The sequence below is a fragment of the Homalodisca vitripennis genome, chromosome 1 (genome assembly GCF_021130785.1).
Source record: "Homalodisca vitripennis isolate AUS2020 chromosome 1, UT_GWSS_2.1, whole genome shotgun sequence".
Lineage (NCBI taxonomy): Eukaryota > Metazoa > Arthropoda > Insecta > Hemiptera > Cicadellidae > Homalodisca > Homalodisca vitripennis.
Window position 1 is genome coordinate 142436535 of NC_060207.1, and position 136176 is coordinate 142572710.

The 136176-nt window shown below is 32.4% G+C and overlaps 5 protein-coding genes across 10 annotated transcripts; 2 read left to right on the top strand and 3 right to left on the bottom strand.

Moving 5' to 3' along the window:
- Nucleotides 1–22748: 22748 nt before the first annotated feature.
- LOC124372523 (armadillo repeat-containing protein gudu-like) lies at nt 22749–46479 on the top strand. Its single transcript, XM_046830925.1, is given in 13 exon segments — nt 22749–22944; nt 23254–23400; nt 24215–24327; nt 24465–24561; nt 33850–34098; nt 35547–35657; nt 35748–35972; nt 36107–36226; nt 36626–36802; nt 37481–37669; nt 44101–44178; nt 44180–44323; nt 46304–46479. Coding segments are annotated over 13 exon segments (1953 nt in total). The 5' UTR covers nt 22749–22752; the 3' UTR covers nt 46415–46479.
- Nucleotides 46480–47859: 1380 nt separating this feature from the next.
- On the bottom strand, nt 47860–60276 carry LOC124353521 (glutamate receptor-like). Its single transcript, XM_046803401.1, has 8 exons — nt 60204–60276; nt 57576–57713; nt 56704–56871; nt 54847–55128; nt 52864–53065; nt 51345–51556; nt 49210–49314; nt 47860–48367 (listed from the first exon to the last, which is right to left on the bottom strand). The coding sequence occupies exons 1-8, from the start codon at nt 60274–60276 to the stop codon at nt 48042–48044; spliced, it is 1506 nt and encodes a 501-aa protein (XP_046659357.1). The 3' UTR covers nt 47860–48041.
- A 2874-nt stretch (nt 60277–63150) lies between these two features.
- Nucleotides 63151–78398, bottom strand: LOC124372532 (ubiquinone biosynthesis protein COQ4 homolog, mitochondrial). The gene is made up of 7 exons (XM_046830932.1): nt 77834–78398; nt 73776–73872; nt 72661–72763; nt 70915–71044; nt 68137–68230; nt 66526–66688; nt 63151–63269 (listed from the first exon to the last, which is right to left on the bottom strand). The coding sequence occupies exons 1-6, from the start codon at nt 78024–78026 to the stop codon at nt 66529–66531; spliced, it is 777 nt and encodes a 258-aa protein (XP_046686888.1). The 5' UTR covers nt 78027–78398; the 3' UTR covers nt 63151–63269; nt 66526–66528.
- Nucleotides 78399–88909: 10511 nt separating this feature from the next.
- On the top strand, nt 88910–96378 carry LOC124372541. 5 transcript variants are annotated; one of them, XM_046830949.1, is made up of 3 exons: nt 88910–89330; nt 91935–92012; nt 94232–96378. In XM_046830949.1, exon 3 carries the CDS (start codon nt 94239–94241, stop codon nt 96222–96224), a length of 1986 nt encoding a protein of 661 aa, XP_046686905.1. In that variant the 5' UTR covers nt 88910–89330; nt 91935–92012; nt 94232–94238; the 3' UTR covers nt 96225–96378. The 5 variants fall into 5 exon arrangements, with proteins under 5 accessions (XP_046686905.1, XP_046686915.1, XP_046686910.1 ...); XM_046830959.1 differs by having other exon boundaries at nt 88910–89302; XM_046830954.1 differs by lacking the exon at nt 88910–89330 and adding an exon at nt 89373–89708.
- Nucleotides 96379–106546: 10168 nt separating this feature from the next.
- On the bottom strand, nt 106547–118280 carry LOC124372571 (probable methyltransferase-like protein 15 homolog). 2 transcript variants are annotated; one of them, XM_046830974.1, is made up of 2 exons: nt 118055–118280; nt 106547–107997 (listed from the first exon to the last, which is right to left on the bottom strand). In XM_046830974.1, the coding sequence occupies exon 2, from the start codon at nt 107728–107730 to the stop codon at nt 106642–106644; it is 1089 nt and encodes a 362-aa protein (XP_046686930.1). In that variant the 5' UTR covers nt 107731–107997; nt 118055–118280; the 3' UTR covers nt 106547–106641. The 2 variants fall into 2 exon arrangements, with proteins under 2 accessions (XP_046686930.1, XP_046686936.1); XM_046830980.1 differs by lacking the exon at nt 118055–118280 and adding an exon at nt 115469–115490.
- Nucleotides 118281–136176: the final 17896 nt, after the last annotated feature.

Genomic DNA, 136176 nt, shown 5'->3' on the forward strand with positions numbered 1-136176 from the left:
TCGCCGCGCCAGGAGCTGGTCCAGGATCTGCTGTGTATCAAGCGTTGTTTATTTACGCACTGTCACGGTCTACTGTGATCCCATTTCTTTATCTAGGGTAACAATCGAAACAACTTCCTAGTTACGAAATACTATGTACGTGCGGTATAATGTGCGGCTCTATACAGTCAATACAATATTTTCACTGAAAGGTATCTTGCGAGTATAAATCCCTTCAAAATTATTCAGGGAAAATTCACGTCCAGTTTATACCTGCCAGTAGAGTCAACTAGGTACAGTAAAACCCGATATTGTAACTTGGATCAAGGGACAACCATGAGCGGCATATCACTAACCGCAAATATTGATGTATTGGGGGTAAAGTAATAGACCCTTGATTAATAAGCCTATTACAGTGCTGGCCAAATTATTAGACTAAAGTACATTTTTGTGTTTTTTCTTCTCAATTTTTTACTAAACAAATTTTTAATTTTATGTTGGTATATGTTAAAGTATATACCCTCATTCGTGTGTTACTTTAGATTAGTATTAGCAGAAAATTTGGTAATTTTATGTTGGCGGGTGGCAACACTGCTGTTTTTGTTTATAACCTGCCTTTTACAAATCTACCAGCTCCATAACCACAATCAGGTTACAGTTAATTTTTCATGTGGTTAACATGTTTTAGGTTCAGTAGATCTTTCTATTAGTGTGTTCTGTTATTATTAAAGTTAGTTTAAGGTCATTTGTGAGTGTATGAAACCACTTTTTTACTTCCTTATTGGCTATATTTATAAAATTATTCAGGAAATGGGTAAAAAGGCGGACCTTTCACCAAGGAAATGTGCTGTGGCCAAGGTTCTTTTGGAAGAACAACATTATACCAAACTGAAATAGCACACTGACTCCTAAATATTTCACATAATTAACAGTTAGTAGGATCAAGGAAAAACGCTTGATATCAGTGGTAATTTATAAATCCAGCAGCTGTAACGGAAAAATGTGGCCGGAAGAAAGCCTGAATGCTTGCAATCTTCATTTGATGATTAGAACAAGGTACAGTACCCTCAGGATTCAGTAGTAGAACTGAACTGAATCCCTTTGACCCATTCCATCTCTAGCCATTGTAGGTGTTATTTTTTGTTTTTTTGTAGGCCTGTATGCTCGAAGACCTTGTCCATTCAAGGTTCTTCTGATGGTCCTGGGCGAACATTTGTGCCATAATCTCTTAACTGTTTCACTAAGAACCTTGCTGGTCATTTTTCTATTGACTAGTGTCATGTTTTTCAACTTTCTGGCCATCTTGGACTTAACGCTTTCTTCCGGCCACAATTTCCGATATAGCTGGATTTATAAATACCACTGATATCAAGCGTTTTCTTGATCCTACTAACTGACTTATGTGAAATATTTAGTCAGTGTGCTATTTCAGTTTTGTGTGTAATGTGTTGTTCTTCCAAAAGAACCTTTGGCCACAGCACATTTCCTTGGTGAAAGGTCCCGCCTTTTTACCCATTTCCTGATAATTTTATAAATAGCCAATAAGGAAGTAAAAAAGTGGTTTTCATACAACTCACAAATGACCTTAAACTTACTTTAATAATAAACAGAACACACTAATAGAAAGCACTACTGAACCTAAAAACATGTTACCACATGAAAAAATTAACTTTAACCTAACCTGATTGTGGTTATGGAGCTGGTAGATTTGTATAGGCAGATTATAAACAAAACAGGCGTGTTTGCCACCCGCCAACATAAAATTACCAAATTTTCTGCTAATACTAATCTAAAGTAACACACGAATTAGGGTATATACTTTAACATATACCAACATAAAATTAAAAATTTATTTAGTAAAAAATTGAGAAGAAAAAACAAAAAAAATTGCTTTAGTCTAATAATTTGGCCAACACTGTATACTGTGGCGTAAGCTTGTTTGTAGTGGGTTTGGGTGTGTTTCCTTTAGTGTTAGCTAGCAATTGTAACACTTTCCAGGCCCTAGGAAGCCTAAATGTTGAATACTTTCCTACCTTCTTTGACTCGTAGAATGTAAAACGGAATTCTTATTTACAAGAATTTGAAATAGTACTTTAACAGTAACATAATAACACGATATGTATCCTGATAAAATAACTTATAGACTTGTAATTTTGTCATGAAACCTCAGCAAAGCCTGATGTACGACACGTGGTATAGCATACTCCTACCTTGTCTATACCTTACAGATGTGAAGAAATAAATAGCATCTCTTCCTCACTAATGAACATTTCACCTTTGCAAAAGGATTTATTCAGATATTCTCAATTATTTAATCGAATAGAGGCAGTGAAAATTTGGCTAAAATTTTATAACGTCATATTTTATAAAATTTTTGTATTGGATTCTCGACATACAATACAGGAACCAATATATTGCTTACATTGCCTATGTTAATAATAAGAACTTTGGTTACTATAAAATAGTTAATAGGCCAAAAGGTTATACGCTTCGGATAGTCTCTTAGCTATAATATTGTGTAAGTATATAATCGGGCTACCTTATAACAATTGTATTCTACCTAAATAACTGTTTACCAAAAATATCATTTTTTCGCAAGGAAAACACGTTTAAGCCAGGTAAACTAATTATCATTATAGACTATATTCACGTTCACTGGAGCATAGTGTGAAGGTGTGTCAATATGATACTACATCGCTCATAGTCAAGTTTTACCATCGTACGCTATATCTATAGCAGTGTCCATAGATAATGTACAAGAAATATTTCATTCTTTTGCGTCCTTGATTTAAGATTTTTCCAACATAATTTTCCGGTTTTCTCAATCAAATATAAACAATGCAAAACCATACTAATGTTAGTTATCTATACTCTCATTTGCTTGCTTCTCTTTTGTTTCTTTTCAATTTTGTACACTATGTAAAGCTGATTTTCTTCATCAAACTCTGTTGCCATACTTTTTAAAACTACCATAAAAACTTATCTAATAATATTATCGCCAGAAACGTCACCTCCTGTATTTTTAATAGGCCCTCACTAGTCTCAAATGAGTCCCATAGTATGGACCTTGTGTCATTTAAGTATATATCCATTAACCTTGTGTCGTGGTTTTGTTACTAACACATTTCAGCTAAAGCTCTTGTGTTTAGGTATTTTGAAAACAATGAAATTCTAAAATAAAATCACAATAATGTTTACTGTTCATTTCTTACGACTGGAACATAATTAACATTATTACGTTGTACATATTTATCTTCTGACAGTTCCTTTGATTAGAATAACTATAAGCAACTTTTGGAAGGTAAATTTACAAAACATATATAAAAATATATGTTCAGCAAATAGTATGGAGCATGGAACAGGTTATCCTATCAAAGCTATGCTAATACTATGGCTAAAAGTAATGGAAGTTTGACTTTGCATGATCATATTATGACAAATTACCTGTAATGTATTATAATATTTTTCTGCAACAGATGTTAAATCTTGTTGTAAATATTTAACAGAGACATGCTTTTTTACATAATTCATTTAAAAAGTGATTTGTAATATACCAAACTGTTCATAAAGAAATTAAGAATATATAAGGTAAAGGGCAGAGATACATTTTTACTCTCAGTTCCTACGTAACAAACAGCAAGCACGGTAAGGATCTAGAATATTACGCACAATATTTTACATTATGTGCCTTTTGGGAGATTTTCGAAATTAAAATGACAATCTAGCCACAAATATCGTTTCTGTTTGCTTACCAGTAAATTGTTTGTCTGTGTGTTGGGCAAAAATGCATAGGCGGATTTGATTGAATTTCTTACAAGCTGTATTGGTCCACATACATTATATGTTTGAGACCATTCGAATTGCCTACAAATGTGCTTATCTTCACCTTTTAAACTGTGGGTAACTCAGTTGTAGCTGTTCAGAGAGTAATACTCGTATAAGCGTAATATGTGACGTATGATGACACATAACGTTAAGCCGGGATGTGGGTGAACTTACCAAGCCGCTTCTCTCAACCCCCCACCCTTCCCCCACAACCGACAGTCTCTATCAGCCGATCCTGCTATAGGCGACATAAATACTTGTCTAGAGGCGTCTTTCTAGGAAATTTTCATTCCTTTCATGAATGCGTTTCCCCTAAAATTAACACATACATGATTCTATCAAATCATAAATTTCACTACTTTCAGCACAAAGTAAATGTTAACAGCTCCGAGGTATTAGTTAACCCTTATAGAACAACGAAAACTGGTATGATTATTTTTCTGGTACACACTTTGAAGTGACAATTTTCTTAAGGGTGTACTGAAGAAGATGAAAGTGAAAATGTGGAGAATTCAATTGTTATATGAATACGTTTTGAATATAGTATTAAAAATGAAGTAAATATAGTTATATAATACAGTTTGTTTTATCTTGTTATTCACTATAAAATTCCCTACATAATAACATTATTTTATTGGATACAGCTTTTTTAAATATTTGTCTTCCTTGTTTTACTTTTTTGTTTACCATTAGTTTACTATAAGATCAAAAAATCATTTTACCGTCGGAAACAACATTTTGCAGTTTTTGACTATATTTTGAATACGATTACAAAACGTTGATGTAGTTTTCCACTTGATGTAGTTTTTCCACCGTATTTTGTAATCGTTGGAAAATAAGGATAAAACACAATTACACAAAACTACGCAGTACTATCGCCTGCATGGTGACACAGATACAGTACCGTAATACTGCACATGTTACGAGTTGTGAAATAATATATGTTGATGACAGAACAATCAACACTAGTACAACATGGCCACATAAATATCATGGCATATGTTTGCACAGAAAATCATTATTTCACGATGATTCATGACTAATAACATTAAATTTTATATATATTGTATATAATATATATATATATAATGTTATTAAATATTATATATATATATATATATATAACTATACCTAACATTATATATAATATTTAATATTATTAGTCATGAATCATCATGAAATAATGATTTTCTGTGCAATATATACCTCAACATTTGGTTTGACAGATTATAAAATATTGATGAAGCCAAGTTTGCAGAGGGTTTGTCAGGTTGGGTAAGGAAAAACGATCTTCTGTTGCTTGCTAATATTGGAAGTGACCATCAAAAGTGATCGAGCATCTTTTATCACTTTGACATGAGACACAGCAACAGAAGATCGTTTTTCCTTACCCAACGTGACAAACCCTCTGCAAACTTGGCTTCAGCAATATTTTATAATCTGTCAAACCAAATGTTGAGGTAAAGACATTTCAACAAATCTACAACGCCCTGCATATTTTCATTGTTTTTAAGTTATACAAAAAATATCAGGCTCCTGACACCGAAGTCATTTAAGATTTTTCAAGAATTAATTTACTGTCACGATAATACTTTTCTGAAATCAATACTTACTTGAACTTTATCGTAGGTACTTCATTGAACGTAGGACTAAGGCCTCCTCGATGTATTTTAAAGTAATTTTAATATAATGTATTAAAAAAGTATATAATGTCAATTGATATGCAATAATCAATTCGGTAATGCGCGCTTGCTGTGAGAGTTCAAAATTACATGTTAACATACACGAAATTCTTTCATAGGATCCTTTAAAAACTAGTATCTAAGGAACAATATTGATAGTTAACGTATAACTATTGAGGTTTATTGTTATTAACAACTGTAAAAGTTATTTTAAATGACCGTAAGACACGAGAATTTTCGTCTCAAAATTCGTGAAGGAAACTTAAGAAATTCCGTTAATTTAACAGGATGGACTTAAACCTGCATGACATAACGTGACCATGATGACTGAAGACAATGCATACACAATACTATGGTGTCCTGTGTAGGAACCAATAGGATAAGTAGGTTAATAACCCCACTTAAGATTTAAATCATCAACAACAATACAATAAAAACATCTAGGCCTTCATCGCTATGTTATACTCACATTGCGCTATGTCTATTAAGCGGCCAGCATTAAATTAGTCCGATGGTGGTTGTTACATGTAAATCTCCACTCTACATCCCGCGCCTAACACTGTTTCCTGTTTTACATGTAGGACAATTATTGATTCGTCTCAACATCATGCAACATCTGCGATACGGCAACACCGCACCGCCTCTACTTTGGTGCGGACTGCTTTAGTTAAGTGACGCTTTAAAATTTGGTTATACTAAATACTATTATACCATTCACTTACAGTGTCTTTTATGTGATTGCCACTTCACTTCATGTAAACCTCACTTCACTTATTATCCAAAGAAGACCAAAGTTGTTCCTACGCAACGTATATTGTTCCTCAACTCTGGTTGCTATTAGTTATAAGCTAGACATTCAATAACCCCGACCCTGGTTACATAGAAAAGTTTAAAGGTTAGATAGAAATCCTAAAAACTACACATTAGAGTTATCATGAAGATTTGTAATATTTATTTAAAAAGCATATTTTTTTCTCAATCCAATTATATTAATAACTTATATGTACGGTCATTAAAACTTTTATAGCAATTTACACAGTTTTGAAAAAAACTATTCACAAAAGTTATGTTTGGTCATTGAAATTGCAAAAAACGTAGCTTGGGAGCACTGTCTTAGCAATACAGTTCAGCAATCTACAACTACACGTTTTTACAATAAATAAAAAGTATTACATTCCTTCTCAATGAAGTTTTCAATCAATTAAGAAATAGGTTTACCTAATACTATTTCATTTATTGTCAGTTTCATATCTCTCACAAGCTATGAAACGTACACTGGAATTCATTCATAAATATGAGCTTACTCAGCAAAAATGAAGTTTACGAAGTTCAAACACAGTATGTGAAGTGTTCAGTAAAAACATTTAATTCCAAGATCTGATGTTTCTTGCATTCAAAACTTCTATCGTGTGTTTCTTCTTCTTCTTCTCTTTCTTCAGCTGACTATTGTATAAGTTATGCCCTTTTCCTATGCATTTCTTCATTATATTAAATTACTCAAATTTTCCTGACAAAACAAAATATTGAATAGCCTTCCCAGAGAGGCTTTACATTTATTAAATCGCGATCAATGTTTCATACACTCCAAAGTATTGTAATTCATGGAACAATTAAATTTCTCGATATTCTGTTAAGCTTACCAGCCTATCAGTCTACAACCTACACTATATAATATGTTTAAAATTATTCTTACTGGCATATCCATAGAGTATTGTTACTACGGTGACAAAAGGCAATTTGTCAACACACCATACTGAAGTGTCTTTTATACTAATAGGATAATTTGGGTAAAGTACTTATATAACTGTTTAAATAAGATAAATTTAATCTCTCCTTTTAAGTTTGCGTTTTTATTCAAACCTTGCAAAGTCGTCAAATATTAAGAGCCACTGAAGAAATGTATCTATAGAACTTTTTTTTATAAAAGCGTAACACTGCTGCAATGTTTATAAGTGGTAGTGAAGCCTTCTGAATTGACATTACGGCTTTGTTTAATGAGAAATTATGTATGTCTTACTCCGCGGTCACTGCATATAATACTTTAAGGAATATAACGTTTTATTTAATAGTAATGTTCTATTTTCTCTTGTCACAGACATGCAAGTCAGGGGTCAGACATCAAGGTGGTTTGTATACTATTAAGATCCGCAATAAGCCCTATATTGTGCTCTAACTCTTCAGACTTTTGTCTGAAGTGAATCATGAATCTCCGCAAAATTGTATAGTTACTTTTACGCGTACACATAATCCTTCATTCTTTAATGGGATTGGGGAAATAGGAGGAAAAGAAAGTACATAGTACAGGATTTTTTGTGTTCTCACTTGATTCTTTTGATATCGCAGGACAGTAGACATGAGCGTTTGCCTTTCTCAGGCAGGAGCTCAGTTTGTCAACAAACTGCCAAAATTGCTTCATAAAAAAAGTGCCGCAATGCCTAAGGCATTTAAAACTCGTTCTGGAAAAGTTGCATTGCTCTCAGAAGCTTTTTACAATACAGACGATTTCATAGGCACATGTTTGGGTGACCACATAATTGGCTGACTGACGCTGGTGCTAGAGTGGGAAATTCGAATAAATGAGCAGTAGGTGGATGGAATACATTGTATGTACGAAAGTAACCCTAGATGTCATTGTATGAATCCAAAATTTTAGCTTATTTTCTTCTTTGACAAATTGCTATAACATGTACATGTTCTAAAGCAATAAAATTATTATTATTATTATTATTAATCTTTGATCCAAGATATCTTAAATATACAGTGCCATCATTTTCTGAAATAGATCGGTATGCGAATGATATAGCAATCGTCAAGCAGTGAAAAGAAATCATTCTTGTTTATGGTCCAAAAGTAAATCTAGATTTAAAATTTTCTAAAGCTCTCTCAGGTAAACATCCTCATCTTCTTACTCTATCATCTCGTCGTAATATGACAACTTGTTATCCTATAGTTTCCTGCATAATACGATGCATTACCAGATAAAGTAGTTCAGAGTTTCCGGAGTGTATATTTCGTATGGAAAAACCATTGTTATCCTCTACTCTACTTCATAATCGTATTTTACTGTATTTTAATTGGTAATTATATATGTCAATAATTGTTGACGATGATGTGGTGGAGGTGAAGAATGACATTTACTGTATAGTAAAATCGTCACTCATAATCCAAAACGACGTTCAGCTATCTTCTAGCAGCTAAAATATATAATAGTACTGGATTTATGTAAATCACTAAAGGGTTTTTTATAAACTAACCATACATGGTAAGTATCAGTCAAAATTCCAAATTCAACACAACATCAAAAATTTTCAAAATTCAAAAACGAAAACTTTTAAACTGATTCATCATAATGCTCAAATTGCTACCAACAAGGTTGATGAGCTGACACTCTTTTGTGAAGAACTTGCGCCAGATATATTTATAATCTCGGAGCATGGATTCACTAAAGAAAACATAAAATTTTTCAAAATCAACAACTTTGAATTGGCCGGTTCTTTTTGCCGAAACACGTCCAAAGGGGGTGGTGTAGCAATATTTACTAGACGGTCAATTACTTTTCAACCGATCAAAGTCGGTTACAGCTGTGAACTGATCTTTGAGGGTTGAAGGAAAAAAAAATAAAAACAAATCAGTTCGGGAAAATCTTGGTCTTTGGGTTGTACCGGTCACACAATGGTTGTGTTGAGTTTTTTTTTTTTTTTTTAACTTGAAATTATTTTTAAATTTCTTCAACACATCTCAAACAAAAATTTTTATTTTGGGGACTTTAACATAAACGTGCTAGATCATACCACCCCCTTACCCAGCGGTTCCGCGATTTATTGACTTCATTTGGCTTGATCTGGTCAGTGAAACTCCCCAACTCGTGTATCTGGCACGACGAGTACAGTCCATCGACAATGTTGTCACTAACATTTCACAAGTCAGAGTTTCCGTGCTTGATGCCGCCATCTCGGACCACCGCGCTCAGGTGGTCGAGGTCATTGGGTGTTCCCCGGATGTCGAGGGCCAGGCTCCAAAAATTCTAAGAGTAACTTGACAGCAGAACATTGAACAGCTCAGGAGGAATCCTGGATATTTCTGGATCATTTCAGTGATGCGAATGGGATGTTCAATGCGTTTAACGAACGTTTCTTATTTTATCTGAACAGTTCATGCCCTTTCAAAAAATCAAAAAGGTTTCAAAATTTCAAAAAAACATCATGGATTACTCCAGGTATTCAGAGAAAAAATCAGGTTCTATCACTCTATCTATATATGCACTGAAAATGAAAATTTTAAAGTTTTTTTCCGAAATTACAGAAGAGTGTATAGAAGAGTAGTTAAAGCCGCAAAGGCCTATGACATTGAAAAAAAACCTTAAAAAACATGTGACAACTTTTTCTAAAACGGCCTGGGTCAATTATTAATAATGCATTAAACCTTTCTAAAAAACCCAACAAAATCAAAATTATCGACAACTGTACATAAGTAGAGGATCCCTCGGTGGTTGCTGGATTATTCAGTCGTTATTACGATTCGATGACTGTGATGAGCGGAGGCACCGACGGACCTCTCCCCCGCGTAAGAGTTTCCCGGCGGCCGATGACGTCCATGGCTTTGACCCCTGTGAGAGGGGAGGAGTGGCTCGGCGTGTGTTGCGGAGTCTCAAGGCGAAAAAGTCCTGTGACATCCATGAAGTATCGTCATGGTTAGTTAAACAATGCTCCAAGCAATTGTTGGCACCATTGACCAAACTGATCAATTTTTCATTTTGAAAACAGGCACCTTTCCAGACAAATTAAAGATTGCGAAAATTCAACTCCGATTTTCAAAAAGGACGATCCTTGCGTGACTAGCAATTATCGTCCCAATTTCTGTTTTGCCTGCCATCAGTAAAGTCCTTGAAAAAAATATTTTTGGCACGACTGGAAACCTTCCTTTCAAGATTTGAAATTCTCGATTCCAGAACAATATGGATTCAGAAAAAACAGATCAACAGACGATGCAGTTACAAACCTTGTTGAACTCGTTGTCGATGGGTTGGAGAGAAGAGAACATGTGGCTCAGCATATTTCTTGACCTCTCCAAAAGCCTTTGACTGCGTGCACCATATGCGACACTGCTGCACCAGTTTAGAGGAATGCAGCATTCGAGGTTTGCCGCACAAATGGGTCATGTCTTATCTCAGTGACAGGGTCCAGTGTGTACAGATCGAGAATGTCCTGTCAGGCAAAACACAAATAACCCAAGGTGTTCCCCAGGGATCAATTCTTGGCCCAGTTCTTTTTAATCTCTATGTCAACGGACTGAAATCATCTATCCAGCATGGTAAAGTGATTCAGTACGCTGATGACACGACTATTTGTGTAAAGGCAAAATCAGCTGCTGAATTAGAACTCAAATCATTTCTTGATCTAAATCTTTGCATTCAACATTTCAATGAAATGAACTTGCAAAGCAAACAATTCAAAGTCAAATTTCGTCAAATTTTGTTTTCAGCAGCGCAATGAAACAAAAACAAAAATCACTGTGATGGTGGATGATGAACTCATTGAAGAAACATCTTCCACAAAGTTCATAGTGGAATACATCTTGACAAGGAGTTGACTTGGAGACGGTCACATTGACAGCGTTTGCTCTAGAGTTAATTCAGGCATTTATGCTTTGCGTAACCTAGCACAATTCTGCTCCCTTGAACTCTTAAGAACAGCCTATTTTGGCTTGGTCCATACTCACCTGGAGTACGGAATCAGACTTTGGGGTAGCTGCTCTAAATACAAGCTGGAAAGGGTATTTAGACACTTCAGAAAAAGAGATGTCAGAACCATCTTGAAATTGAAAAACAGAGAGTCGTTGTAGAGAAGCATTTAGGGAGCTTAAATTATTGACTTTACCCTCCCTCTATATCGTGGAGGTCGCTCTGTACTGCAGGTCAAGGTGCACTTTGACTCAAGGCAGGGATGTTCAACCCATATGATACTAGAGGTAGGGACAACTACAGAATTCAACCACACAGAAGTACAGCCTTGAACGGCTGCCATCTCAAGTTGGTGTCAAAGTAATCAATTGGCTTCCTGAATGCATCAAAAATCAAAACCTGAATCTTTTCAAGACTCGTTTAAAGCATTTTTTTGGTGTCTAGTGCCTTTTTACACGATTGAGGAGTTTTTTCAATACCGCTGGGGACAATTAGTAACCCCCCTACCCGATATTCTGGTGTTGAGAGTGTGATTGTTTGCATGATTGTATGTATGTATGAGAGATGTATGTATGTTTGAGTGAGCTTCAATGTGTATGAATGGCCTAGGAAGAATATGACGCTTGCAACACAATTGTAAAATTGTAACAAATGCAATAAAGAATTTATTATTATTTATTATTATTATCAACCTAGAATCATATGATTCTACTTTTCTACTTAGATGATGTACATTTCTTCCTATGTAAAGGGTGAAGCAATATATATTTTTTTAACAATGTTTAGTAATTTACAGAAAGAAGATGAGCAAACAATACTAAATGTAGTTTGCCTCCATGCAAGAAAGTTTACCAACTGCAATAAAGTGTAACTGCAAACTTGATTATCGAGTAACTTTGCGGTTACTGAATTGTTTAAAAGAAACAATATACCGAAAAAATTATAAACTCAGCATTGTATAAAATCTACTAGTTTTGATTTATATAGTAATTGGCTGACCATTAGCGAAACCTATCACAGGAGGGCCTGGAAAATATAATTTCTGTATATCTGTCCGTCTATACCTTTTTAATTTTGAAAATAGTTGTAAATGTAGCTTAATGAAATTAGTTGAAATATTGTATACAACCTCAACTAACCCACTTACGCGACTCTTTGGCGTACTCCTTTTATTTCTAAAAACAGATAAAGTGGTATCGGCAATACTAAAAATAATATCTAGGAAACAGTAATAATAACCCTTTTTGTTTCATTGAGACTGTATTCAGGTACTCCACTTATACAGGGTGATTCAAAACTAAACGGCAATCTCTCGGGAGCTTATTCTATAGCTAAAAACAAGTAAAAAAGTTCATATAACCATATGCCCGGAAACGCTTCGTTAGCGAGTTACGCCTAGCGAAAGATTTCGCCCGGATTTCAGAACCCTTGGTGAAGTCAGGCCGTATAAAAATGGTAAAGGTAGTTACAAAGATACAAATACGATTGTTTTTTATGTTTTTTATATCTGACAAATTTATTAAAATTCGTCCCAGAGCTGTAAATGCAATACTTTCAGAGATATCTTACGTAAAACACAAGAATTGGTGCAAAGAAATAACACATTTTTGTGTTTAACGTAAGATTACTTCCATAAATGTTAAATAAAGGTCATTTTTTTCTTAAACAGATTAGTAGAACATTTAATTCTGAAAAGATTCATGTGAATTACTTAGGAAAAGAATTAATAATAGGTATTGAAATTTAGCTTTATTTAAAAATAAAACAGACGCACAAAAATGCATATTCTTATCTGCATAAAATATTAACTGCATAACTATTAACGTGTTATATGGAATGGGTACAACTGTGCTTCATGAAGTGTCCGCCATACGCTTGACTGGCAAATATTTAACTGACGTGATAATCGTCTGGTGCTTGTGGTTGGTGATAATTCTACAGCATTTATTATTGCTTGTTCATTATTATAGTTCCTTGCGCTACGTTGACGACCAGTATCTATTCGCTTCGGTTTAAAGCTACCAGTTTCTCTAAGTCGTCTCTCCACAGCTTCAAATGTTTTGCGATCAGGTGTTCTTCGATGTGGAAAAGTATCACGATATTCCTGAACTGCAGCTAAACCATTCTTGTTAACTTTGCCGTAAATCAGTATCATGTCCGTATACTCTTCAAACGAATACATACCATTTACATTATCTGCCATTATTTACTAAGATAATTACATACACTTTTATAAAAATATTTAATAAAATATTTTAAAAATAAATATTTAATAAAATATTTTATACACTTGTATAAAATATTTCCAAATAATCACAGGATCTCACAAAATACTATCTTCACACGCCACAATACAAAAACCTCCATAAAGGTTATTCAAATATTACTTCATGAACTTAATTGTTGATCAGCTGATATTGCCAACCTTTGCAAAGAAAATATGACGATAAAAAGTGTTGAATAAATGATCAGCTGTTACTCACAACCTAAACATTAGTTAATATTTTATGCAGATAAGAATATGCATTTTTGTGCGTCTGTTTTATTTTTAAATAAAGCTAAATTTCAATACCTATTATTAATTTTTTTTCCTAAGTAATTCACATGAATCTTTTCAGAATTAAATGTTCTACAAATCTGTTTAAGAAAAAAATGACCTTTATTTAACACTTATGGAAGTAATCTTACGTTAAACACAAAAATGTGTTATTTCTTTGCACCAATTCTTGTGTTTTACGTAAGATATCTCTGAAAGTATTGCATTTACAGCTCTGGGACGAATTTTAATAAATTTGTCAGATATAAAAACATAAAAAACAATCGTATTTGTATCTTTGTAACTACCTTTACCATTTTTATACGGCCTGACTTCACCAAGGGTTCTAAAAATCCGGGCGAAATCTTTCGCTAGGCGTAACTCGCTAACGAAGCGTTTCCGGGCATATGGTTATATGAACTTTTTTACTTGTTTTTAGCTATAGAATAAGCTCCCGAGAGATTGCCGTTTAGTTTTGAATCATCCTGTATAATTTGAAATCCACAAGTAATAATTGCTAAGATGCTTAAAACTTTGATCACTTCTCATTTAAAATTAAAATAAAAATATTACCACTACTGTTCATTAAGATAATTCTTATACATATTTAAAAAATTCAACAAAAAGTGTAAAATTTGTTTAAAGTTTGAAAATTTAGAATATTAGTTTCAATTATGTATAATTTTCGAAATTTCATTTTTTACTGGATCTTTTCAAGTCCTTATTCTGTAAAAGATTATTTATACCCATCCCAAATACCCATTACTTACATACACGTTTTTAATCGATATATTAATACCTCTTTAACTTTTTGATTTTCAAATATAACAAGAGCTTTGCAGTTAAATAATTTGACTTGCACAAATTCATGTATAAGATTGCATTACTCTTTACTCAAAGGGAGAGGCCGACGTATTTGGCTAATTTCTGTAATGCAGGATCACGCACATGAGGTAACAGTATACCGGCCAATAACAAGCTGTCTACATATTGGTTCGCCACACCCTAATAACATACTCGCCCATTAAATGCCGTTCTACTGTCATAATTTTTTCTTTCCTATGTTCACCGTACTCAAAAGACTCGTTAAAATTCAGTAATTGGCGATGTCTAGTAGAAAAAACGTTATATTGCCGTAGCTTATAAGCCAAAAAAAGGTGAAAGGTAAGGTTTGAAGGTGAAATTATATCGATTTAGTCGTCAGCCTATTTTCTACTATTTGTGTAAAAAAAGTCCTTCTGTAATATTTTAGATGAGTTAGACATGACGAAATCTGATTTTTTTAAATAATTTTCGGGGATATAGTGCCCATTGTACAAAACATATGAATAATAGAAGTTTAGAACAGAACAAACTAGATTTGTTAAGATCTTATATTACATTTTTAAACTAACTTTAAAATGGTTTGTTGGTGTTGTGCGGCTAACGAACTGATAGTAGGCGTGACCATGATTTGTTTACCCATGGGCCGTTAGTTGGGTACTACATAGTTAGAAAGGAACGCTAGTCACAGTACTTCGTTTTTTTGTTAGTTTATTACGGTTTACTCTTATGTTGAAGCATCAGCTGTTTGAATGAATTAATCTTTTTATTCACCAGAGTACTTACAAGTTTTATTTTGTCTAGTTATTATTAATGTTTTAAATTGATTTATTCTTTACTCTCTATTCTTTACTTTCTGGACTCCAAGCAGTTTCAGGTGTTTATTTTTTTCTTTCTTTTTTTAATGGCAGTCCATTGTCACACGTTTTAGCTTTTAAGTGCATGTATATGTACTAATATTGTCTTCTCACTTGATGAAGAGGATAGATTTCAATTCTCAAAACTTTGTTTTATACATTATCTGTAACATATAACAATGACAAATGTAAAAATTTCTATTATCCTTTCAAACCTTCCATGATCAATAAATAACAAACTTTAAAGTACTTAGTTGTACAATTATAAGTAAAATAGGAGTTTAATACATAAAATCAATAACTTTGGTATTTACATAAATAGCTTAGAGACATAAATCGCTTCAGTTTAGGAGCCCAACATATAAAACATTGGGATTCCCTTAGTTTATGTAAACCATAACATGAAAATTACATGTTTTTATCACAATCACAATATTTATGATTGGTACACAATATCTGCTCAACAAAATAGTTAGTTGTTGGTTCATGATAAGATCAATATCGTATTAGTGAATTTGGACTTGGCGCCAGAGATAGGAACCGGAAACTGCATATCCCATGGTGAGCTAGGGAGGGTTTTACAATGCAAGATTACGCTGAAATCAAATCTTGTCACCCACTTCTAACATTGACTTTCTACTCTGTTATAACTTCATTTATACATTATGATACAGGGTTTTACCCTACGGGCTTCCAAAATCCTAATGGTAATTTGATGAGATCATTTTTGTTTAGTTTAGAACATCTGATTTATAAAATACATGTGTTATTCAAGCAGTTATGTACTTTCTTTCCACTAACTCATTTTCCAGAGGATTCACCTTGCATCCATATGGGGATTGTTTCACAGAAATTTTGTTTGGTAAAGCGGGTTAATTTCTTTAAAACATAAGTAGCATTACTAAACTAAGTTTTTTGTTTGAGGATTTATGGTTTTTTTAATAAACTATTTCATTAATTGTCTATTTAGTCAACACATAGTTGCAATTTGAATGTTTTTATGTTAAGTGGTTGGGCAAAATTTAAACTGAATACAAAAAACTTACTGTTTTCATCTACAATAAGGACACCTGATAGTCTATAACGGCACTAAATTTGCAAAATAGCACATTTCACTTACTAAAATGATATGTATTTTTGAAAATTATTGAAAATATTGTATAAAAAACTTTTACTGAAAATAGAATCTATTTTCCAATAACCATCCGAATTCCTTTACATATTTTATTCTTTCTGTAATATTACAGTTTAGTTAATCGATTTAGGAGTCTAAAGGAATATAAGCGTAAACGCAATATCGGTCCGTAATAAGTGAACTAGAGTCATCCACATGGGCTTTGATTCTGATACTTTTTAACGCTATGAATTAATTAAAATAAAAGATAGGATGTAATTTCTCAACACTATAAACAGTATTTTGTAGCAAATTGCTACAAGATGTCGTATTACAAAAACGCGGAAAACCGTTAGTAAATATTAATTAATTAGTATTAACATGTTATTAATTCTATATACTTCTTTCACAAATCGATGTACAATTACGCGTTGTATACAAATAGCCCACAACACCAATCACGTTCTGTTGATACACTGAAAACTTTTGTTAGTCGAATGATCATGTAGAAATCGCAGTGAAATACTGTTTTGTACACTTAATGACATCATTATGTCCGTAATAACTTTCAATACGCCCACATCCATGCAATATCGTTCATTACCAATCAAATTACTCCACATAAATACACGATCAATACACTATTGTGAAACATATGAGTCTGAATGTCCTATTATGAAAGTTATATTACAATTCTAGGCATCTAATCCACTAACCATTTAAGGGAAAGATCTAATAAACTTGCCAACCTTATCAAAAAGACATCTCTCTTGCTCATGCAGACCTTCTTATGTGTCTTGCCTCGTCTCCTTCTTATAATCGAGTCGATCATATACTGAACTCAGTTTATCATTTTATTCTAATTCATTTATCTATGAGATATTTTAGACAGAATTAAAAAATATACATATAAACCATATTTCGCTCTCCGCTGGAGAAATATGGGTGGACTTATTAATATCACGCTGGTAATCAAAGTCGTCAACAGGCCAACCCTGAAATATTCATTTCTAGAAATTATCTTTGAAATTTTATTTCATAAGCCGTATTTATATAATTTAATGCAACTGTAATGAATAGCCGTGTATGAACAGGTCACATAGCCGTTACACTGGATCTAGCCTCGTTGGTATTATACCACAACAGAGAATAGGAATACTATAGGAAATTATTTTTTAATACAGAAACGCTCACTTCTGGGTTCCGTTTCACTTGACTACACCCGGAAGTTCATTAGTCGAATAGTCTTTGATTGTGGACTTTCTACGCGGAAAAATCTCCGAGCATTCTGAGCACTAAAATAATTCTTGGAGGAACTGAGTGTCTGAAGTTCGTTTCTTGACTAGACAGAACAATTGCCAATAGGTAGACGACCTAGGAAATTATAAAATAGTAAATTAGAAAGGTTAAAGAAATTTTCTACTAAAGTTTTTTTAGTTCACGATAAATATTTTTTATTACCAAGAGAACAATTATTGTAATAACTATTTTAATATTGTAAATGAAGTGTATGCTACTTTTTCATAGATACATACGTTGCGATAGTTGATTTACGTATAGAAACCTTAAAAAATGGAAAATAAAATGTACATATCAAATTTTTATGTCTTTTTTGTGGTTAAAAACTCCTAATGATGGTTGTTCAGTTTTGTAATAGAATTTTGAAAGTATAATCTATCGTATTGCAGTTGTTCAGACTTTAGTCCCTCACTATATATTATATATAATTCGTGTGATTGATAATAAGGAGGGCCACCTGGCCCCAAATTTTGCTTCAATGAACCATTTTCTATTTTATTCGATGATGTAAATTATTAACGCCTAAATAATATACAAAATAATACGAATAACAATGTTTTAATTATCTTTGTATTTTTCAATGTCTCGTATTAAAATTTGTTCTTGAATATCTGTGAAACAAATAAAGACTTCGCGGTTGTGTGAAAACTTTTATTTTTCGTACAATCGCATGAAATTGATCGGAAAAATAATGTTTTGAGATGTATCTTCTTCCATATACTTTTGATTTTTCTAAAAAATAAAAACCAATTAACCTAGAAAACGATATATTATTCCTAATCTTAAAGTAAGAACTACCTACTAACAAAGGTTCTGTTTGTTATCGTACATAAAACATTAGCTGGGGTAGGTTCTTATATCATTCTACATATCGCTTTAAATTCGTGTATTATTATAAATCGTATCCAATAATCACAATGATCGATCACAACGCTATAATTTGCAGTTACATGAACGTCGCTAGGAGCTGTTTGATCAATACCAAGCTGAGATACTTCCAGGCTTCAGATTGAGGTAGGCACGTGTAACCCTTTTATATATGCTCTCGTGTACCATTAATGTATACGATCAAGTAGATATAAAAATATTAATCATTCCATATATTTCTATTGTAACGCCAATTAAAGCAGTCAACGTTATATAATACCTTTCCACAAAGTATAAAAGAATAACAAAAATCTACTCTGAAAAATGTTTTATATATAAATAGTACTGATATACAAAATCAACTTAAAACACTTTTTCATGGTATACAAAACACTTTTAGTTTTTTTTTTAAACTGCACATTAGATTTAAAATATTTTAATAAAGAAGCCACGATTTGTTATTATTTCTAGATAGTATATACCAATAACTAATTGGTAATGGAAAATAAGAATTTAGACAATGCTATAATATAATATATTCTTCCATTAACTAAATGAATAGAAGTAATTTTAAAAAGCTTAAAAACATGTATTACCCGAATTCTAAATATTTTATCTTCTTATAACATTGTTCGAGTTTCCTTAAACTAAATGACGTATTTAATTACTCGTAAACACATGTTAGTTCACTTTTAAGTTAATATTAAATATTTTACGCGTTTGTATTTTCTATACATAAGTTTGTTTTTAGTTACTTAAATTTAAGTTTTTTAGTAACTTCAAATACATTTTTAAGTACTTCGTTACTGTAACACCATATGCCATGAAATCCATAAGTACTTGTAAAACAAAATAAGTACAAATGTGATTAAAATATTCAAAACTGAAATATTTAAAACCGAACAATGTTATAAGAAGATAAAATATTCGGGTAGTACATGTTTTTTAAGCTTTTTAAAATTACTTCTATTTCTTATATTACTTCTATTAAATTTCTATTTTAAGTCCATTGATATAATACTAGTAATGCAGCTGTGGTGGGAAGGGTTGGTTCAATGCGAATGTTGAGTTTAGCTTTTCATCGTCGTCGTTTTCGGATCTCCTCAGACGGACATTGACCCCCAAAAATCTGTACCTGTGTCGGATTCCTGACGCTGCACTAAGAGGAACTTGAAATGGAGCTGAACTTAATATTTACATAAAACTAGTCTTCTTCGGACTGGCGTTATATGTCTGAAACATAGGTACTTTACTAAATTTAAAATATCAAAAGTTTTAAAAGTTAAAAAATATAGTTTAGTCTGTGGTATTCACATGCACTGAAATTAATTAGCCTAAATTAACATAATCTATTATGGTGTCTATTGCGTTTTCAACATCAGTGAAAGTTCTGTTGAGTTAGGTCATAGTTCAGAGGCATTTTCCATCGTCTCGCAACATGCTAAGACGGTTAGGACAGGCGATATAGATTTCAATAACATAATAATATAAAAAATTAAAATACCCTGAAATAACATTCAAACTTATCTTAAATTAAAACTACTGTTTCTTATCCACAACAAACATACTTATTTCATTAAAATATTATTTTGTAACCTCTGCTATTATTTAAAATTCCTTAGTTTTAAAACCGTAATAACTATGAAATCATAGAAGAGAAAGTTTGCTATACAGTCCAATAAAACGTGTTCGGAAACTTACAACTATATTGAATCTTCCTCTTTCGCAGGATAACTTGATTTGGACTGACTCCCAAATTGGACCTCCAGGGACCTATAACGTGACTTGAACGACATGTACGGAACAAAATGTGCATTTGTTTTATATTGGGCTATTATTTGAATACAAACAGTTACTTCAAGTGCGGGTGAATGTTTATGATTTGTATTGGAAAATAAAACAAATATTATTATTAAATTCGATAACTTAATGGTAATAGTAAATAAAGGAAAGATTCAATTTTCTTTTATTGATATTTATTTTTACGTATTGAATCATTTGTTGACAAAAAACAAACTCTCAAAATGCTTTCACAAGCGAGCGTTAAGTCCTATTATATTATTGTTTGGTTTTACCAATCTAAATGAACCGGAGACGTGTTTTGTCGGGCGGTGCTTTCATTTAGAAGTAAAAATATTTGCTTTGTTATAGAGCAATACTTACTGACTTATGCATACCGGTACCTCTGAATTTGGTATATGATGGCCCGGAGCGATGGAGATCGCGAATTAAAATTTAAATATTTTCCTATTTTAGAACAACTATAATAATAAATAGTGGGCCCCATAAACTAGATTGGTTTAAGTTTGCTTTAATTATTAATAGAACAGCTTTCAAGTATGTATATATTAGCCAGTGATCAAATAAGCAGCCCTAGAATACCACACAGGGATGTTAGGCATAATCAAGTCTAACAGAACTGTAGACTGAACATCCTGTTTCATTTTGTGATTTCTATTATGAATTTATCTACAACGTATACTCGCTGCGTTGTTGCATAGGTACCACTGTGAAATCCCAGTTTATTTTTGAATTGTAGAAAATTCAATGATGCTTTGAGTTAATAAAGAAGATTTGAATCATTTCCCATCTTCCTCATACCTCTCATAGACCAAACGCTTCTTCAGTCCAAATGTAGGTTTTTTCAGTAGACACAAACAGCAAGGCAAAGATACCATTTCTAATTAGTCAAATGAAAGTTTTCAATTTTATTTTTCCTCTCCGTTCTAGGAGCTTCCGGACCGTTTCTTGTATGGGACTTCCATATCTCTTCCAGGCGCAGGGAATCTCAAAATCTGAATGACATAAAATGTATCAAAAGGTTCAAAGGAGTTTAGAATCCTTTATTTCATGTCTTAGTAAAAGAAACAATATAGCTTCAAGATTTCAATATTCTATAATATTTCTAAATCTGAAAAGGTAGTCCGATCTGCAAGACAAAATTTCAAAATGAAGCCGAATCTCAATCTTATTCATAGACTAGTAAATACAAAACCTTGATAAACACCTTTAAACTTGCAAAACCTGTAAAAAGAGACGCAATTAACAGGGTTCCGTAATTTTAAAAATCCAGACTTCTGAAATTTCAGAGTTATAGGAATTACAATACCGGAAACATAATAAGACACTAAAAAGTCAGATTTATATAAATAACGTGGCAGTCCACTGAAATTATTGTGTTTCATTTTATTAGTTTTCAGGGGTTCATTTTGATTTCTGCTGTAATAAATATATTATTTATTTTGAGAATCTGTATATTTCCTTTTTAATTTAGGAATCTGATTAATATTTCCTTAATTAGCGTCAAACATACAAATACGGTTAAGCCGAGTGATCCTTTAATAATGTGTGTACCATACACAGTACTACTCGTGCTTGGCCATACAATGTTGGAGACTAATCAAGTTCTTGTGTGATATTTATAGAATATAAATAAGTTAAGACTACACTACCGTGTCACTGTTTCGCACAAAAGTGTCCGGCGAATTACATGGTAATCGATCTTCAGCAACCCAAGTCCAGTAATGGTAGATTATTAGAATTCATGTTATAGATATGGTATTCTTATTGTCTCCTTGGGATAATTTTAATGAAACTTCTTGGCTATTAATTAATTTATGAGGTTTAATTCTAAAAAGTAGCCTATGGAATTAGAACTCCCTGACAATTGCTCATTGGATCAATAGCTGAAATATTTCTAAACTGGCCGGGTGGGCTGTCTTTTTGGAAATAGGGGAGCATTCATCGGCAGCCCATCAATGTCGTCCAGTATCGGTTGTCAGATAACCACTGATCCCTTGCAGACAAGGACTGCTAATTTGAGAATGGGGTGCATTTGAATATATTTTCCAAAGTTTTAAGATGAAGAATCCTGTAAATTGAGATGTTGTTGAGAAGCTAATGAAGACATTACAATAGTAGAACCTTGATTCCAATGATAATGAGTTTACTATAAGCTACTTTCAAACTCTCTTGAAACATTACTTGTTAAACTGAGTGTATCTAAAATACGCGTATTATCTACAGCCTGCTAGATGCAGTAATTGACTTAATTAATCGAAAACACTCATACTCTTACTGTAGGCTGACAGATGAGCGCCCGCGAGGACACGGTCGGAGGACCCCGTATCGTGGTTGTTCATGAGCCCGATGACGCCAGTGACAGCTCCGTGTACGAGGGCACCTCTGAGGAAGAGGACACAGCTGGAGTCTGGCAGGAGAGCAAGAGTTCGGACCTGCCCTCTGAGTACTGGCACATACAGAAGCTCGTTAAGTATATGAAGGTAATATTGGTCGTAGTAGTTACAACAACGTGAGACATACATGATATGTGAAATGATAATAAACCATTTGTAGATTTAAAAACAATTAATTATGATTAAATCACAGTTAATTATATATCAGGGTAGTTTGCAATAATTACAAGGAGAATTTTGTATTGTATATTTTATATGTATTTAAGGCTTCTCGTTTTCTACCTGTTTTCATTTCCTTTTAAAGCTCTTTCAGTTCACTCTAATGGTTTGTCACTTTTGCTGCTTTTTTCTACCCTCAGAAATTATTATAAGCTTATATATTCGTTCCCGGTCCAGGCTGGGAACCAGACTGCCACGATAGTTGCCCTGGCTTGTCTCAAAGATCATGACCTCACCACGGAGATCAACCAGATGGCCATCAGAGACATCGGAGGTCTCGAAGTTCTCATCAATCTTTTGGAAACAGACGACTTCAAATGTAAGGTCAGCTTCGTACTTTCTTTCCTCAAGTTTTATAGCAGTACTTTCCTGGATTGGTTACAGATGTAAAACTTAATCTTGTGGTAACTTTTGCAGATCAAGATGTTTAACTTATTGGGGGTTTTATATGCGGTATATTCATCTTGTTTATTTATTTCTAAGGTATTATTTGACTCATTCCTACAGTCTTCTTGCAATTTTTAAAAATTCACAAGAAGTTGTTTCCCAATAAACCCAAATTAAGTAATGTTAATTACCCTCAGAACTTGGCACCTCTAGTTTACTTCCCCCGATTATTTATTTTTAATTATCAATTTTTATATTCTCAATTTAAATGTTGGCTTCATTATGCCTTAAGGGAACATGTATTTAATGGTACAACCTTCAATCTATCGTAACTAAGTGGTTTTTCTTTTAAACCTCTTTAATAAACCAAATAGTATATTAACTTGGTTTGGGTATTTACCTGAAGGATTCACTGCTTATAAAAAATCGTTAAAACATAACTGGAACTGATAGGTAAAAATTAATAACTTTTCTAAATTCAATTCAGAGATTTTGCAATATCGGTTGGATGTTTTCTACTAGTTTATAATTACTCATGGCTTGCGAAAGAATACGGAACTGAAGAGAGATTATCAAAATTTGCTCTGCGAAGTTTTGTAACGAATTACTTATATATTTTCTAGTTTACTTTTCGAGATTACTTAAACTTTATCAATTAGAGAATAAATTTGATTCTGTTATCATAATTTTAAATCTGTTTTATAATTTCACACACAAAATTTTAAATCGTCAATTTCATCAAATTTTGTAGATGGGTGCTTTGTCGGTGCTCAGTGAAATCTCCAGTAATCTTGACATTCGCAAACATATCACAGATTTGGGAGCGGTGCCACTTCTAGTCAATCTCCTCAGTGATCCTGCAAGGTTCGTTTTTTTATCATGCTGCTAACTGTAAAAATCTAAAAAAGTTGTGTTTTCGTTGGTATATACTCTTAAAAATCTTTAATGATAAAAAAGAATAAAATATTGGCATCTCATATCTAATCTTTTATTCTTTACAGGGATCTACAAGGGCTTGCGGCTTTTACAATATCAAATGTTGCCAAGATACGAAAAGCGAGAAAGATTGTGCGAAAGTGCTCTGGACTTCCTAAACTTGTGAGTTAACCTCTTGATTTACTGAACTGAAAATATTTGTTATTCTAATTCATAGGAAGATCTGGTTCTGAATTAACTGAGGGTTTTCCTTTGAATATTTAGTATTAAGTACGATGTGTGGCACAATTTTACGAGACATGCTGAACTGAATAAATAATTCATTGTTTCCACAAGCATTTACAACTTCCTTAAATTATTGAGTATCTAATTGCGTACCATTGTTCGAAACTAACACATGGAGAAACCGAATGTAGAAAATAGTTTCATTAGTTTATTTACTGTCCACGTGGTTGTTATTGTATGGGTTGACACTCCATCAACATGTATTCTTTCCTAAGGGCTTGAAGGCTGTTCCCATGGATGAACAATTTCTGGTGGCACATTCTTAGTTTCCACACATTGTCTACAAGAAGTTACCATATCCTCAAAATGCTTTTCCGTATTTTTCCATGAACAATAACTCCACGCTAAAGACTTCATCCTTGTTTGGCCAATATGCGCTATATACAGTTCATGAAGTACATGACCTTAGACTTAAAGAAGTTACACTTATATTGGTTTAGTTTGGCATTTTTGAGTTTAAGCCTTTCAAATACAATTTTAAGTTGTTGTCAGGGCCCGATTAAGGTTTTTGGCGCCCGTAGGCTATCTTGTACTTCGCCCCCCCCCCCCCAACGGTTTCCGGCCGGCTTCCCTCTGTCAATTTTCAATAATAAAAAGTGTTCTGCTGTATAGCGGCCATATTATATTTTTGTAATAAAATTTCAACTTACTTAAATTTAAAGACCATTACAGAGAGAGACCATTTAGAGTATTAAACTTTAGGAAAAGAACAACATTCAGCAACTAACTATAAACTTTAATTATTGTTCAAAGGTCTAGGTCTAAATGATACATGTATGTATAAACTGCTATGTAATATGTTCAAATTCAACGGTTAAAAGAACTATGCTGTTTGCTGTCATTTCCTAAAAACACACAAACAAACGAACAAAAACAGCAAAATTATAGAAAGTGCAAACTTGCAAAGAGAAAGGATGCTTACTGCTGAGCATTTATTTGTATCTTTAAAATGGAATATGGTTTATTGTTGTAGACTTGTAGGTAACATTTCTTTAAAGAGAATCAAGGGTTCTTATTTACCACTGGTTTTGTAGGACATACAAAAATGTGTCCTAGCTACAGCCAAACCTTACATGAGTTTTTAAATCTTAATACATTTTTTGTAGATTACTATCATTAAATAGTCACAAAATTCAAAGTTCAGCACTTTGTAATGTTACTTTCAAAAAATCTGTAGGCTTATTTTTTTCAAAATAAATTAAAATGCATACTGTAATTTTAAGGCTGTTAAAATTATGTGAATTTTATCTCTTACTTCAGTATAAATGCTGCCATAATAATGGAGATTTTATTGTTGTCCATTTTTAATAAGAAAGCTTAGTAGCTACGTATAGCCTGTTTAATTAGCGTTTTAACTGTAAATCACTGAAAAGGATTTATAATAAATCAATGAACATAGTCAAATTGGTCATCAACTTTCTCTGGTTTATTCAAGTACATTATGTTACATAGAAATGACATTAGACTTTGGTATAACAACTTGGTGGACTTGAACATTTAAATCACAATAACAAACAATGAGCTAGAACTATAAAATTATTAGGCCTACTGTTAACAAAAGAACTTTTTATTTTCTCATTACGATATATTCCCTGATTAAAACAAAGTCTTTCTTCCGTGCTTTTGATGAGGCAAACGCATCGATCAAGTCATCAAACGGAACGAGCTGTACATAGTCACTTTCTATAAATAAGAGAGCGAGTGCCTGGAGTTTTTCTTGCCGTAGAGTCGACCTCAAATAATTCTTGACTCGAGTAAGAGCAGAAAAGGATCTTTCTCCGCTGCAATTAGACACCGCCATGCTCAAGAAGATTCGCAATGCCACTTCCACGTTCGGAAAAAGAGATTCAAGTTTTTAGGGTTTTTACATGTTTCAATAGCCTGTAGGCTTTAGTCCCGGTCGGTTTGACTTTCTTCTTTTTCCTCCATTCGGTCTGACAATACATTTTTCCTCTTCATAGAATGTATTATCATCTTTTAAAAATTTTTGAAGATACAAACACTCATCTGGAAATGAATCATCTAGGTCTGTTGAATATTCATTCATTAGCTTTGTTTGCCTTTTCCTTCAAGATTGAACTCTCAATTTTTATTCAAATTCCATAAAAAGTTGAAGGAGTCTCGTAGTGTGACATAAATTGATTTTCTCCTTGTTAGTTGCCCTAGGAGTGTATCAATTGCTTTGTAGTAACAATTTATCAGGAATGATTTCCGCCCATCAAACTCAGTGTGCCCCTCTTTGCCTTTCTCCAAAAGGGATTTTTGGTTTCTCTTTTCCTTGTAATTGTCTTGTTTGTACTCTTGAGAATTGCACATAAGCTTTGCCTCACTTTCAAAGTTAGAAAAAATTGTTCCTCATTTCTTACTTAATGAACTTAGAAAATACTCTAGGAGCTCGTACGAAAGTGCTGTCTGATCTAAGTCTCCATCTTCAGATTGAAGTCTTACACTGATGTCCATGAAACTCATGAGTACTTTATTCCAAAAACAAATCATCATGGTCATTTCCAAAGACTGGAGCTTCTCTATCAGTTGTTTGGCTTCAAGTCGTACGTCTTTTTTATTTTTCTTCGTTTGAAGTGATGTCTTGTAACGCTGCGATTATTTGTTTATATGACTTGTGCATGCTTTACTGCATCTGCTCTTGCACTCCAGCGAGTTTTCGAAAGGGTCTTGACTGTCAAACATTCTTTGTCATATTGCGACAAGAGAATTTCCCATCTGTGTGTAGATGAATGGAAAAAGTTGTACATTTGCTGTGCCAGGGCAAAATATTCAACAGAACTACTACTACTTTCTGCAGCGGTCGAACCTACTAGCTGTAACGAATGAGCTGCGCAAGGAACGTAGTGAGCAAGAGGATTTTGCTCTTTGATTCGATTTTGAAGCCCCTTGTAACACCCAGACATGTTACTTGCATTGTCGTAACTCTGACCTCTACAGTCACTGATATTTGTTCAAACTTTCAAGAGTATTTATCACAGCCTTCTCCATATCTTCCCCTTTATGGCCACAATTTGGGATGAACGTTATGAACCGCTCATTAGGTGACCCGTCAGGTGCTACAAAACGAATGACAAAAGTCAATTGATCCACATTGGAAACATCTGGAGTAGAGTCGACAATAATCGAAAAATACTTAGAATTTCTTGATATCTGACGCGATTTTGGATTTAACATTGTCAGCTAACAGAGTAATAAACTCGTTAACGATCGTGGAAGATAAGTATGAGGGCACTCCTTTACCTTTATTTCCGAAACGAGCAACATGGTCAGCCATGAAAGGATCAAACTTGCACAAAAGCTCGATACAGCCAAGGAAATTACCATTACTGGTTGACCCCAAAAATTTCATTTTCACCATAAAACGGAAGCCCTCGAGAAGTTAAATACTTAACTACTTCAACAACTCTTGACAATACTTCACTTCTACTTGATGCTGCTCAAGTAGTTTTTGCATCAATTCTCTGAGGTGCATTCATCCGGGTCAAATATTTGTTCACACATTCTCTGTGCTCTAGACTATTATCATGTTCTTGAATTTTTGTGTGAATTTTTCCAATCATTAAAGCCGCATGTAGCTAAGGCAGTCGTCCCCCCATAGAGCTTACAAGGAGCACAGTATACATAGCCAGTTGATTTGGAATAAACTAAATGAGTTCTTTTTACAATCTCTCCATTTACAAGTTTTTTGAAAAAACAAGCTTTGTTCAAATAACGGTTTTGGTCAGAATACTGCCGCTTTGATTGGGAAAAATCCCCACTGATCATTTTGATTGATGCTGTGCACTGCAAAGTATTCACGCAATGCCTCATTTACCAGGCATAAAGCGGGATCATCAAGATTTTTTTGAATCGGTTACCTCTTTATTTGCTGGTACACAATCGTTGCAACTGATGTCCCAAATCTGCTATTTGCTCGGTTGATGGTGGGTGAAGGGGACGTGTAACAGGTGCAATTTCCGTTGTGGTGTCTGAGACATCGGTAGCAGTGGCACTGGCAGGCTGCTGAATCACTTCCACTTCCACTATAACACCGCTGTCCTCACTCCACAACGTTTCGTTCAGTTCCCGTGACGACCGGCAATGTCTCAGCAGAACAACTGGGAGTTTCGGGTTTATTGAAAAAATCGTCTAGTCTATGAATTTTATTTAGAAGAGCACTTTCCCGTTCGTTACGCTCCCGGGCCCGTTTACGGTATTCGGAACCACTTGGTTTTTTACTCATAATGTAGCCTACATATGTAAAACAAGCAAACCACTGCTTCTTCTAATATTTCAGTATCAAACACTCTACTCGACTTACGAATAAATGGCAGTGTTTATAATAACGAGCAATGACACCAATTAATCACAACGAAAAGTCCAAATAATTCATAGGCCATAGGCCTAAAACAAACAGTGCAGACGAGGAGACGACTGACTGCAGCTGCAGCTACACTCTGTCTCTATCTGTCAGAGAGCGTCAGTGTTGCAAACGGCGAAGGGCGGCGGCCGGCGGCGCCCTTCGCGCGAAGCAAAATTTCCCTTTTAGTTTCCCTACCGTTACGATAATTACTATGCGTTGTCACTAATCGCTATTAATTAATTTCTTTTTCTACTTAATAGTTATTTTTAAGTAAATGGAGTAAATCTAAGGTCTAGGTGGATGTGTAAATAATGTACAAAAATGTATAGTGAAGTTTTAGACCATACCATTTTATTTACTACATATAAAAAGCACTTCATCTTGAACTCCGAAGCGCCCCCCTAAAATCGTCACCGGTCTCGCGCCTAGGCTGCAGCCTACTTAGCCTACTGGTTAATCGGGCCCTGGTTGTTGTAAGAGTTATTATGTTGTTCCTCCTTGTACAATAATGTCGTCAAAGAAGCATTGTACCCCTTCTAAACTAAGCCGTGTTTATCCTTGAATGAAACGTCCACGAAAGTAACTCCTCTTGGCCGAATGAGTTCACCAGTGTAGGTGCGAAGTTACACATCTTTTCTGAATAGCGTCTTATAATTTGAAAGTTGGGAATGTTTCTGAGCGCTGTTCCTGTGTCTACTTCCATTTCTAGGGATCATTCATTTATCATTCTTTGGAGATTACGATAAATGAACACCGCAAAGTTCTTTGTTCTGAGTAACGTATGCCAGTTCCTCTGTTTGTTTTGCTTCCTACTTTGATTTTTGTAGACATACACGAGATAAGTGACCTACTTTATGGCATACATTGCAGGTAGAAGCTTTGAACTTGCACTGATGTGCTCTATGAGAGTTATCCACACACATATAACACTTGTTCTTGAGATTTTGAAAGATCAGTAATTATTGTCATCTTTTGGGATTAAATTTAGCAGTAACTTGAATCCGTTCGTTGTTCTTAGTCGAATTAAATACTAAGCGAATTTCAGTTATACGCTCAATAGAGCGTAATAACAGCGTTCTCACCTTTCGAAAGTCAAATTGTAGCTGCTTGTTCTCCAACATCTTTAAAAGGCCAAACTTGTTGTTCCTACAGCAACTTGATGCGAATACAAGTGTCATTAAGTCTTCTGATAAACTGCTTGCGTAACAGAATTAATACAGGTTTATTACATTTACTAAAATTAAATTCACAATGTATTATAAGTTTCTTGAGGATTGTTGTATATATCTTGAACAGATCCATTGGGGTGTTGTGTGCGTCTAATAAAACTATTAGTCCGGTAAAAATAAGGATGCAACCTCGGAATGAAAGATAATAAGCTAAAAATTTGCATACGTCTTTATTTTGATGGTTATAAAAACTTACCTCAAAAGTCTCATATAATCACGTGTACGCGTCTTTAGATATTTAAGGTCAAAGTTCATGAAAATCAGTTTTTTTTGCAAATATCTCGTTTACCTTACGCTAAATGACTTTGAAGGTGGTTAGAGAAATTGTGTAGAACGGAAAATTCTCTTCAACTTTTGTCTGAAGTAATTTTATGTACGTTCAACCCTTTTTGAGATACAGCGCATAGAGTACGGGACCGCTTAACCTGTATATACGGCATACGGTAATGCGAGGTCAGCCAGTAGAATACAATAAATAAATGAGTTATATTGCTATTTATTCACTACCTATTATTATTATTATTATTACTTTAATACTATTATTATTTTTAACATTAATTATCATTATTTTTAGCATTATTATCATTATTATTAATATATATTAATGTTAATGTAATATACCATATTTATAGATATTAATTATGAATGATGTATTCTCTGAATAATACATATTTTATTTTTACCAAACATACAATATTAAAAGAAATATTTCAAATGAAGTTTAATTATATATTTATGTATTGATCCAAATAATCAATTTATTAAAATTAAAAATATAAAATTTAGTTTTTCATGATTAATGATTAATATTTTTGTTTTTTTAATTTTCTTCTTGTTCATCGTCTTCTTCTTCTTCTTCTTCCTCTGGCTGTTCAATATCGGATTCATTATCATCATTCTCGTTTTACTAAATTATCAGAATAGAAAGATTCAAGAATATCAGGTGCATATTCACTTTCTTCATTGAAAACCATCTGAAGTTGATGAATCGTTGAGGCATGATTGTCCATTACACTGCCCACAAATTAAAGTGCATCACAATCCTGATTTCCTGCATCCGCAATTAGAACCACAAACCTTTCTTGCAATTGCAAAATATTGTATTCAGCAGTTCATCTGGTGCTGGTGGTAATAATGTTGTTTATTGGTTCCAGGAGTTCATTTTGTAGTACCCAGCCGAATTCCTGGCATTTGGGTTTGATAATAGACACGAAGGATATGCTGACGAGCTGCTGTACTTAAAGGAGGAAGACTTGATAACTGCACTGTTTTGTTTGAGTCTTGTTGATTTGATGAACTGGGTGTATCGAAAAGAGTCTATATCGTCTTCTGATTTCCGGAGAGCATTATACGTTGCTAAGAAAATACGTACTCCATTTTCAAATCATTCTTGTACAGAGCAGTTTTTTTTGTTTAAATAGTTCAGCTGATTGATTTAAATCGTGATGTTTTTTCGAACATTTTAATAAACGATATTTTACCTTTTTTATAAAGCGCAGAAGTCGTATCACATCCACTAAATGCGTGTAAAAATAATATGTGTTTCTTAGAATGAGGGTATTTATCAAAAACTTTTCGTTCTATCACGCACGTCCTATCAAGATAACTAGCAAATTCAGTATCTTCGCCTACAATGACAGAAGTTTTTTTAAGTTCAGACTCCAGCGTCTACAATAGCTGTTTCTTCAATGAGAACATCAGCATCATCTCTGGCTTGTTTTGTAGTGATATTAACAGTTTTTTAATTTGTTGATAAGCATGTCTATAAATATTTCTTATTAGATATATTCGATAAAACTTTTTCTTAGCTGATTGGCACCTCCATTGTTTTCATCAAAGCTGAGTTCGTAAGATTTTGAAACACCAGCAGTTTTTTCTTAATTGTTCCATTGCTTTAATGTTTTTAGTGTAGTCTGAGTAACCATCAAATACAACAACGATACTTGACCCATAATGTGTTTGTAAATATTTGACGTATTTATTCAAAATATCATAGGTAGTATCATCTTTATTCCATACAACGCGATGCAAGACAAAACACCATCGATGATAGGCTATATGTTGTAGTGGTTTCGTATCAGTATATTAAATAATAAATATTTTTAATAATAATGATAATAATGTTAAAAATAATAATAGTATTAAGTAATAATAATAATAATAGGTAGTGAATAAATAACAATATAACTCATTTATTTATTGTATTCTACTGGCTGACCTCGCATTACCGTATGCCGTATATACAGGTAAGCGGTCATCCGTACTCTATGCGCTGTATCTCAAAAAGGGTTGAACGTACATAAAATTACTTCAGACAAAAGTTGAAGAGAATTTTCCGTTCTACAATTTCTCTAACCACCTTCAAAGTCATTTTAGCGTAAGGTAAACGAGATATTTGCAAAAAACTGATTTTCATGAACTTTGACCTTAAATATCTAAAGACGCGTTACACGTGATTATATGAGACTTTTGAGGTAAGTTTTTATACCATCAAAATAAGACGTATGCAAATTTTTTAGCGCTTATTATCTTTCATTCCGAGGTTGCATCCTTATTTTGCCTTATTTTACTGAGTTTATATGTTTTCTAGCTCATATGATTAATTTATGATCAATATAAACTGTCAGTATTTCAATTATTTCGCTATAGGTTTTGCATACAGAACTGTCAAATATACATACATTATACATTTGTTCGTGAATTTTAGGTGTCAGTGCCTGAAGTAGAGATCAACTTTTAATTTTGGTCTGTATTACCTCTGAGACATATGAACACTTCGAAACGGGGTATGAAGTTAGTGTCTCTTCAGGGGAATACGGTTTAAGAGTAATAGTAGGAATATTAGGTGTAGCACATGTAGAAGCACTTGGGTATGATTAACTTAAAGCTGCATTCTTCTTCTTTTGTGATTCTCAGAAGTCATTTATGGGTCCATAAATATCTTCTAGTTGTCAACGAATCTAAAGCCACCCTCAAGATCATCAGAATCAACAGAAGACTAACTTTTACTGTGTAATGTTTGATTCTGTCAATTTAGTTTCTGAGTTGTGTACCTTTTCAAATTTTCCTCTGACATTTATAGGTCTAAATGTGATCATGTGATCATAATAGCGATAAATTTGGTAGCAATAAAACAGATGGTAACAGTTATAAAGGATTATAAAATTATTATTTATTCTATTGTATAAAGGACCCATTTCTGGATCATTACAAAACTATAAAAGGGATTATGTAAACATGTAAACATTTTAATAAACCCATGCCAAAATCTGTTAAAACTCTGAATCGTATTAACTTTAGTTCATCATATAATATATAATGTATACTTATAAACTAGCCTACCATACAGTTACTGATATTTCCGGTCCACCTTTTTTATATTGGTAGAGACATTATAATCATATCATTGTTGGTTGAAAAGCACAAAATCAGACAAACGAAAAGTCTTGTAGGGACAGTGTTTCACAGAATTTCACCTCTAATAGCATCTTTCTTTGCCCTCTTCTTAGAAACAGAGCCAAGCTTTAAGTTGAAATCTACTAAATGGGGATTTGTTCTGGAAACTGTAATATGCTTCCTACCTGCCAGGTAGACTTGTTGGACGTGAAGCCTTCACTGTTGCTGACACCAATATCCCAGTTGGAGCAGGATGATCGGAAGCGGATAGATGTCGTTCACGGGAGTGCAAAGGCTATCTGGAGTCTGTCGCAGTCCAACAAGAACAAGGAGGCTATGAGGCGTACCGGCTGTATCAAGTTGTTAGCCCGTCTGCTGCAGTCTGTCCATGAGGAGATCGTGGTCTTCACCGTTGGCACGATCCAGCAATGTGCCTCTCAGGTCAACTACCATAATATATAAAGATGTTTTCACTTTTCTAGACAACGCACGGATATTTACTTTAAACAAATAATTGGTTCAAAAAGAAAATCTTTATGCGATCTGAAATATTAGCGTAATTTAAAAAACTAATTCCATCACCTTCATTTTAATTTTATCACGAACATATATTTTTTAATTTCAATCTTTTATTTATTTATTTCCTTCCAACGGTCAAAAGACCAATTCACAATCAAAATAATTTCATTTCATGTACAAGATAACTATATTAAATTAAACATAAAGGGTCAAGCCAAACATGCAACTGGACTGCGTAACTTAAGGTAAGAGACAAGCTTAATCTTGCTTTTTACTCTTTTGAAAGTCAATGGATGAACAACCATTTCCAATTTAATCTTATCTTGCAATAAAAATATCTCAGATTAACAGATTGTCAACAATCTGTACCTACGAGTTGATAACTCATATAGTTGATAACTCTAGTTGTATAAATAACTAGCTCTTAATAAATAAAGACGTTATTCATTTACTCTGTTGTTCATAGAAACTGATATTTCTGTAATCAGGCAATTATTTATTAAGACTGTTCTCGTCTATACATACTCTCATAAAGATGCTGTTCTCACCCCTTTTGTTTACAGTTACCCTACAAGAAACGCTGTGAGTGTGGGCTTGCAGGTCCCTTTCATCAACCTTACTAACGCTTACTAGGTCGCATACTATACAGACTCCTGCCCTCAGTGATAAGGGACCTGCAGGGCGAGCCTGTCAGGGCTTCAAGTGGCTGGTCACTGCCTGACCGTATGACCAGTCCGGAAGGTGCTGAGTTCCTCCTCACTCCACTTACCGCTACCAATGCATACAAATAATTCGTTGCGATAACTAACATTACCGATACAGTTATCAACTTCCACTCATTACTAACACCCATGTAGCTTAATCTGTGCGATAATTTATTTTTGGTTTGTCCATTGACATAATATATTTCTCACTATGTTTTATTTTAATTCGTTCTAATACTTAATACATATTATAAAATTTAAAAAAAGAAATTAAGTTCATTTTTGTAGTGTTGTTTTAAAATAAAATTTTATTTTTTAATTTATGTATAAACTGTTAAGTTTTTATTTTGTACTTCATTTGTTTTTTATTTATATACACCATGTCTTATTTTATTATTCATGTGGTTTGTATTGGTTTGTACCAGTCTACGTTGGAACTGGACAGCACACACAGACATTGGTGCACGTGCTGTCAATGTTCATATCTTTTATAATTATGTAGACCTTTTGGAAATATCTTAAAAGTAAATTTATTTGAGTTCGATTTTAGTGATCCTCCATAACGTCTAGTGATTCCAACAAGTATGGTAAGACACTAATTAAGTACTAGGACAAATCAACTGTCAATATTATTATCTAAAATATAAACTAATTATCCTGTTTCAGAGTAAGTACCAGTTGGCCATCCAGGCAGAAGGGATGATCGGAGACATGGTGAGGTACCTGTCCAGCCCTAACATCGAGCTCAAGAAACACTGCGCGTCTGCCATATTTAAGGTGTTTTTCTCTTCTCACCGTAGTGGTAGAACCTAGGCTCTTCTTAAATTCTCCTGTTCCTTAATCGCTTCACCATGCACGCTTGCACAGTGCGCGGAAGACAGCGTGACGCGTGACATGGTGCGTCAACACGGAGGTTTGGACCCCTTGGTTGCCATCATCAAGGACGAAGACGTGCATCTCAACAAGCCACTACTGGCCGCTGCCACCGGGGCCATCTGGAAGTGCGCCATCAGCATCGAGAACGTGAGAAGACTCGATGATCTCAACACCGTCAACATTCTGGTGGGCCTGCTCTCTGATGAGGATGAGGAGGTTAGTATGCTTGTCAGTTAATTCTAATATAATGCATACAATAGAGATTCACTAATGAAAAAACAATTATTCAATCGGACATCAGAACATCTTTGATACATATTTCAACTGTACAACAATCAATGCTGTTGCAGGTGTTGACCAACATAGTTGGTGCTCTGGCACAGTGCGCTAAACTGGGGCATAATAGAGAAGCCATACGCCTGGCAGGTGGAATCCAACCGCTTGTTATGCTTCTCAACTTGGCCAATCAGGTATAACAAAGTTTCCCAATGCAATGAGACATCCGTATTCGTTCAGTCTATAATGTATCTGGAGCATTCATTTAGTAAAAGGATTTACTTTCTTCACTTCATAATTGTTATTATAGCTATTTTGATAATTTTCTTAGTGTAATATTTACTATAAACTTTAAATTTTCAGCACAAAACATCAGTTTATACTATATAAATTCCATGTATTTGTTGGTTATTTTTACTTCCACTTCCAATTCATTTATTCTCGGGTCTTGAAAATCCAGAGAACTAACTTATTTCTATATGTTTTACAGTTTGTTATTTTCATAATTTCTTCACATCCTCCACAGCCTAGAACATTTGTAATGAGAGAGCAACTCTGATCCTAATCTCAAAGTCTGCCTCTACATTCCTCAGGCGCTGCTAGAAAATGTTGCAAAGTGTCTGGGAGAATGCGCCCACCAGGCTGACTGTTTGTCTGAGATGGAAAAGATGGACGCTATCCGACTGTTCTGGTCACTTTTGAAAAACCCTTCGCCCAAGGTCCAAGCTAATGCTGCCTGGGCCCTAGTCCCCTGTATAGAGCATGCTAAGGTTAGTAAATTCAATTACTATATTGTACTAGTTTCAAATCACTGCTCACAAATGGGATAGTATTAAGCAAAACAAATTCAAGCTAGTATAAAATTTTATAATTTTAAAAAACCATTTTGGATTTGTTTTTTTATTTAATTGTTGGTTAACAATAGATGAATATGTCCTTTTATGTATTATATAGTTAGTCACGATATATTAAAAACTTATGGTTTTAGTTCCGTACATTTATATGGTAATACATAGAACTTGCCAACTTCATTGAATTTTGGTTGGCTTTCATCAAACCTTTCAAACCTTAATATGGGTCTTGCCACATACTTTGTCACAGACCAGCCTTCGGTATAACTCAGCGTCCAATGACCTTTAGACCACTCCTTCATTCTGATATAGTGTTCTATAGTTCTGATATGTGAACATTATTTGTAATTCACGGAAACACTCATATGCTGCCAGGTCATTTTAATATTGGTAAAGAAACAAATTGTGTTAAAATTGGTTTATTTTCGATTGGTTTATAATAAAATATATCCATCAAACTGTGCTAAAATTCTTTTTAAATGTGTAGGATGGCTGAAATTGATTGTGAGTATTGGCCTGTGTTTGTGTGAGTAAAGACCGTGAGAACCTTGCCGTCATCACGGACCATGGTGTGCTCATGCTAACTCTATGTTCTAGGATTCTGGAGAGATTGTACGGAGTTTTGTGGGAGGGCTGGAATTGATCGTGAACCTCTTGCAGTCGGAAGACGTGCGAGTGTTAGCCTGTGTTTGTGCTGCTCTCGCTAATGTCGCCAAAGACCGTGAGAACCTTGCAGTCATCACGGACCATGGTGTGGTGCCAATGTTGGCCAGGCTGGTCCTCACTGTGAGTTTTACCCGAATTACATACCACCACAAGAACTATATTTAACCCCACTACAATTCTCAATTCCTATTCTTTTTCTTATAAATTAAACCGACGATTCTTCTTATTGATCTAATCGTTATAGTTTCTATAAATCATGCAGATCTAATAGACAACAGTGATAGCAACATTCTGATTGTAAAATATTTAGTATTATTACTGATTTTACTTATTCTTTTGAAACTTAGTGAGTAATATTTAATAATAAAATGCCAGTGTATTCTTCTTTCTCTGTCTGTAATAGAATATTTTGGTTTTGTAGAGTCGCCTGAGTGAATGTTCAAAAATGCATTTGTAACCAATTTATGGAATTACACGGTCATTTTAGACTGGTGGATTTCTTCTATGACATTTTCATCGCACCAGAAAAACAAAAGTATGTGTCTGTAGAAACACCCTGCATTGATAGAAGATTAGAAATAATAAAAAACTGAATGCAGTACAAACTGTTGAATAAATCATCAGCCACTAAATTAAATGTTAATTTTAATAATTAACTTGACAGTCTCAATATCAAAATTAAATGGGACAGTACTGATTACTGGTAATTTCTTAATTAATTAATAATTAAGGAGGATTACAGTATAACTGCTGTTAATCAGCCATTACTTTTACAAGAACTATGATTGCAAAGTTGATTTTATTCAGAATTTAAGTGTTCCTAAATCTTTAAAATGTGTTAGTTTGTGCTTCACAATTCTTTATTAGTTTCTTTCAAACGTTGAGTTGTTAATTATTAAAGATCACTTCAGATTTGTATTACTAAAAATATAACATACCTTCTTGCATTGCTTACTTGTCAAATGTGTTATTGTGCTTTATTTCAGGACAAATATTTACAACACTTATAATTTTCAACCCCAGAGAAGTATAATGATATGTTGCCAACTTTTAAAAATAAATATTTTAATTTTTAAATAAATTTATTCTCAAACTACCATGTATATATTGAAGAAAGCAGCTCTCGAAATTGGGAATTCTTAATTTTGTGTGATTTCTTCCTAATTAAATGGTATTTATTTCATCTAAGTAATAAGAATCAGCCTCAGAACTGATACGATGGGCTTTGTCAATACAGTGCAAATATTTAATTATGATATTCTCTAAAGAATACCTAATTTCTGAGAGTCACATGTTAAATTAATCGTATTAATCTGGTGATAAATCATTCTGATAAATAGAATGTATTAGTTGTCCACCACTAGAATGCACTAGTGTCTAGCACACTACAGCTAGCTGCTTTCTGTCAAGCTTTCCGTGCGCCAACAGTGCGAACCCAGAGAAGATAGCAAGAACACAAACAAGTCCTCGGACAGCGATAGTGAGGTGAAGAACTTTCAGCATCCTTCTCGCTTCTATAACCTCTTTCACTCTCGCTTCATGCACGCATGCTATGTCTAAGGTGATTGGAAAACTATTGGCATCGTCTAATACAGATATTTTGACATTCAACATAACTAAACATCAAACACTTTTATGCCTTTATTGTTGGTCATAGATTTGTGTTTAATATCTTATTTAAAGATATAATTAACACGCATCAAACTTTTACTCTTGTAAAGTGTATATATTTTCAATATATAAACAAAGAAGTATGAAGTAAGTTTGAGATTTTTATGAATAACCAAAATTTACCAAACAAATACAAATTGTTTGAATGCGCATCAATTTTCTTTAAAATGGGACATCTCTCACAATTCTAATATTACAAAAAAGGCGTAACAATGTTTTAGGTTTGATCTTTTTTATAGGGCTAAACTTAAGACGGAAGCAAGTGACAGATCACCTTCAACCTCTGTGAAACTCTTAACTCATAAATTCTAGGGGGAAATTTGGTACTTAGCAAAAGGGCAGCAAAGTTACAGACATCAATAACTGACACATGTACTTGTAGATATTGGTTATACATAGCTGGATTGTATGAATGTATGCTGTATGATGAATTCTCTCGATTCCTTTTACGCTCCATTGTATCGGTTTATTTTAATTGTAGTTGGTCTCGATAGGCAATACATGGATATTTGACGAGTGAACACATCGTTTATAATACAACACCTTACGCTCAGTGTAGTTGTATTAAATTGTAATCTTTATTGTTATTTTCTACAGATTCACCATAAAAATAAAGCTGATTAAATTTGAAAACATTAGCTCCATTTGCATTTCCCCCTTATTTATGTACAGAAAAGGAGAAAATGAGAAAGTCCCAGATGGAACATAAGCTCATGGATAGCATTTCAAGATGTCTGTCTTTCGTCAGTCGCATAAAGAAGCATAAGACGCTAGGATCACAGACAGAGTATCCATTTGGATACACGCGTATAATCCACCCGTGCCCAACGAATGTAAACCAAAATCGACTTCAGGGATTTATATATTGAGTAGTACAGCGTGCCTTTCCAGATGGGTATTGGGATTATGTATGAGAATTACCTTAAAAATAAGAATGAAAACTACTACAACAATATTAAACCACATTGTAAAACTAAATTACTGTTACAATAAATAGCTAAATTGCTGTATTGTTTTGTTACAAAGATTATTTATGGGATGGGAATTTTTTATTAGCATTTTGAATCCTGGCATTTTTTAACAGTCAGACATAGACCAAAATTTTTAATACGAGTAGATACAAAACCTATTTAATTAATGGAGGCCATTAATGGGATCTGAATTCCGTATACTTTGTTATTTAAAACTTTTGAGTTTTAGGCTGCTGAGTATCCCTAAAATTTGAGCATTTTTTAATTTGGAAAACCGAATTTCAAGTATTCTTACCAAATATTTTCTGAAACATAGTCAATAATAATAAGGATCAAAAAATGTTACTCTCCCTAGTATTAGTGAGAATACACAATACTTAATTTTAAATCTCTTCTTAAATAATTTGGCACACGCTGTAAATACAGTTTATGATCATTAAGTTTTATTTTGCCAAAATGTTCTTTAGAAGTATATATGACAAAACATGTTTGTATTTATATTTTTTTCAAAATCACAACCACCCTCTAATATGGGCCACTTTGGGGCATTTTTCAAAGTTGAAAATAACATTTTTGATTACCCCCAGGTTGAATTATTAGGTATAGAGAAAGAAAGCATCTAAAGTTACTTGGTATAATGAATGTACATAATGTTCAGTTTGTCAGCCTTATCTAGTATTTGCATAAAGGTCAGTTTGGACACTAAACATTTGACAGCAGAGAAATAACCTTTAAAATTAATAATCTCAATAACAGTTGTATTCATATGCTGTATGTATTATATTCATATTAATGAGATATCCTAATAGTTCACTTGTTTTAAATTTTGTTTATACCAATCAAGCTTTCTTCTGATATTTTTTATTTCACAATATTGATTTTTATCTCAAATTTGATGTTTAAAATATTTCTAGGTTGCCAATACCTTTTCAATGTATATATTTTTAGGATTTTTTGTTTGTTGAGTACTTCATTTCTAATTATTATCTAACCTTATTCAATTGTATACGCCTCATCGGACACCACGTAAGAATATCACTTCAAATGTTTTGTTTCTTAATCTTATGTAAACTCGTATATGCATTATGACTATAAGCACTGCATTTTTATGAATGTACCTTTCTGTATATTAATCAAGTTTTAATATAAGTTTTGTTTAGTACTGTTAGAATACTAGTTCATACAGCTTTTTGTCTAGTGATTTTGTATGTAGCAGCTCCTTTTCATATTACAATATTCGTAACTTACTAGCATTTTAAGCACGTAAAAATAGCTATTTAAACTAGCTTTTTACACTGAGTGGAAACATGTGTATAGTTGATGATATCTTATACCTTTCATTATTTCATGAGCGTTGCTATGAGGTAATAAACTTACAGCAGTTTGAAAAATAACTCATTGCAGACTATTTAAAAGAATTAAAACATTTTCCACAAAATGAGAAGCTAAAATGTCAACTTCTCATATACAAATAACAGTCAATGATAATTAATTGCCTTTATTAAAGAAATTTACACCTGTACAAAACTTAAGTGAATACCAGAATCCTAAAAAAGTAATCCAGTTATTTCTTTTTTTTCTAGTGAAACTATATGTCTTTTTAAACACAGTAACGGAAATCATTCAAAATTACTAGTTATTTTTCAAAATTTAATGCAATGCTTTTGATTCAAATTATAGTACTTTTAAAAATTTAGTTCACATATTAAACTGAGAATATATTTTTAACTGATTCAAAATCTGATCTAAGGATTTATTTTTATCTGGAGAGGAAGAATGATTCACAACACAACAAGTTTTCTTTGATACTGCAGACACTCCCACTCGTAGTAGGCTGTTTGGTAAAAAATTTGTATAGCCAATATTCACGTATATTTACTATGACCTAATAGCACAATGTTTCATAGTTATTGCTAAAATAATACAAAATAACAAACACCAGTTATTGTTCATGATACACCAGAATAAATCAGAATTCTCAGATACTTGGGAGGACTGATGCTACTAGATATAGAAAGAAATTCACTTCTCTACCTTTGAATGAATACAGTTGCTACTAACCCTGTTCGAAATGAAACATGACATCATTGGCTTAGATTTACAGGCCATGAGTTTACATAGAGTACTGATGTATGAACTGATGTAGATGTGCAGTAAAGCAGGGTACATACACTGCACATCGTGTTTACCCAACTCAGTTATTACTTGATACAGTTGTTATTTGGCATTTTCTCTTCTAGAAACATTTGGTTTAGTCCCTCAAGCTAAGCTGTATTATATGTTACAAATAACATTATCTGAATTTATGCAGCTCAAAGAAATTAATTAATCGTACAGTCTATCTACTGCAAATTATTTACATTTTTAATTGTAGGATTAAGAATTTAACAGCTCCATATTTAATTGCAAAATGCCTTAAACACTTCCACCACCACCTTCAGGCACATCATTCAAGGCCATAAAAGCTTCCATTCCACTCCTGAAACAATTTTTTATCTCAGTATCCTTAGAATGCCTGACACTGAGAACGACTATTCTAATAAATTATTTATCTAATAATCCTCAGAACTTTATCTTGACACCAAGAACCACATTTGCCTTACTTTGACTGCTATATTATGAAAATAGTTGATGATCTCTTGATAACCAAGACAACCATCACATTTTGATAACCAATTATTTTTAGATGATGGATTCATTAAACTTATAAAGGAGAACATTTACACTAAACTAACAATTTAGGTGACCAGTAGTACAGAATAGTCTTCTATATCATTTTTGGAAGCACACACGATTCTCCATCATAGCTCAGTCTCACTCTATCCCTTGAGCACATAATCTACTAGGTTCTGAGCACGACCCCTTAAAAGTTGTTTAGGACTGCTCATGCACTCAGGTACATACATCCACTTTGCTTGATTATACTTCCTTGGTCCCAAACAGCAAATAATAAAATCTTATCTAAAAAAAAACTTTCCAACCCACTTCATAAAATTAGGATTTCATGGTTCTGAAAACTTGTTCAAAACTGCAAGTGCAATGACAAGCACATTTCATGTAGCTTTATGGTCTAATTAGTTACTGAGATCTTTAGGCTTAACACATTTAATTTATTAATCATAGCTTTTTTTTTTTTTTTTTTTTTTTTTTTTTTTTTTTTTTTTTTTTTTGACATGTCTCGAGGTAGTTTTAGGTTTGAGGTTGAGGTTTGTTATTACAAATATATTTGTAATACAAATGACAGGGTGGAAGTGTGAGGAAGGTGAATTAGGAGTGTGCAGACTAAGATATGGTTATTTTTTACTTCAATGCACAAATATTTACCTCTTTTTCTTGTTGTGCTTGGGAAAAGCAGACTTTTTTTCAACTACAATGTTTATTAAATATTATACTGTAATTTAAATGAACAAAATATTTGAGTGTTAAAAATAGAAAATTATATAATAAGAAATGCAATATAGAATTATATCTAGTTATCATACTTTTAATGAAAAATCTGTGATTAAAATTACTTAAGAATATCAATTTTTGTTAATTTTTGACAGTTCAGAATCATATATAACCTGAATGCTCACTGCTATTACTTTATATGAATTACAGATTTGCTTCTTGACATTTAAATTTTGTATTTGGCTACAGCTTTCATTGTGCTTCTAAGACCATTATTGAAAACAAATTATAACATTGATGTTCATGATTAATGTAATAGTTGGTATTTTGGATAGGACAGATCCTCAAAATCAATTTTTCAGCTTACTAGATTTACTTTAAGTTCTCACGCAATTTATTTAAAAACAAGAGATGATATTCTAATCTCCTGTCATATCATCAACAAACATAAATAAAACAGTTCTAGCATTAAAAATTACTCAGTGAAGGCAAAACAAATGCAAGAAAATGCTCCTACAGGAAGATGATACACTTAGAGAACATCTGGCCTCAGCAATAGCGAACTGCTGTAGTTGGAGCAACAACTGTTATGAGTTCGGGCCGCCTGGGAGCCGTCACTCCACTGGTCGGGTACATGATGTCCAAGGAACGCAGGGTCCACCGAACAACTGCCCTGGCGCTGTGCCAGCTCAGCCAGGACCCCTTCAACTGTGTCACCCTACACCAGAGTGGGGTAGTGCCGGTGAGTTCTGGGTAACGTGGCCATGACTTGCAGAGAGAGGATTCTCTTCAAAACATCTTTAAAGGGGGTTTTCCAGGTTCTGATTAAGGCCAAAAAATATTGATCATCTTAGTTTGCTATCTTTGTAATTTCATGTATATCCCTGGCTGATCCTTATGTCTACATAATATAGATCCGAATGCATTCATATGTCAAATATTACTTGAGAAGGAAGGATATATAGATAAAAGGATAAACGTCATAGTTGCAATGAGAAAGAATAAAAGACATGTTAGAAGCTTAGTAAAAATTATATCAAAGCCATAACAGAAGTCGATAAAATTATCTAAGTAGTAAATAAACATGAAGTTTGGTGAGAAACATGGAATTTCTATTTCATTGTAAGGTTTTTGTGTCAGAAATATGGTCTCACCCTGATCCTTGGCTAATAAAGCTTTGGAATTTGAACATTATATTAGTTATACTATAATCGTTAAATTTGGTAATTGTGCAGAATACTTATTGGCTATTAGTATACATACAGATTTTGATTGAAGGATAAAAAAAGGAAAGAAAAAACTAAGACATACTTTAGGGTTCAAAATCCAGAGTTGGACAGTATAAATATGTACAGGTTGTAAAATAATGTTTTTATTCCATGAAAGATGAGAAACTTAAGGTTTAAAATGTAATAAATGTGTTAAATAATAGGCATAACTCAATCCGTTGTTTTTATTCAAAATGTTCAGGCTATTTCTACCAAACTAAAATATTTCAGCAGTAGAGATTGTAAGCGGCAATATTTAAGTTGTTATTAACAAAGAACAGTGCTTTAAAAATTTGCAATTCATGTGTAAGTTACAAAATAGAACATTGTAAATATATAATATTTTTCAAATGGCAATACAAATCTTGACAAAATATGAGTGCAGATAGAGAAAATCAAATGCAGTTTAGTTATAAAAATAAATTTTCATATTTGTAAAGATTTTCAAGGAAGGCAATACAAAAATGGACTGTTTGGCAGGGACTTGCACAAAAGATTCATCAGGGATAGGGCTGGTGTATCTATAGATAGATACACAGTTCTATCACTTATTATAAAACCAAGCAAGCATCAAAACATTTTTAATTGATCATCGTAAGCTATGAACTATTATAGTTATATATTTGAATATTCTTATGACTCTTCAAAGAAAACAGTATCTAATGTGAGAGTTCAGTCATTACATGATGTTATTCCTTCACCCAGTAAGTTACAAAGTTTCTAAAAAAATATCTTATGGAAAAAGGATTCACTGAAATTATATGCTTTATTTCAATGAAATAGTTTTTGTTGTTCAAAGCTTCATTTAATTTATTATCATACATTTTACATAGTTATGGCTTTACCAAGAAAACATGACTTGTCAGCAGGTTTAACAATGTAACCTGATACAGAAAAACACATAATTGCTTCTTCATTAATTAAAAAGTAGACAGTTTTAAAGATTTATATTCCTAATAGATTTTTGTGGCTAATCAAGTGATTTAAAACTAAAACTAAAAACTATAATTATTTGTATTTATTAAGTATTTGTTATTTTTAGAGGAATATGAATTAATAATATAGATTAAAATAGCTTAAAAACAAAAATAGAAATAGAAAATTATATTAAACAAGAACTAACTAGACAATATACCAATATAAATAGAATTGTTATTTAATTATTCAAAGTAGTAATAAATGAATGCAACACAAGATACTCAACAATAATGAGAGCAATCAATAGGCTACAAGATGAGGCTATTGCGTGCGTGCGTGCGTGTGTGTGTGTGTGTGTGTGTGTGTGTGTGTGTGTGTGTGTGAGAGAGAGAGAGAGAGAGAGAGAGAGAGAGAGAGAGTGCACTGTAATGTAAGCCATTGAACTGTGAAGATGTAATGTACGTATATTGATGTAATTGTGCAACGTGTGAAATTAAACCATAATTAATTATTTCATTGTTTATATGATCCAACAGTACTTGCTGAAGACTATTGGCTCCCCAGACGAAGTGCTACAAGAAGCTTCAGCGGGGTGTCTGAGCAACATAAGGAAGTTAGCTTTGGCCTCAGACAGAGCGAAATATTGATATTACTTACTTTCTCATCTGTTTCTTGTTTCTGTTCAAATAAGAATTTATTTTATGATAGCAAACTTGATTTTTCAATTTGCTACCCCACATATTTAACTTACAGAAGAGGGATGACCTGATAGAACAATTACATTAATCAGGTATGCTAAAACATGTATAGTCAAAATGCTCAGGGTGGTGTTGCAGCAGAAGTCTGGCAGTTTGCATGTTTAAAAAAACAGGCACCAGCAGTGGTAAACTAAACAGACCCTACTCAATAAAATTTGTGTTACAAATCAAACATTTCAAATAGTGGTTACAAAATTACACGCCCAAGATAATGACATTGAGAGTTTTGACCAAAAACTGTTTTTTTTAGCACAGTGAGTGAACAACACAACCAATAATAAACTTAACCACATAGATTTGTTAGTCTTGTTATAAAGCAAAACTTTGTCTATGTAATCTTTGCATGAATAAAAAATGTAACCAGTCAAATTGGAAGTAAGTTCTATAGTTTTATGTAAACCATAAGGATTTTGGTCTTGGCTAACTTCCATGGGTCTTTAAAAAGGGATTCAATTGATCAAAACAAGTAAAGAATGCCATAAAGAAACATTTAAGAACACAAAAAATATATAGACTAAAACAATTCTTCTTAAGCTCCTCTAAGAAGTGCACAGTAATAAACCAAGCACTTAAATCAGTAAGTTAAAGAAATACACAGCTGGAATTTTAAACAAGAAAGTGATCTAAACAAAACATAAGGTCATCAAATCATAACAAGCTTGCCAGAGGATAGTACTGGAACAACCAACTGGTAAGTCACCATAAAAGTGATCCACTCTCAATATTCTGAAACTATCACATTTTTCTAAGGCATTTATTCACATTTTTTTTCTTTGACTCAGCTTAAATTTGTATTTTAAAATAGTGTAATTATATTAAATTCAATGTTTTTTTCAATTCAAATCTTTAATGTATGCAATCATTTATAGTTTATCAAAGTGTTTAAAACTGTGATATGACATTGGGTAAGTGACTTTTACAAACTGTGAATGTGCATAGGAAAACAATCCACTAAAATTGACAACTTACTTATTTGAAGCACCTCATTCAAATTTTAATCATATATTCTGAACATTTTTATTAGATTACATTACATTATACAATTCATAAATATATAAGATCATTTAATTCAACTAAATAATTGTATAACTATTTTGCTAAACAAATCCAATAGCATCCAAATGTTATTATTTAGAAATACGTAATAAGAAATTCTGTGAAAACTAAATCGCTCCTTCCACCTTAATGTTCCTTTTCCTCTCAACTACGAACGTCTAATGATTCTCAAACCTCTGGTGCCCAACAGTATACTCAATTCTAACAATTGATCAGATGCTGACACCAAATTTTATAAAATCAATTATAGCATTGTTTATTAACTACATTAAACTTGTTTTTATTTTTACTACAGTATTCATCCAAGTGCAAATTCACTAAAGCCCCTCTGCTTGGCCAAAGTTACATGAGAGATATTGTATTAAAAATAAAATAAATTTATTGTTTTTAAATTGAACACATGGAGCTTTTCAAATATCTACTGTATAATTTATTGGATCCAATTTGAATGCAAATATTTTTAATGGAAATGACGCGATTTCCTAACAACCCGAAATTTGACCACCTTCTTCCGATTGCTGTGCCTGAAACTTATGTAAAGCTCTGCAAGAAATGTTATCATGCCCACCAAGAGACCCCCACCCAAGAGAATGAACGCCCCCTCACATTGACTGAAATGAATAGCAGTGGGGTGACCCCGGTGGGTTACCGTTGTACTCTCCTTCACTGCAGATTGCACAGAGCTACGAAGGAACTTTCTAGCCACTTCACCTTCCCAGAAGAACAGAATACCAGAAGCCAGCAGTCTGTGTATCAGGACATTAAAACTCTTCAGATACGGAGATCCTGAAGATAGAACAGACAAGGTAAAATTGTTAACAACAGCCAACTATGATATTAACATAATATTTCTGTACTGTTCAAGGACAGTTAAGTTAAAATTTAAATGAAAATTTACACACAGTGTACAACTTTAGTGAATTACCTTGAGCTTTACCTCATAAGACCAATACTAAACTTCAGGCAATGTTACACATTTATTTTGGGTCTTAATTTTACTGCCAGTTAATAAAAGTATTATTTTTATTACATATTGAGGTGTCAAATAACCCTTTGGAGAGGTGAGGGTTTTCTGTTTATAAGAGAGAATACTTACAATAATAAGTAACAGATACCTTATTCTTATATAAATTGTTCATCTAAAGTTACATAAACTCAGTGGATTATACATTAATTAAACATTGGTTGGGTGTACAACACTATAGATATTTATCTTCTGAATCTAACTTTGACTATATTTATAGTATTATTAGAAGTTGAGATAAACTTTGACTGCCTTGTCACCACTTTAAAAGCCACAATAGTTTGGGTTTAAATTATAAAGCATGCTACCAAACCATTACAAAACTTTAGAAATCAATAAATTCAAACAGTGTTCTCATTGAGATAACATTTCATTTATAACATTAGTAAATATTTTATTATAATTTGTTTGTTAAGACTATTTCACTGTTTTTATTTTAATAGATTTTATTGTAATGTAATATATTTTAGTTCTTGACATTACAATTATCCATCTGTTTCCAATAACAAATTATCTATACAATTATTAATGTTTCTGTAAAAATAACTGCTAAATTAGTCCCAAAGTTTCTACATTTATAGATCTTATAATTAATTTTACTTACCTTTCTGAAAAACCAGAGTACAATGCTGATAGTAGATATCTTTTTTCATCAGACGAAGATGCTTCATTGATTCTTCTGTAATGTAGTCTCCAATTGCATAATGTCCTAAGAAGGAGACAGAAACAATGCATGTTAGTAATTGTTGAAATAATTATGACATGTTACTTATAAAAATTAAACGAGTTAAAAAAATTAACTCTGACTAACTGAGTTAAACTTTTGTGAACAAATTATAATAGGGATCTTTGCACTTACTGAAAGACATAGGCAGATTTTGTATACAAAAACAAAATCAGCCTATTGCAATTGCCCTCATAGTAACACTTATCAAAAATGTGTGCACAACTTCATTGAACATGACTTCCAGAGTCCAAAACAACTCCCTCTTCAAAAGTGTGTGAGCTTATGGAAATCAGTACTGTCCCAAAAAAGCCCATTTCACTCTCCAACTTCAGGATCCCTTAAAAAATGCTCTTTAAACTTAAATCTAAAATGAATCAGGAGATTGGAATGTCTTCAATATGAAATTGTGTGTGAAGTCATGTGTATCTGCTAGTTAGAATATAACATTACACTTTAACCCTAGATGCGGCTATATTAAAACTCTCTGTGGCCAGCCCCGGAGTTTTTTTTTTTTTTTTTTTTTTTTTTGGCATTATACAGACATTTTTGTTAAAATTATAAAACCTATTTTTCTCTCCTTAACCTATTAGTGTTTCATATAAATTTATTCTGCATAAAATGTATATTGAAAATATATTAAATATAACGGATCCTATAAGCAGGAAAACAAAAAAAATTGTTTTTTGGAAGTGCTTAAATATAATTCCCTACACATAAATGTTAAGTTTTCTATATTATTCGAAAGTACAAAAAATTAAGTACCGTACGGTAAAACAAAAGTGTATTTACATTTTTCTTTAAAGTGAATTTATAAGAAAATTACAATGTATACCACACAATCACAGCTTGTGACCAACCAAACTGTACAACTGGAAAGCTCCAATCAAACACAATCTTACCCGTTGTATGTTTTTTTCTTTTTTGTAAAAAACAATTGTGTTTCTACTTCAATTGAGAATTTGTTCAGTTTTTATATCTTTTTGATATACTAAATTTTATATATTTCGTATATGTATAAATATAAATAAATACCAACCAACCAAGATGAGATTTGTTTAATGATGTAAATGTCAGCTAGTGATGCACAAACACACATTTGAAAACACTGTAAATAGTTTTTATTGTGATTATACAAATTACAAGGTGTATTATACATGAAATAGCTAGTTCATTTTATTATCTTTCAATTTGTATGCATTACTTTGCATTTGGAGTATTACATAATGAAATATTTATTTCTAACAAAAGTTGCTAAAACGACTACATTGTAGCTCCACAGCCGCCAAAGGTGACATTCAAAAAGATAGAAAGTAGGTTTATGGCTGTTCTAAGCTTAATAATGATGATATTTCATAAAAAGATATTTTATTTTTTGTGTTATTATAAATCAGCTGACCAACAGCAGTTTTGCAATTAAAGAGGAAAATAGTTATAGGAATGAATCAGATTTTCTCACATTATTTGATAGGGTAAGTGATCTGTCAAATAAATTATTCTTGTTCTAAAACTGAAATCAAAACAGAACTAAATAAAAATGCTTGAGATGATATATCCAGAACCAGTACGGTACAGAAAAGCCCTTGATGTCATAATATATCTAGAGGATCCATTAACCCTGTTTATGTGTCAATAAATCAAATCAAATCTGAGATTTGCATTAATTTAATGAATGTTTCATTGTAATAATTCTTAACTATTCTCATAATATGTTTAATAGAAAGCTCATTTGTATATAAAGTGCAAAACACCAATCAATATGAAAATTGCGTAAACAAATCTTAGAATAAATTGAATAACAAAATATTGTTATTGTCTGAGATTAATACTGTATTATATAACTGTAATCAACATATTATTGTTTGGTAGATAGTAAATTTTAGCCATACTCAGTGTAGAAACCACAAAAAATAAATAATTTATACAATTTTAATATTAGTTTTATATAATTTAACTCATATTTGGCCAACACCCCCAAATGTATCAAAAGTTGAGAAAAGCTTTTACAGACGTACCTGCAGGTAGTCTCTCAATAGAAAAAGCAAAGTCATCGTTAAGAGAATTGTAGTGAAGCTGTTCCTTGGTCAGTGCTCTGAATCTTGCAAGAAGGGTGGACATTGGTGGTTCTGTAGCCTCTCTGAGGGAGAAGACCCAAGCATCATGGGTGGCCCCCCACTGCCACCCACTGTCCACCAGATCCTCAACAGTGTCAATTGGTGGCCGGTATCTGTGGAATAGTTTGATATAACCATCCACAGTGTAATGAAACTTGGAAAAATATTAAATATGGAAGAAATATGTAGTCTCTCTGAGGGACCAAAACTGTGTCAATGGATGATCAGACATATTTTGCATGATTTGCAACAATAACAATCAATAACCCAACTTTACAGATCTAGTTGTAGTCACACTACATACACCAATATAAGACCAGTATGATAGAGTAACATGACCCAATATATATTGAACTGTGGTAATAAAAGGGTAAAACCTGTTGATTTTATTTATTTCAGTTTTTGTTTCCACATGATCTCCAGAGCACTATTCCATAGGGGAGTTGAAGGTAAATTAAGCCAAAATATGCAATCATCCACACCTGAGTCGGGCAATATTTTGAACAAATTCTTCAGACAAAGATGGCTGAGGATAATTAAGCACAGGCAGAATCAATGTAATAATTTTATGTCAACCCCTTATTAAGGTGTATTCCAAGGAATTTTGTTTTATTTTCTTCAAATGAGGTGTCTTCTAACATTATAGTGGAACCACTCAGTGTGTCTGAAGGACGAAGTGAAAAAATTCACAACAGTTAATTTTTCAATATTTGTTGTGAGATTGATATTGTTGAAATTTTTGGACACAATTGTTCAAATGACCATGAAGAATATTGTAACTTGTGAAGAATCCAATCTAAAATTTCACAATTAAATAATATTTCAGAGATAAGAGAAGTGGTCATTTTTCAATGTCCGTGCACAGTTTCTGCAGTTGAAATGGAGAGGCGTCCGTTCACACAGATCTTTTTTGTAAACTTCACAGCCAAAAACAAATTTTAATGCCTGCTAATAAAGACAACAAATCCAACAAATAAATGCAGCTTTTATTGCGGATACATGATCCGAAGCTCTAGCCAGGAACTTTTTACCGCTACATGAGGCTAAGCCTCAGATGATGATTTGTTAGCTTTTGAAACCAGCCATGCTCATACTGAGATTAAAACCTGCGTCCTGAGTGATAAACTGATACCCTTACAACTCAACTACCACTGACATATAGAAAATACCTGCAGCTTTCAACAGCAGCAACAAAAGCAACACACAGAGTATTGCTTTCATAAAAAGTAATACCAACTACAGAAAAAGGAATTTCTCCTTCATTGAACTGACACTAAGAATAAGTAACTATTTCTGGAATATTTTGACTCTGCCTTGTTTATACCAAGTAAATAATTATTTCCAAATGATTATTCACTGTTAGTGTTTAGTTGTTAAACTAATGGTAAGATGTTGTTAAAGACCAGGTAAGAACACTTACGAAGGCACTGTGAGGATGGAAGCCAAACCACTACAGTAACTGGTTGCCACCAGAAAAAACATGACATGGAGCCAGTTGACTAATTGACGAATGGAAGCAGTCTCCACAGTACGGTTACTGGATGCTTGCAGAACCAGAAAGCCAAATGTACGGAGAATGGTGTCAGCCTTAGTAGTGAACCAATGTCGGTGCCTCTTGTGCTCTGAAATAACGACAAACTAATTTACAATCAATACTTTGTCTCCAATCATTTGAGCCGGTGTGTACTGCTCTGCTTTGTTTTAGAGTAATCCTAGGATAAAGATTTTCTTTAGAACTGTATTTCACAAAGTAAACCAACAATAGAACCCAAATATTGAATAAAATTAATGTACATATAAACCCACAAAAGGTTTGTGTTTAATTGTGCACAACCAAATATATAAGGCTGAGAAATATTGTAAAACTCTATATACATCAATAACCATTCATAAGTCAATAACAGGAAAACACAGGATTCTCACTTAAATACTGTAGTAAAAATCAATATACAATTTTTTTTTATTCATAATGTAACGGCAATGTTGCATTATTAATGTTAAAATAACAATAACTTATATTTATAATAGAAGTCCACTTAACTGAACCAAACAGGGAAGGGACTACTTCAGAAAACTCAATATTAATTAATAAAATTGGTTCATTTGGACATCAATTCGATAGTCCAGTTCTTCCCAAACTTTCATCAATGTGTCTGGAGTGATTTTTGCAACAGCTGCTTCATTCCTGTTCTTTAAGTCTAATAGGTCAGCTGGTATCGGAGACACACACACACACAATCCTTTATGAATCCCCAAAGGTAGAAATCACAGGGCTTCAGCTTGGGTGAATGTGGAAGTCATGTGAAGCAAGGTCTGTCGTTAAGCCCCTAGCGGCCAATCCAGCGGTCAGGAACAATGATGTTCAACCAATCATGTTCTGAGTTATGCCAGTGAGGCGATGCAACCATCTGAAGTTCACCAAATGAAGTTCAGTGATTCATCTTCTTCCTATTGAGGAAATTGCCATAGTTCTAGAGCATCAAGATAGGAAATGCCAGTTACAGTTCCTTCTCCTAAAAATGAAGGCCCATAATTGTGTCTCACTTTAATTGAACAATCTCTTGAGGGTTTTCTGAGCCCCAGATATGCACATTGTGAGTGTTCATATGTCCACTGAGGTGAAATATTGATTCATCACTGAAAACAACATGATCCAATCTCCGTTGTCATCTAACAAAATTTAGTTTCCAAAATTGGCATGTAAACCATAGTCTGCAGGCTTTAGGGCCTGTAACAACTGCAAACGATAAGGACATCCAGTTATAAGCGTTTCTTATAAAACTTTCTAAACAGTCGTCACTGGAATTGCTAATTTACGACTAGCCTTCCGAACTGATTTCTGTGGATTACATGAGAAAGACTCTCTCACTCGCTCAACACTCTCTGCACTAACCATTGGTCATTCCGTACTCTCTCCTTTGCAAAGGCAGCCAGTCGTTCTAGAGGACGTTACCATTTTGACATCCATAAATTGAAAAATAATTTTTGAGTAATGTTATCCACATCAGCCGTCATTATACTAAATTACATGCAAACTACGGATATAGTTTTTACTGAATTGATTTGAATTAGGTTCTAAACAGAATTTAAGAATTGTGAGTAAAGATTTTCATGTGACATGAACCACATCTGTATAAAAATTCTCTTTATAATAATTATTTAGATTTTTTTTATAAAATATATTACCTATGCAGTATATTTACATAGTACTAACTACACACTGACACCTACATACAACAATCAGTGCATTCTGATAATGTGGAAAAAGGTAAATAACTCAGGCTTCTTTCTATATCTTGAAACTAATTTCAATTCATAAAGCCACCAAGATAAACGTAATGCATTTGATTCAGATAATCAGGAGCAGAACATAATAAATTCATCAACTAAGCCAAGATCATACCAGAATCCTTATTATCAATGAGTAGGATGTCCAGCTTCTTGATGAGGAAGAGTGCAGCACTGGCAACAGTCAGGCTACACACAACAATGACCCAGGTAATGAGGGTGAAGGGTCTGATAGGTAGCAGCAGTGAAGACACAAGCTTGGGTCGAGGCGCCAGACATGTGATACCCGTGCGGATGTACGGCACCGAAAAATCCAGGAACTGATACTCATGGAACCAGAGATACAAAGCTCCTAAACCCATGTCTGCCCGACCTTCCGCTACAGCTCCCAGGATACCTACAACAATGATAGGTACCAGCAGTGAAAACACAAGCTTGGGCTGAGGTGCCAGGCATGTGATACTCATGTGGATGTACAGCACCGATAAATCCAGAAACTGATAATAATGGAAGCAGAGATACAAAGCTCCTAGACCCATCTCTGCCCAAACTTCCACTACAGCCCCCACAATACCTAGAACAATGATGGGTAGCAGCAATAGGAGTACTAGATTACACACCTCCAGATAGTAGAGGTATCTGATCCTTAAATGGACATACCATGAAGTACATTATTATGAGGAATTATAGGAAAAACCTCAGCAAGAGTTTTACGAATATTAGTACATTTTCATATAGTCTAGTGAATTCAGATAAATTAATCAAGCAGAAACAAAAGAGTCTCAATTAACCAAATATCTGGATTAGACAAATTGATTCTGAGAATTTTTTGTCTATTTCCCTTATAGAAATAAATAACGACCATATGATGAAGGACATGACCATAATAGAGGACAAAACAAAGCAAATTTATTTCCAATGAAATATTATGAATCTACACTCTACGCTCGACACATGTTTTGATGTTTATTAAAGGGTGAATTTCTATATTATTCCATACTAGACAAATTTTCGTTAAACAAAATTAAAACAATTCCATCAAAGTTAAACAAGACTCTAGTGTACTATCAATTTTCCTTTTACGAAGACATGTAAGAACAGAAAACAGCTCTTAAAAAAAAGTTCCATATTTAATCAAAGAGGTGATTAACCTCTAAAATGTTCACTAATCTATTTAACGCAGGCCTTCTACAAAATGATTATAGTAATGAAAGTACTGATACCTGATGATAATTACTTGCTTTTACTTACTTCCTTTTTAATGAACTGGTTCTACATTATAAATATTTAGATTTCAAGAAAAAATAGCAAATAATTTTGAAATTAAAACCCAGAGAGTTATGTAAAATTGCCTTCAGAGAGCTTGGGTTTTTTACCTTACCCCAGCCTTTACATTCTAGATATCACCCTGTACTATTGATTCAAATGTGAACTGGTTCAGGGCAGGGACATCCACCTGCATGATACCACAGGCAGGGACAACTTCACAGAACTGAACAGCGTAGAAGGACTATGTTCAAATATTTGCCATTTCAAGTTGGTGTCAAGATAATCAATAAGTTCCTTGGAGATCTCAAACGAATCAATAAACCCAAATAATTCAAATCTCGATTAAGACACGTCTTTTTCTTGTCAAAGGCATTTTATTCTGTTGATGAATTTACGATGGGACACTGGGATGATTTTATTATTATTTTATATCTCCTTTTCTAATATACAAATATATTGTTAGGTTCAAGCATTAATTTGTGGAATTGACTAAGATAGGTTTAGTTTATAGGATCAATATTATGAAATGATATTTGCAATACAATTTTGTTAATGGTTTTACTGCACTCCATTTTTTAGTCACTCCATTAATAGCATTCTCTTTGTATGACACTTGGTCACGGTTCTTATACTTAATACTTCCAACTATAACAAATAAAAGGATACTAAGATTTAGTTACAAAATACCAAACATAATACATACCATCACCTGTACCATTTTCAAAAATCTGTCCCCACTGCTCCTTATCAGTGATGATCGTCAAGGAACAATTGTGCCTCTGGGCGTATTCCAATGCTATCCTGATCTCAGTGCCTTCTAGAGGTTGCAAAATGGCGTATGGTGGGTAGTTGAATGTTGCCACTTTCATTTCTAACAACGGATTAGGAATAAATGTTATAGCTAATCTGTGTTTACAACATTTATAGCTAAATATACAGTGGTGTGGGTAAAGCAATGGCCATATGAGAATGTATTCTTAATTGATACTTGAAAAGTGGAATAAATTAAGGGCAACAGGTTGCCAGTATTACCAACTTCAACCATTTTCCCTGCTAATGTAGCAAATTCCACAATAAAAAAAGTGATCAACAATGAAATATGGAATTTGTCCACAACACGTTGCGAACGTTTTATAAGAAATTTCCACAATCATGCCTACATGATGTGTGATACTACAATAAATAATTTTCAGGGAATAGTCATTCACATTATTTTGAAAATTAAAGATATACAAAACTACCACAGTTTTAAAAAGAAGAAGAATATCTAGTTAGTTATAATGCATAAAAGATTATTTTTTTATTATCTAAGAATTTTTATTTTACATCAAAGAACAATGCATATATTTTTATTAACATCAATATATTTTAATAATAATATTTAAAACATTAAAAAGGGAGTTTGTTAGATTGACATTTTTGTTTTTATTTATTATGAATGTGTTCATGAGCTATCAGAAATCATTGAGTACATAATTTTATGATAAGACATATATATACTCGTATACAGAATTCTTCTGAGTCGATATTTAAAAACTGTATGAAACATTTCATTCCTGATTCAAAAACACTTACCAATTCTATTAAGATCAGTGACTTTGTCAGGATACAAACTTTCCGTGACTTCTGAACATTCATCTGCCTTGCATTTGGCTAAAGTTTGTCTCTCGTACTCCCAGGCTGATGTAACAATGTTAAACATCACTTCTGGATCTGAATACATAAATTGCAGCACTTATTACATAATTGGATTAAGAATAGTTAGGGTTTATTTTGCAGATTCTAAAATGTAAGTTCAATTTAAAAATAACTTTTAATGGGAAAATTTTACAACTTACTCAAAAGATCTAAGTCAACAAATGTCATGTCCATGAAAAATTTGGTTTCTCTTGAATTTAAAATATCAAGGCTAGGAGCTTTATTCCTTGTTGTTGCCAAAATCAGAATCCGAGGGTTGTGTCTATGTAGAGATGTTTTAGCAACATTTTTCCATACTTTGAGAAAGCATAAGGGCTTAGACAGTCTGATAATAAATCTGAAAAATACACATACAAAGATTATATTTTCACACAGTTTTAATAAGGGAACTTAGATTCCATACATTAAATGAAAAACTCAATAATCTTTTAGCTATTGATCAAAAGTTTCAAAATGTAAGTTACACAAAGATGGGTGTTTTAATTTCCTGAATAAATAAATGTTCAGTAATATTAATAAATTGTTAATCTCAATCGGACCACTGATGATAATCGCACCAACCATTAAAAAATTTCATTATAATTCCAAAGGTACAACTGTTTCACCATAGGACTAGATCCTTATTATGAGATGGATGGTGTATAGAATGAGTGAGGGTGTATTATGTAGTCTTTTCACCATTTAAGATCAACAGAAACTGTTTGACTAAGGAACTGCAGCTTAGCAAAAACTAAGAAAAACTATGGTATAGAACCTTCAACCTTCAACTTAAACACTATTCAAGGCCAACAGTCCTTGCCAGATAATCATCAATTTGAAACACCATTATACTCGAGTAAGTTTTTAGAGCAAATATAAATAAAAGAAGAATGTAATGAGAATGGTGAGCGAGGAGTTGTTACTGGCTAAGTTGAGGATTACTTTGCCAATGCCAGACTGTAATTAAATTTTTAAGCAACAATAAAGTTACTTTCAATCCCTTTACTACAGTCCATCTGCCTACAACACGTTGCAAAAGAAATTTCCTCAACCATGCCTACATGATGTGTGTTATTACAATAAATATTTTTCAGGGAATAATCATTCACATTATTTTGAAAATTAAAGATATACAAAATTACCACTGTTTTAAAAGGAAGAAGAGTATATAGTTAGTTATAGTGCATAAAAGATTAATTTTGTTTTAATATCTAAGAATTTTTATTTTATATCACAGCACAATGTATATATTTTTGTTAACATCAATATATTTTAATAATAATATTTAAAACATAAAAAGGGAGTTTTTTAGATTGACATTTTTATTTTTATTTGTTATGAATGTGTTCATGAGCTATCAGAAATCATTAAGTACATAAGTTTATGATAAGAAATATAAGTTATGAGAAAAAAGTTATTCCTTTAAAATGCGAAAATAAATTTTCTATTGCAATCATTAGAGATCCAACCCAAACATCTTGTAATGATCTTTTTGATGTTTTTTCTCAAACTGTACGTTATTCATGCAGTTTATGACATAATTCAAGTAAAAACGTTACAACTGTACACAAAATAGTTAACAAAATAAATAAAAATTCTAACAAAGCATTATTTTGAGAAAAAGTGTCTTATAAAAGAGAAAAACAATCTTTAAGTATTCAATTTTTGCTTGGGGGTTCTTTAACTATAAAAGCACAAATTATTTAATAAATTAAAACAAATGTGCCATTTTTATAATATTTTGTCAAGCAAAACCTACAAACAAAAATCATAATCATGCATAGCATTATCAGATAATACTTCCATTACAAAATATGAGTGATCCCAACAAAAACTATTTCCTTATTTAACTATTAGTTATGTGGGAACAGTTGACTCAATCATAATGTAGAGTTTAGCTCCATTTCAACTTCCACTTAGTACAGCGTTGAAATCACACTGTCACAGTCTTGACTCCTGAAATCTGAGCCCACGTCTGTCTGGAGAGATCCATAAAAAATCAGGGATGAAGTCGTTCAAGACAAACTCTTTACATCATTTTGATAATAGCACCTGTAACAATCCCCTCAGCTGAACATATCGGTGAGTTCAGCTGGGCTGCTTGCTGTATAAGTTAGCCAATGGCATGTATATAGATGACAACATCCATATTGTGGAAGAAGTTACCATTTCATTATTGTTATTGATATTTTATTTATAAAACAACTCTGAAAAACCTTACACAGAAATTAATTTGAAATTTGAGCACACTATGTGTCAAATTTGACCAAAATCAGGTTGTTTGTGTGCTTAATTCACAAACATTTTGGCACAAAGTACTTATTTTACTCATTCCCAAAGCATAAATTTCCACTGTAGTTTTATAAGGACATAAAATAATTATAAGACAAAATTTCAAAAACAAAATTTGCTTTTTAAGCATCACAAAATCATTCTCATGTACTCAAAATATTCTTCTCCACTATGTTTGGACCAGAAAGTAACAACTAAATTAACTGAAAAACTAAAATTGCTATGAACACTTACCCTGTGCATGTATGCTCAAAAGCGTTTTCCACAGCACTTTGCAGCAATGGCTCATAACAGACATCTTCTGCATCTTCACTCACCAACAAATTAAAGTTTGACGTATACTCTGGCAAAATCAAGTCATGCAGAAAACTGTCATTGTTTTCAGTTACCACTAAAATGCAATTTAGATGTGAAAAATATTTATTGGTTATGTCTGATGCTACTTTTGCTATGCCAATCTTTAAAGACGGATTGAATCTCAATCCGTCAACTATTGTGGGGATACCACTTAAAAGAGCATAGTACTTCAAAAAATTAACAAGTATCATACGATTCAAATTCATATTTAAAATTAAAATATTCAAGTGAGTGCCTGCTTAGTTCTTTCTAAACGTTTAAACTTTTTTCAATGAACACATAGACAGAAATACGTATATTGAAATAAGACCTTTGAGTAATGGCCATCTATTTCACTTAACATCAAATAACGTAACAAACAAACACAATAAAGAGAATGTTTGAATACAAACCATTGTTTGTACAAATTATCAGAAACCCTTTGATCAAGAAGTTTGTTCTCTACCATTTCAAACAGTATACCTTTATTTACAAAACATTTCTCTAGTTACTTTTACTGAATTGTATGTTATGATTTTTTTATTATTAATTGTAACAGTTTGCCTAACAACAGTTGTAATTTACAATACAGTGTAATTATTTTTGAATCCTTAAAGATTCTATGTCTATTAATCACAAATAAGTAAAAGAAAATATGTATGAAATGAGTACAATAAAATATTCTTAGCTGAAAAGATTACAATGAACACAACATTACTAATTCTAAATATATTATTACAAAACACTACTAAGCAGCTAATTAAATATTTCATACTTTCATTTTTAGTATGAAATAATAGTTTTAATCACAAAAGCAAAACAGAGTGTTTTCAATGCACAATTTGTGTTGTACTCCGGAACCTTTGGTCATTTACTCCAAGACAAATATAGTTAAAATGATTTAACTCTCTGTTTACCATTCGTTTGATACTTGTTGTCTTGATGTGTTAAGAGAAAATTATTCAGTTTTGATGGCGTATGTTTAGATACTCATTGTACATTTGCTTATAGAGTTATAAAGCAATTTTGATTTGTTCTATAATTTTTAAAATCTTGATGATAAACTAAAAATTTGGACAGTTTGAGATTTGTTTATAACTTTTAATTTATTATAAAATATAGAAATAAAAAAAAACACATTTTCCACATCAACACACTAACAGTTTAGATCAAATCTAAAGCTAATAATAAAACTAACTACAAATCAAGAAACATTTTAATTAAGTGCTATAGTTTTTACTTAATAAATGTTTTTTTTTTAAATTGTAATTTTAGCAAGTCTATGTTAGACAACAAAAGTTGTGAAAGTGTACTTAGTAGCAGTTATGTATTTTATATTGTATGCTGCTTGATTATAAATAAAATCTTTTTAACAATATGTTTGTATTTTAGAAGAAAAACAATACTTTACTAATAAAACCAAACAGTACTTGAACTCCTGGAGATAGTGCACTGGCATTTAATCACGCCTTCTATCAGTGGAATATTGCTGCTCAAAGGTTTATGTAAACTTTGTAGAAATGTTCATTGACTATAGAAGGTCGAAGTACACTATACCACTTGCCACATAATAGGCTTCGCTGAAGTTGAATTATAAAATTTTGTCTGTAGCTTATTTAATTCTTTACAGACAGACAGACATTCATACAGAAAAGTAATTTTTACAACCCTATGGCAGACAAAGGAGAAAAGCTGTGTCAGCCCACTGAGTGACAGGACTCAATGACAGTGACCCTCGGCTAATTCTGATGGATGGATATGCACCATCATAGAACTGTCTTTTCTATGTAGAAATGAAGTTTTATACAAAATTTAGAGTAAAGATGATATCTTTCTTAACATATTTTGTGGATAGTTAGGTTGCATATTTTACTAAGTAACATATTAAAATTTCATATGGTTGTACTAAAGTTTGTTTAAAATTTATTTATTCTGTGATTTTCTTTTTGCCATCATGGTTATACATAAGAGAAATAAGAAAATGTTCACTTATGCTTAACCAAATCCCAAGGAGTGACATACACCGTCACCAAATCCCATGTTGGTTACATAAAAATGAAACTTCATGGAACATTCTATAAGTCAGTTCTTTTTCAAGATATTATGCAGACAGACAGAAATAAAAATGTTCTAATCGCTTTATGTCTCCATAGGAATTTGTTCACTAAACATAATTTGTGTATAATATCCCTTTTACTGCTATGTAATTTGTTTACTACATGTACCCATACTGCCAGCCATTTCACCAGAAACATGACTTCAAACCGGCAGCCCAGTTTTAAACATTTTATATTTTGCATATGTCATTGCAATTTATGGCAACACACAGCTAAATTTACTTTAATCTTTTTTCTAAAAGATATTAAGATTAACAAACCGTATTAAAATTTTATATACTATAGCTTATAATATGTATTTTATACTTTTGTTTGGATTGTTGACTTGGTACAAATTATTCAGGATCATACTCATCACTTTCTCCAGATTCATTAGCTAACACACAACAAAATACTGAACCAATAAAAAAAACTTGAAAATATCTTTAGAAATATTTTTGGTGTTTTAAAGACATTTTTTGGTGTTTTTGAAGACTTTAAAGACATCAAAATGTTCATTTTTAGCTATAATTATTTTGTTCTAGTAATTATTTTTACAGGATTTTAAATGTTTAGTCAAATGTTTGTTCAAACTAACTCTAACTTACTTAATTTTAAAATATTTTATTTTTCTTCCTTTAATTCCCAAGTAATCCAAGCTTTGTGACTCACTTTCAATCTTTTATAACCCTTCATTTCTCTTGAGAACTATAAAAGTTGGAATGGGTTTATAGTAAAAAAAGGTTTAGTCTAGACTAAAATATTTAATTTAACAACAAATATAATTTCAATAAATACTCTATTTGTTACAGTCTTAGGATAATGTAAAGATTTTTCATATTCTTCTTTAGAGAAAATGTCACAGCACCTGAAACAAAATTTGTAATGGATTTATTAATATCAATACGAGGTGTGTCTAGAAAGTAGTACTGTTTTGATAAACAACAAAGTTTTTAAGATCATTTTATTTTTACATGAACGACTGCACTGATTCGTTTCTACATGACAGAATTTGCTTTTTCCATGTTGACTGCAGATGGGGAATGCGATTCCCAACAGTACAAAATGCAAAGTGCACAGAGGAACTACAGTTTCTGCCACCACACTGTTGCTATTATCGCTCAGTCTGCGAGCCAGTGTGACGGGTGTTTGTAAAATGAAATAAAGAATTACTTTATTAACCCTGGAACTGGCCATCATTTTTCCCAAAATGGCAGGCACTTTTTGGTGATTTTGTAAGGGTTTTGTATTTTAATCACTGCTCATCTATTTTTTAAGATAAAAACATTTTAAAGACATCAATGTCTTTAGAAATAAATGCAGTTTCCCAAAAAAAATATTAAAGGTTGAATCATTTAATGTATTTTTATTTTTTTACAGATTAACGTAAAAATATTAGTAAAGAATAAATTTTTCTCAAAATGTATAGCACCCTCTCAGGTAATATGAAAGTTTTTAGAATAATTCTAAAATATACAAAAGTTTGCTTATATACCTCAATTACAAATTACAAAAAAAAATATTTAGGTAAAAGAAGTTTATTGGTACTTTTGAACAATATATCTATAAAAACTACAAAATCTGAAAAAAGTTTGTATAGCACTATTATGTATACCATTTTCACATTTTGGAATCTATTGGATGAACAAATATTTTTTTCTAAAAGATAAATATATTTAGAAGAGAAAAATATGACATTTATAGAAGTTTACATTGTATAAGATATTTTTATATGGCAACAAACTTTTTTTTTAATTTTTACAAAAGTCAAAATTGTGAAATAAATGCCTAACTTTTTTAGCTAACAATTTTCTTTTCATCCAAATATTATTTATAAAGATAGTACGTTTATTGAAGTTTACAAAAATGTACAACAATGTATTTTTATTTATATTATTTATTTTGTTAAAAAAATAAAACAAGCGATGGTCATAGAAATAAAACGCTAATACCTTCAGAAAAAGTAAAAAAAAAACTTTTTCACTTTTATAATAAATACCTTTGCATAAATTCAAATCAAAATTTAATTATAATTAAAATTAAATTGTCTACAAAATTATAAAACACTGAACCTACGTGAACATAGGCTTATTTTCAGTTTCACAAAAATCCAACCTATTCCCTAAAACTTAACCTAACCTCTACATTTTTCACTTCACTAATTAAAAAAAAAAAACAATAAACAAACTTTTATTTATACACACTAAATAACGAAATGTCTAAAATATCCTAATGAATAGCAAGCAATACACTAATACCGGCAATGGCGTAATAACAACAAAGAAATCAACATGGCAACCATGCGATGCGTTGTTCTTCTCTACTGGCTGAGTCGGTGATTGCGCAACAGAACAAAAATAAAATACTTGTTCATAGTCTTCGTTGTCTATTATACTGTTGCTTAGAGCAATTCTTCTTCTTTGTTTTGATATGATTTTCACTATTTCCAGACAACGATAAAGTAACAAAAATAACAAAATTTAATGAAGCTATTTTCGACGCATTAGGCATTTTGGGATTTTACAAAACACGAGCTTTTCAAACGCTTATTTTAGAAACATTAATTTTCCTACTGGCTATTGAAAAGATGTTTCTGAAAGCCAAGAATACACTGTTTTCAATGACGACACTTACGATCATGTAGAACGTAAACTCACGATAGGGAATTTTTACAAACATACAGTAATTTTAGCGTGTTCGGAAATTACGCAAACAAATGGCAATCGGAAATGTGAACATCCAAGTTTAGAATTTTATAATGAAAGATTTAACTTAACTATAGAGCGTTTTATGGTATAATATGAAACCTTGAATCTTTATCTTTAGATTTACGTATGTTTTACTTCAAAGTAAAAATAGACTTGCTGTGAGAGATCATATCACGACATAGTTAATGCGTCGAAAATAGCTTAGTGCCATTTTGAAACTGTAGTTAATGCGTCGATAATCGCTTAAAGCCAGTTGCAGGGTTAAAGATAAAGTTGAGACCACAGAGGTGGGACCACAGTTCCCACAATTACAAAATGGCAAAATCGATCTAAAGTTTTATCCAGGCAATCTTTCACCAATATTCATCATTGGCATTTGACACATTCTAAACGGTTCAGTTAATCTTTGAGTTATACCAGCAGGATGAGGCCGTGAATTTTCATGTACGAAACCAATTCCACTACTGAGGATTCCTCTACATTTGTTTTGGATTGTATGCTGAGTTTCCTGAAAGTCTAAGTAACATTGTGAATTAATGGTTTCACTTCTGTTAAAAATTCAATGAGCTAAATCTCTTCAAACCTTAACAAAGGCACTGACAATGTAGTCTATAGAATGTTTCTTTTTGGTGAGTTTTTTTGTCTCCACTGCATTCATTATTGTTTGGATTCTGGAAAAAAATGATGAATTCAAATTTTAACACCAGTCACAATCTGGTTCAACAACTCTACTCTTTCATTACTATACTGGGTAAGAAATCTTCGACCCATGCCAAGTCGATTTGTTTTGCCAGAAGCAGCGCAAAAGTCCTTTTAGGACTAAATGCATTTTCTAAACTTCTTAACCTAGGGAACAACATAAAAGGGGGATACGGGGTGAGGTTTATGCCGGGGCTGTATCTATAAAACTTTTCAAGGGGGCAGTTAATGGTTTGGTGAGCTCTGCCAGGGCCATACTAAGACTCTTCCTGTGAGTTTGCAGCACCATGTAGATGCAGTGGAACTCACAAAGCAATCACATATGACAACGAAATATGATAAGGTAGGATAGTTGGGCTGTGCCCAGATTTTGTACACCAATTATAGCAGAACAGGTAGTCCCACCAGTGTGTAAGCCTTTTTATTCGACCTCCTATGGTCCCTTTCTTCAAAATCTTTTCATTAGTACGACTACTTGCTAAAATGTGTGATTCTGTTCAGGCAACCAATTTAGACCTGTGATTACATAAGTGCTCGTCAGACATTTCTATACAGTCTTGGCTCAAAAACTTCGTGAAGCAAAACCATGTGCACTAACATTATTTTGTGAAAAACATGATACCCTTAGTCTTATCATTCTTATCTTATAAGAATGATAAGGCTTAAAATCAATTCTGATTATAATACATTTGAAAACACATTTCCCGAGATACTTACAGACTAATGTACAGCTTTCAGAGGAACAATGTTCAGTTCTTTATGTAGATCGGAGAGAGGTTGATCCCATCGTTTTTCAAAATAAACACAAAGTAGAGGTTTGCTGTTCATTCCAGTCCGGATAGCCCAAGGCAAGTGGGAGCTGATGTACTTTTGCCTCTGTCTGCAATAAAAATTCTCAATTTTATCCTAGACAACTAAGTATATTATTCAAACTTTAACACACATGGTTCGTGAAACTAAGAATAATTTTTATTCAAATTTTTACAATATTTTACTGCATACAAAAGTAAATGATGAGGAATATAAGAATGGTTTTATAATTTCAAACAATGTAAAAGTAAACCATTATACTTTGCTTTGAATCTTTACATAATCAATTGATGTGAACAGGGGAACAAGTAAACAATAAAAAATATCTAGCTCGAAAGTTTATGAGAAATAACAGCAACATAAGCAAAAGCCACATGTTTAATACAATGCCAATAAGTAGAGAAAACAAAAAAAAAGTATCACTTATGGTACTGCTCCATTGTTTATTTCAAACCAATATTACTGAAATTCTAATAAAATTAAAACAAAAACTGATTTTCAGTATTTCTGCAAAAGTTGCAGTTTTAATGTTATTTAATTTTAAGGATTTAAAATGCCTTCCATTTTAAAATTTGGATTTTTGTCTTCAATAAAACTTAACAACACAGGTGCAAATTCTCAATAAGTAATGTTTTATTTTGGTACAGACAGGTGCAATACTATTTATTTTAATAAGATGTGTATGTATAAAGAGAAGGAAACAAAATGTTTCAGGGCATAACTTTTTAGAAAGGTATTGTATTTTTACATAGATAGTTATACCTAATATTCCTTAAGAGTTTTTTATTGATATTGCTCATGTACTTCAGCCCATCCAGCCAGCCCACTCTGTCAAATTTCAGTGGTTCTCAACAATCAACGGTAACATAGTGAAATACCATGTCTCTCAAACTAAACAGTTTAGATAGTGAACCCATTCTATGTGGCATTATCTTTTCATATGGTTGTGTTAAAATCTTACAATAAGTATAAGTGGTGTTGATATATTAGTAAAAAATTAGCTCTGTCTCGGCCAAAAAATTTGAAATAAATAGATTTTTTTATTTTTTGCATTGAATTTTATATATGTATCATCATAAATAATTAAAACATGAAATAAGAGTCATGAAGTAATAAAACTATAATTTTTAAACAATAAAATCTACAACCATATCAATTAAAAAATAAATGTTTCATTTCACTGATTATCATGCCAATGTTTTTAAGTTCCAGTTCACTGAAGTAATAGTATCTAACCCCAGAAATTATTTTCCATTTGTATTAATGAAATTCTCAGGAACCCTGTTACTATGTATAATTTTATTGACATTTTACTTAAAGAAGCTTATATCTTAAGCCCTTGCACTTTTTTTGGATTTCCCATTCTTTAGGTCACTGGCACAAACATTGGTGTTTTAATATAGTAATTACCCTACTAGAAATAAAATATGGTTTTACCACAAAATTAAACAAACCTGAGAAATAAAACGAACTCCAAATAGGTTAGAGGATTGGAGAGGATAAGGTTAATGTTCTTACTTTGGCTTCAATCGCATTGCTCCAAACACTGCTCCTCCAATGCACATTGGCAGTCTGGTCTGGAAAGCTTCCACCCACTTCACTGTGACTTCACCTGAAAATCAAATCAGCTTTAACACTTATGGAAAGACAGGAAATAAAAATGATAGGTAATAAAATTCTATATTTTCTAAAAACACACATATCAAATCTATTTTATTTGCTAAATAGGTCAGCCAGGAACAAACTGGGATTTTTACTAGAACTCTGCAATTCACCTCAATGATATATGAAATCATAGTCACTAAATTATTGCATATGTTTTATTTGCGTTTTATTTATTACATATAAAGTTTTAGTTACATATGAAATATCTGTGACTTAATAAGATAGGAAAAAAGTTAACACCATTTTTTATACTTTTGAACTATGGTTGAGGAACTGTGAAAATCGCTACCTTGTTTTTCTTATTTACTTTTCATGGAGAAAATACTCCAATTCCAATTCCTTAGATTACTGAAAAGTAGAATTAGTTGAGAGGAAATTTGGGCTTCACCTTTTATTAGGGATACATACGTTTTAAAAATTATATTCCAATTAAAATACTTTTGTCTTGATTCTGAATAAGATTAGTTAACCACAGAGTTTATTATATAGTCTTAGTGATAGTCTGGCATTGGGATCTAACACAAATAATAACAAGAATAAATATTTAGTACTTTCAAAAATTAGTCATACCTTCATAAAAACTAGTACTTTAGCTAAAGTTTTATAAAATTATGATTAAAATTACTTTAAATTTTTACTTGATGTGAGCAGAAACTTGCAGAACTTCAACTTAAGAATGTTTGATTATCTTTACGATCTTCTGGACTACAATGAAAACTTTACACTAGAATAATAAACTTAAAAGTTTTGTAATTATTCTACATAAGTAATTAATGCAATAACTTTTGTGTAATTACTCTTCAACATACATTGTGACAAGCACTCTTGTATGTAGCCTACAGGCTAGCCAGATCACATAACTCTGTTGGTGCCTAATAACTGTTCATTGTATTCCAGATTTGTATAATACAAGGGTCTCCCATTTTCTGGATCATACTACATCTTATGACAGCACTACATGACTGATGTGAGAACAGAGTACACCTATGTTCATCATTAATCATTATATACTATTATTATTTTATATTAGTATGTGTGTATGTTTATACACCTTTATAAGATTTGTATAGTTTTTACTCCTAAGCCAATTTGTGATATTCGGTTTATGAATTAAAAAACGTATTAAATTGTGATATTATTTTATAAAAAACCATCTTTGTGGGATATTTCAAATCTGTAGCTTATATACTTACAATTTTGCAAGAAATCTTAGCAAAGCTTGTTTACACAACACTAACTATCTACCTTGTATATTAAAAGCAACAAAATATTTAAAATGTTATTTTACTAACATAAAGTTGTACTAGTACATATCTCTGTGTATAAAAGTTAATAAATCATAATTACTTTACCACAGACTGCTTTATTGTATTAAGTTCGCTTTGCTTTTGTTTATGGTTGGACGTTTGTGTTGTTACTTCTACAAAATTGTTTCTTAATGTTTTAGTTGCAAATATAACATTTTTGCTTTAAACTCATTTTCTCAGACTTTAGTTCTCTTTAATTTTAATGTTTTCTTTTTATCTCCTACATTGTTGAACAGTACTGATTTTATAATGTTTTCATGAATGTATATGTGTGTGTGTGTGTGTGTGTGTGTGTGTGTGTGTGTGTGCGTGTGTGTGTTTTAATAATTTGGATAGCATCAATAATAACAAATAAAGTACAAAAAAGAAGGGTCTGGCCAAAAATGATGCCCAAATCCCATTGAAGCCACATATGCTTTCAGACAGTACACGGACATACAAGATCTCATTTTTCAATCAACAAAACACCATTTCTTATGATTATTACAATTAACTACCATTTAAAAAGAAATAGGATATTTAAACTACATGAAACATGGAAGTTGGCTGAAGAATTGAACTAATTAGGAGTAGCCTTCTCTCATATGCTAGTATAATCAGATAGCTTTTATTTTAGGGGAAGAATTTTAATTTTTAACTTTGACTATAAAACAGGAATATTTTAGAAGACAAAATAATGAAGACCTTTGGAAAAAATAATTTGGCTAAAATTCTTGTCTAAAAAACTTATTTTAATAATCAAATATTAAAGCTTAAAACATTTTTAATTAGATGAACCTTCAGCACAATAAATTATTTGTATCACAACTAAGAAGCACTAATGTCATTAAAGCAATTTCTAAACAAATATGCTTCTTGCTACTACCCGTGACAGCTCATATTTCCTTGCACTGTAACAATACCATTTATATTACTTATGAGGAAATATTTGTGTTCATATAGGTCAATAAAGATCACGATTCTATCTAATTAGTTTAAATTCAATTTTAATTTAAATTAATAAAGAAATTGAAAAATATTTTATCAAAGTCAAAAACAATTTCCAAAAACAGATATTTTTCAAAACAATTCATATAATTTCGTATAAAGATCATCATCTGGAATTGTTATGGTTTAAGATTAAGAAACTAAAGCCCAAAACACACACACATCTTTATATATATATATTTATTTAGATATGTCCCAGCGGAGCAAGTACTTTTTGCGATTCAATGTTTATTGAAATTATATATATAATAGACATTCCAATATTTCGCTATTTATTCTTTGTGTCTATAAACTTTTACCGTAGAGCTAGTACAAAATGTATCATAATTTTTCATACCCAACATGTTGGTGGGCATGCCAAGGATAGCGTGGTTCAAGTCGTGAGTCTCACGATACCTCTGCATCGTGTACGCCAGCTGCACATTGTCTACAAACTGCACTGGTAGCCGAGAGTCTGGAGTCACTTTCTAGAACATACCAGTGTTCTTTCTTTATAATGCACAATTGATGGCATTTAGTTTCAGGCAGATTCCACATTGCAGTTGTATACTTTTGTCAATTTTTGTCACTGGTAGTAAAAAGTACTTTATGAACTGATACATTTATTTAACAGGAGTCTAGATACTAAATTAACACTCCTTTTTGGCACTCTGTTATTAAGGCTCCGATCAAATAGTGGTACATAAGTGTTCTGTATTAAATTTCAGTTAAATATAATTTAAAAAATATGTTTATAAAAATTGTATGTTAAGTCTGGTCAAATAACAAGAAACTAAGCCACTTCATTCAATACTTCCAACCAAGGGCTTTGTCTCCAATTGTCACATCTGATTGAAATCAAATCTTTCCTTGACCCCCTAAAATGGTTATGTCAAATGTTGTAAAGAACCCTTTTCAAAATAAACTCCCAGTGTAATGTTGTAAAAGAATATTTTTACCCTCAAACTGTACACCGCCATCTCCAAAAGTGTCCAGTATTAATTTTGTGGTAAAAAACAAGTAACAGAATGTTCATGGTAAATTTAGGTAGGATCCGTCAAATAAGAAAATATAAAGACCAATACATGTATTTATTCCATTCATCTAAGAACTTTGCTCTCTTTGTTATATTTAATTAAAATCAGACTTTTCTATAATTACGAATCAACCCATAAAATAACTATATATAGTGGCGCGAGCGACTCTAAGAGAACGGCACACTCGACAGGACGACAAGCTGCAACTGCCGCGTGTGCGGTTGGAGGCTACAAAAAGGTCCTTCTCGTACTTTGGACCCCAGGAGTACAATGCCTTACCACCAGTTATAAAGACTTTGTCTGTTAAAACTTTCAAAAAGGAAGTTAAAACTGTATAGGTACCTTAATGATGTATTGTTGTTTAAGTATGAATTTTCTATGTAAATTACCAGCACGCAATATTTGGGTGTCACAGTTTTAAAATACAAATTGTACTGTTATGATTAGTTTGACGTGAGTCGATTTGTAAAACAGATTGTAAACTGAAATCCGCTCAAGAATAAAGGCCTTATTTATTTATTTATATTGTTTTGTAAATGATACTTAAAACACTCCTGGAACCGAGTTTGAAGTTTGAAGGCTTCGCCCTGGGTCTCTGCCCCCTTGGTTCCAAATATGTTCAGTATCAATTCTTGGTTAATAAATAACTCATAGATTCCGTGGACCCACCAAAATTTCGTGGAAGATGAGTCCCATCACTTATGGGAGATGAACAAGGAAGAAACAGAAAACAATTAGTCAAATGTATCTAAATGATATGAACAAGAAGAAAATTATAGCCATAATTATCAAAGGGATTGCAAGTATCCTGACAATGCCTTATTCATAAAATGTGAAGAGAGTTTCCATTGTCTTGACAACTCTGCTTGTTAAAAACTTTATAATAAGCATTTATTAAGGACAGTATAATGCATACCATTGCATTGATTTAGCTGTCCTGTTCTGATATACCAAAACTTCAGCAAAATTATTGACTTCATTTAGTAAACCAGCGCTGACAACAAAATGTTCAATTTTGTACTGATTTTTTAACAATAAACAGCACACACACTTTTAAACAGACTTACATTTTTCTCCAGGAAGTTGTGATAGACTTTCCCTACAGTTCCCTCCGGCAGTAATCTCAATTGTTCAAGATCCACAGTTTTTGAGTTAATTCTTGGAGCTTCCCTGAAAAAAACCAGATGTGTTTTCACTGACTTTTTTTTAATTAGCAAATTATGTCATAAATTTATAACACAATAAATAAAACTAAAATGAATTCGTCGTCTTTACGTTTATGAATTAACATAGTTACACACTATCAATGCTATTTTATTCACTATGAAATAGTTAACTTACCACTTAATTTTTTAATGAAATTTTTTTGTTATTTTATATAAATACTAATCAGTGAAACCATTGGTTAGTAGAGTGAAACGCCGCCTACCGCATCAGAATACGACGATCCAGTCAGAAATGGCAACGCATAATGTACTTCACAATGTGTACCTAAAACAACCCGCCATTTCTGATTGGATAAACCTTTTGAGATGCGGTTTACGGCATTCAACTCTACTAAGTGAGCTCTTTAAAATGAGGTATCACTCGACCCATGCTTTAATTTAATATTTCCATGTTTTCCTCTGTGGGCCATCCCCCCATGGTTGGCATGTCATGGTAATAGCAAGGAAAAATAGTTTACATAGCCATATGACACTGTGCAAAGTTTATAGATGCTATCTGCTATGGTTTGTAAAATATTAAGCCGTACCCAGACTTTTCAAACACCTTGTATAAGCGGGGAGGAGCTAACGGACGTCAAAACGAAATTTAAAAAGACATACTTACTTAAAATTGCACATTTATAAGGTCTTAAAACTTAACAACTTTCAGTTGGAAGATTCCTGAGCCTATTATTGGAGGGTATTTTATACTTCCCAAACGACCCAGTGAATCAACTTCCCCCAAAATAATTTTCCATATATGCCACTTTAAATTGACTAATGCCTTTTATATGGAATATTCTAGCGATTCAGGATCTAGAAACTTTCAAATTGGTGAATAAACTTAATCAGCTGATTTGATTAATTACAATTTAGTAGGTTTTATATAATCTTCGACCACCTCATGCTACTTGTTTGAGTTACGTTAAGCTGTTTGATAACGTATGTATGCTAACTCTAGTTTAAATCTGAATTACCTCAGTATCTCCCTCCCTTCCTCACTTTCCAGCATTGTGGCATGCATAAATTGTAAGGCTCGTTCACCAGACGCTTCACCAAGAATGGCTATCATATCTGTAATAAATCAGTCAAGTCTGTAATGAGAGTATGATTTACACATTGACAGCAGTGTTGTATCTCGCTGTTACTCTGGCTGTGTTTGATTCATACATTGTCTCAAAAAGTAATAAAGACGTTAATGTAAACAACTGCCAGGTCAGTTGTTATATGAATTACGTAGGCAGTTAAAATATAAGGAAATTTGTTTTTAGTTGGTCATTGTGTTTCTTCAGAGTGAGGGTATAAGTTTGTTGTGTAATTTGTGCGTTACTTTTAAATCAAGAAAAGCTACTTTTGTGTGATTGGAAGTTACCATATGGTATGTAAGTACATGGTACGTACAATATAGTTACGTTAGTTTTGCTTATTTATAAAACTTATGTTTGTTTTGAACACTATTTATTGGTTTGCTAAAAGTTAGATTCAATTGGTAAGCATTATTTTCAAATTTATTCTTCTTATCCACACTGGAAATGAGATTTGCGTTATTAGCCTAATACTATTGTACTTCTCAACAACACAATATAAGATTTCAGGGTATGAAAATAACAAATCATGAATTTTAGAACATTTTAACATGAAACAGGGCAGCACATGTTACAGCTGCCTGCGCTGGTCGCCACCACGCACTTGTGTCATATTGATGTGAACTTTTATTCTTGGAAAGTCTAAATTAACAAAACTAAATAAAACTAGTTTTATTTAGGTGAAATTCCCCTGATTTCAGCATTATTGTTATATTATGTACCCAAAGATAACGTAATGGCTGATGTCAGCAGAAACCAATAGGAGGTTGACTTACAATCATAACTAAACCACGTGATGCCCGTACAAAAATGAAATATTACTCTGCATGAGAAAAGTAGCTCCACTTTTAATATTCTATAACTTCTTTATTTGTCATTTCCATCAATTGAAACCTTATTGTTTTGTTCAGGACAACGATAGCAATAGGTAATAACACAAAACTCGTATTTTGCTGCTCCGGCTGTTAACTTCACAATTGCCGTGGATTATAATTTCAAGTACACCAAGCGAGAAGTGGACACTTCCTGGGAAATGAAAGCCTTGTAAGCTACCTACAGCAACCTGATAGCTCTACAGCCAGTCCAGGATTAATCAGCAATATTTAGACTATTTTAATAGCCTAGTTGTTCAAAACAAATTTAGACCCTTTCCGATCCAATCTATCAGTAAATACTATTCTAGATTTCAACTAATCGTTGCAGTACAATAAGCGGATAACATAACATTGAATCATTGATCTTTCCAATAATCTAAACTACCAAACAATAAATAATTAAAATGATAGGATATTATATGATTAAAGGCCGAGGCGGATAATCACGAATTTGACGTTATCAACGTATTCTGCTCACCCTCCTGAACAAAAAATATATATAGTATTAGGGGGTGCAAATGACAAATAACATGATTTTAGGGGGTATATTCATAAGTAGTTAAGTTTCTAATGTTTTAATGTTCAGTTTGTGTGCTGTGTCTGGATAATCTGTTTACTTGAATATTATCTGCGGCCGGGACTGATAGCAGCCTGATAACGTATCTGTTATGTGAGTTCTCCTGGGCATGAGTCAATGCTTCAGCTTCACAAGATATCATGTTAAGTAGGTTGGATTGAGTGAGTGTGTTACAATTATGAATCAACCATCCACTAGTTCGACCAACCCTAGTGAATTGTGTGTGTCGGAGTGTTTAGTAGGGCACGTAAAGAGTTTACGTTTTAACCGAAAATAAATTATTTCCTTTTAATTGTACATGGAATTTTTAATAATGAGTGTATTTGTTCGTCGTGCGGTCGCGTGTTGTTTTTAAACCGGGAGACTTTGTTGTTTCGTTGCGATAGGAAAATTAGAAAAAGTAGTAAAAAAAAGTTTTAAATGTTGCAATGTTAAAAAATCCACTTTATTGTTGCTGCTGCTCAGCTATATCCGCCAACACACTAATGGTAAGTGTTCTCTGTTAATATCCATCTATATATTTATATTAGAGTTTTTCATGATTTATTAAGTTTTTTTCACTTTACATAATTGCCTTTGCATTACATTTCAATTAATATTTCTGATCAGCCCCTCTGGAATTTGGGATTTTACTGCTAGGTACTATCTCGAGGGATGTTTTTTCTTTCGTTGACATCAGCGCGGGGCAGCACCGAAGGTGTTTTTTTGTGTTTGGAGAAATGTAGGGGTAAAACACGGAAGTACAATAAAGCGACGCACCAGCGGTGCTGCCCCGCGCTGATGGCCGGAGGCACTCGTCTCATTTCGATAACAAGTAATTAATTTGTAGCTCGAAATCAAGAAAAACATTGTTCATTTGGATCAAAATACTGTTCATTTCAGTATTATTTTTCATTTACGTTTGCAAAGATGGCGGTGCATCCGATGACGTCATCACGAAGTTGAAACATGGTCACAAAAGGTCACGTGACGCTCGACGTGGATGTACAACATGGAAATATTACTCCGCGCATGAATAGTTGTTTAATTTTTTATTTTCGTTATTTCTCATTTCCACCCCATCAAACCTTATACTTTTTTTGTTCTATAGGACGATTCCAATAAGTTAATAACGCAAAACTCGTATTTTTCCGCTCCGGCCATTAATATGATAATTACCAAATGATATCATTTAGTTATGTTATTGGTAAATACATCACTTAATTATGAATGTAAAATATCAATGTGCATACATTACATGTAACAAACGAAGCAGTGGTATTGATTCAATTTTGTAACTTAAACAATTCTTAATGTTATGTTTAGTGCTCAAATAGATCAGTACCATTGATTACCGCTTAAAATATACATTTGTTATAAACAACCATATTCAGTCTCATTTCACTTTAGGCCTTTTTCTAAAACGCTATAGCTAATTGTCTTTTAACTTGTTTTAACCTTTCCAGCGTTATTGACGCGGATCCGCGGAGGGCCACTACAAGCTCAAAACGTTATTGCCGTGGATCCGCGTTTTTGCATTCTTTATTTTCTTACTGCTATGTTAGTTGAATATTTTGCTGCTAGATGGTTCTAGTAGTCATGCGACATACAGACGGGTTGCCCTGCCTCAAATTCTGTTACAATGGGAGTGGCAGTTGTTTCTAATTGGCCAAACACTGTCTAGCGGGCGTGGCCCCGCGCCTTTCACAAAGTCATTGACGGGAGCTCCCGTCAAGCATCTAGTCAGTTAGTTAGTGAGAAGCGTCCGATACACGCACATGTATTTCGGTTATCGCTAATTTTCTGTTGTGTCCTATTCTTTTTAAAGTAAATTATTCATATTATATACAGCAGATTCCAGTATTTATTTAGGCCTAGTGTTTTTTTACCATTATTCGTGTGAATGGTGAATCCAGACGATTCGGAATTTGAAGATTTGGTAATTCTGAGCAATTACTTGGTCAACCCCAAACTTTTTAATATTTTACTACGGTCATAAGGATGTTCTCAGAAAGCAAGAAACATAATTCAAGCCCCGCAAGGCTGTCCTACAGGTTGTCTACTTTTGTATTTTTCTAATTTTATTGGTTTGTAATATAGTATATGTTTATCTATAAAACTGTGTTTCATTCCCCTACTTACTGAATAAATGATAAAAATATTAGTGACAACTACACTGCTATACTACGATATTCTCAAAAGTTAAAAATTAGCCTAGGAAATCCAAAAAGGGCTAAACAAATTTTATTTACCGTTAAATAACTCTATTTTGACATACAGAAACGAAAATAAATTTAACTTTACACATTGGAAATTTAAAAAAATTTTAACTATCAAAGATCAGGTCCAATTTTTCATGACGCTTAAAGGGTTAATTCACTTAAGACAATGTTTATTTTACTGGTAATAATTGCAAATAAAGATCAAGGTAAATAATTCAGATAGTTCTGATAAATGAATAAATTTGGTTTAACAATCTAATGTCTCGGTGGCTGCTTATTATATTGAAGCCAACTAACCTCCTCTTGTTGGGTTCATGAGGGACACAAGTGAAGCACCAACACTTAGAGCGAGTTTTTGAAATGTTGTTGTTGGAATATATAATGACTTGTAATCTTCAGAGAATGTACTTAATTCCCTTTTCAACACAATATTATTTTTCTTCCAGTATCTACAAAACTGGCATACACTTTTTGAAAATGAAGAACTCATACTTTATCTCACTTATTTAAGTATTTAGTAGGATCCAACCATTCAAAGTAATAAGACTAAAAGAAAATAAAAGTTTTGATTATAAGCCTAAGTCTCCAAATCCTGTGTATAAATACAGTTTAGAGCGTTGTTTTAAAATTTTTACGACAAGTTATAAAGCAATTAAATTTAAAAAGAATTTGTTGTATTGTGTTATTAAACTGAGCAAACTCCAAGTAACATTCTTGTTTCTTAGAACATAACCTTGTGAATCAAATATAAATACAACAGGCTTCTGCTATACAAATATACAACTTCAAATCTCCACAGCTGTTTCGAAAGCTGACCACCGGGGCACCGTGAAGTTAGCGTCACCCTTGAGTATGAAACCTTCTGATTGAACTATAAAACGAAATGAAGAAATGTAAATTTACATAGGATCCAAAGTTGTTATTTTATGGTAAGAGTATTCAATCTATTACAGCCCCATTGAAATAATTCCTCAACGTTTATATGTGTCAAAAATATTGTATTATACATTATATCATATTATATTAACAATTAGATATTTCTTAAATGTTTTCGATGTAACCTGAGAAAAATAGAAATTGTAAAAGCAAGTACGGTACGTTCAAATAATATATAATAGTATTTTTAGCTTTAGTGTGAATAGAAACACCAGGTTGATTTAACCCTTTCCCTGGATTTGTCCCATATATGGGACGATTTTTGTAATAATATTAAAAATTAATAAATGGCTATTCTAGGCCTTGGAGTGCATTGAACTGCCACTAGATAGGACTACTGTACAATGTTGTACAGTGGTACACTCTATTGGGATTTCTGAAAAAAAACTTAAAATACACTTTCCCACTCAAAACAAGGTAACCTAAATATATCGATGAGGAAAATACTTTTTATGTTTATAACAGTTTGGCATTTTAGTATTTTGTCAAATATAAATTGTTTTCACAAAATATATGATATATATGATCCAAATAAATATCTCTCAGATGATTTAGTAGCGAAATGTTAACTATGGTGATATTTAATGAATCGTCCCACATATGGGACAAATCCACACAATGGTGTCTCAACTGATTGTTGTTTCAGTAAACAGTGAACAACTGAATGTGTCTGTGTAAGTATTTAGCTGTGTTTTGCAAGATGTTTCGTGGCCTAAGAGATGTTTTTGTCAATGACAATGATATCATTGCATTGATAGATGAAGGGAATCTATCAGAAATTGATGAACTAGACGACGAAATAGAAGGAAATGAACTTGAAGAAAACGAAGATAAGATCATTTCAAACATTTTACTAATAAACAAATCAGTTTACATTCAAGTCCAAAGACCTGAAGTTGTTCAAAGATACAACAAGAGTACGGGAGGAGTGGATAAGGTTGACTTTCTTGTTTCTATTTATAGAACATTTATTTGAAGCAAGAAATGGACACTCAGGATGATCAAACATGCCATCGACCTGGCAGTGACCAATGCTTAGCTTCAGTATATTAGGGATGCCACACAACTAAAAATTCCTAAGAAACAAAAACTTTGACTTATTAAAATTTTGTCAGCATGTAGGAATAACTCTAGATGTAAAAACCCTGGTTGCAAGCAGAAAACCTTTTGCAATGTGCACAAAGTGCTCAGTCACCTTGTGTGTTGCTAGAAACAGGAACGGTTTTTTTTTTAATTCCACAGCAAATAAGTGAGATAAAAGTGAGCAGCATTATTGGAAATATTATAAACTGTAATGACAAAACATTTTATGCTACCCCTAGTTATAAAAACTTGTGAAAATTTGTATTTACTTTAAACTTTTTGAAAAACCAAAAATGTGAAATTTTAGTTTCATATTATTTTTTTATTATTATAACTCAGTGGCAAGTAACTGTACACTAATAAATTGAAGAAATAATGTAAAATGTTGTGTTTTATTGAAATTTTACCCAACAGAACCGTAATTAAAAAATATATATCTTAACTATAAGCGACCTTTATGTGGATGTGTCCCATATATGGGACGATCCATATCTTGGTAACCGGAAGTTGGATCGTAAAATCTTTTACATCAAAATTCATAAAAAAAATTAAAGAATTAATATACTAAAAATTAAATTTCTATCACCATTTTTGAAAATTATCCAGTGAAAGGGTTAAAGTTTTGAGTAATACAGTTTTGATTAATGGCGTCACCGTAGCAGACAAACTATGATATATTTTCAAATAACACATCGGCAGCTGATATCATTCAAACTTTCGCATACTCAATTTATTCGTCTTTGTATTAGTAAATAATTCATACAAGATTATGAGGAGTATTATAAATTGAATAGAAATTTATTTTTTTACCTTTCAATTGGTACCCATATTTATTAGAGTAGTATTTCAAAGTGCAATGTTGGTTTATAAAATGGATCTTTTGCTTAGTACAAGAAACTGATGAAACCTATCATTGCATGACCTCCACCATTTCTAGCGGAGTATGAATAAAGGTACTTTGGGATTATACCGACCACACCAGTATGAAGAACACAAAAATATAAATTTATAGAAACAAACATGATAGAACGAAAAAACAACTCTTTAATTACAAACTTACAAGCATTTCCAGGTATTGTGATCGGTATTGTTGTCGCTGTTATCTTTCTCGAGAATCCCGATTACGGCAGGCCGCGCGGCATCATATGAGTTTTTTGCACGGTACATAATTACCTTTCCATTACAATTCAATTTATATTTCTGATCAGCCCCTCTAGAATTTGATATTTTACTGATAGGTACTATCTCGAGGGATGTTTTTTTCTTTCGTTGACATCAGCGCGGGGCAGCACCGAAGGTGTTTTTTTGTGTTTGGAGAAATGTAGGGGTAAAACACGGAAGTACAATAAAGCGACGCACCAGCTGAAAGGGCGGCGAGACTCTGCAATCACGTTATCTACTAGACCGCTCGACTTTGAGCTCTGTCTGAGGATGGGGAGGGGTTTGTGATAAGACAATTCCTGTTTTATATTGACGAAATATTGTTCTACGCTATTCTAGTAATCAGTAGAAGCAAAATGTCAAATAACGATTTATGTCTGGGCGTGGTCGGTATAATCCCAAAGTACCGAATAATTATATAGTTATGCTTTACAATGTATCTAAATATTTTTCTACTTATTTATTGAGTGGAAACTTGACACGATTTGAATTTTATTGTTTACACCGAGACATTTATTCTATTTTTTAAACCATCAACATTCTCATGATAGTCTTAACACTGTGTATTTAACTAGAGATATTAATTTAAGTTGTAATTTAAAATATATAATCAGTTGCTAGTGCATTAATTCCGAGTGGTATATTAAAAATATTATGCATTCCTATTAGAACGATTATTTTTGTCATCCTTCCGGAAAGAGCAAGGATTTCTACACGAACTTCTTTTGTTGTCTTTCCCCCTCGGCACACTCACCAAGACCTGGAATATCCCGAAATGACAATTTATATAAGTTACCATTGATGTTGAATAGAAAAATGTGTTTTTGCGTTTGGTTCTTATTAATTTTACATTATATTTAATAAACAATGCTGAACTATGTGTAAACTTTTTAAATTACGGGACATTCAAATATGTTGAGTCACTTACATCCGATGGTTTTATTTTTAAATCAGCGGCAATGCCATAACTTTAATTGCATTCCTATACAATATACAAATTCAACTATTTTTACAAAATAGGAACATTAACGAAGAGTAGTAATGCCATTTCTAAAACTTCCTTATAACATACAAATTGTTAAATTTTAATACACAAATTTATAATACGAACATTATGACCAAAACATAATTATCAATTAACAATAATAAAGTTGTGTGTTTGTTATTTTTCTTATAAAAAGGGATCTGAAGGTATTCAAAACATCAATCATACACAATTCCTTTTAAATAGAACTACTTCCCTGGACAGCTTGCCCGTTCAGTGGCATTTTAACCGAATCCAAAGATATAGTGTTAGTTACTGTCCAATCTGACTTGTTAAAAGAAAGAGAGCTGGGAGATTAAAACAAATACGATGCTTGGATCAAATATCCAATAATATAAGAAGGTGGACACGAACAGTAAACACGAAATAAAATATTTGATATAATTATTTCCATTTAAACAACTACCAACAAATACTTATTTGACACATGTTGTTTATCCGCATGTCTTATCTCAGGGCGTAACATCGTAGAACCACCGACCAGGGTGCTGGTAACATGACACACTAGTATTTGTCTCACGACACACATGTTTATTCTAACCTGGAGCAACAGAATAGAACTTCCTGTTCCTAACCTCACACAACGAAGGGCGTTGACCCACCCTTTGAGTATTGTCGCGGCAAGTGTCACAAAATATTTTCTGTATTGTTGTGGATATGAAACAGGGTGGTCGAAGGTAACATGTAGGAAAACTTTCTTGGTTGAGTCACTTATGAAACAGAACGAGACTGAAATAGTATGACAGAGAACTTCTTACATACCTACTACCTCTCCCCCATTGTGCTTCTTTCGACAGAGTTCTAAACACGAATTCCAGTATGACACCTGTGCATCTAAAAAGTATTTACTTACAGGAACATTACTTAACCTGTCATAAAAATATAAATGTACATTGTAAAATCGTTGTGTGTCATAAAATATTAATAATCTAAAATTTATATATATATATATATATATATATATATATATATATATATATATATATATATATATCGTGTGTAAACCCTATTGGTATATAACTGATATACGGTAATAATGAGGAAATAAAAATATGGTATTAAAACTTCAATATCCGTGTAGATATTTAAAACATTGTACGCCAGCAATAAACGTCATTAATGTAATGACACTTGTAGTCAGTTTTGTTTACGCTGGACAATTCACACATCGGTAAGATACATGTTTATGACGTATGGATCTTTACTTATTGTACATATATAATGTAAAAACAGATATGGCATTAAAAATTCAATTTTCGTTCAAAAGTTACCTGTTACTGTGTCTATAATGAACGCCATCAGGTAAAATCTCGTTACTTGTATTTGTTATCAGTTTTTGCTACTGTTTATACTGTATGGATCTTTAGCTATTGTACGTTAATACTGTGATAACATAAAAGCTATTAAATTTTAATTTTCGTACAAATATTAACATTTAGTACATATAATTAACACCATCGATATGTGTTACGTACTTGATATAAAATAAAGGTGGCATTAAACATTTAATTACTATCCCAACATTACTATAATTTATTATTAAACAGCTCCCATTCAATGAATCACCCAATCTGTGGTGAGCAATGTGAGCGTATGTTCGTGGTGCAAGTTTCTCGGTAGTCAAGATTCTTCAAACAAAGAATAGATTATCGCCAGCATTTTTGGACCCTACCCTCTGTATCACAATGGACTTTTATGATGGGCAATATAGTTTTGAAAGACCGTAGGAATGTTTGGGCCGGATGCATGGATCGTAACAATGATTATGGCCCGCAGAATTAGTGTTTATAGCAGATCCTTCTATAATGGGCTCAGGTAAGAGAGATCTGGTGGCAATTTCTTGATTCTGAGGTGGAGAAGGGGTAGGAATCTTACATATATACTTATTCACACTATGGCATTCACTTTTACATCTGTGCCTCAGCATAATTTCATGGTGATACCAATTGACTATCTGCACATCTATAAGTCAGCTCCAACTTAGGCCTCGAGCATACCCAAAGGTTGACGTATTTTATTGCAACAGTATTATAGTTTTAAAAGTTTCATTAATCACAAATAACTTGCAGGTTTAGGGTTTAATTTAAAAATAATAAATAGTTTATATAACACAGTTTTAAATGTAAATCCTGCAGCTTTTTTGTATGTGTAATATGAAATACGTCATTAACAATGTGTGATTCTGTCCGCAAAAATGTATTTTATCTACATTACTTTTATAAATTTAACACTGTATAAATGCACATACATTTAACATTACGTGAATAAGACGTAGTGCACATAGACATAATTATAATTTATGGATACTACATCTTTTATTTGGAAGCTAATCATATATATATATATATATATATATATATATATATATATATATATATATATATATATATGGATATTTTTCAGTTCCTCAATAGAAGCGTACAGTCCACTAATCGCTGAACAGAATGTAAATAAAATTAAAATGTATGGTATCAGAATTTAAATTTTATTTTTGCCCACCTCTAATATAAGTTTTTTTTTAACGTCCTCCTATCCGAAATACATACTACTTTTGCTAAATAGCTAATTATCTATTTATGTGTTTGTTTGAAGTAAATGAAATAATTTGAAGAAATCTTGAATATTCACACATTTTAATAATTATGAGACTTAGGATTAATCTTGAATATTCCTGGTTATGCTGTATCAACACATTAATAACAAAATGCCATTCTTAATTTACTCTTTTTGTGCAATCTTCAGGAATTAGATGAATTACACGGCGTGAACTGGAAAAACTGGTATCATACTAATGATCTAGGCTGAAATTTAAAATTCATATTAACTTATTTACCTAGGTCTATGCAAGAAACTCATTAATTAAAATTAAATGGCGTAGACATTTTAAAAAATTAAAAAGGTGTTAATGTATTTGTACACTTGGATGTATCAGCTACCAGTCGTATATTAAAAAAATTAATTCAGTATTTCACACACACACACACAGATAGGTATATGTTACTGTTAATAGTTAGAGAGTTCTAATCTATAATAGAGATTCATACTGAATAAATAGTACTGATGCACGATTAACCAGCGTACAGATGGGCCAAGCGATCTGCGCGCGTGGGCCGGCCGGCCGCCTGATGGATGGCCGGGGGAGGGAGCGTCTTTTCCAAGAACATTGGGCTTTCCCTGAAAGTCCATCCTTCGGTATATCTTGTGACCCAAGAGGCAAGAACTGGAATATTATTTACTGATTTATTTAGTTGTCTTGAGATTATATTCAGATAAAAGGTGTTCCGACAGTTCAGTTTTTTATCAATCACAGAATGACAGCGGGTAGGTGAGGTAAATGTTTTGTGGATACGCTAGTACAGCCTCGGCCGCGCGCCCACATCCCTTGGCCCATCTGTAAATAAAGCTAATGAATACTACAAGCACCGAGATTATTACAAGCACAAAGTTATAAAATGTACAAATATTGAAATGTTAATGGTAAATTCGTTTTTATAATATGTATATGCAATAGCTAAACATCCATACGGTAGAAACAGTACCGATGAACCACATAAATAAAAATGATTGCAGGTACTGTTAATTACATCGATAGCGTTAATTTCGTGTTCATGTATGATTTGTATTAACAGAACTGTAAACTGACATTCCGTATTTAACGTACCATTTTAATTTTTCGTGCATGTCGTACAGGTAGGCAATACAAGCAAAGGTTGAGCAAAAAAAAAAAAAATATGGTTGCCTGTAAAGTCGGTTTTACGGGCGAAGATTTTACGTGACAACGTCTTTTTCTCGGTAGAATATTTATTGATATGAATATTATTAAATTGCACAATAGGAACAAGGAATTGAATGAAAATAAGAATTGCACAAATTTTAACTATAGAAATATATTTTGTTTACTAAAACATTGTACATAATTTGAAATTAATTAAAATTTGTTATTGTAAATGGTAAAGTTGAATAAAACATTTACTAAAATTGGAATTTGAAATTCTTGCTAAACACAGTTAAATTCTAACTCCGCGCGTGGTGATTGGTCGGTTTAGTTCGTTTGTTTGGTCGCACTGTTATGACAGGTTAGAGGTTATAATTTGTTATTTTAAATGTTTGACTAGCAATACGCGCTGTTTCTTCTCAATCGACTGAATTACGATTGATTGCAGAGTGATTTAAACTAATAATTTACTTAACACTATCAACATTTGTCAATAGTATGACATAACCTATAAACTCAGTTTCTCAACTTTTGTGTCAATCTAACAATTAATCAATCAATCATAGTTTACGATAATGAAATATCAGTGTACAATTATTTACCTTTATTGTTGTAGTTGTTGTAAATGACGAATCTAAGCACTCCACATTTTCACGAATAAACATAGTTATCTGCTTTATCCCGTGCGGCGGACCCACAGTTATCTGCTTTATCCCGTGCGGATCCCGTGCGGCGGACCCACTGGACGGGCATCGTAACGTTACCGGGCGTTACACTTTTTCATGAGTGACTCCGAGCCGCAACCTAATTTAAGACGTTGTCACGTCAAAAAACGTGGCCATACAAAATCTTTAATCTGAAGCTATATTCAGTCCGATCTCTTAGGCGCGTTTCCATTGAGGCAACAATATGCGTCATGTAGCATGCTACAAGTGTCGTTCTGTTGCTATGTGTGTACCGTGCGTCTTCATACTTTGTTGCAAGTAGTTTGTTGCCCAATAAATATGTCGCCAGTTGTCACTTGCTACTTGTCGCCGTTACTTGTAGCAAGGCCCAGAACATTTCAAGTCGTGCAACATTTTTCTGTCAGTAGTGTGCGTCACGTCTTCAGAATCAGTGATAGCTGCTGCTTATTTGATCCTCGCAAATGGCAGAAGAAGAAGTAGGAAGAAGCCTAGGCGGTGGATCAGAGATTTATTTGTTAAAAGCGGTGACAATCGCAAGGTATTTTTTGAAAAACTCCTTTCAAATGATGGTAGTTTGTTTAAAAATTTCACACGTATGAATAGGCAGGATTTTGACTACTTAATCGAAAAGGTCACTCCTTTGGTGAAAAAAGCAGACACCAACTGTCGGGATGCGATACCGGTTCAAGTGCGAGTATTGTTGACTTTACGGTACCTAGCTACTGGTGATAGTTATGCATCTCTTCAGAATTTCAATCCCAAGTATTGGTAGCATAAATTATTAAGATAATACAATTTTATTATATATAAACATTATTATGTAACAAATAATTAGTTGATGATATCGGGAACATAGTGACGTAAATTCAATCAAAGTTTATAGAAATTAAATGTCACATAATGTATAAAAAATAACAAGGTGTAAAAAAATTAGGTTTAAATATTTAAAGGTGGAAAATGAACTCTATTGTAATGAAAGATACCTAGATAATTTAAAAAATATATACTTGTTAAATCACTGTTGACCTACAAATGTACGTGTATGTAAAGACACTCTGTTCCTAATCCTAAATTTAATTAACTTACCTCAGAGTTCTCTGTTGTTGAAAATGTTTCTCTTGGGATGTCAACATCTAACAAAAATGTCAGGAGATTGTACGCAAACCATTTCTATTTTTTCGGAGATGAGCCACTCTTCGGTTTAGTGATTCTTTTATGTTCCCGATGAAAAGCAGATCTCAAACTTTTTACTTTCTTTTTTAAATCAGTAACTGAACAGTCGTACTTGATAGCTAGTTGTTTTAATTTGTCACATTTAATATTTCTATCTTTATAAAACACACTTCTGTTGTCCCATAGCTCTGGTGTATTATGGTAGTCTTCAATAAATAATGTAGTTTTTTTATTACTCCACTCCATGTCGCCCGTCTATTGCCGCACTCATCCACCTCTGCCTGGATAATGGCAACAGCGTGCGACACACTGTATTTTTGTAGCACAGTGTGGCATTCGTCTGGCGACACGTCGCAACAAGTAGTATGCGTCAGTGCCGCATGCTACATGTCGCAGCGTGTTGCCTGACTTGAAATACACCGTGCTACATGCGACAGTGCCGCATGCCACATGTCGCCTACAAGTTGCCTCAGTGGAAACCCGCCTTTAGACCTTTACCGGAACTGGTCTACCGGAAATTACCATTGTTTAGCGGGAACGGGTTGCGACGTTTTCTACCAACCTATAACAGTTTGTGGCAACGTGTTATCAGCAACTGTTTCTGACTGAATGTTGTAAAGCGGCCTTTCGCTTATCCATTGCGGAACGTTGTTTTAACAACTTTTTCATGTGGCGGTTGCTTACTGTTGAAATACAGTAAAAATGACTAAAACACAAACCATTATTAACTATCGATCTAAGTGTCTATAAAAATGTATTCCAATTTTAATATTGCATCTGATTGTGTCATTATTGGTTTTATTATATGACTGATTATTTATTCATATAATTGAATCGTTAAGCATTAATTAGACAATTCAAAACTATTAATATGGTTTTGTAGTAGTATTAGAACTATTAAAATATTTAAAAAAAACTAATTTCAATTTTTTATTTTATAAGTATGAACATTGCACACACAATAAAGTTACAAAACTATAGCTTGTCCAGTGCTTCAAGAGCCCAAGAGGCTTTGGCGACTCTCGCGCCCCGACGCGCACACTCCTAACACGAGCAGTATGGCCTACCTGCAGTCACTTCTGTTCCGATGACACAAATACTATACTTTAGTCTGAAAACTGCTAATTTATTTATTGTTTGGTGTTAGGTTAATGTTATTGTAATAGTTTTATTCTGCATTTTATTTCACAAAAATAAGAACCCAAATAACGGAATGCCTTCGACATTCCTGACATATCTTAGAAATAAAGGAATCAATGCTCCTTTGGGTACGGTAACACACGAACACAGTCTACCTGAACAATTTATTTTGTGTATTAAATATAATTGAATAATTTATTTTATGTACTGATCATTAATAAATTACGTTACAGACACGTTGCAATACTGGCTGTATGTAAATTACCTCATCCCCTTACCATTCGGCGTTGCCAGATTGCCATATCAGCTGTTCTCATTATAAAGTGACGCGACAATGACACGTTTCTTTCCTGTTTACATCCGTAATGTTCTTCGGCATTCGATTATTCTGCACGTTTTTTTTTTTTTTTTTTTTTGTTTTTAAGTATTGCTTACTTTCTGTGTCATAGTCTAAACACCTGTACGTAACACATTATTTAAATCGTGAAGGTAAAGGAATTAGGGATATAAATGAGAAGTAATGACGAGCAGTAACGATCGCTCGATTGTTGAATTCAATCGATTATCAAATCACTAGTTTTGTTACAGCTGGCAAATCGCGCCACAACCCAGGCTTGTACTGATACGTCTCGTACTATCAGTGCTTTATAAAACTTATAAACAAGCTGCTATTATCGAGCTGTAGATAGATTTCTGGCAATGAAATAATAATTAATTGCCACACTAAGACTACGTTGTTCGTTATAACCCCGTTGCTCAAATAACAGCTGAAGAGTTTTAAGCCTGCTGCTTCTGACTGTTTCCAACGAAGCCTTACGTTATCTGCGGTAAGATCGAGGTCATTGTTACCGCGAGGTAAACACTTTTGTATATCCTGTTATGTTAAATAACGCCCATCTATAACTAATCACGTGGCACTATTACACAAACAATAGCCTTACTAGAATAGTGATAACATTCCTTTAGGTTTGAGTTGGCTTTGTTTTGTTGAATTAGACAATATATATTGATAAGTGAGCTTGTGTAAGATGAAGGATAAAATAATGGTGCTAAAACTCGGTGCATACAGTGATAATATTTAATTTTATATTACCAGTAGACTAACATCACTTCAGGTTGCCTGTTAAATTTGAAACGAGTTTCCATTCAACTAGGTTTTCAATCAGGTTTACAGAGTTTGATTGTTTATTGGTAAGTGATTTCGTACTTTGACTTTAGTAATCTTACACCCTGGTAGGTTCATTTTGGGAAGGGTACGATAAGCGGACCCGGTTTTTTATATTGAAATTGGCAAACAATGTTACTTAACCATAACCATCCATCGATATAATCAATCGATACTGATTAATTATTTTGAACAGTTAACTCAAATAATCTATATCAACAGCTGTAAACACTTTCAGATAATACACATAAGGTAATATTTCAATTTTACATAAGTAACATTTGATCATTAAAAATGGCACGGCAGTCAATTTTAGAAAAATACACGACATTGCTTTGAAAAATGATAAGCCTTTTTTCTCATACCAAAAAACCCATTATGTGAAATTTGTGGAGAAGAAACAACTGTAACTGTGAGAGGAGCAATAATATGGTTGTCTTCAGTTTCTCTAATTTTTGTTATATTAATTTGTTTAATTACTGTAAATATTAAATTAATATTTTAATATAAAACATATATGATTGTTATTGAGGACTATACTTTTATATCGATTGATGGTCTAGGATTTGAGATACGAATATTAGGTATCGATGATTACATTCTTCGATACAAAATACCGGGTCCACTTATCGTACCCTACCCGAGACTTTTTATAGGCGGAGTGGCCTACAGTCGTTGGTTGTTTTTGTTGAATTGTTCGATATGAAAAAATAAGACACAATAAGAGTTATAATAAATTACTGTAACAAGAAGTTACTTGTTTATTATAATTGTAAAAACATAAATTTAACACTAACACTATGAAACAACAAATCCAACTAAGGCCTATACTTAAATATCAAAGAAACCTTACAATATTTATAGCTTGTCCAGCTTGATAGCAATGAATAACAGCTTTTTTGAAATGGAGGAAAGAATTCTACCCATGGGTTACCAGGAGCCAAAATTACATGTTGAAGCCACTTAAACTAACTTGTCACTTGTGAGAAATATCTCACATATTTTCCTCATATTCATCGCCATTTTCAGTCTCAAAATATTAATTACTTCTTGCTGTTTATTGTCTACATTAAAACTGCTATAAGTAATAAGGTGAAATCATATGCTAAGTTAAATAAATTGTAATTTCGAATTTGTTAAAAACAACCGAATAACGAGTGTAGGCCGCTTATTAAAGTCTACCCTTCATTTTTGCCTGATTGCAGATTAAGTGTATTACATATTAGATCACCAGTTTTATAGATTACTTAATGCATGATAAATGTCTAAATTAATGGCAGGAATGACAAAATACAAGTTTTGCATTTTCAACTTATTGCTGTAGGCCTCCGGAACAATACATGGTTGCAATATAATAAGCATTCAACATTTGAATTATCTATAATTATGATTATCGAATCATCAGTATTCATGAGTAAAGAGTATTCGGTATAACTACTTATACCAAAGTACATTATAAAAGATAATGCTATGGTGAATAAAAGAATTCTAGCAATTTGTATTTAAAAAATGAAACAATGGAGATACCACTATTTCAGTAACAGCTGGGCTGAGTGATTTGGTGTTCTCAACGATGTTTTGGTCTTAGGTTACTTGGATTACCAATAACAGCCAAGGCCATTTCATGCTAGCAATTAGGCTAGGAATGGAAATATTAAACTACCTATGGAATGTTATACAATATAATATGCTAACCCAATGCGATATATAACCCAATGCTGAGCCTATATATGTCAAGAGCATTCAAGAACTTGATGTGTATCTTATTGTAAATTTGGAAAATCACAAATAATGGCAAAACTGAATAATATTATTTCAAACTGAGTTAATATGTTTAAAAATCTCTCTTTGAATTTATATTTATTATTATTTATTGAAATTAAACACTATCATTATTGTTTTTCTAGTAATTTATATAATAATTACAATATTATATTTAACTAAGATAACATTACTTATTTGGCAGTCTACAATACTCTGTACATGCTGCCATTTTTCTGTTTTATTTTTTGTTTTGTTTACAGTATATAATTTTAATATTTTTTAAATTTTAATAATTTAAATATACAAATATACAGAGTGATTGATAAAAGTGTGCCAACTGTTTTACTTGAAAACTGAAATATTATAAAGAGGTTCTAAAATTCATGTTATGTCAGCCATTTTTCCAAAATGGCTGCCAAATAGAAAATTGTAAATACAAATGCCATGTTTCTGTGTTTATTTAAGGTATAAAATGCTATTTTAAGACATTTTTATTCTTGTGTTATTTTTCATCAATCTAACTGTTTCAGAGATATATAAGCGTGAATCCTTCTTCCGCTAATGGAGTAATTGAGCCACTGGTTACATTTCATCTGCCTTTTGAAGAGGTATAAATGGAATGACATTTTATTAGTTCCTGTATACAAAATTCTTCTATTATATTGTAAAATATAGTGTTAAGGAAAAATGGTTTATTTATTATTTTTAATGTATTGTCTCAATTTTTACTGTATTTTTACTTTTAATGTATTGTCTCAGGATAAGCATTACTGAGATTCAAAAGATAAATTACTGTATATGCTATTAGACATATTATATTAATAGCATATATGTTAAGTCATAATAAAAAACAAAACAAAATTCCAATTTTCAATATAAATAGTGTCTTTTTTAGTTTTTTCCAGTATATTATAATAATTTATTTATTATGCTAATTACCACTATTCTTTTTCTGCCATTTTGTGATTTTCCATATTTACAATAAGATACTTAACCCTCCAAGTGGCGGTCATTTTTTCCTGTAGTGGCAGCATGTTTTAGAGCCTCGTGCAAGGGTTTAAAAAAAAATTTATTACAAATATAAATTAAAAGTAATATATATATAGAAGTATAATTATATTTTTGTGTTCAGAATTAAACATATAATAATATTAGCATTTAAAATTGGCCTAGAAAAAATTGTTACTAAAATTTTTTTTCCATGAAATTCAAAATTTACATTTTTTTTTAAATTTGGGGGGACTTTACCTAGCAAACCAAGTTATAGTAAGAAAACTATAAAAGTGAGATAGCCATTTTGTGTCAAATTTATTCTAGTTTCAGAAAAACATAAGCATTATACAAATTTATGAAACTATAATAACGCTATATAACAAAAAGCAGCGATGCGCATAAATTGTGAAAAAAGGGTGTATATGTAAGAGTTTAATAATAAAAGTTTTACTAATACAGTTTTACTTGAATACATGTTATATATCATATTTTATTACTCAGAATGAAGTAAACTGTACAGCAGCAGTAAAATAAATTCCATAACTTTTTTTTGAAGAGTCAAAAAAAGTTTCATTTTGTCATTACTCAAAACTTTTGCGAAAAATTTTCAAAGAGCAAAGTATAAAATGTTTTTCAAAGCTTGTATTATATCCAAATTTATAAATCTATGGTTTACATCTGATGGGAAGTTTTATGTAGTTTTAGAAAACCATAAACTGTGTCTAAATATATTACATATATTTTGATTCCACAACTACATGTATTACTAAAATAACAGTATATAGCCTATGCGACTAACAATGACCCTGGAATGGTCCAAACAGTTATCATACATAACCAAAGAAATTACGGTAAATATATATTTGGTTGTGAAAATTGTTATTTCAGAACTAAAAGAGTGCCTAAAATAACGTTTAGTGAGTGAAAAACAATAACAAACTACGTGAAATGAATTTTAGCCAAGTCATTTTGCCATAGCCTACACAGATTCAATAATTCATCAAACATATTTCAGTAAAAATAAATTTATTTATTTTAAAATATATTTATTTGCACTACTGCAATATCTAACAACTCACCACACACTAAACACAACACTAAAACACAAATAAAACTTACTAATAAACACGACTCGTCACAGAAACAAATCAGAATGGCAGCGACAACATGGCGGTCACGATAAACTGCATCGTTTTCTTTTACGTTCCAAACTACGAACTTGGTACGTTGCAACTACAATAAAAAGAGGATTAAAACTATAGTATTCCTTAGGCTTTTTCTTCCCGAATCCAATGGTGCATGAATCGAATTGATACGTTGCTGGAATATATTGTAATAAGTGATTATGCAAGGGAATGTTTGACCGCCAAAATTTTGTCGAACAACATTACAGGATGGAAAATAACCGACAAAATTTTGTCGAACAACACTTGGAGCGTTAAAGTTTTTGAATGCTCTTGGCATATAATGCTCAGCATGCATCGCATTGGGTTTGCACATTGCCCATTAAAAAAATCACACACACATACGCATAAAATTTCTTTTGTATTTGAAGTTTTCTTAAATTCATTTTATGATATAAAATTTTTCTTCATTTAATTTAATATAAGTGAAGCAATTTTGTTATTCTTTTTAAAAGTATAAATTATTCATACTTTAACACACCTACATTAAACTATTTTAAATTTACTGTGCATGATATGAGGCTTGATAGTACAAGTATCAAAATCTTTTGTATGATTATTTTATTGTATGCTTTATTTTGTATACAATCTGCCTTGTAATTTAGGAAAATCTATAGAAAAAATTTATTATTGTTATTTTTATTTTTCAGACTGTAAATGGGAGGCTCAAACAGCACACGGTCCAATGGTGGTCAGAAAAACAGTTATGACTTCAACCAAACCAAGCAGAAGAAAAGAAACAGATTTTGGAAACAGAATCACAGCCAACAAAATTCTCCAAGAAGTATCAGTCCTAATCAATACATGTACACTAGACAAGATAACCAGGTACCTTACCAAGACCATGGACACTACAGTCAAGATAGAGAAATGTTTCAGGTAAACAGTGACCAGAATATTCTCCGTCAGGAAAATACAAACAATTATTTTCCTGTTGATACTTTAATTGATAAAGAAACCAATAATGAACCAACTTCTCGGTTCGAACATAGTATATACAGCAGTAATCAAATGGGTGAATTCAGCTATCAGACATATCAAAGTTTTTTTGACCATATACCCAGAAGCCATTCAGTGAATAACATTTATAGTGGAGAACAGTTTAGAACTCCCATAGCACGTTCGAATTCAGAAAATGGTGATTTCAGTGGGATTCATTATAAGCCTGTGGTGAGACGTCACTCGTTTAATTATGATTATGGAAGACCTCAGTTCGATAATCCTCTGTATAGTTCTTTTAGTGATTTGAACAACACACAAAATGTTGAACAAGATTACTTCAAAAATAATTCAAACTATCCCAGTTACACTAACAATTACGTTCCTGTAGGTAGTTTAATTGATATAGAAACTTATAACAAACCAACTTCTCGGTTTGACAATAGTAGATACAACAGTGAACAAATGAATGAATACAACTATCAAAATTATCAACATACTTTTGACCATATACCTAGAAGCCATTCAATGAATAACGTTTATAGTGAGGAAAAGTTTAAAACCTTCATAACACGACCAAATTCAGCAAATGGTAATTTCAGTGGGATTCGATATATGAGGAATGTGGTGAGACGACACTCGTTGAATGATGATTATAGAAGACTTCAGTTTGGTAATTATCACATGAGATCTACTTCGATTGGTGAGGTGAACACAACACAGAATGTTGGACTAGATTATTTCAGAAGAAATTCAAATTATTCCAGTAAGAGTGAATCACAATTTCAAAATTTTCAGCCAAGATGTAGTTTTGCAAATGAGGCTTACATTAAAACATATCAAAGTGGTATTAAACGTAACTCGTGGGATGAAGATGACGTATATGGAGGATCAGGAGAAAGTTCAGGAAACTATCCCAGTGAAGCTGATGACTTGACTTCTGCTGGACCTCGAGTTAAACGCAGATCATGGGATTTCCAAGAGAGTGATCACTATTTGACTGGAAGAGATGATGGAGAATATAGGTACTCTACAGATATAACAAATGATACTGTTGAAAGTGAACTGTCTCAAGGTTCAAATGAAGAGTTCGACATTCTTGACATCCTGTCATTTCCTGCAGAATGGTCCTCCTGCTCACTAGGGAAAACAGGATTTGTGGACGTTCAGTCTTCATCTGCAGAAGGCAGGTCTATTCAAAAGTACTTTCACAGAACATCACAGTCCAAAGAGTTTTATCTCACCATTGAAAATGTAACTAGGATTGAAAATCCATTTTTACACTCCCTATATTTATTGAAGAAAGAAGAGATGATATCCAGAAATGGTAATGTTGATGAGCTATTTTTATATCATGGCACCAAATATGAACATTTGGATAATATTTGTGAAGACAATTTGAACTGGAGATTGTTCAGTGAGAAACACAAATTCGGCCAGGGTGTTTCTTTTTCTCCTTTAGCAACTTATTCCAGTCACTATTGTGACAATAGTGCAATCAAGGTAATGTTATTGTTTAAAGTGTTGGTCTCTAATGTAGTGATAGGAACAGAAGACATGACTATTCCACCGAATGATGGAGTTACTTTTGATACGAGTATTAAAGAAGATGCTTCTGTCATTGTTAAATATTCTGACAATGAATTTTATCCACTTTATAAAATTACATTTATGAAACGTTTAAATAAACCAAGGAAATCATAATGATAACAGATTTTGTATGTACAAAAATGACCCAAAAGATCTCTATAAATATTAACCATGAAAGTAATATATTTTATTCATCAACAAAAATTGTATATGTCCATGAACGTAATGACCTTGTTTGTAGAACTCAAATAAATTACTTCAACAGTAATTTGAAGATATCATCTACCTATTTGTTTTGTTGATTTACAAGTTCAAACTATGAAACGTTTCTGAAAAATATAAAATATATCATACTTTCTTTTAAGTGACCTATTGATCAATTTAATTAGTATCTCACGAAAAACGTTCTTTTAACAGTTTCAATTTTATTTAAAGTGATATTTATACTCAATAGTCTTAAAGTTAAATACTTATTTTAAAAAGATAACAAATGTATGATTGTATATAATTCACAAAGGCTTAATGTTATTTTTCTTTTAAACAATACTTAATTATGTCAAAAATCGTTTATTGATAACCATATGATGACATATTGGAAAAAATATTTTCAGTGTAAAACTTTGTTAACTTCATATACTGTAAAACACTACGTTTATATACATTGATTGAAAATACTGCAATACACTAAACTGCGATCTGTGGCAATAGACTACTTATACTGTGAAAATACTGAACACCATGATTGCTGTTGGCTAACTTCACTGTATACTAAATACCAATAGGTAATTGTTGACAGTCATTTAATATATTTTTATATAAAAATTGTATTTAATGTTTTCATTTTATACAGTTAAATTATAAAGGATATCTATTTAAATATGATCATACAAAACATTGTTCTGGTAAATTGTATATGATTAGTATGAGCTGTTCTTTAAATGTTGAATTTACATCTTATCTCTCTCTTTACTAAATTATTCCTCTAGCAAAACTTTTAAGATTTTATCACTCAATTAAGTAATTATATAAACATCCCAGTGAGCAGGAAGTGTTTTGAGTTCTCATGTTAATCTACTTTAGATTGACTGAATCAATAGTCAGATATTACCAAATATCCTATCTATAATGTGGAAGACACAGACATATAATTTTTTTTTAATTGTTGCATGTTTTGAAATAGAACAAGTATGTTTCAATCCAACATATCCTATACCAGAAAGTGACTTATTTACTCATGACAAACAATTGAGATTAAGGAAACAGCATGACCTTCCCACAGCCAATTATTTGTACACATTGAGAGCTACTGAGTAAATCTGTTTAAAACAGCATTAAACCAGACTAGATGTTATTTCTAGGAAGGATACCACATAAATACCAGATGATTAAGTAGGCTGTCATTTTACAAATGTAATACCAGACATATTGATTTTTATTGGCACAAAAATATATAGATAAAATATTATGCTGTTGTTGAAACTCATATTTCTCCAGTCTAGTTAAATTTCAAAATTTGGTGAGGTAATTCACACATTCAATCTTCAATTACTTTCCTTTGAGCATGCACCTGAATATTAACGCAGCTAATTAATTAATTAGCTTAAAATTCATTCCTTGGATTAAAAAAGTTGTATGGTAGGATTAGGAATAATTTCACTTGACACACCAAATCCAGCATAATTTAGTAAAGTATTGAAATTTGAAAAATATTGTGTTGTCTCTGAAAATATAGCTTTTTTAAAGAATACAATTTATGAATTCTTCAAAGAATAATTTCTCTTTGCCACTAAGAAGAGAAAATGTGTACCATGTGCTAAATTATTGTATTGAGTGGTTTAGGGAAAAAGTGTGGGATCGCTATAGTATTTGCTTGTTCCAGAAGTTTTAATGATTTGATTTTTCATGATGATTCCAATTTTGGGATCCTTGTTTGTGATTTATATTAATAGTTTGCCTTCACTATTGCCATCTTTAACAATGTTCATTCGTTATATTCTGTTGACAAATCAGTTTTCCTTAATAGCAAGACTCTTTAGGACCTAATAAAAGAAATCACAATTAATTCTCTTAAAGATCTTAACACCTGGTTTGAACAAAATGGATTTATTTTAATAACAATAAAAAAAACTAAATTAATACATTTTAGAGCCATAAAAACCATAACTACTCTATTTTTAACCAAAATTGAATAGAATCAAAAGTTTTAAGAAATATTTTTAGATCAAACTTAAAATTTACGAAATAACATAGTGTAAGATCTTAAAAAAGTCAGTTCATTTTGTTTAACATTTAAAAATCATCACTTTACATAAGTTGTGCTCTAAAAGTTTGAGTTTTTATTTTGCTTATAGTCAGTCAATTGTAAGATATAGTAAGTGTTGTGCTGTTGTTTTTAAAGTGCATAATAAAGCCATTGAGAGGGACTATTTGTAATATAACAAATAAAAGGATCACTGTTTCAAAGATTGGTTTTTTAAACTACCTTGTATTCTTAATTTTTAAACAAAAAAAAATAATAAGAATTAATATTACCTTGAAAAATTTCTATTTAATCACACTTATAAATCTAGAAAATCCACTTATGTATTTCAAATGCCTTTTCAAAAACAATACTTTTATGAAAAAATACTATGTAAAAGGGAAATCTACTATGTACAAGGATGTAAAATGTTGAAATAAAGTTCCTATAAGTTTCATTAAACTAAGTGAAAAGTGTTTTCAATGCTCAAAAAGAATTGTTAATAAATATAAACTATTTTACATTAATGAACTTTTCAATTGGCTGAAACCTATCACTCGAGCGGCTAGAAGAATATCATTTCTATGTTATTTGAAATAGGCTGTCTAAATGTCTGTGCACACAATATCTTGAAAATGAACTGACCTATAGACTTGGAAATTTTGCATACGCTTCATTTCTATAGGGACAGTTCATGTCACTCCATGGAATTTAAGTGTCATTGAGGATTATTACTTTTTTCAAATTTTTTTCTGGTGGTAGGATGTAAAAAATTCTTTTCTGTATGATTATCTATATTTCCACAGGACATATCGAGAATGAAATGTGCTATAGGTTGGAAATTTTACATGAAACCTGAGCAACACTAGTTATGCAATACCTGGTGTGGTTTACTCCTACCTCTTGATAGTTTGTAAAAAAGTTAATTTTCATGGTTTTCATAACTCTACTAAATATTAGATTTTTAACAAAGTACCAGTTTCTTCTGATATTGATTGATTTTCATATGAGTTGTCCATGAACGGTTTTTGTCATACTTGTATTAGCTAAACAGAAGTCATTGCATTCAGTTGATTTAGTTATATCCAACGGCTAGTACCAGATGTATAATAGTTTATCGTTATTATCCAATATTCATTTCTTTAATTGCTGATTTTTGTTATTACAAACGTATTCACAATAAGTTAAAAAGTTTATCACTATTTAGCACAAAACTAGATTTATGTGTAATGCTATTTTCTGTAGCCTTTTTAGTGTTATATTTGTGCATAGTATTTTATATTTCTATCTCTAATTATTAATGTATAAAACAAAGTAAAAAAATAAAATACAAGATATGATAAAAATGTTTAAGAATTTATTGAAAACAAATTTATTTGCCTAATTTATATATTATTGAACTTTGCTCCATTCAAAGTATTGTCTTGGGCTACTTATATTTTTCCCATCATCGTTTCCACTACTAGAAAGACAATACAAACTTATTTGCCAAAATGTTCTTAGCTCCTCCAGCAATTTTACTTGTATTTCATTAACTTAGTTAAATCTTTGCTCTATTAGAGCCTCTTCATGTTTGTAAAAATATATGGGCTAGGTCTAGTGAGTATGGGGACTGGGCAATGGGGTGCTTCATAGAATGAACAGGTAAGTGCATTTCATGGTGCAGCATCCACTCCTTGCTTTATCTCTGGTTTCATCCTACTTGTAGTCCATTTGTCTCAGGGTTTAAATTATATCACTTTGTGGGGGAAAATTGGACCAGCACCATTTTGATAAAGCAGAAAACTAATTTTTGTTTTTCATTGTAGTAATTGAAAAACATTGAGTTTTCATATCCTAATAATATTATAAATGTGAAAGTACCTTTGTTTGTTTTGCTATCACGCATAAACTATTCAACTGATTATACTGAAATTTTACATGGATTCTTATTGTCCCTGGGATGAATATAGGTCTATTCTTATTTCAAAAATTACTCAGAGCTACACTCCACTGGCAATTGCAACACAGAAGTCAAGCTACCACATAATTTTTGCAAGATGCATGCCAAAAATGCTTACAGACCACCATAAGGAACAGGAATGGGGGAAGCTTTGACTTTTTGGAGGCCTACCACAGTCATGGTGAGATGCAATACTGAATTTAATCGTAACAGGAGATGAAACCTGGGTAAAACATGTGAATTGTGATACTACATAAGGGATAAGCTGGGCTCCTCAAAGTTTTATTAAAAGATATCACACATGCATCGTGTTGATGTGCGCAAGACATTGGCATTGTTATTATTGTTTTGTGTTATTTTCAATTAGCAAGAAACGATGCCTGTCAACTGTGACATGTTTCGCGCTTGTGCAAGCGTATCTTCAAAGTGGTCATGCTCACTTATGAGTTGACGGATTTTGTTTAAATAGTACCATTGGATAAAAATGTTAAAATAGTTTATGTCTGGTACATTTTTTATAACTATACAGAGTTTTTTTAATATTTGGAGTCAAATAACAATTGGACTCCAAATATTTTCAACACACGCCATTTTGTTAATGTTAAAGAAAATAACACAATTTTTGTTAATTCTTCTCTTATCTATTCTAACCTATGTCAAAAATTTGGTTTCCTTATTTTAAATAGTTCTAGAGATATATATATATATATATATATATATATATATATATATATTTTAAGATACAAAATGGTAGCTAGAGGCTAAACAACAAATTTCTCTACTTATATTTGTAGGACATTTTTGCTTGAAATGATGAATACTATCTCCCACAGAAGTTTATGACACCCTTTTTGAACACCCTGTATATAACATCTAGACATCTTTTACTAAATGTTGTATTGTTCATAAATTTAATTTAGAAAGTTAATGTAGGATATGAATTATTGAAATTCAGCTGTGGTATTGGATTTAGTGTTGAGTATTTGGGATTTAATATTAATTAAATAATTTTTATTTTCGTAATATATATTTTTCTTGCATGATTTCATATTTACACCAGATAATTGTGTAACTTGTGCATAAAATTACATGTCTTTGTTGTATAGTATGTTTTATATTATGTAGTTCTCTTATTCTATTGCATATTCACAAATAATTGTTTTAAACTGTTGTTAGTAAAAAATTAAATGCTCAATTGAAAGATGTAAAATATTTATATAATGAATAATATGTTGTTACACTTAATTAAACATGAATTATTATTCTTAATAATTACTAAAGACTGACAATGTGCTTTTTTATTAGACAAAGCTTTAAAATAATTGTTTATGTAAATATAAAAACATGGTTATATTTTTCTTTTTAATAAAAAGATTGTATTTTATCTCTCATATTTATATCCTTATTTAAATAATATTAGTATATTCATTTTAAATATTATCTTCTGCAATCCCAATTCATTAATTTGTTTGAATATACAAATTGTGCTTTTTTTCATTTTGTATTCTTTTTTTTATCTAAAAACATAATACTTCATACAGTGGTACAGTGAGAATGGGGTTAAACCTTTCCTCCCCCAGAACTCACAAATAAGTATATATTGTTTAGGATAAAAAAAGATTTTAATCAGGCTAATTTTTATAACTAATTTAAGATCACCACTCGACTTTGAAATGCATTATTAGTCATGAATTCTGTTTACCAAAAAAAAAACATTAAGAAGCAGTGAATTTTTCAAATCATTCAAATTTCAACAACTTGTGAATAAAAAATCTACACGTCTCATCGCCACCACTGCGTCGTCAGTGGAGAGTGGACTGTTGCTATTGCATGGTAAAATGTATTACGCAATTAAGGCAATAACTGGGAACTTTTACTGTGTTATAATCTAGGTTATTTATCGATAATGTAGTTTTTTTTATTTAGGGAAAGGAAGATCTGGTGTGTGATGTTTCTGGCCCTAATCATGGGAAGTCTGTCATGACCGGTTTGGAAAAAATGCTATTTTTCATCCATATTTAAATGTTTTTCCTTATTAATAATGATTTTTATCACTCTTAACCTACATTATTTATCACCCATGAAAATATTAAAATCATATAGGGTTAGGTGAAGTCGCATCGCCACACAGCCCACTCACTCATAAACCCAGGGGATTGGTGCCAGCCCAGTAACTGGCTGGCTATCTTCTGATTTCCATCTCTAAATTTACACCTATGAACACTAAACCATAAATGTCGTGTTTGCGTATCCTGAAATTACCACTTCAGTGCATTGTACTTTGTTTGGTATTACTCTTGTTATAATAATGTTTACCATCTGTATATACAATTTACTTCAGGATAAAATTAAAAAATACCATAAAAATTAAGGTTTGAATTGGGAAAGTGGGTAGGGGGTTTGGGTAACTAACAGGGCGGAAATACTGCAGATCCTAATCCTCTGTACTTTTGTGTACGAGTTCTGCATGTGTAGGTGTGAAACTACCTGGGCGCAGCCTCATTCTCTCAATAGTAACATAGGCTTGTGGTTTAATGTGGTCTTGTGGCTTGTGGAGTAATGTGTAAGTCTAGTATTTTTGACGCTTCACTAACAAGGCTTCATTATAAAATACTGTCAATATTAGTAAGAAATAATTTTTTTGTTATATAACCAAATAAAGGAATAGGAATAAGGGTGATGAATATTTCTCAAATTCCATTGTTAAATATTAAAGGTTTGCCTTAGAACTTATTTCTCATGTGTTCTAATCATTCTTTTTTATCACTGTTTGGGGTCAGGATCCTTATCCAAACAAATAAATAAGCATTAAAAGTGCCTACAATATTTGTACACTATTGTCAATCATTATAGATCTAATATTACAGAGCCAACCTGGCCCCTCCCTTTGTTGTTGTAGCCTATGAACAACTTTTCTCATAGATTGCATCTTTTATAACCACCTCAATAAAGTAACACATCTTCAACTTTGACTTAACCAATCGATATTTATGGAAGTATGCAATATCTCATATCCTTGCAGATTTAAACATTGCAAGTCAGAAATGTTTCTACAAATGTCTGAGTAAAAAAAAATATGAAGTACATTCATGCTAATTGTATCAAATTTGATTGTTAACATATAGAAATACTTCCTTTTTGTTGTTTTAATGATTAAATGCAAGAGCTTGCGAAGTCCAAAACTTGGCCACCTCTACTACCCTGAAGATTCTGGGGTAGAGATCTGACAACAGTCCATTCTGAGGCAAGGTCTCCTCCTATTACTTTCTTCATGAAGTCAGCTCTTAAATCCGCCATTTGGTTAGTTCACTGGAATTTAATTCTCTACAAATTAGTATATAGATATTTTAATTCATCAAAAAAATTACAAACCTAATATGCACCTTGTACGAACTACTTTATAGTTGGAACAATGCGGTTTCATAACATGTCTATGTATTTAACACCAGTTAAGCTGCCATCAACAAAGAATGGCCCAACTCGATGAATTAAGGACAAGGATCGAAAGTTCCTGCTACCTCATCACACTAAAATATTACAAACTGTGAGACATTTTTGAATCCAGGTTTTATTTTTTCCAAGAAGTACAAGGCAGCCATTTCAAGCATCCCATATGATTGAAAATAAGGTAAGATGCCAAGATTTTTACCATTTCATGACAAAATTATTAACAAGTCTTGAGGTTTTATAAAACAATTCAAAATTTAATTACCAACCAAATTTGATGTAATGACATTAGAGACCTCTAGTTCTTTGCCCTTCTTCTTCTTGTTTTTATAATACCTTTAAAACTATGTGTCACTTGCTGGGAGTTCCTGTTTAAAACTTTTGACTTACTCCAAAATACCCTGTTTGAGAAGGTGTCAAAATATTCATACATAAAAACTCCTCAGTTGATCATATAAACATTCCCCAAAGCAAATCACTTTATCTCTATTCATAAGAACATTAATAGGGGGTGGGACTTTTAAGACACACTGTATAAAAAACAATGATTAGAGCCATAAAAAAGAAATGAAAATCCCCCTCGCCCTAAATCGCATTCAGAAAATCTATTTAATATAGTTATTTGATTTTATGTTCAGAATGTGCATAGCTGGAGGTTCTACGTTTGATTCTACAAATTTTAAATGTAAACCTGTATTTTAAATGTGTCTTAAATTGAATAAAGGTGGCACATAGTTATTGTAAAAGAAAGATTTTGATGAAAATATTCGTTCAAACTATGTAATTATTTCAGTTAAATAGGAGCTAAAATGATACAAAATTAGACTATGAATGAATAAGTCTGATACCTTTCAGTTGACAACCCATTTTTTTTTAACTAGACGAACAATTTTTAGCGCACTGTCTACTTGTAAAATCAGATCGTCAAGGATTGTTGAGGATGGTATAAAAATTGGTTTGTCAACGAAATGAAAAGTAGCTTTATAATCAATCATAAAGATAAACATGTACAAAACGAGTTTAATAAAACAAACTGCATTTTCTACCCTTTGTGGGCATGTACTGTCTTCACTGATTAGTTTTTTGATAACACAAATCATTAAAGATCTGTGTCAGTGGAAACCATGGGAAGCTTAGATTTAATTTAGTAGTTTTAATTTTCAAATATATATCACAGTTTTTATTGGAAATGATATATACTCGTATATGGATACATTAATGGTTTTTCAATGATTTATTTATAACTCTCACCATTCATCTTGCTTGACATGAGTGGAAGTTTGGGTTGGGATTTTATTTTTCAGATTTATGGCATGGGTTGGCTTTAGAAAGATTATCATTGTTCTTTATGAATAGTTTCTATTTAATCTTCCTCATTGCTATACTCATCTTTCCACTATTTACAGGCAGGTATATCTCAAGAATCTGATTTTAGTTTCATATTATTTTTAATTCAATAATGATACACAAGGAGCTCAACTTGACAGATTAACACTTTAAGTTGATGATACCACAAGTCCTATGAAATCATAAAGCAGAGGAACTAATTAAAAAATTACTTGAAAATTCTAATTAATTTTTTAACTGACATTAATCAGAGGGAAATGTTTGCGGTTGAATTTACTGCATTGTGTTTTCTCTTAACAGAGATCTTTAATTTGATATACAGTACTACTCCTATGTTCTCATTTAAGATTTTCTTCTGATTCCTTAAATGACCTGAGTGGTCCTCTGATTACAAATAAGATATTTGCTTAGACTTTTAGTTTCAATATTGATATGTAGTTTTACTTGCAATGGTCAAAGTATATAATGGCATACCCATGAGATCTGACTTGTTTGTCAATTATCAAAGTTGGTCATTATGTTCTTAGTATTTAATTTTTATATTCATTTTGGCGATTTATTGATTACATTAATATTTTATTACTGATCTTACCTACATTAATAATAAGATTAATTTATTAATAACACACCCTAAGCTATAATAATTTATTGTTTGTCTGTGTGTATGTACACATATTTCAGTAAAAACTAGGCAAAAGTTTATTTTAAAAAACTTAAAGAATTTGTAATAGTTGGGTATATTTGTATATTGTGTATTATTGCATTGTATATTTGATTTAAATCAAGAAAATAAGAAAACTGAATAGAAAGCACAATGACTGTATGTATGGAGAATGAATAGAGCTTGAGAAAGAAAGAAAAATTGTATGTTTAGTAAATTTCAAGTTTGATAACTACAGTTTTGATTCATAAAATGTGTAAAATAAAAACAAAACGAAAGTACCTGTTAAATACATTATAACATTAAAATTGGTACATACAATAAACTTATTACTTTTTCTAAAAACTGGAAGCGTTCAATTACAAAAACAATCTTCAAGACATGTATCTGATGAAGATGTTTACTGAGCTTTTTTCCACTGATTTCTCTTTATATTATTTTACATATATTTCCCATAAGTTTGCATAAGTCACGCCCTCATCACGAAGAAATAACAACTGAAAAGGAATATTGCTACCTTCTGTAACTAATATACTATAACACTGTTGGCACAGTTTATAACACTGTTGACGCAGAAGTCTTATCTAACCTTTTCAAGTAAATTTTATTCAAAACAGTCTAAACTCATGAATATATGTACAAAAATACTTTGAAAAAAAACTGGATGAAAACCTGTGATGAACCAATGAAATACAGATAAGCTACTGGACACTCAATGCACATACGCAGCAGGTACTATTAAGGCCATCCATAACATGGCCTGCCTTGTGCACAGAAAATGTGTTAAGAAAAAAACAAAATCATAGTAAACATATATTTATTGTACCACAACAAATTAAATTTTTGAAAACAGCAAAAACCGTTAAATCATTATACTAAATGGTTATCCAATATTTCATCTCAGTTTGACAGCAGCTCTCAATTTTGCAGAACGACTCCTGGGATTTATAATAACCTCATCTTCTGTGGGTGTTATAACATGCCTATGAATCATGCTCCAAGGTGAAGCTAAGACCTCTTCAACAGCTTCTAAATCATGTGATTTTGCATAATTAATATATTTTTGTGGCAGTTTGCTGACAGAGTTATCAACGGTATGACCAGCAATGTGTCGTTTCACTATGGTATCTTCCAAAGAATGAAAACATATTGTTACCATACGTCCCCCAACCTTTAAATACCTTTGTGCGACAATCATTGCATAATTTATCTCGTTCAATTCATTGTTAACAAATATTCTCAAAGCTTGAAATACTTTAGTCGCAATATGTGCATTTCTTTGCATTTTATCTAATCTGTAGTCTTTGTCGCATATACCAGATATAAAATCCGCCAATTCCCTTGTTGATCGGAATGTCTTAAATGTGTATCTAGCCTCAACAATACCTCTGGCAATCTTCTTTGCCAACTTTTCCTCACCATAAACTTTAAATATTTTGATTAAATCTTCCTCGTCACTCATAGCCAAAACATCTGATGCTGTAGGAGTGTTGGGAAAGCGGTCACCATCCATTCTCATATCTAAAGGACCATCTTTACTTAATGAAAATCCCCTTTCAGCAACATCAAACTGCATGGAGGAACATCCAAAATCAAATAAAATACCATCAACTGAGTTCTGTTTGATATTGAGTTTAGCCAATAATGCTGGCAACTCACTGAATTTGCCTAATAAAGGAGTTATTTGATTTGGATATAGGTCAGCTAATTTCTGAGCATAACTAAAAGCAACAGGATCTCTATCCAATGCTATGATCCTTAAAGAGGGACAAAATTCCAACAAATGTTTAGTATGGCCACCAGCCCCAAAAGTCATATCAATAACTAAGTCTCCATCGGATGGCTTTAAGTAACAAACAGTTTCTGATGCCATGACAGGGCAATGAGGAATAGATTTAACGTCTTCATTCAGAAATGTGCTGTATTTTCGTTGATGAAAAAATCTTTTAACACAAGAAAACAACCTAACACTTGAATATCTCATCTTTTAAACATTCGTTTCACTATATTCTGTTCTTGTTTATTCACTTCGTCAAGAACTTCTTCAGACAATGCAACATTACATTGTTCAGCATTTAGTCCGGTAGCTGAGCACTTTGAGTGTCTTCTGTACAAATCACCGTAATAGTTATCACTAATTTTTTTCAAACTGTTATAGGCTTGCTCACACTCCTGCTCACTGACATTAGTTGGCACCCCTCCGCTTGCAAAATTGATTTTGACTTGTTCACGAATGTAATGACCAAGATCTCTGCAACATAAAATCACAAAACACAATTAACATTAGAAAAATCAAATTCAATGCAAAATTAAATTTTCTTACTTTATTTTGTATAGCAGTCAAGGTCAGCTAAGACCTGGAAAAAACTATATCTCATTTAACATGCAAATCTCCAGTTCTTCAACTACTCAATGTGGCAGAATAAAGTTTGTGTTTTAGTTTTCATTTATTTTTTACATTGCTAGCAACGTTCTAAAGTAAACATTTAGAACAGCAAGAATTTAATAAGGAAAGGGATAGGGCTGGTACCTGCAACATTGACCTCTGATTAAGATACAAACATAAAATAGTTATTTCTTAACTAATTTTTCCAAATGAGGTGTTCTTGGAAGGAAAATCTTATATACTTAAAGTGTCTTATAAAATTTTGATAAAAACAGTTATTTATTAGATCTATAAACATAAAAATGAATGTTTGTGTGTTTGTCCTTTATAGACTCAGAAACTATTTGACCGATCATTATGAAAATTTGTAGGTATATGTATTTTTGCACGTAGAAGGTTTATATGCTATGCCCATTGATGTAACTCACCACCAGGAGGCACTGCAAAATATATAAGTTATCAAAGCACCTGCAAATTGTAAACTACAATTACGAGATAGTTGTGTGTAATAACCACACACTATGTGAAGGCGCTAAGTTTTTATGGATATTTGTCTTTCAAATGAATTTCTGTTTGGCCTTATAGCTTGAATGTTAGACCACTTTATTATTAAGTACATGTACGTGTACAATGGCTATAAACATACACTTTTGGCAGATTTTCTTGATAGTGTCAAGGTAAACTCTACATCGGCGTTGACAATATAATTCACTTGAACCAGAAGTGCTCATACACGAGCAAAGCTTACAAAAAGCGAGCGAAGCCGCTGGGAACAGCTAGTATTTCATAAAACAAAACCATTTCATTAAATAGCAACCACTTTTAAAATATTAAAACTGATTTAAAAATATCATTTTTGGTTATAATATTTTCTGACATGGACCTGTTTACTAAGTGTTGTAACAATCTTAACAATAACAAAGATAAAATCGTTTCAATAAAAAAATAAGATAAAAAATTGGCATATAGCTGCTAGATAATGTGGGAAATTGGAAAAAAGTGTTCTTCATTTTTAGCTTAGGATCATACTTAGAATCTGAAAATGCACAGCCAGTCCAAACTTTTTTTTACACCCTATATAGATAATGCCTTTTCTTTATTCAATTTTGAAAAAAATGTACATCATATACTAAGGACATTTGAATTTTAGTATAACAAACTTGCAAATAAGCTCTAAAATTATAATAAAGAATAAAATTAACCCTCAAGTTAAAAAAAATACTAAAATAATATTTCATGCTTTTGTAATATAGTAATTTATCAATTTTACAAAAAATTCTAGTTGTTTTGGTTGCTTGTATTACAACAAAAATATTAAATATATGGTATCTCACAGAGGGAAATTTCATTCCTAATACATAGAACCATACATTTACAAAATGTGGTGCCGCTAGCAGACGAGATGATGGCAAACATGAAAATCTAATGAATGCTAGTTCATCATCTTAAGACTATTCATTTAGGTGACGAGTTGGTATGTACTCAAAATGAAACTAATCATCACAATTCACCCATCTTCTTCGATAGTTTCGGATCGGCCTGTCTCAATTTTGCCAGTGATAAGCAAAATTTTTGAAAAGCTATTTCTTATAAGAATGCTTCACTTTTTGGACAAATACAATCAGCTCTCAAGTGAACAATTTGGTTTCAGAAAGGGCAAATCGACAACAGACGCAGTTGTGAGTCTTGTCGATATGATTGTAGAGGGAATTGAATGTCGAAACCACACAATGAGTGTGTTTTTAGACCTGTCCAAGGCATTCGACTGCGTAGATCACGGTACACTGCTCGACAAACTTGAAGTCCCACAGCATTCGAGGCGTGCCTCTTAAATGGCTTAGCTCGTTCCTAAGTCAGAGATCCCAAGTTGTCCAAATATCAAATAAATCATCCAAACCAATAGACCTGAGATATGGAGTCCCTCAAGGGTCTATCCTCAGTCCTGTGCTTTTCCTGCTTTACGTGAACGATATAAAATCATCGCTTCTGCATGGAAAATTGGTGCAGTTTGCAGATGATACGACTCTTTTTTTCAATGCAATGTCAAGCGAAGTTTTGGAACAACAGGCTTTTGTTGACATCAACAACTGTGTCCAATACTTCCACAGCCTCAATCTAACAACAAACTCTTCAAAAACCAACGTTTTAAATTTTGCCTTGCGCACTGCAGGCAACCAGTGTGAGCCGGCCATTTTGTTAGATGACTCCACACTGGAAGAAGTCTGCTCTTCAAAATTCCTAGGAATGCACCTCGATCGAGGGTTGACTTGGAATGAGCACATTGACCATGTTTGCGCAAAAATCAGCTCAGGCATTTTTGTTTTGAGATCTTTAGCCAAATACTGTCCGAGTCAGGTACTGATTACGGCGTATTACGGCTTGATTTACCCCCATCTTGCCTACGGAGTGGTCCTTTGGGGAGCTTGCGCAAACACTCAGTTTCAAAGAGCATTCAGACTCCAAAAAAAAGCAATTAGAGTAATCGCCAAAATCAAATTTAGAGAGTCGTGCAGGGAAGCTTTCAGGAAATTGCAGCTGTTGACTCTGCCGTGCCTCTATATTTTGGAAACAACTTTGTTTTGTGTGAGTAAATGTGCCTTAACCAGAGGCCAAGACATACACATGTATGAGACGCGTGGCAGAGCAAACTACCGGACTGGGAGACACAGAACGATAGTTTATGAACGCCTACCCTCGCAAGCGGGTGTGCAGTTCCTCAACAGACTGCCCAATTCAATTAAACATGCCCCAACGCCTAAGGCGTTAAAGACTCGCCTCAAACGCTTCTTGGTGTCTCAGGCATTCTATAATGCGGGTAAGTTTTTGGCATTTGACTGGGAGACCGCCCAATTAGAAGACTGACTCTGCTGTGCTAAGTGGGCTGCATTGGCGAAGAATGAAAGAGGCGTGATTGTAAAATTGTAAGTATGAATGTGTATTGTGTGTATGAATGCTTGGAATTTTAGAAACCCCGTATTGACGTTTGCCATACAATGTATATACAATGTCGCTGCAATAAAAAGATTTTGATTTTGGATTAGTTCTGATGAGTTCCATTCTTTACACATGCTGCACATTCCACCCGTCTTCTTCAATCTCATTTGAGATTAGGTACTTTTTCTTTTTATCAATTATCTCTTGAATATTCTTTCTTCTTTTTGTTTTTTATTTTCTACGTTTTTATCTTCTTAGACTTGTTGCCACTGCTTTGAAGACATTGTACAGGGCAGTTTAACAAAGCACTTTCTTTGGGAATTCCAGGCTAAAACTAGTATCTTAAATTCAAAAGGGATTCCCTCTCCATTTGTTTCAGGTGACAAGGTTTGAGGAGTGGATTACAATGTTCTTGTGCAGATGTTGAAGGCATGATATGTTAATCTGGTGTCTTATTTACTGTTGTATCAATATTGTTGTGTTAGGTGATTACCTGCTTCTATTTGTGATGACAGGGTGGAATGTTTATCTGGTGACTTGTTGATTTCAATTTTATCTTTATAGATTTTGTCCATTTCAAATGTTGTAGAAGGTCAATCTACAACTGATTGAAGTTTTGTATGCACCTTTTCCAGATGTCATAAAAGATTCTGTGGTCTTTCATCTCCCACCCAGAGAGGAGTAAATCTTTCATAAGTGCAATTGAATTATACTAGTTTCTTTCTCAATAAATGTTTCCAGAATATCAACAAACTGTTTGGCATCCTGTAATGTGCTTTGATTATCTGTTGTGATTTTTTTCTCTGTATTATTCAGTATGTCAACATTTGTATAATGCACTGTGTTACTATCACAAAGATATAACCCACAACTCTTAAAACGATTTTCAATGGTTTATTAATCAAGGTTTAGTTCTTAACCTTTTTTACAAGGACAGCAGATTTATACTGCCTATGAGTTCCAGAGTAGTGTGCCACTTTCCATTTATGGACTGATTTCCCTCGCCATTTTTAATGGTCTAAATATTGAAACATCCAAAGGTTGCAGAGCAATTGAAATGATCTTATGCTCAAAAAACTTGCTCAAATGAAATGTTAGGTGAAATGCTTGACTATCTAAGAATAGTATGATAGGTATGGTTATCTTCTGTTCTAATCATAAAAAAAAACTGTTAGCTATGTATTCATAACAAATCGACCCATTTATCCATCCTTTTTATAATTTACGAGGGAAAAAATTTTACAACCAAGGTAAAAAGAAAGGTGTTAAAAATATGAGACTAATTTACTTTTCTACATAATCACTCCGTAATTGAATACACTTGGGTAACCAGTTTGGAAGACTAGTTATGTCTTTGTGAAAAAATGTTTCCTCCTGGTCTGCAAACCACTATTCTGTATCAGTTTCCATGGATCCCAGGTTCTCATCTTCTTATTTGTTCAAGTTGGGAAATAGGAAATAATCACTAGGTGCCAGATCTGAACAGTAGAGTGCATGGTTGATCTGCTCGAAACCACACTCCCGCAAGGCAGTCTGTGTAACACGAGACTGTTAAACTGGAGCATTGTTGTGTAGTAGGAGAACACCTTTGCTGATCATCCCTTACCTCTTTTCCAATATGGCTTGCCTTAAATTCTGAGTGGTTCAGCATAATATTCCCCTGTTACTGTTCTTCTGTTGTCAAAGTATCAAATAATCGGTATACCCTTGAATCCAGAAAACTGTAGCCTTCACTTTTCTAACTGATTTCTGAGTCCTCAACTTCCTTGGTGGTGGAGATCCTTCCTAACCAAAATTTGTCCAAAATGATCTGACGTTAGAAAAATGGCCTTCCCGGGGGTCAACCGGCAAACACAAGAATTAAAGTAATAACATTTCAAACATAATTAAAATTTGTTTAAACAAGGTAAAATTAATAGAAACTTGCAGAATATTTAATGAGAAGGAGGATATAACTTAACTAAATCAATGAAACAACAGTGTATCCCGAGCTAGAGGACAATGGCCACTACATTCTATACACAAATACAAGGAATTTAAAACTCCATGTTGAACTAAAATCAACACAATTACTGAATTGTTCATTCTATCACAATCAAACAACTTAATGGAACACCCAATACACATTTGATTGTACTTAAAACCTCTTCACTATTTGTAGAAGGTAACTCTATTGTCCTACATAGAAGCTTCCAAGAACCAAACTCAAGAAAACGCGAGTACAAAATGGCTAATAGTGATGACAAAACACAAAGAAAAATGTCTTTATTTTTAAATGTACTGCACAGCAAAATCCGAAAACTCATGAAACAGGTAAAAATAATACAATAATCAGTTGTGCAAATAAGATGTGTATTGGCAAAAAAACACAGAGAATAAGCAACCATTATAAAGTTGTTATAAAAATGTTGAGAAAGAGGAAGAAGACCAAGAATACAGAGGGAAAACGTCAATCAATCTTCACCATAAACGTAAAACCTGTTACAAAAATGAAGGTAAAAAAGCAAATACAGAATAACTCTTAAATTATCCTCAGATGCAGTTGGTAGCCCTAGGTGTACTCTGACTTCTACAATTGCTTGTACTTCATTCGCCTGAATTTTCATATCCTGATTATACCTTCCACTGATGCCTACTCCTCCTTAGCTTGCTATCTTCCCCGCACAAACACCCTGAGTCTTGTTGATTGATGAACTATTTGATATATAACCTAAAATTTCAAACATATTATCAGTTATTGTGCACTTATGGATCGCAAGTGCCTACAAATTCTTTCTACTATATATACTATTTTAAGAAATTGACAAAAGTAGTTTGAGATTGTTATAGCTAATGTACACTAGAACTGCTTTACAATACTTACAGCAAACAGAAAAAGTAGCTCCACTATTAATATTCTATAACTTAGGTTTTTGTCATTTTCACCCATTAAAACCCTATATTTATTTATTCAGGACGATAAAAATAGATTAATAACATAAAACTCGTATTTTGCCACTCCATTCCTTAAGTTTACAATTACCTTATAATGTATTAATAACTTAGAAGTCATATTTTAAGTTAAAGGCTGGAATATAATAAGTGGCCACCATCAGAAATGAATCATGATTATCGAATCATTGATATTCATGAGTATTGAATCTTCGCTATTCATGACTATCTAAAAATAAGTACTGAAAAAAATTTTGAATCAAACTGCGTAATATGTATTTCAAATAACAATATAGTTCTGCTGGATTAAATCTTAAAAATGAATTCGTAATGATAAATAAAAAAACTACTGTACTGTAAACTATCTATATTATAAAATGTTACAAATCAAAGGTACTTTGGGATTATACCGACCACACCCAGACATGAATCATTATTTGACATTTTGCTTCTCTTCTACTGATTACTAGATTAGCGTAGAACAATATTTCGTCAATATAAAACAGGAATTGTCTTATCGCAAACCCCTCCCCATCCTCAGACAGAGGTCAAACTCGAGCGGTCTAGTAGATAACCTGATTGCAGTCTCGCCGCCCGTTCAGCTGGTGCGTCGCTTTGTACTTCCGTGTTTTACCCGTACATTTCTCCAAATACAAAAATTCAACAAAAACAAACATTACCAAACAAAAACTAAACTCTTTATTGAAAAAAACACTCAAAACTTGTTTTTATTCTTGATCACACTCCGCCACCCAAAATGCGAGTGCCTCCGGCCATCAGCGCGGGCTTCGGCAGCACCGAAGGTGCACTGATGTCAACGAAAGAAAAACATCCCTCGAGATAGTACCTATCAGTAAAATATCAAATTCTAGAGGGGCTGATCAGAAATATAAATTAAATTGTAATGGAAAGGCAATTATGTACCGTGCAAAAAACTTAAATAATCATGTGATGCCGTGCGGCCTGCCGTAATCGTGATTCTCGAGAAAGATAAGATAATAGCGACAACAATCCCGATCACAATACCTGGAAATGCTTGTAATTTTGTAATTAAAGAGTTAAAGAGTTTTTCGTTCTATCATGTTTGTTTCTATAAATTTATATTTTTGTGTTCTTCATACGGGTGTGGTTGGTATAATCCCAAAGTACCCAAACAAAAAATGTAAAAGTATAGCTTCATTACAATACGATTTTTAAAAGCCTAAAACGTAATTCAGTTCGACATTTAGCTCAAAATTAATTCAAAGTAAAATCGTGTTTGGTATTTAACTAATGGCGACAAATAGAATGATAGGGTAAACTTAATAAGCATCCTACACTCGTTATTGGATTGCTATTATCAAATAGTTTGATTGTTTTTATCCAAAGGATAATTCAATATTACAATTTATTTAACTTAGCATCTGATTTCAACTTATTAGTTATAGTAATTTTAATGTAAACAATAAACAACAAGAAGTTACTAACGTACCAGTAAGATTAAACGCCGGGGCGGCAAATCACGAATTTGACGTTACCAACGTATTCTGCTCACCCTCCTGAACAAAAAATATATATAGTACTATGGGGTGCAAATGACAAATAACATGATTTTAGGGGGTATATTGATAAGTGGTTAAGTTCCTAATGTTTTAATGTTCAGTTTGTGTGCTGTGTCTGGATAATCTGTTTACTTGAATATTATCTCCGGCCGGGACTGATAGCAGCCTGATAACGTACCTGTTATCTCAGTTCTCCGGGGCATGGGTCAGTTCTACACAAGATATCGTGTTCAGTAGGTCGGATTGAGTGAGTGCGTTTACAATGATGAATCAACCATCCACTAGTTCAACCAACCCTAGTGAATTGTGTGTGTCGGAGTGTTTCGTAGGGCACGTAAAGAGTCTACGTTTTAACCGAAACGAAATTATCTCTTTTTTAATTGAACATGGAATTTTTAAAAATGAGTGTATGTGTTCGTCGGTCGAGTGGTGTTTTTAAACCGGGAGACTTTGTCGTTTCGTTGTGATAGACGACTTTTTTGTTGCTGCTGCTCAGCTGTATCCGCCAACACACTAATGGTATGTGTTCTCTGATCCATCTATATATTTGAGTTTTTCATGATTTATTTAGTTTTTTTAACTTTACATAATTGCCTTTGCATTACATTTCAATTTATATTTTTGATCAGCCCCTCTAGTATTTTATATTTTACTGATAGGTACTATCTCGAGGGATGTTTTTCTTTTATTGACATCAGCGCGGGGGCAGCACCGAAGGTGCTGCCGAAGCCCGCGCTGATGGCCGGAGGCACTCGTAATTAATTTTTTTCTCGAAATTAAGAAAAACATTATTTATTTTGATCAAAATTCTGCTCATTTCTGTATTATTTTTCATTTACGTTTGCAAAGATGGCGGCGCAACCGATGACGTCATCACGAGGTTCAATCATTGGCCACAAAAGGTCACGTGACGCTAGACGTGGATGTAGAACATGGAGATATTACTGAAAAGTTATTTCATCTTTCATTTTCGAGAACTTCGTTATTTCTCATTTCCACCCCATCAAACCTTATACTTTTTTGGTCTATATGACGATTCCAATAAGTTTTTAACGCAAAACTCGTATTTTTCCGCCCCGGCCGTTAATATGATAATTACCGTTACTAATATTTTGAGACTTTGAAAATGGTGATGAATATGAGGAAAATAAGTAACGTATTTCTCACAAGTGACGAGATTTGTTTAAGTGGCTTAAAAATGTGGGTTTAGCTCCTGGTAACACACGGAGAGAATTCTTTACTCCATTTCACAAAAGCGGTTACTTCTTGATACCAAGCTGGGCCAGTTATAAATATTGTAAGGTTTCTTTGATATCTAAGTCTAGGCCATACTTGATTTTGTTGTTTTATAATGTTATTATAAATTTATGTATTTAAAATTGCAATGTACAAGATTCTTCTTGTTACGGTAATTTATTATAACTCTTATTGTGTATGATTTTTACATACATCACAGATTTTTTGATAACAGCAATCGAATAACGAGTGTAGGCCACTTATTAAATCTCCCCGAATGATGTATGTTTGTTCTTTGTTTCAAAAGGAATCAGACACGTTTATCCTTGAAAATAGTATAAATGGTAAGTACATGTTATTGTTTTTTTCTGTAACATTTATACATATAGATAGAAAGATAATTTGTTTATTTATTGTTAATATTTTAGTTTTTAAGATTTGAAACCAGCAGAACAATATTGTTATTTCAAATAAGTATTACATAATTTGGTCCTGTGGTATTTATTTACAATACCGTGACCATGAAAAATGGACTTTTTTTCATGGGTTGGGCATTTATAGCCAAGTATTATTATCACAGGTGCATATAAACTGGGGGGAAAGTATATCATTGTATTATATTGATGCCTTTCGGCCATTATTGCATTAAGGATGGAAAATAACCGACAAAATTTTGTCGAACAACACTTGGAGGGTTAAGGATCAGGGGCATCACGTGATCTGGGATTCGACTTTTGCAAGCTCGAGTTAATTTTTTTTCTAAAAGAGCAAGCAGTGCGCAGCACTGCGCAGCGGGCAGGCATCGTTGACAGGATTAACGTCATCATTTCAGTAAAATTGCCAGAGGTAACTTACTGTCAAAAACAGAGTTTTCAGAGGATTTCAAAAAATCGTAACTCCTTTGATTTTCGTTGCCGACGAATTTTTTCTTCACTATTGTTTTCAGGAAAAATTGTAGTTTTCAGGAAAAAAAAAAATTAACATACCTTTCCATGGTCACGATTTTGTAAATTGATACCGGTCCTGCTTATTATATTGCACCCATGATGGCTAATTATACTGATTGGTGTAATTATGCAATATCAATATAAAAACCGGGCCCACTTATCATACTTTACACAGTTTTACTTCAAGACATTTAAAATATTTTAGAGTGACACCTACATAGGTAAGTTCAAAAAACATATCTAATACCATTTTACATTTTGCCAGACCAAAAACGTTATATTAGAAAATATAAATTAAGAGCTAAAGTCTAAATTTAAAACTTTTTTACTCACCTGTTTTGCTTACTTTTGTCAATGGGCCATGACTCCAATAACCTTAAAAACTTTCTGTATTGAGTTGCCATGTACTCTTCACAATTCTTCTACGAGAAAAATAGCCTACAATGTGTTAGTTTTTGCATTCACTGAAATAATGATGACCGAAAGCAAAGCAGAGTGCAGACAGCGTAACAAACGATAGCAGACAAGAACTATACAGTAGCAAAGAAGACAGAAATAATATACTTCTTCTTCTCTTCTTAGGCTTAGTATTCATACTTAAATTGCTATCAGTCTCAAGAAAGCGAAGCTCAATCAGTATCATACATATTTTGTTATGGCAAATCTTTATTTTTGGTCTGTGAGACAATTCAATGTGTGACCGAGATGGTAATGATCCGTTTCAAGACAGATTGGTAAATATAGATTTGCAAAGATTTCTTTCCTTAATTTTTCAAACATTTTCACGTTTTTTAACATACCCAATACAATTAATTATTGAATGTATGTAAAATATAGATACCGATTAGTTGGACAGAGAACTGTTTATTAACCCATTGGCTTACACATATTTTTAATTATTAACATTATTATACATAAATTAATAACAAAATGTTATTAAGAGCCAGTTGTAGTGAAAGATTTGTACCTAGAGATTTGTATCATAAGAAGAGTGTCATCGTATTCAGCTGTTATTTTTTTTATATAATTATAGTAGATGTGATAATTATTTTACAACTTTTATTAATCCGCATATGAATGTTCTTTGTAGATAAAATAAAACTTATAACGTGTGTTCTTTTTAGTATTTTAACTATAAAGTACGTTTAATTTTAAGATTTTTTCTGAAAACCAATACAAATTTTTTACATTTCAAAAATGTTTGGTTGGTTGTACATTTAGGATAAAATATCTGCCATAATTATACATGATCAAAGAGAAGGGCGTTAACGAGTTTAAGGTTTAACATTTGTTCTTATGGGATTAATCAAGATGAGATTTTATTTCTACATATGGTAAAACATTCGAGATTTCGTTAAGTTTTTCCTATATTTTAATTATGACGTCTTGGATTGCAAATAAAGTATTTCCAAAAAAAAAACACACACACAATACATAAATGTTTATCAATCGATTTGATTCCTCTCTATCACATCACCACAATCCCCCTCCTCTCGCTCGTCAATCTAACATAATTTGTAAAAGTAATAACTTCGAATCTCCGAGTGACCGAGCCTTACTGCGGACTATAATACGTAGAAAATCAGTGACCCACACTCTTTAGTGCTCTCGACTTTTGTTAAACGAATTAAAAATTACATTATTGTTATAAGTAATTTCACAGAATGTGTCATGCCATGTTCTTTCTAAATATAGCTCTTTTAAGTAAGGTAAAATAATATTATTAAGTGCATATTACTAGGCCATAACATAATTTCAAAACTATGGGAGAGCACCTCCCATTCCAAGACAGTGATGACCGTCTCCTGGAGAGCTATGTCGGATAGTGTCACTGCGGTAACGCGCTGGTCAGGGAGACGATTATATTACAACTGTGTCTGCCATAACAAACAATGTCTAACAGTTACTAAAACCAGTAAAAAATTTTCTGAGAACATATAAAAATATTACATTACTGTTTTGATTTTGTGACCAGCTGACTGGGTCGACTGTCTTATTAGTTATGTCTGCAGTCGTTTTTTGATATCTGTCTAATTTGTTTATTTTTTTGTTTTGGTTATTAGTAATATGTCTGATGAAGTCACATTTATTTTTAGGAACAAATCGAGTGATTTGAGAGAGCTTTAGCTGAATTTGAACCGGCATCCTTATCAGGCTTGTTCAAAGTTAAATGTTTTGTGAATAAAAAGCTATAACACAATAATAAGCGAGTGTTTTTATTTTTTAGTTTTCCTGAAAACAATTATATATAAAAAGTCATTAGTGGATTTAGTGCTAAAGTTGAAAAATTGTTAAAAACAAAACATTTTTTAAGTAAAAGCGCTAAAACTATGACTTGGGATTTATATAAACCTTTAACACATATACCTAGAGTGTAAAAATGTCCCGCACGGGCTTGATAGTTCCCGGAAGATTACAGGTAAAGTAATAAAACTTGATACATCATTACTGCACCTATAAATCTACTTTTTGAAGTAACTATATCATTATCATGCCAGGGGGATGACCCGCAAGTTGAGCAGATTAAGATTTCATTCTGACTCCTTACGAGCCACCCCCCTGAAATTACAAAAATGAGGACGTTACTTCAAAAGTACATTTTGATGTACTAAGTTTTATTACTTTACCTGTAATCTTTCGGGAATTATAAAGCAAGTTGGGACTTTTTTACATCCTGTAAATGATGAGATATTGTAAAGTTATAAAAAATTAAAAATTACTTATCAAGGGATTCAAACACCGTAATTATTTTGAAAGTAAGTAAATGTTAATGAAGATAATTTATTATTATTATTTGGAATATTCTGAAAACAATTACATTGATATTTGCGAAGAATCTTTGGCAAAATTCAAGGGATGACATTGATGAAATAAGTGTTATTAGAGCTTCAATACAATTGAACAAGTTGTTAAAAGAACATAAACAACGTTTGGTTTCAGAAATTCATGGTCAATATTTTCCCTTCCGATATAATTGACTACTGTACTCGTTGTGGAAAGCAACTAAAAGGTGAGACAACCTTAAACCTAAATCCCTCCTATTCCTAACCCTGACGGTTCTTGGGAGAAAAATGAGATGGTTGATTACTAAAAGCAAAAAAGCACACTTAATTACGAACAATTGTTCACGTGTTCAAACCTAACTATATAGACGAAAATTAGTTAAGCCGAAAGCTCAGTAGTTAAAGAATCCTAGAATCGCGCAACCAGATTTTAATGCCTATATGTTTTTCACACTTCCGGAAGTGAAAGAAACAATATAAGAGCTGGATAATAACAACTCTCCCAGCTATGACCTTATATTACGATAAAGAATTGTTACGTCGCTTTCAAGAAAGGCAATTTTTCCTCACTATAGTGTTTAATGACATTCTAAGGAATGATAAATTTCTATCCCAATGGAAGGTAACCGAAATTGTGGTTATCTCAGAATCTAGCAAACCACCTCATCAGCTTTTTAGACGTGACAACGTCTTAAATTAGGTTGCGGCTCGGAGTCACTCATGAAAAAGTGTAACGCCCGGTAACGTTACGATGCCCGTCCAGTGAGTCCGCCGTACGGGATCCGCACGGGATAAAGCAGATAACTGTGGGTCCGCCGCACGGGATAAAGCAGATAACTATGTTTATTCGTGAAAATGTGGAGTGCTTAGATTCGTCATTTACAACAACTACAACAATAAAGGTAAATAATTGTACACTGATATTTCATTATCGTAAACTATGATTGATTGATTAATTGTTAGATTGACACAAAAGTTGAGAAACTGAGTTTATAGGTTATGTCATACTATTGACAAATGTTGATAGTGTTAAGTAAATTATTAGTTTAAATCACTCTGCAATCAATCGTAATTCAGTCGATTGAGAAGAAACAGCGCGTATTGCTAGTCAAACATTTAAAATAACAAATTATAACCTCTAACCTGTCATAACAGTGCGACCAAACAAACGAACTAAACCGACCAATCACCACGCGCGGAGTTAGAATTTAACTGTGTTTAGCAAGAATTTCAAATTCCAATTTTAGTAAATGTTTTATTCAACTTCACCATTTACAATAACAAATTTTAATTAATTTCAAATTATGTACAATGTTTTAGTAAACAAAATATATTTCTATAGTTAAAATTTGTGCAATTCTTATTTTCATTCAATTCCTTGTTCCTATTGTGCAATTTAATAATATTCATATCAATAAATATTCTACCGAGAAAAAGACGTTGTCACGTAAAATCTTCGCCCGTAAAACCGACTTTACAGGCAACCATAATTTTTTTTTATACAGACCTATAAGCCTCTTGTCAATATTCCTTGGACATTTTTAAAACAGATATCTTTGAAATGGATGCAGCCATTGGTTACTGAGCTAAACATGATTCCAAATGATCAATTTGGATTCAGATGTCGACGATTGAACAGTTCATATGGTGGTCAATGAAATTAAGTAAACTCTTGAAGCAGGTAAATTCTATTCTGCAACATTTTTATGTAAGCCAGGCCCTCGATAATTGTGATATCCTTTTGTTCAAGATAAATCTTTTCTACCTAATACTTTCTATATTATTTAGTCTTATCTATCTGACAGATGCGTCAGAATTAAATTTCAAAACTATTATTTAGGTTTGAAAAAGATTGCGAAGAGTTTCGAAGAGGAATGTATTGAGCTCTCTTGTACACAAGCCTTCACAAAAGAAGAACAAACGAATCGAGCAACGTTAATTGCAACCCTTATAGATGACACTGCAGTATTGTCGTCTCATGAAATGCATTAATGGCTTCATAGATCCTGCAAGATGTTTTGAATTTAATATCTGATTGGTTAGCTAGAGAATAAAAGAAATATGTACATGTTACATTTACCCTTATAGTATAAAACTGTTCACACGTTTTCCTTAACAAGATCTAAACAAAATCATGTTACACATTAAGGAATACATCTCTATAGGCAATTAACACGACGAACTTGAATTGTAATTATTAATAAATGCATTACACAAAAAATTGTGTTGTTCGTTGTTCTTTGACTATTTTTTCTTAGGTAATATCTTTTAATTCCAAATGAAACCAGCTGATTGAAAACTATGGATGACCTACTTGCTCGTGTAGGGGACGGTGGTTGGCTACCCTGGGTACCTCACCTTTCACAATTCTTTTTTGGGATAGCTGACCGAGTTTATGTAGTCTGTTATCTTATGTATCTGAATTAATAGTAAATTTGATCTTTTCTATGGCCGGAATGTTATCTGTATCATCAAAAAATATCCCAAGAAATGTTTTGCGACTCACGACCAAATTTCTGGACAGTCCATCAAGACAGGTTTGTGTTTTGTAAATTTTAAAATTAGTGTCCATTAGGTTAATAATTCTTCTAAACAAATTGCAATTGCATTACTGTTAGAATTGCAAGAACTAGTTAAATTTATCAATATGAAATGCATATTAATTATATTTATTTTCAAATTCTAGAGATTTTTATGTATGTACAACAAATAATTATAAAAAATATTATAAAACAAAACATTATAAAATAGTATATTTTCCATGTAATTGATTTAATTACAGACTAGGTCTTTTGAAAGGTACAGTTTTAGGGTAGAGTATGTATGATAAGCAGGCACGGATTTTTTTATAGATTAGTACAATCATCGATACTTAATAATCATTTATCGAATGCGTTTATAAATCATATCAACATATCTATAGTCGTAATAACAATCATATTTTAAATTAAAGTAACTAATAGCCTACACTGCACATAGTGGTACAGTAATCTTATAACTAATAAATGAGCTCTAAGGATCAAATAAACTATTAGAACTGGAAATAGGAAAACCTCATAAATAATAATGAAATGATAACACCATAAAAAACGTTTATAACAGGAAATACGAAATATGCGTAATTATTTATATGTTTTCTCCTGTATAGCAATGATTAATCCTTTTTGAGAAGTTGTTGAAATATCTTCTCTAGAAAACTGTACTTCTCTTCTGCACAAATACAAAAGAGATGATCTGCAGGCAGGTCAGCTGATATGCTACATTTTAAACTTTGTTTCACCGTCATCTATGAGCTTTCGACTGTCTGTTATTATTTATAAAAGAGAATAGGCTATGTTTATTATATGAAAAAGTGTTTGTAGTTGATTCAAGTTAGTTATTGTTCAAAATCAGTATGGGTTAGTTATATCGAAAGTTATAATTGAGTAATATCGTTTGTTAATGTTGATTTATATAAAACTGATTCCGCTTATCGTACCCTAATAATTGAAATGCCTGTTTTAAAATGTCTGATAATTGAAGGTAGACTTTCTTGCTTTTAAAGGTACCAAGAAAAGAGATAGAGATGTATTAATTCAATATATTTAGCTCACAAAATTAACACAAAAAATACCAGGTTATAAAATGTTATGACAAAAATCAATATTAATAGCAAACAAGGGTAGACTTTAAAAAGCACCCTACTCATTATTCAATTGATTTTATAGAATGTTTTAATTGTTTTTATGAAGTGGAGTTTGATATTATGATTTATATAAATTAAATATGATTTCAACTTATTAATTATAGTAATATTTAATGTACAATAAACAACAAGAAATAACAATTTTTTTTAATGACGATGAATGGGAAAATTGTGTCACATAACAATTGATGAAAGGTCTTGCCGTTCAGAAGAAGTTATAAGGAGTTAAAAAGAGATTTTAAAAATTGTAATTTTTGTTGTTAATGTATTATAACTCTTGTCGCATAGTATTATTATATAAAATCAAAGTTGGATATTATATTGAATCTTTTGATAATAACAATTGCTTATTGTTAAAGTTAAATTGTTTGAGGCATAACATAAAGATTTCTATAAGAATCTAAATTAATCTGTAAGAATGCATTAGGTTGATAGGCAATGTATAATTAACAAAAGAAGCATTTCCTTATCATAATTAAAAATGTGAAAAATAAATAAATCTCATATGGTTCTGTTGAAAGGTGAAATTGTTGCTGGAGCATTCTGTAAAATCATTAACTTTTAACATGACAAAATTGAGAGAAATTGGCATATACTATTTTCAGTTGTTTTATTAGATGCTTCTAACGTTTTTATCAAATGAAGAATTTGGTGTTATGTCTTCAACTTATTAATTATATTAATGTTTTTAAATGTAAACAATAAGAAGTAGGCTAATTAATTTTTTTAGAATTTGTAAATAGCAATGAATAAGAGGAAATTGTGTGAGATAAACAGTTGAAAGTTCTTGAGGAATGGTCAAGAGAGTTTGAGGAGTGGAATGGCGACAGACTGTCTAACAAACCATGTTTGTGATTTTTGTACTGCAGGGAAGTGCGCCTGTTTGAAAAGAATCCATTCTCCATTCAAGAAAGCAGTTACTCACTGCTATCTGGACAAGCTATAAAAACTGAAATGTTTAATGTAGGTTTAGGCAAAAGTTAGTTTTGTTGTTTTTTAATGTTATAGTTAGATTTATTGTATTAAAAATTGTACTTTATTATTTTTATTATTAATGTATTATAATTCTTTTTGCATCTACGATTATTATCGAAGTTGGTAATATATCAAAGTAGGCCGCTTATTAAAGTCTCCCCCATTAGTTGTCTTTATCTTTTGATTTTTAGTTTGTGATGATTTTAAAGTATATTTTTACTGTTACAATAGTTTTCTTTTTTAAATCAAAATTTGAGGACATGGGTTTGATGGCTCTACATCTTTGTCTCACCAGATAGTATTTACTTTAGCGGATAAAATGTACCTTACCTTAAACCACTTTTAGTATTTCATAAAATAGTATACCTAAGACCTATTTGATTCAGATTGATTTAGAAAATTGTGTAATCATTTTTGAAATTTGATAATCGTCAGTCATTCTAAAGTATCAGAGGTTATCATCAAACATGGGTTGTTATAAAAATGAAAAAAAATCCAATTTTATTTTCAATTGTAACAGAAATAATGCATAGCCCTGTAACAAATAATGAGAAGCTCGTAGACTACTCATAGTGGGGTCATTAAACTGCAATACTACCCAAAATTATCTAAAAAATAGTTTAGTATTTATTAAAAATGGAGCTTTGCACTAAATTGTTACAGGACTATGCATTAATTATGTTACAACATTGTAAAAGTTGATGTCCAAGACCTGGTTTTACCCTTTATGTGGTTTCGATTTGGAAGTATATATTTTCTTGTGTTGGGATTAACCCTTTCAGTGTACATGAGTATAATTTTCACTTGCTGAATGCTCCAAATGCGCGAATGTGCTAAATTTAAGCTTACTGGGTTTGGTGCAATTTGTTACCATATTCAATTAGTTGTAGTCATATGTGTTTCAGATGTATTTTATTTATTACAATTCTTATTATAAAAATGCCTTTTGACATCCAATATATCTTGGAAATAATGACCATGTTTATTGTTTTTGCTTTAAATATTATATTCAAATTCTGAAATTTTCTGTAACTTGGTTGTTTAGGAGCAAGAAATTATGAAAAACTCCATTGAAGCATTTTGGATTTAAATTTTTGTTGTCCTTGATGAGAATTTAGACCCTCATGTATAGCTGTCTGCAAAGAGTTGATCAGATGTTGTTGGTTTTCCTTAGTTGATTTTAAGTTTTACAAACTGTTACGTTTATTTTACACATTATAAAGAGTAAAAGAATTATATCAAATTCTCTTGTCAGAAAGGGCATGTGTGGTATGCAAAATAAATATACAAACCAATTGCTTTGAACAGCACAAATAGCGGAAATGAAACAAGATGAAAAGTTAAAAGTGGACTATGATACAGAAATGAGAGAAAGGAGAAATGATCGAGTTTTTAGTGGCATTATACTATACAGTAAACCCATTCAGATAAATCTACTACCCTTAGTCCCCCCCCCCCCCCCCACCCCCCCCCCCCCCCACCCCCCCCCCCCCCCACCCCCCCCCCCCCCCACCCCCCCCCCCCCCCACCCCCCCCCCCCCCCACCCATCATCCACCAAGGTCTTCATCTACAACATTCGTTCTCTGCCTTCGCTAAACTTCGAAAGTTTTGAGCTCTTGCCATAACCTTATCTTCAAAAGCCTTCTAAGTTGTTGCTTTTTCATCTAATTTAACACAAAAAGAAATGGCATACCGTTGTGCAATATTATGCAATTTCCGTGAAGAGAGGCACAAACACGTGTTAACTTATTACAGTACAACTCACAATTGAGCAGTAGCATCGGTATGCCGCTTGGACTAGAAGCAGGTTATAGATCAAGGTTAAAGATATTGTGCCTATGCAAGCCTGCAGGGTTACCACATCTTGCACAGAAAATCAGTCTCATTACTTTATTTTCGTACCTCGTGTGTGTATGTATGTATATATATACATACACACACATACATGTAAATAAATATATACATATATATAAATATAAAATATATATCTAATTTTTTAAGTATATTATTTTTTTAATTTTAGTTTATATTCTGTTTTATGTAGTTTTGAGTGATCTACAATATTTTAAATTTAATATAAAAACTTACAATGGAAACATTTCCCATTAAACTACGAAAAATATAGGCATATTAACAAATTATGTATGATTATATAATTGATTTTTCCTGTTAACCTTTTCGCCGCGTAAATCGACAATAGTCGACTCACCATTTTTTCCGTTCGCCGCGTAAATCGACTTCAGTCCACGGCAGCGGAAAAACTTCTCCGTTGGCTGTGTAAGTCGACTATAGTCCCAAGTGAGTAAACGCCATATTCACTGCCTTCTGTAAAGTGCTGCAGCCGCGCGCCAAATATTTGAACTAGACTAGTCACATGACGATGACGGCAGTTGTTCAGGATCGCGTCTGCTGCTTTTGCCGTGTTTACTAACATTCAACATTGGTTATGTTTGGTTATTTGTTATGAGTTATTGTATTCATATTGTTTAGTTTTTATTGCTTAATATTTTAATGCAAGTAAGTGTTTTAACATTAAACATTAAAAAGTGTTGTGTTACTGTAGTGAATATCTTACAACAAAAAGGCTGTGATTGTTTAGGTATGTAGGCTAGTCAGGGACAATAGTTTTTTACAAATTTCTTGCCTGTTGAGGTTATCCTGTTTAATAATGGAACAAATAACCGATGATGAGATTAATGAATATTTGAATCATGGTAATGAGGACTCAGATTTTGAAATAGGTGATAACAATGTAGACTATTCTTCTGAAAGTGATATAGATGATCCATTAGATGGAAATAGCCCTAGAGCATCTAGGCCTAAATCGCAACAAAACAATGCCTTGTGGGATGAAATTCAAATAGGTTCGAACATAGTATTAGACAAAATACCTAAATTTACACTTTGTGATACACCTAAGGTCAAATTTGAAAACCTAACTCCAACTGAATCATTTCATAAATTCTTTCCTGAAGCAATCTATAAATATGTAGCTGAACAGACAAATATTTATTCTTTACAATGTTGTGATGTCACAACTGACATTCCCAAACGTTCAAGACTACATCAACTAAAAGAAATTGATGAAAGGGACATGAAAGCTTTTGTAGCAACGCAAATTTCAATGGGACTCATTCATAAGCCAAACGAAGAATCATATTTTCAAGACGGCTTTTGGCTGACAAAAACTCCGGCATTTTCCAAAATATTTTCTAGAGACCAATATCAACTAATCAAGTCTTTTTTTGCATTTCAATGATAATAGCAATCAAGTGTCAAAGGGTAATCCTGGGTATGATCCACTGTTCAAAATAAGACCCTTGATAAATTTTGTTTCTAAAACATATCTAGACAACTATGAGCCTGGAGAAGCACTTTCTATAGATGAAAGTATGATTAAATTTAAAGGTAGGCTATCCTTCAAACAATAACTCCCAAGCAAGCCATCAACAAAATGGGGAATCAAGGTATGGTCGCTCTGTGACTCTTCAAATGTATTTCTGTTGAGATTCAAGGTGTATACTGGGAAAGAAACCGATAGTAAAGATGAGGGCCTGGGTAGTAGAGTTGTAAAAGATTTGTTACTAGGTTTTGAATCTACTAACAGAATCATATACGAGGAGCAAACATTCAAAAGGTGATTTCTCACTCTGATGCAATTTTACAGGAAACCAAAAAAAACCTATAGAAACTCAGAAACACATGATTTAACCTTGATTTTTTTTATTTATTAGTATAGATGGTCCGTAGATAATCAATAGACATGTGGCAGATGTTAGCCTCAAAACAAACTAGTTAAATACATTTTAATTTAGGATAAACCCCCTTTTGACCGAAACTCAAGGAGAAAACACGTTTTGATTGAATATCAATGGGATAAAAACACATTTTGAATGGTATTGATTGAAACTCAGACAAATGATACAAAATCAATGGTTTATTTGAAATTGAAACATGAACAGGTTTAGGTCGATTGAAAAGTAAAATAGTAGCCTACATTGTTGTCTACAGTTTGTTCTGAAACCTGCATCATCAGATCCTTAGCCCAATATCACTGTCCAGACAGTCACACACTTCTTCCTCTTCGTCATTGCCGTCTGGTAAATCGTAAAGGATTGTCTTGTACCATTTAAAAGCGTTTTCAGGTTCATTTTGCCAATCTTCCCCATACAAAAGTTTCAGCAGTTTCTCCACATCTTTTTTCTTTTCAGCTGAAATATGAAGATTGAATGGTAAAGGTTCCAAGACCGTTTTCTTGATATTAGAAAGTTTAACACCTTTTTTCAGAAGTTTAACCCCAAGTTGTTCACTTTCATCCTCAAACCTATAGTTTTTGAAGCCATTGACCTTGACACTTCCTTGGGATTTCTCAAAAGCAATCCGCTTAAATTCTGAAATTTATGGGAGATTTTTGAAGAGCACGCTAAGTGATTTTGTGTTTAAAAGTTCCCAATCAACACCCAAAACTTTCACATCCCCAATAATCTTGTATATTTCATAATATTGCTCCTTGGATATTAATGTAACATTTTTTTTCTCAGGACTTTTTGAACCCTAACGAAAACACGGTCTGCTGGTAGAAAACTGTGTCCTCTCTCTGGGAAGTAAAACTTAATCTCATTAACACTTGAATTGGACGTATACAAAAAATGCAAAAGCATGTGAAGGTTGATGTTATTTTTATTCTGGGAGATGCAGCCATCACAAAATAATCTCAAAGTTGTTATACCTTCTAAGTTCATTGTTTTGAGGTGGCTATAGAGAGCTGATGAAATTTCAGTACTACCTTTCCCTGCCTGTTCTTCAGACCAAGTGTAAAAAGTTGAATTTTTACCATCTAAGCTTGTTACACATAAGCTATAAAAGTTCAACTGCCTTAGATAATATGCATCTTGGATGTTTGTTTTTGGAAGTTGTTGGATTTGTTGCAAATCAAAACAAAAATTCATAACTGATTCATCAGTGTTTTCTTTCATGAACAGAATAAAATTAGTTCGCCCTTAGCTTATGGATTCTTTTTTCAGTCATACGGTTTACACGTTCGTCAGATCCCATTGGTAAACTTTTTATTTTCTGATCAAGTAGTGCACAAGTGCTACACACATCACTTGATGGAGATTTAAAGCCAATGTTGAATTCATTGACGAATAATCTCCTAAACATAGCAAAACTGACTTTGTACTGGTCATTGTTAACTACTTGGTCACTATACATTTGGTGCAACTTCTTTATACTTAATCTACAATTTAAGTACAGACGTTTAGACTTTTTTCTTCCATAGTGACTTTCACATGCCCTCAAGTTAGAAATAAAATCTCTTACTTTATTTTTCTTTTCGATACTCCTGTTACTTTTCCTATCACCACCTCGCTTATCCTCAATAGGCTCTCCAGAATAAACTTTTGCGACTAAATTGGCTAGCCTTTTTCTCCCTACTTTGGTGATAGCAAGAACATTTTTCTTGCAAACAGGAATTCTTTTTTCATTGCTTTGAATATAGTAATTAGCTGAAAAGGCATGCTGTGAGCCTGCTGAAAGAGACTTGTTTTGGTTCGGCATGTTAGGCCTACGTCGTTTAACGTTCTTTGTAACGACTAATGAAGAAAGTATAGAATCTTGGTGAACTTTTTCTGGTACTTTATAAAGTTTGTCCCGCAGTTTCTTTACATCATTTGGTCTAATATAAGAGCGTGATAAAGTCTTAGTGGAGTGTTTGCATGGGATGTAAACATTACTACCTGTTGGTGCAGATTAACGCTTACGTTTGGCTTCTTGCCTTTTCCCACCACTTGCCTGTCTCTTGCGTGTTCCACTATTTCCAATGCTCACTAACACACCATCCACTACTTCTTCCATTATTTTCAAAATTATAATAAAACAACATTAACTTAATCCAAAAACTTATGAAAACAGTCTAACATGACTGTAAACATTCACTATAACCTCAAATATCTGCTGGAAATAATAACAGATGACAACTGGTCATGTGACACAAGTGAGCAGCTGTGATTGGTCCACTGGAGAAACCACTAATTGAATGAACATAGGCTATGGCGGAAACACTTTTCGATTGAGATGTCAGTTTTCAACATTTATTTTTAATATGAGAAAGCATTTTTTTGACTGAAACTAATTATTGAATCTCGTGAGATTCAACTTAGAGAATAGCAATCAGCCAAAAACTCACTTTTCAATTTTTTGTGAGAAATCACCTTTTGAATGTTTGCTCCTCATACATGGACAATTTCTACTCTAGTGTTGATTTATTCAACGACCTGAGGTTGAGTGGGTTGGGAGCATGTGGTACGGTGAGAGCAAACCGAAAAAATTTGCCTGTACAAATGAATAATTTGAAGAAAAAGAAAGGTGACTTCCCAACAACATGGATTAGAGAATCTAAGGATATGATAGCATGTTCCTGGCAAGATACAGGAAAAGTAAACATGCTCTCTACTGTAGGTGACACTGGAGTAAAATTAATTGAAGTCAGATCAAAGACAGGCAGACGAGAAGTCACAAAGCCCAATATTCAAGTACTGTACAACAAAAATGGGTGGAGTAGACTTATTTGACAAGTTTTGTTCTACGTATCCTTACGGCCATAAATCAATGAAATGGTATCACCCCTTATGGCATTTTGTCATTGAAATTGGATTGATAAATGGCTGCATAGCTTATAATATGCAAAATGGTGTAAGATCTCTAACCCTCAAAAAGTTTCGAGAACAGGTTATTGACGGGTTACTAAGCGCATGGCAACCTAGAACTGCAATCCGAAAATTGAGCAACCCTCTTGATGACAGACTATCAGGGAAAATCCATTTTATCAGCCAATATGGAGATAAAAACCACAAACCCAACTGTGCTGTCTGTAGTATCCTACCATCAAGCTGCACCAAAAAAGGGAAAGGCACGTGTAAAAGAAAGCAAACATCATATTTTTGTAAAACTTGCCAGGATGAGCCACCCCTGTGCATAGTTCCTTGTTTTGAAGTTTATCACTCTATAAAGGTTTATAAGAAAACTTGCAATTGCTAAAAACCAAGACAATCTTGTAAGGCTATAAGAGAATGTTTGCATATTGGACAAAAGTTTTGCATTTTTATTTTTTATGTTTAGGCCTACTAACTTGTATTTATTGTGACTTATTACTTGAAATGATTAAAAAAGTAAATTGAAGAATGAGTAGTTTTAACTTTGTGTAAATAACTCTAAATGTATAAAAGTGAGTGTTGTGAAACATGGACTCCCTGCTACTTCTGCGCCTCGTGCAAATCACCACATTTTCAGCTTTACTGGTAAATTTATATTATTATGTACAAATTACTTGTTACACAATATCATATATGAGTATATGTACAATTAAACTATGATATAAAGTTCATTCAGACTACACATCAACGTATAAAATTAAATTTTTTTTTTAACAAATTTTTTGATAAATTAACTAAAAAACATTTATTATTCATCATAAAAAAATTTTAATTTTGCATTTTTCTTACTAAAACATGTGTATAACATCTCAAGGAACCAAAATAATAATGTTTAATAATTGTAGAAAAAAAAAATTTTTTTGGTCAAAAAATGTAAATCTTGGAACAGTGTTGGTATATTAATTCGCGGCGAAAAGGTTAAAATGCCAAATATTTCTGGGAAGTTACTCTTAGATTCCCCTTCTCTCTTTCATGATAATCCTCAAAGACCAAAGTCAAGTAGTCAAACTAAAGTCTACTGTAAAATGAACCACCAATGCATTTTGATCTCAACCGCAGTTGATTAAAAGAGAGGTGCCACAAGGATCCCACTTACTAATGACCTCTGAGTACTTAAGTGAATACACTAAAACTTTGATGTACGCTGATGACACAACTTTCCTGGATAACCGTTCACTTGAAAATCTATACCTGAATACTTTCATTAGTGTTAAAATTGAATATCAGTATTGCAGTGGAAATGACTTTGGTAAACCCCTCTACAACTATCCTATTAATATTTAGAGGAAGATCAGGGCAAATGAATTACATATCAGTTGCCCTGAAGTCAACTTGCTTCATCAAACCAAATTCCTTGGAACCATAATTGACTTCTTTATCTTGGACTGCTTGTATTGATTGATGTAGTAGACTTCAAGCCTTTACGCACTAAGACAGACCAAAGGAATTAAATACCTGTCTACTGCACCCTGCCTACTTTGCACTGTTTGAAACTCATCTACTACATGGTCTGGCTGTATGGAGAGAAACGTCAATAGCCAACATACACAGAATTTGAATCCTTCAAAAACAAGGCAATTAGAATCCTTGTGAACCTCCAACCCCTGAAAAGCTGCAAAGAGGCCTTTTCAACTCTAAATATCTTGATAGTGACAGCAGCTCTCTATCCAAGAACAATACTAAAATACATGCTACTCAATAATGTACTAACTTTCCAATCATCACTTAACACAGTATGAGAAAAACCAACCTACGTGGGAAGAAAGCAGAGGAACTATCAGGCATCAGAAATACGGGTGAAGAGGGGGACACAACTCAAGTCTGTAGTCCGAAGATTGTCTTCACAACGGGCCATCTACACACTTGAGGAGTTATACCAAGATGTTTCAAACCAACATACACATTACACACTTTAATATCATGAACTCAATACTATTTTATAAATAATTTCAATAACCTTTTGATACTATCTCTGTACTTGATGTATATGATGTAAAACTTTTGACTGACTCATCAGCTAAAAACTCTTTTTTTCTATCATTAGCCTATGGTAACCCTTATCGTGGGTGTTTGTCTATGATTGGACATTAGCTATTCAAGTGGTACAGAGCAGATGATTGTTAACTTTTTAAATATTGTAATTTCTGTATTTGTATATGTCCTGTATAAGAAAATATAAGTGTATAATGTATAATGTAAGTGTGTAATGTAAGAAAATATAGGTGTATAATGTATATTTTTTTCAATTTAAACATATATGCTGTGGAAACCCACATTATAATATATCAAATAAAAATAAAAGGTATAGGAGGTTTTGACTTATAGTTCTTAAAATATAGCCATTTAACTGAACCACTAAAATCCCTTTAAAATACATTAACCTATTGCGGATCGTATTGTTTTGGTGCGCGGGCACGAATTAATTTACGGTCAGCGGCAGAACGAACAGCAATGGTGCGCCACATCGTATTGCTCGCTATTGTATACTAGAAAATTCAGCTGTGAAGGTATTCGTTCAGATGGGACATGGGCCTGCTGGGGTATCCTTGATGTAGGAACGATAACACGCGAGCAAGGTTCCGGGGTGGCAGGGATGATGTCTTAATCATAGTCTAAATAAAGCGGCTCGGGCCAAGCGATTACAACATCCGAGCCATTGTCTAGACTAAACGCGCCAACATGTACGTCTGCGTCGTTTAGTTCTTTGTCACTAACCTCAAAAGTATTATAATAACAACTGAGGAAAACACCCAATCAGAAGCGCTAAAAAGCAGATAGTAAACTCATATGAATGATTTTTCAACTTCGACATACAACTGCGATCTGTAGGATATTTATAAAACTTTTGAAAACTCTAAACGTAGACCGTTGTTAAACACTCTTAGTTGACAAGTGAAGACGATCGGCCGATCTATCAGACATTCCTAGAACTATTCGGAGGGAAACTTAAAAGCAGACCGCTTATGCGAGCTGAGCTCGTCATCATGCCGTTAGGCCCGGCCGCTGCGTGACGAGCCCAGCTCGTCAGTGAACTGCAATGGGTGAAAACTCTAAATCCCTTTAAAGGTGTTTTTCGTGTAATCAGATAGTATTAAAATGTTTAAGAATAGCAGAAATTGATTTGGTGATGATTTTATTCAATCAAACTTAGGTTAAAATAACTATTAGGAATTCAAAGGTTGAGAATGAGGAGTAAGATTTTTAGATTTGGAATCAGATTTGAAAATTCTGGATTTAACCATAATTAGGTATAACTATGATAACTTCTACAAAATACACACTGATATGTATTTTCATGAAAACCACTTTTGTAAAAGAAGATCAAAAATGGATATTTTCACTGAAAACAAAAAATAGATTTTTTTGGGCCATTGGTCCCGTACATACATTCTCCCTTCTTTTATACAGAGAAGTGACAACTTACTGTCAGCTTGACTCTCAACGGCCTAATAAATAAACCACAGCGAGGGAAAGTAAAAATTTTTTCTACCTTTTACAAAAAATACTGAAGTATTGAGTATTATTGATGTTTGTTTGTGATAAAGATTATTTTGATTCTTACTCTTAGATAAATTATATTAAAATAAATTTGCGTTCAAGTAAGCTTTAGTTTAATCACACCAAATCACAAGTCATTTTTATGCCTATTGAGTTGCAGTCTGCCTTTTTACACATGATTGTTCCTTTTAACTTATACAGTACTAGCAGTTGCCCGCGGCTTCGCACACAATTTCCTGTTGAACACTACACTATATTTACGTATTCTTGTTCTATCACATTTTTTAAACACTCTTGAGATAATTAATAGTCCTTCCTTCGTGAGCCTCTTGGGCATAGTACGAAGGGGTGTACCATATCTCCTGTCTCTATATTTCGTGGTTATTTCTAGGTGTTGATAAGTTATTCAGCACAATTAATTTATATAGATGAATCTCGATAAACTAATTAGGTTATAAAGAACAAAATTCTGTCTGTTAAAATTAATTTTCTGTATAAGATATTTCCAGTATTTTTGTGGACTTTGCCTTGTGCTCCGATCAAGAAAATGTATCAACGAAAACCAATTTCGATCATAAAGCGTCTTCTTTCGGCTCTTTACATTTACCTTCGATCTAACCGAATTCAATTACCTTATGTGCAAACATTCACTGCTTTGTACAATAAGGTGGTTTTTATAACAGCGTTTAATAGTATTTTCATTGCATTTGATAGTTTATTGATCACGGGTGCAATCTACATTTAAAATTAGGCAATAACTTCTTCTATGCAATCTGCAGTACACTACTGATCAAGCACTT

Bases quoted from the DNA above. Each gene is read 5' to 3' on its own strand.
- LOC124353521 (XM_046803401.1), bottom strand. From the start codon at position 60,276: ATGCAGAAGATGTCTGTTATGAGCCATTGCTGCAAAGTGCTGTGGAAA. The intron at 53,066-54,846 runs GTATGATCTTGG...TCGTTATTTCAG, and splicing joins CATTGATAATAAGGATTCTG to AGCACAAGAGGCACCGACAT. The intron at 48,368-49,209 runs GTAAGTAAAATT...TTCTATCTTCAG, and splicing joins TACTCTGGTTTTTCAGAAAG to GATCTCCGTATCTGAAGAGT.
- LOC124372532 (XM_046830932.1), bottom strand. From the start codon at position 78,026: ATGAGTTCTTCATTTTCAAAAAGTGTATGCCAGTTTTGTAGATACTGG. The intron at 72,764-73,775 runs GTAATTCAGATT...GGTTTTTTTCAG, and splicing joins GAAGGGAGGGAGATACTGAG to GGAAGCTCCAAGAATTAACT. The intron at 66,689-68,136 runs GTAAGAACATTA...TTTTTATTGCAG, and splicing joins GCAATGCGATTGAAGCCAAA to ACAGAGGCAAAAGTACATCA.
- LOC124372541 (XM_046830949.1), top strand. From the start codon at position 94,239: ATGGGAGGCTCAAACAGCACACGGTCCAATGGTGGTCAGAAAAACAGT.
- LOC124372571 (XM_046830974.1), bottom strand. From the start codon at position 107,730: ATGAGATATTCAAGTGTTAGGTTGTTTTCTTGTGTTAAAAGATTTTTT.